The sequence below is a fragment of the Erigeron canadensis genome, chromosome 9 (genome assembly GCF_010389155.1).
Source record: "Erigeron canadensis isolate Cc75 chromosome 9, C_canadensis_v1, whole genome shotgun sequence".
NCBI lineage: Eukaryota > Viridiplantae > Streptophyta > Magnoliopsida > Asterales > Asteraceae > Erigeron > Erigeron canadensis.
The window spans coordinates 11,771,676-11,892,200 of record NC_057769.1 but is presented as its reverse complement, the minus strand read 5'-3'; the positions used below and the strand labels follow the sequence as shown (position 1 = coordinate 11,892,200).

General features: G+C 34.2%; 10 protein-coding genes and 1 non-coding gene across 15 annotated transcripts in view; 5 read left to right on the top strand and 6 right to left on the bottom strand.

Moving 5' to 3' along the window:
• Positions 1–7,256: 7,256 nt before the first annotated feature.
• LOC122582234 (polyubiquitin 11) lies at positions 7,257–9,186 on the bottom strand. The gene is made up of 2 exons (XM_043754601.1): positions 9,078–9,186; positions 7,257–8,122 (listed from the first exon to the last, which is right to left on the bottom strand). Exon 2 carries the CDS (start codon positions 8,116–8,118, stop codon positions 7,423–7,425), a length of 696 nt encoding a protein of 231 aa, XP_043610536.1. The 5' UTR covers positions 8,119–8,122; positions 9,078–9,186; the 3' UTR covers positions 7,257–7,422.
• A 9,023-nt stretch (positions 9,187–18,209) lies between these two features.
• LOC122581777 (cardiolipin synthase (CMP-forming), mitochondrial) lies at positions 18,210–22,429 on the top strand. Of its 2 annotated transcripts, none has more exons than XM_043754055.1 (8): positions 18,210–18,763; positions 19,170–19,236; positions 19,324–19,398; positions 19,477–19,528; positions 21,124–21,209; positions 21,307–21,381; positions 22,015–22,109; positions 22,210–22,429. In XM_043754055.1, exons 1-8 carry the CDS (start codon positions 18,348–18,350, stop codon positions 22,229–22,231), a joined length of 888 nt encoding a protein of 295 aa, XP_043609990.1. In that variant the 5' UTR covers positions 18,210–18,347; the 3' UTR covers positions 22,232–22,429. The 2 variants fall into 2 exon arrangements, with proteins under 2 accessions (XP_043609990.1, XP_043609989.1); XM_043754054.1 differs by having other exon boundaries at positions 18,230–18,763; positions 22,184–22,429.
• A 283-nt stretch (positions 22,430–22,712) lies between these two features.
• On the bottom strand, positions 22,713–22,784 carry TRNAW-CCA. The gene has a single exon. It is a non-coding gene; the product is annotated as a tRNA-Trp (tRNA).
• Positions 22,785–25,475: 2,691 nt separating this feature from the next.
• LOC122581414 (polyadenylate-binding protein RBP45) lies at positions 25,476–30,978 on the top strand. Its single transcript, XM_043753643.1, has 7 exons — positions 25,476–25,884; positions 26,456–26,930; positions 28,858–28,913; positions 28,993–29,123; positions 29,387–29,483; positions 30,262–30,441; positions 30,702–30,978. Exons 1-7 carry the CDS (start codon positions 25,585–25,587, stop codon positions 30,702–30,704), a joined length of 1,242 nt encoding a protein of 413 aa, XP_043609578.1. The 5' UTR covers positions 25,476–25,584; the 3' UTR covers positions 30,705–30,978.
• Positions 30,979–35,981: 5,003 nt separating this feature from the next.
• LOC122581024 (protein MAINTENANCE OF PSII UNDER HIGH LIGHT 1) lies at positions 35,982–41,051 on the bottom strand. Its single transcript, XM_043753164.1, has 3 exons — positions 40,779–41,051; positions 38,353–38,487; positions 35,982–36,513 (listed from the first exon to the last, which is right to left on the bottom strand). The coding sequence occupies exons 1-3, from the start codon at positions 40,962–40,964 to the stop codon at positions 36,124–36,126; spliced, it is 711 nt and encodes a 236-aa protein (XP_043609099.1). The 5' UTR covers positions 40,965–41,051; the 3' UTR covers positions 35,982–36,123.
• Positions 41,052–41,678: 627 nt separating this feature from the next.
• LOC122581025 (mediator of RNA polymerase II transcription subunit 21) lies at positions 41,679–45,534 on the bottom strand. 3 transcript variants are annotated; one of them, XM_043753166.1, is made up of 5 exons: positions 45,187–45,534; positions 43,206–43,283; positions 42,878–42,929; positions 41,919–42,021; positions 41,679–41,802 (listed from the first exon to the last, which is right to left on the bottom strand). In XM_043753166.1, the coding sequence occupies exons 1-4, from the start codon at positions 45,418–45,420 to the stop codon at positions 41,945–41,947; spliced, it is 441 nt and encodes a 146-aa protein (XP_043609101.1). In that variant the 5' UTR covers positions 45,421–45,534; the 3' UTR covers positions 41,679–41,802; positions 41,919–41,944. The 3 variants fall into 3 exon arrangements, with proteins under 3 accessions (XP_043609101.1, XP_043609100.1, XP_043609102.1); XM_043753165.1 differs by having other exon boundaries at positions 41,679–42,021; XM_043753167.1 differs by lacking the exons at positions 41,679–41,802; positions 41,919–42,021 and adding an exon at positions 42,028–42,113.
• A 606-nt stretch (positions 45,535–46,140) lies between these two features.
• On the bottom strand, positions 46,141–48,704 carry LOC122583214. Its single transcript, XM_043755639.1, has 5 exons — positions 48,519–48,704; positions 48,018–48,350; positions 46,846–47,913; positions 46,270–46,745; positions 46,141–46,186 (listed from the first exon to the last, which is right to left on the bottom strand). Exons 1-5 carry the CDS (start codon positions 48,702–48,704, stop codon positions 46,141–46,143), a joined length of 2,109 nt encoding a protein of 702 aa, XP_043611574.1.
• Positions 48,705–50,489: 1,785 nt separating this feature from the next.
• On the bottom strand, positions 50,490–51,056 carry LOC122583213. The gene is made up of 2 exons (XM_043755638.1): positions 50,980–51,056; positions 50,490–50,878 (listed from the first exon to the last, which is right to left on the bottom strand). Exon 2 carries the CDS (start codon positions 50,841–50,843, stop codon positions 50,490–50,492), a length of 354 nt encoding a protein of 117 aa, XP_043611573.1. The 5' UTR covers positions 50,844–50,878; positions 50,980–51,056.
• Positions 51,057–63,900: 12,844 nt separating this feature from the next.
• On the top strand, positions 63,901–73,264 carry LOC122580899 (RNA pseudouridine synthase 6, chloroplastic-like). 2 transcript variants are annotated; one of them, XM_043753045.1, is made up of 11 exons: positions 63,901–64,120; positions 65,315–65,449; positions 65,791–66,045; positions 69,075–69,156; positions 69,365–69,480; positions 69,567–69,621; positions 69,718–69,829; positions 70,754–70,923; positions 71,704–72,070; positions 72,489–72,642; positions 72,826–73,264. In XM_043753045.1, the coding sequence occupies exons 1-9, from the start codon at positions 63,993–63,995 to the stop codon at positions 71,977–71,979; spliced, it is 1,329 nt and encodes a 442-aa protein (XP_043608980.1). In that variant the 5' UTR covers positions 63,901–63,992; the 3' UTR covers positions 71,980–72,070; positions 72,489–72,642; positions 72,826–73,264. The 2 variants fall into 2 exon arrangements, with proteins under 2 accessions (XP_043608980.1, XP_043608978.1); XM_043753043.1 differs by lacking the exon at positions 72,826–73,264 and having other exon boundaries at positions 72,489–72,768.
• Positions 73,265–79,083: 5,819 nt separating this feature from the next.
• On the top strand, positions 79,084–85,966 carry LOC122581195 (UPF0051 protein ABCI8, chloroplastic). Its single transcript, XM_043753365.1, has 2 exons — positions 79,084–80,618; positions 85,511–85,966. The coding sequence occupies exons 1-2, from the start codon at positions 79,179–79,181 to the stop codon at positions 85,727–85,729; spliced, it is 1,659 nt and encodes a 552-aa protein (XP_043609300.1). The 5' UTR covers positions 79,084–79,178; the 3' UTR covers positions 85,730–85,966.
• Positions 85,967–115,783: 29,817 nt separating this feature from the next.
• Positions 115,784–120,525, top strand: part of LOC122581306 (DNA topoisomerase 1 alpha-like) — an 11,268-nt gene continuing 6,526 nt past the window's right edge. The window contains exons 1-7 of the mRNA XM_043753509.1: positions 115,784–115,916; positions 117,188–118,270; positions 118,533–118,727; positions 118,901–118,981; positions 119,606–119,665; positions 120,023–120,117; positions 120,212–120,368. Coding sequence (XP_043609444.1) covers positions 117,269–118,270; positions 118,533–118,727; positions 118,901–118,981; positions 119,606–119,665; positions 120,023–120,117; positions 120,212–120,368 — 1,590 coding nt within the window. The 5' untranslated portion in view covers positions 115,784–115,916; positions 117,188–117,268. The remainder of the gene's footprint in view (positions 115,917–117,187; positions 118,271–118,532; positions 118,728–118,900; positions 118,982–119,605; positions 119,666–120,022; positions 120,118–120,211; positions 120,369–120,525) is intronic.

Below are 120,525 nucleotides of genomic sequence, written 5' to 3'. Positions count from 1 at the left end.
AAAAGATAGGCTATGAATGATGCTTGATGCACTAATGTTTTGGTAACTTGATTATGATCATATGTATATGCATTCACTAAGCATTGCTTACGTTTTAGTTGTTTAATCCTTTTATAGGAATTAGTAATAGCAAGGGAAAGGATTTGGCCAAGTGATGGATTTGAAGTGAAAGTTGTTATTGAAGGTATTTTGCCATCTTGTAAGGTTGGCAACTTGGATAGAGGCATAGTAGAGAATTCTTTGGTATATTATGGCTCTTGATACAAACCTTCTCTTGGATTGAACAAGTCTAATTTTGGTATAAAAAACTGTGGTTATGTCAAGATATTGGTCATTTGGTTTGTATGTGTCACAGCATTGTTAATTAGGTCGTTCATTAAGTTAAATGACCCGTAAAGTTGTAGAACTTTCTCTTGAATATTTGAAACCTTTTGTAATTTTAAGTAATGTGTTTATGATTTATTTGTATCAGGGAATGATAAGGAAAAGTTTGATTGTGAGTCGAAATGTTGAAAAACGTCAAAAATAGGGTTTTTGGTGTACAGCAGAGAGCACGGCCTCTGTGTCACAGAGCACGGCTCTTGCCCTGTGCAAAGGCCGTGCTCCACTGTCCTCGAACCTTTTTTTTTCCCGAGCCTTCGTTTGACCTTTTTGGGTCCTAAAACTTATATAGTAGTCTATTTACATCATTTTAAGAACACTACAAGTGTCTTTTCTTGAATTGCAACATTTTGATTTTTCGCGAAAAATGACCGTATTTTTCTAAGTATAAAGTCTAAAGTTTTGGTTTTCAATAATTTCGCTTTCATTTGGGTTGAGACGTTATATATATATATATATATATATAATTACGGCTATACTTGATTCTTACGTAAATTTATTAAAGAAAAAAAGAACTAAAAAATGATGCTTAGGTCTCTATATATTGGTAACACTTGGATTCCTACACGGCTACACTTGATTTATATATATGAGGGGTTTTTCACCTAACTTAGGTGCCTAACAGCCTCATATTCTCTTTCCCTTTTTTATATATAGAATAGAATATAAAATAAAATTCATAATATAAGACAAAAACTATAATGCTATGTAATGTTAAAAGTGTCTTATTAACTTCGTTGCGATTAGGACACCCTTAGTCATAGGATGGCTATTTATGTAATTTCCTTAGTTAAAAGCTTCAAGCTGGTTTTCAACGCTTGTTATATTAGCGTTTGAGATGGAAGCTTTTTATCCAATTTAGAATCTTAAAGCTTCTACAAACAAACTAAGTTTTCTTTTAAGTGGGAGTTTTTTCTTAAAAGCTTGAAACTCCTAGAAGCTCCTAAAAGCTGATCAACTTAATTAAGTTATATTAATTTGCCAAATCAAATCATACTTACATAACTATTATACATTATTAGCACGGCGACCACACAATACAACAAAAATGATGGCGATGTATGCATGGTGGATTGGTGGTGGTGACGTCATCAAATGGTGTTGATAATTGACATAAAGATGTTTATAATATAATAGACTAAATGGCTGGTGGTGATTTTATTCATTAAAGTTGGTTTGGTCAATTCTCGTGTCTTATTTTTTTAACTTTCAACGTTAAGCTATAGATTTTATATATTATTTGTTATTTATGTATATAAAAACATATATTACTAGTTATGTAATTTTTTTAATAGAAAATGATGTTGTTCCGGTTGATCGTCATTACAAAAGGATGATGCTGCTTGAAGAATTACTTTCAAAAATCAACGACAATTAACATATTGAATTGCTAGAAGAGCGTTTCGAGAAAAAATAAATTAACGGTAATCATCAACCATGAATACCTTAATTAAAATACAGTGTTGATTGTCTTTATTACAAATAATGTTTTGTAATTTATACCATTTTATGGTTTTGTCCATATTTTCTATATCATTAATTTATACCATACGTTTACAACTAGGGGCGGATCTACAGTGTAACTAGGTAGGTCCTACTTAAGTTTTGAAAAAAATCTAGAGAGTATGTGATAATTTTTTTGAGGAGTTACGTATAAATTTGGTTAGAACCTACCTTATAAGTTCGATGACAATGGACTAAGTTTTATGATGAGCCAATTAGTTTTCAATGTAACCATTCAAAGAGTTTTTGCAGTTAAAATGAAAATTTTATGTTTTAATGGAGGTTTTTCATGATATCTCCACGAAGAAGATAAAAGTAACTGCTCAGTGTCGTTTTCTGTGGGTTTTGAGCCCCAATACCTCAACGGTATATGGGGGAGGTTAAGATGTAGGCAGACCTTACCTCTACCTAAGTAGAGAGGCTGCTTTCAGTTTCTACCTAAATGGTAGAAAAGGCCCTCCAACCTTTGCATGGGATGAGGATCGAACCCATGACCTCTGTCTCCAGAGGCAAGGGTGTTTTACCACTGATCCAACCATGCTGCTTTTATCTCCACGAAGAAGATGAACTGACTTTTCTTTTAGTATATTTTCCTTTATGCCCCTTTATGTTGATTCAAAATTTCATATTAACCCTTCAACTTAACAGTAATTCTATTTGAACCCATTTTCAAGTATATATCTTTTTAATGGAAAATAATAACTTGACTAATGTTACATGGCTCTTGACTTTTTAAATTCATATATAATATGAGAAAAACAAATATACTGCTAGAAGCATATATCCTTCTCCATTCCTTCTCACAATCTTCCCCCCTATGAATCACATGTCTAAATACAAAATCATTCCCCCTCTCAAAATCATGCTAGAAGCAATATACTTGTTATCCCCATATAATATTTGAGTAATGTTTGTGGAGTAAGAGACAATCTCTTCATTATATACATATACAACGATTAAGCTTTTGCTATTAACAGAATATGTTTCATATTCCACATAACATACCATTATATTTTTCGTTCAACTACATCAAATAAAAATAGTAAGTAAGTGTTTAGTGCCGCCTTCTGCGGGTTTTGAGCCCTAATATCTTGACGGTGTATGGGGGAGGTTAAGATGTAGGCAGACCTTAACTCTATCTAAGTAGAGAGGCTGCTTCCAGTTTTTACCTAAATGGTAGAAAAGACCCTCCAATCTTTGCCTTTTGGATCCATATAGGGACACGATACGTGGTCATACAAGTTGCTTGCTTATAGGTGCAATTTGCTTATATTTAAGTTGATGTTATGATATCGACTATTCATTAAGACATACAAGTTAATTTACTCATTGTTAGTTGTTCAATGTTTTCACATGTCTAAAAATGATATACGTTTCTACAGATTTGCGCACGTAGAATCTCGGCAAATCTGTTTTCTGATATTAATGTGTTATTACCCATGTTAAGTTAAGTACATTTTTGTGTATACAAATGATCAAATGAAAGTTTATAGCTTAAAGACACTTTTAAATGAAATCTGGTATATTGGCCCTTTTGAATGCATAATATGTAAAAATGACTCAGTTGTGGCTAATAGTGTTAAGTTTTATATATAACAAGTAATTTGATATAAAAAAGAAATACGGCATTTTATGGAAATTTTATTAATAAAAAAAATAGGTGTTACACTAATGAGAAAAATTGATAAATATAACTCTAGACTAAACATATCAATGATTGAAAGTGTGTTTGTATTTTTAACCATTAAATAACCGAATTGATAAATTGTTTATGTATGGATTAAGTCAATAGAGTTGTTTTTTGTTTATTAAATATAAAATACACATTTTTTTTAATTCAATGGATTAAGTTCTTTATTAAGTTTATTAAGTCCTAAATAAACAGGGTTTTAGTTTTAGAGAAAAAAAAATATTATCTTCTTAATAACCTTCTTATAATATCTTTCATAGAGATCTCAAAGCAAGAAAGATTATGATTTTAATATCGACCGTTTTTAATTAACAAGTTTTATCTCTCTTAATTTTGTGTCACATGTTATATGTTTAAATTTCCCCAACATAATTTTCGCTGTACGTTTTTCAAATATTTGCCATAGGCGGCACATTTTAAGTTTTTAATTTTGTCATTTGCTGTGTACTTAGTTTTCTACAGGTGCTAATTGAAGTATACGTCGTCTCTTTTATTTTTAATCGATTTCGATACAGATATATGTGTGTGATATATTATTACAGAAGCTACAATCAACCAAACTAAACTATCATCAAGAAATAATATCGATCATACCCATGAAGCCAAATCATATAGGCTAAATATACTTCATAAGGGCTTTGAGGCAGCCTTTTATATATATATATATATATATATACAAGGATTTTTACTCCGCATGATGCGCGGCTCTTGAATTATATTTTTAAAACTTTTAGTATTGAATCAATAAAATCTCTAATAAGCAACATTTAGATAAAAAAAAATTATATAAAATAATTAAAAATATTTAAAAATCAAATATTCAAAATTTTCTTAATAGTCAAATCCACTGCATAAATGAGTAGACAAACAAAATATTTTTTTATTTTTGAAAGGCAATAACGGATAAATGGCTAAAATCCCCCACGCGCATGCGCCCACGCCGGTTCATCTCCTGGCAATGCCCTAAAGGGTTTGCTCCTCATGTGTTAGGCCCCTCACCACATTTGCTAAGGCCCCTCACCACATTTGCATGTGGCAGGATTCGAACCTGAGACCCCCCAGGAGGAAACCACTTTGTAGAAAACCCCCTGACCACTATTAGAATACATTTAAACAATTAGCAATAACAATTTTGTGAAATAAACTTGTTATATTAATTTAGTATAAAACATATATTGATATAAACGCTTTTATATGTTATTAATTAACAAACTTATATATTGGAAAAAAAGTGCTAGCAATTATTTATTTGGAAACAAATTAAAAATTGATTATTTTATTCATAATATGTTGTGATTTTATTTTATTGATATTGTAACAAAAAAGGAATGTAGTATATATTAAATGGGAAAAATTTATAAAGATGACACATAGGAAACACATAGGAAATATCTTATGTGGCAAAATCTAAAAATAGCTTTAAGTTAAGTTGGATGACTTTAAAAAGCTAGGATAACTATTGTTTTATTAGATATATATATATATATATATATAGCTAGTCCAATACCCGTGTGATACGACGATGTATTGGCGACAATGGTAGTTGCGGTGACGGCTGGTGGCGGCAAGGGTAGTGGCGGTGGTGTAGATATTATAGGTACTTCAATATTGTCATTTAAGAATTAAAGGTAAATGTTGTAAATCCAGTTCATTAACGGTATTATAGACATTACAAGTATAAATTATAAGTATTTCAATCGAAGACATCTAAAATTATACATAAAAGAAGAGGCATTTAGAGTTATCAATTAATGGTTGAAAAACTAGAAGGAACAAATAGATAATAAAGAGATTAATACTTTCAAACTAGATCATTTTAGAAGTTAGAAAATTGTTATGGTTTTAGTTTTTTATTTTTATTATTTTTTTAAACTTATAATCCATATTTAAACTTATATTAACTATATAATTTTTATTTTTAAGGAAAAAGAAAATCTTTATATGTTGCATCATGTTAATAACTTAATTAAGGGTACGTTTGGTTCGCGGAATGTTTTTGAAGGAATTGGAATTCATTGAAAGAATTGGAATTTGAGGGAATTGGAATTTATTATCTTTACAATAGTGTTTGGTTAAAAAATGTATCAACGGAATTAGATTAGATATTTTATTAAAATGACTTTATTGCCATTGCTAATTATTACTATCTCATTTCTACGCATATACAAATGATAAGTCATGATAGGTACTGACAAAAGCATCACCATCACCGATCCCACTTCTCTCGTTTCATCTTCAACATAATTTTAACTTTCTTATAAAACTAGAATTCAATCAAAAACAAAAATACTTCCATTTTATCATTTCAATCAATCATCCCTTTCAAATCATGGATATGGTAACCATTGCAATTCGAGATGCAGGAACAATCTTCTAAACTGAGCCACCATCCATCTTTCTTTTTCTCCCCCCTTTCTCTCTCTCTCTCTCTCTTTATATATATATATATATATATATCTTCTAGATCTATCTGTTTCTTGATATTCACTGTTGTTCTACGAAGAACTGTTGGGGGTGGTGCCTCTGGCCTCCGTGAAAATAATGTGATGGTGACGATGGTGGTCGCCGGAGGGTGCAAGTGGTGGTGGAAGTGCGGTAAAAATGTTGACCGAGGTCCAAGTGGTGATGGATGTCCATGTGTTGATCGGTAGTGATGAAAGGAAAGGATGGGTGTTTTGGTCAATATATTGAATTCCAAAGGAATTCTCAACTTTCCATCATGTATATGAAGGAATCTTGAATTCTGTATATAAGGGAATTTGGAGGAATGTTTTACATTCAAATTCCTTTCATGGTCCAACCAAACAAAGCCATGAATGGAATTTGAATTCCAATTCCACTAAATTTCTATGAATTCAAGTCAACCAAACATCCCCTAAGTAGTTGAGAACATTCAATCACACATTGGTTACTGTTGGAATAGAGAACTAGTACTTGTTTGGTAGATACAACCTAACTTTTAAGATAATGTCTCAAATTTTAGTAGCTTTTATTGTCGACTCACATGTATCTATTTAGAAAAGAGAAGATGATCATGTAAATGAGCCGAATCGTTTGACCATGTCCTAAAAAAGTTCCTTGTCTACAGAAGTTGGTATGGGCATATTCATATCGTATCATTTTGCTGCTTGGATCCTGTCACTATGTATATGTGTAGACTTGCATGATGAAAAGAATGAATTCTTAGGTCATGTAATTCTCAAATATTACAACTACAAACTAATGAAGATATGGTAAGTATAATTAAGTATAATTGTTAAGCCAGTAGGCCACTGATGATTATTTAGACCCATCATCCGTCGAACTAACTTCGATCAAGCTATTAATGAAGCAACTATAAGTAGATTACCCATAGCTTGATGACCCAGAAGGCCAGAACCCATTCCAATTTGCCACCCAAGTTGTCCACATCGTTACAATCAAACATTTATAATCACACCTCAGGCTTTGGACAGGAGTTCCCAGTTCTCATCCCACCTCTGATTACATATGCGGATATGCCATAACTACATCCTGCGTTCAACCTCACAAAAGCTATTATCGAGTGGCTACTGTTCACTTTGAGACAACTGCTTGCATTGTATGATTCCACAATGACATGTATTACATGCCAAGACATTTAGATATATCATCGATGAAACCAAATATAAATAAAAATAAATCTGAAGCAGCTATCGAATAATATCCATCAAACACCAAGTAATAACATAATCATAAAAATAAAAGTTACTTCAGATACATATTGAAAGAAATCGTTTATTATTATAAGAAAAAAGAAAGAGCATAAAACGAAATCATCGTCTTAGATAACCAGCAACATTCACAGTGATCATTATCACCAGTGAGGATTAGAAACTCAAGCCACCACGAAGACGGAGCACAAGGTGAAGGGTAGACTCCTTCTGAATGTTGTAATCAGCAAGTGTCCGTCCATCTTCCAATTGTTTACCGGCAAAGATGAGCCTCTGCTGGTCTGGTGGGATCCCCTCCTTATCCTGAATCTTGGCCTTGACATTATCAATAGTATCAGAAGACTCCACCTCCAAAGTGATGGTTTTTCCTGTCAAAGTTTTAACAAAAATCTGCATTCCACCACGAAGACGAAGAACCAGATGGAGGGTAGACTCCTTCTGAATGTTATAATCGGCCAAAGTACGTCCATCCTCAAGCTGTTTGCCAGCAAAAATCAACCTCTGCTGGTCTGGTGGAATTCCTTCCTTATCTTGGATCTTAGCCTTGACGTTGTCAATGGTATCAGAGCTCTCAACCTCCAAAGTGATGGTTTTTCCCGTCAATGTCTTCACAAAGATCTGCATACCACCACGAAGACGGAGGACCAGATGGAGGGTCGACTCCTTTTGGATGTTGTAGTCTGCCAACGTTCTGCCATCTTCAAGCTGCTTACCAGCAAAGATCAATCTCTGCTGGTCTGGGGGGATACCTTCCTTATCTTGAATCTTTGCTTTGACATTGTCAATAGTGTCAGAGCTTTCGACCTCCAAAGTGATGGTTTTCCCTGTCAATGTCTTGACGAAGATCTGCATGTTTCTGTATTGACAAAATCACTAATTACTATAAGAAATACACTCAATAAAACCTTCTAACAAAATTACAATAATATGCTTCTGCTAGAATCAGGCCAAGTTCAAAGTTCTAACAATTCTACTCACTAATTAGAATTAGATCATTAACAAAATAGATTAAGAAGAAAAAACACAGATTAATTTTTCTTGTGTACTCAAATGACATAATTTTTCTCATCTTTTCAATTCTCCTCTTATAAAAAAAAAACTTGGAGAATGTAGTCTAAATAACAATCAACAATCAAGATAAACATACGATATTTTCACCAAAAAAACATATATATAAATCACTACTAGATTTTAGACCGTGTCAAATACACGGGTTTTACAATATTATTACTATAAGAATTAGCATATGGATCGTTAGCCATGGTTGTTAAGATTAATAAAAGTAACGGCTTACCTTTGTGTAGAGGTAAGACTGTCTACAGCTTACCTCCCCCATACCCCGCGCGGGATTGGGTCCTGTTGTTGTTGTTGTTGTTAAGAATTAGCATATATGGATCTTTTATTAATTGGTGTCGTTAGCCAGGATATCATTTACAATAAGATAACCCTAATTCGATCAATTATGATATAGAGATAATAATAATAAGTCATTAATTTATCGAAATCATATACAATTACATAACCCCAATTCGATCAATTAGATATAATAATTAATTATTTATCAATTGATCAAAATCATATACAATTACATAACCCTAATTCATAATCAAAAACATAGACAATAAGATAACCCTAATTTGATCAATTAAAATTTCGATATGTTAATAAAAGGATATTATTAATTAATCAAAATCATATGATCTACACTAGGATAACCATACTTAGATGAATTAAAATTTAGATATAACAAAATAATAATAAATTTGAATAAATATAGAAGAAGATCGATCAAGCGAATAACAAAAGCGTACCTTGATTGAGTAAAATGAAATTAGGGGGTTTTATTTCGTTTGTTTAAGAGAAGATTGATTTTCGAACGTATGAATCGTATCGTATAGGATATGAAATTGTGAGTAGATTTGGGGATTTACTTATAGGGAAAAGAGTCGGTTTAATTATCCAATGACCATGTGCCACGTCTATCGACACCAACACGCCAAAGTTTAGAATACTTATTCTCAAAGTCAATGTCAAAGTAGATTTCTTTTTTAACCTTTCCTTCGTTTTCGGGTCAAGAACATTCTAGAGCGACTATTTTATGATCGAAAACGATAAATTTTTGTATTATATCCTTCAAATAATTTTATAATAACTAGAGTTACGCTCACCGATGAAACAATATAATAGCGGCGGAAACAAGTTGTGGTGGTGTGCGGAGGTAGCGCTGGCGCCGGTGGCGGTGACAGCAGTGGCGTGGTGAGGACGGATGGTGGTGATGGCAACAATAGCGGTGGTGACGAATAGTTTAAGTTATTGATGTAACGTAATTTAATAAATTATTGAAACTTAAAATCAATATTGAAACATACGTTAAATGTTGAAACTTAAAAAAAAATATTATTTTATACTCGTAGTATAATATAGATAAAGATATAGATAATGTCATCAACAAGTGAAACATTATTTTATTTTTTTTCTTAAATCAAATTGGTTGATTTTATCAAAGTGTTTTTTTTTTTTTTTTTTATTGAGATGTAGATAATCTAATAATGTATCCTTATCAAATATAAAGTGACTGCTTCCAGGTTTTGTCAATGATAAAAAAAAACCCTTCAGTAACATGAGGATTGATGACCTCTGTCCCCATAAATAAAAGCTAAAAACCACTAATCCAATTCAATTGATGATAATGTTATAAAATTGTTATTATGCTTATATTGTTTGGAGAATTAATAAAATTTAGTAAGATCTATCATTTTCCATTTCATGATACCCACACCTTCCAAATCATTCAACCAACTTTTTCTTTAGATAAATTTTTCAATAAGTTTTTCTATCTCAACTGCTTATTCGTTATTCAAATATGTATAACCGCATATTATTTATGTGTTCACACGGAAAACCCAGTATAAACATATGATATTATCAACCCTTCAATTAATTAATATATTTACCTACTTATTATATTAAGAGAAAAGTGAAGATAAGGCCGTTATGTATCTAACTTGGGTAAAAAACCCCTCATATACTTTTTATGAGGGGTTTTTCACCCAACTTAGGTGTCTAACAGCATCATATTCTCTTCCTCCTTCTATTAATAATCTATTTAGGGCATATCAGGATCATTGATTTTGAATTTCAACATTTCTCATGTTAGAGTGCTTTAAACATATGATTCGGAAATGACCCAAAGTGTTAATGACGTTAGGTCTATTAAAGTGTTAATGACGTTAGGTCTATTGACAAAGGATTCTTACATGGAGATTATGTTAATAGGTGTTGTTGTTAATGTCAATATATCTATTGTTTTAACATGTATTGATGGAACTTTACATGGAGATTATGTTAATAGGTGTTTGTTGTTGATGTCAATATATCTATTGTTTTAACATGTATTGATGGAACTTACATAGTATAATGCATCTTCATAAGATTGACGGTGGGTGAGGGACTTCTAAGTGGGTGATTATGTTGCCTTTGGGCCTTGGCCAGGTCGAATCAATCATGTACTTGATAATGAAACAATCATGTTCGACGATGGTTCTGTTTGCATATTTAGATGGGTATCGGGGCTGTGGAAAGCTTTTAGATGGGAAGGAATTGTAATAAAGTGAGTTGAGCATTCGTTTATTGGATTGCTTTATACGAACCCGTATATTCCTATCCAGTCGACCTAAATGTACTAAGATATACTTGGGCACAATTCTTTGTGCTCAATATGTTTCTTTGTGTTATGTGTACAATGATTTCATTAAATAAGGCACAAAGACATAAATTTAAAATCAGATAGCTACATTTTATGGGAAAATGATTGGCATTCTTAACTATACCAAAGCCATGATACTTTAAAGACTAAAACATTTTTAAAAAATGTTACATATTGAGCAAGACTTCACCATTATACGGTGAGATTTTCTTGATGTCACATACCGATTGAATGTTCGAAAAAGAAAACATTTTGACCTCTAAACTTATTTAACTATCATAACTGTCTCCTATTTTTTATATTGTTGTACCTAAAATGCGTATGGCCTGATGTATATATGACATGCCCATATTTTATTAATTTTTATTGATGAACAGCTTAGGTGCCTTAGTTTTCTTGATATTCGTTTTCATCTTTGTTTGTCATTCATGATGATGGTATAGATTAACACGGTTAATTAGCTCATAGAATATGCTAATGTGGTTGTCTTTAGTTTTGAAGATGTATGTAGAATTTATTTATTCACTCATGACATGGTTTATAGAAGTGTGACCTACACGACAAAGTAAACTAGATCAGGTTAAGAACAATAAATATACATTTAAAAAATACACATGTTCAACTTTATATAATAAAGATACAATGAATTAACAAAAGTGCAAAATTCTAAGTTTTATTAATAAGGCATAACATAAAACATTACAAACTCAAACATAAGATACTTGAAACCCATGATCAGTAGCATTATCATTGAAAACAACACAATCCATAAACTTTTTGTTGTTATATGTTTGTACCACTAACGTGTACATGTAAAAACGAAAGATCAATGACATGATTATAAAACCTCCTTTTTGTCTAATACTTAAAAGTAAATACACACAAACCATATTATTAAACATAGCCTGGCGTATCCACTCAGTTTGCAGCATATGTGAAGTTAAGCATATAATTGTATAAAAAGAGTAAGGCTGTAAAACCAATAATTTAGTGTTTTAGTGTCATAAGTATATATCAAATATGAATTGTGCATACCAAAAGAAGATGCCCGTATGCTCAATCAACTGCAAGTCATGAATAAGATGCGCAATCCTTTAACTCAGATGCCTTATAGCCGGAATAAGGTTGCACTTCTAATAACTCCTTCAAATCACAAATTTTCACAATCTTTGAAATTCATAATATCACATGTATAAACTATGTCTATTAATATCACATCTTATCATTCATAATAATTTTCTGCAAAGAGCATTCATTTAAGTACCTCAATTGTCTTCCCATGGGGTTGTCACTATGTCAACAGGCCTCATTCCTGTTCCACTCATAGGCTGCTTGATAACTTCATGGTAATGAGGGAGCCGCATAAAAAATATCTCCATATCAGTAAGAAAAAAAACCAAAATAATGGAAAAGAACAATCGTAGCGTTCCAAAACAAAGCGCCTAGTCAGGATCAACGGGGTAAAAAGAACCTCGGGTGTTCTTCCTGCAGATACATTTACATACACGATAAGGTCTACTAAATCAATACATTGGGTTTATTTGAACCCGAAAGAAGCAAAAAGAAGAAAATGAACTTTTGAAGCATGTCAAGACTGAACAGTAAATTTTTCCAACCACCGTGAATGGATATACCGTTTGATGGATTGAAATAACTACGACATGCACACTTTCTTGTTCAATGAAGTTTCGCTGGTGTTGCCATTAGAAAATATCTCTCATAGGCCATGCCACACTCTCCTACGAAGTCTCATAAGCCAGTCCAATCCCTCTCTTAGGCACACAAGGGACATCTCTTCTCTTCTTCATTACTCATGTTTCTTGTAGATAATTAAAACACACATCAACTGCCACACTTCTCTATATAAAATAAAATTCAAGTATTTGAATATAAACCCTCATAATAAAAGAAGTAACTACTAACAAAAGTGATAAAGTTGATTGTAGAGAATTTGTAGCTGATGGTCTCACAAAAACACATTCCTCGACCATAATTCTGCTTACCCACATAGCATGTGCTTGCAATATCACATATGAGATTGCTCAAGTCCACATACATGATTAGAACTTAAAAGTATAATATGTATACATATTGACTAAACAACTCGTTGGCAAAATGGAAGTTAGCTTTCAAATTGAATTACATTAATTCAGCCCATGGAAATCATTTTCAAGGCATCAAAGTGAAAGTTTAATAATAAGTTCAAAACAATGTAATAATAATATATATGTCAAAAACTAATGTGTCATAGTACTAATAATATATATGTCCTTTCATTGCTCCTGCTCTCTTAGTGAAGTCAACATTAAATACCAACAACCAGGTTAGAAGACTCGAGCCCTGCACGAGCAAGAGCTTCGATCACCTGCAAACGCTAAATATAAATACATCAAAGGTTGTCGCATACCTTGTGAGGGTAACAAATCTTGTAACATGTATAAGTAGAACAATATATGGTTACGTGTCTGGCATTGGCTAAATTTATGGCTACTAAGTTGTAAAATGCTACTCCACTTCTTGCAAGAGAGGGGTTCCTTCATCGCCCATCTTTGAGCTCACACCCAAGATAATTGTGCTGACTTATTCTTATGGTGCTATAACTCTGCACCACCATTATCAAATACACATCAAATGCAGGCTAATAACTAAAAAATGACCAAGATCACATTAACTGATGTGACCAATCATAAATTACAACACGACATGAGCAATGAATCAAAATCAAAACAAAGAATTGATGTATATTTAACACAAACCTTTAAGCTTACTAAATAACAGCCCATACCTTCGATAAAGGTTTAAAGCCTGGAAAAAAAAGGAATGTAAACAAACTATAATCTATAATTACAAAAGAAAACTGGTTGTTCGCTTGACGTAAAAGATATAAATAAAGTATGACCAATGTTTTCAAAAGCATAGATCCATAAAAACTATCTCACTCTAAGTTACCTTTTTTTTTTTGCATACCATTTCTTTGATGAATCACCAATCCTGCATTCCTGCACAGGTACGAAGAAAATGAAATTGCGTTATTCTATTAAAAAATGAAATGTTTCAAGCCCAAAGCACTAAAACATTGTAAACCACCTCCCTGAAAAACGTTAAACCAAAATCATCACTGAAATACACAATCGCACTTCGTTCTTTTACATTGAAAATTTTTATCAAGAAAAAAAAAACTAAACTAAAATGAGAAGAAACCTTGGACGGATTTATAAATGTGTAGTTATAAAGCCACCAATCATTCAATTCCAATATCCTTTGACAATAAATTGAAGATCCCTAAAATAAGAACACCCAATTCATTAAAACCAATTAAACCACATACTATGACACTATTAAATCAATAAATTTCAACAAAATTAGAATGAAAATTAGAACTTTTGTATCATAATATATTAACGGGAGAAAAGATGAAAGAGGAGGCGTACAAACTATGTTGTGATTGCGTACCTAAAAACAAATCATATAAATGTATAGATATATACATACACCACCTAGCAAAATTATAATTACCATACAAATTTATGTATACCCAAAATCAATTAAAGCTAGGAATTTAAAGACGATTACAACAAAATCATCAATTAAAGTATCCAATAAAATGCACAAAATCTAAAACATTACCAAAACTTCGAAACCATTCTTCTTCGATGACGATGAGTGGTGGATAAAAATCAACCTGACTGTTTTTTGATTTAATTAACCGACCACTGGTGTTATTGACCTGTTTCCACCTTCTTCTTCCATTTAATTTATGGTGGCAGCGGCGGCTATAGTTTAGATGGAGATATATGTTTGGGGTGATTGATGGAGAAAGATGATTATAGTGTATATGTTTCGGGGAGGCTGGAACTTACAATTGTTTTCCATTTAAAGGGCTAAGATTTATTTTGGCTATTACTTTCAACGATTCAGATTAAAAGTTCAGGTTAATTATTTCTCTCAGCTCTAGGAGCCATAAATATATATAATTTTTTATAATGGTAGCACTTTTTGGAAGAAATACAAACATTTTTTTTCGAAGATTTTGTTTTATCACATTTTCATGAACTTTATACCATTTTGCCATGAAGTTGTATACTCATTTTATTTTAATTACAACTGTAGTTATCAATGTCGTGCTTGAATGAAAGTGTTACATATTTACTCCTATATAAAGATAAAGATTATGTACCCTCTCAAAATAGAAATAGTTACTCATATGTCACATACGAAATTACTAAATTGTCCCTTAATAAAAACCCACTATGGAAAGAGTTTTATAAATTACCAACTTTGCCCTTAATAAATTAATTTACACCATAAACTCTTATTTTTAATACTTAACACTTTAAGCCCTTATCTTCTAAAACTTTTCACTATCACAATTACATCAACCTACACCACTTGACACAGTACGTACCATCACCGCCGCCACTAGACCGTCTTCTACACCACCGCCGCCGCATTGCGCGGGTATCATGCTCGTTTTTTTTATATTAAATCAGTAAACAGATAAAATTTATAGATTTTCCCTTTTCAAATTATCACTGACTAATGATTTTTTTAGACCCAAATGTATCTGATAAGTTCCAAAGTATTTGTTAGTATCTTAACATTGTCTATGTGTCATTTGATTGCTTAGCGATGAGTTAACCGGCCCAAAAGTTGTTAATGTAGAGTTATGACCTTTTTTTTAAGTCATTAAATGTTGAGTAAATTAAGTGACTGAATGTATAAATAATATTTGTGCATATATTAGGTAAAATAAAATTAATTGACAGTTATTTTTATTTATTAAGTTAAAAAAAACATGAAATTTAACTGAATAATTAAGTTTATTAAATAAAAAAATAAAGTTTTAGTCTTCTTGATCTTTTGTGATAAAAGATAGAGTGAATTTCATATTTACCCTTATTAAACTACATAAATATCAAATGTACCCAATTAAAATTAAAAATATCAAATATACCCAATTCGAATATAAAGATATCAAATATACCCATTTTAAATGAAAAATATCAAATATACCCATTTTAAAATTAAAAATTTCAAATTTGTCCATTTTAAACTTAAAAATATCAAGTATGCACAATCACCATCCATGCTCTCACCATCCCCCGCTGCCACCACCACCATCTATCGCTCCCATCACTACCACCACCATCTGTCATTGCCACAACCACCAATAACGTTGTCGTCATCTTTTCTGGTGATGATACAATACTAGATACGCCCTCAAGTTATTCATAAAGGGGAGTTAGAATCGATGATCGGTGGTGCGGGTGAATAGTGATAGCCATGTGGTACCGCCCTCGAAGATGGTGGTGATTGAAGATGAGGTGGTATTGTGGGGCGGTAACAGCGATGGTGTTGGTGGTAGCAGCGAATAGTGGGAATTAAGGGAACAAAAAGAAGAAAAAATGTGTGACTGAATTTTGTCATTTCGTGTTCAACTTAATTATAGATTTCAACTGAATATTTACTTTTTCATAATTAAAAAAGGCATAATTGGTATTATTATATTTAAAATGGATATATTTGATATTATTACATTCAAAATATGTATATATGATATTGTTATTTTGAGTTAGGTATATTTGATATTTAGTTGGTTTAATAGGGACAAATATGATATTTACTAAATGAAGGTTTATTACTGGTAACCGTGTTGTATAAAATTATTTGATTTGATGTACTCTAAATATAGGTTCGGGACTCATATTCTTTTCTGGCTCGATTTTTGGATAGGAGAAAGGTGTCTTAAAGATGCTTTCCCTCTTATTTTCAAAACGGAAAAAATAAAAAGTGTGCTATTTGTGATCGGTTATGTAGTGTTTCAAAGAGATTCATTGGAAGTCAGGAGTGGTATTCGATTCCCATGTCTAGACAAATGGTTGAGGAATGGATGAGATTTTTGCAACCTTGTGGACGAGGTACATGTTGATGATACATGTGACAGGTGGGTTTGGCTAGGGGATAAACAAAACGTGTTTTCAGTCAAAATCGTTAAAGAAATTTTTAAGGAGTAACGACAATTGTAGTTGGTCGTTTTGTTTTCAAATGGGTGCCTGGAGTGGCTAAGAAGTGCAATATTTTCCTTTGGCGAGCTTCTATAGATCGTTTCCCTACCTATATGGCCCTGCAAGTCCATAGTTGTTTTTTTGGATTTACCCTTCGCGGTTTATGTGGAGATTGGGATGAAATGCTCGAGCATTTTTTTTTTTTGTCATTATGTTTTTATTCAAGTTTGGGATCATTTAAGAGTGTGGTGCAACACTAGTACGCTTACTTTCAATTTGTTTCGTGATATTATTGAGCTTCACAACAATGTTGGATTGGGTAACAAGTCAAAAAAAGATCTTCAAAGAATTTGCTTTGTTATTTGTTTCTGTCTTTGGAAAAAAAATAAATGATAAGATCTTTCAAGACAACAAGGTTTGTAGCAACAAAGTGCTTTTAGATATTAAAGGTATTGGATTCCTATGGTTTAGAAGTAGATTGAAAAAAGATATATTTTTTGAAAGGATTGGAATTGATTTAATGTAATCTAATCCTCATTATGTAATTTTAGCTACTTCGTAAGTTTGAAGTAATCTTGTTGTTGAATGAATGACACATACCTTTCGAAGAAAATGTATCTATACTACTTAATAAAGCAAATCCCCCCTATTAATTATTTCTTTTTTTGAAATACCTTATTTGCCTTTGGATATTTTTTATTCTCATAATACCCTCTCCACCCTAAAATCAGGCACGCTCTAACCACTGTCCTTTTTTTGTAACCCGCAATTTTGTTAACGCTAATATGAAAATTACTACCATCAATCGCTCTCATTTCCGCCCACCGCCGCTGCATCGCGCGAGTATCCATCTATCTATACTACTATATTAAGATTATACACTCATTGTTGAAAAGAAGAGTTGCGAAATGACCATTTTACTCATAATAATTTGATTTACATTATGGTACATTTATCTTCTAAATATTTCCACTACCACATTTACATTTACATCAACCGGCACCATTCAACATTGTCACCACCACCAATAGTCGCCACCATCACCACCCGTCGCTAATATCACCAATCATCATCGCGGCCACCGCCACATTGCGCGGATATCGTGTTAGTTTATATGTTAAAAAAAAACACCTGCCCACAAGTTTGAATCTGTTAAAAACTTAAAATCATCCATAGAAAAAAAAAAGAAAACAAAAACAGAATACTTCGGCGGGGACTACTACGTGTACAACACCACATCCCAACGTGTCAAACTGTCAACTTTTCTTACTTTCTTTCTTGTTCATCAAACTTTGGAAAAAAAAAACAAAAAAGATATCCCCTGCAAAACCCTAATTACAATGCGCCACCATTAATCAACCAATCAATCAATGGCCATTCTCAGATCACTTAGAAAACTCGCTCAAAAAACCATCATCTCCAATCCGACGTCGTTTCGATCCCTCACCTCTTCAAAGCCGCCACCTTTATTCCCAAAAAATCCAAATCACACACTCCATGGCCCACTTTTTCTATCTTATCCTCCCTGGAAGCTTTTACAATCAGCTACACCTTTACACTTCCAATCCGACGTCGTTTCGATTCCTAATCCGCACCGTTTTGTTAAAGAAACTAAACTCCCCACCGTGAATTTAGGGCTAGGGTTAAGTAAGGCTAGTTCTGTTAATAATAATAATAAAGAGGTGGAATTTGAGAGTGTTGGGACACGTGGATTGGTGGATAGTTTTGTTAATTGGCCTAATTTTATTTCCATGACTAGATTAGTTTCTGGCCCTGTTCTTGGATGGTACTTTTCTTATTAATTTTATCGTTTTTTTTTACGCACCATATAATAATTCACACATTTTGTTCGGACTTGAACCGGAATTGGGCCGACTCGAATTTTGCTAAACACATAGCTAGAATTGTTATTAGGGACATTTGGGGGTGCCAATGTGGGAATTATTGGAGTAAATATAGGAGCAGAGTAGATTTGCCGTTAGAATATACAGGGTACATTTGGGGGTGTTTGGGATTTGCTTATTTTATAAAGTGCTAACTAGGAAATTATACAAGAAAGTATGTATTTCTGTCTTACGCCAACACTCGGAAAGGGCTTATTGTGTTTCTTAATTAAAAACCACGATAAGCTATAAGGACTTGTATAAAAGATTTCTGCGTCGTACGTAAAGTGTATCGCTTCTTTGATGCAGGATGATTATGCATGATATGTATCTTCCTGCATTTGTTGGACTCGCTGTGTCTGGGGCAACGGACTGGGTATGTGTATTTTGAGACATTTGTATGTCTGCTGACAACTGTATTTAGCTTATGTTATTTTACGATGAATGTTTTTTCTTGTTGCAGTTAGATGGATATGTGGCGAGAAAAATGGGAATCAATTCTGTGGTTGGTTCATACCTTGATCCTCTTGCCGACAAAGTAAGTGCACTTGGTTACTAGTGCTTTAGATTGATGGTAAAAATCGATTGTAATATGTATGTAAACCTGTTTAAGCAGGTTTTAATTGGATGTGTTGCCATGGCTATGGTAGAAAGGGGTCTTTTGCACTGTAAGTATGGGTTCAGCTTCCCCAGTTTTTTGTTGCAAATTAAAATTCTAATATAGTTTTTACCCCTCTCTCACCATATGGGGAAAAGCTGTGTCTTCGGTTTGAGAAGAATCCTCATTATAGGCTCAACATAAAAGTACATTAGCAAACTAAGATATAATTAAAAATACATATTCTTATCCTGGATAACAGTTTATGTCCCCTGCTTTAGGTAAACAAAGTATTTAGACCTAATGAGGATATAGCATATATATTTTTTTAGTTTCAACGTCATGGAGATAGATTCATGACGTCCTAAATGTTTTTGGATATTAAATAAGTCTTTAGTGTGGGCTCAATGTGGTGGATCCACTCCTCTTTATGAAATGACACTAGTTACTACGACAGTGATTAAGTTCTATCATTTGTTAGAGTCACAAAGTCAAGTAGTATACTGTTTCTTGTGTGGTTGCATTCTGAATAGTTGTGTTTTGTCTGTGTCTTCTACCGGGTACACGATAATGTAAAGGTAACATGGTTGTTCCCATTTTATCATAATTGAGTACATAATTTTACACTATGCTTAGGAAGTTTCTTGTTGAATCTTTTCTTGTTCGCTGTTCTATTATTAAGCCATGTAACAACGTTGCAAGTATGAACCCAGTTAGGGCAGTCTCTTGTTTCATGCAATAGCCTTTTAGTGAAAATGTGAAATACTGTTTTTCGTTGGTGTGATGCATGTGATAACAACAGATCAAGATGTACATATGTCTAAAACTTTAACCGGACAGGGCTATAATAATAGAACAATTAGGGAGTTTCATTTGTGTGAAGTTTATGTGTAAATGATCAAGGCTGATCCCTGATTTTAATAATAGAAACAAGTAGGGGAGAAGGTAGGTTTCCCTTTTTTGCGTAAGGGTTTATTTGGGGTAAATAGTCTTGTCTAGTAGGTTAAAGTGTCAAACCCATTCAACTTAGCTATAAAAGAAATGGGTCAAAGTGATCTGTGGCATAGCATGTTTACAATATGGTAAAATGACTTTACTCAAACCAAAGGGACTTTCACCTAGCAGTATATAAGGTGATCCTAAAACCAGTTGGCTGTAGGTTTTTGCGTGGTACTGAGCTGTAGATACCTGTCTACAAATTGCTTTACTCCAAAAAGTTGCATGATATAATTATAATTAAATCTTTTGTGACCATGTTATAAGTTATCGGTTATGCTTAAGAATCGGCTGGTGGCTCAAACCCAACTTGATTTGTTTTGACATCCATTGGCGCCTGCTATCGACAAGACGACAACAATATAGGTTTACCTTGTTGTGGACCAATTGTTCCAATTTGTATGAATTCATGTTCTTTGCTCTGGTTTTAACTTTTAAAAGATAAGTTAAGATGCTAAATTTATTTTAAGGGGATGTTACTATCCTTCACTGTAGCCTAACTACATGATTCTGAAAGAAGCCATTCTATGTCCAAAAGCGACAAATAGAAACACGGTTTTGTTTCTGCCAAATACACATGGAGAAAAAATATAATAAGTATGGTACCATCCGTTGGTGACATTTTATTTATGAACACTTCAATTTATTTCGTAATCCATAATTATACAGCAGGACTAGTTGCTCTTGTTGTGCTGCGGGATCTTGCTCTAGTTGGTGGTGCTGTGTATGTAAGGGCTAGCCATTTAGGTTCAGAGGTGGGTTGTTTTTACCGAATTAGCATTTTACAACTTATTGGTTTGGATTTTTTGCATTTATTGTACTTTTTCTTTTTTTTTTTCTGTTTTGCAATAGTCAAGGAGTTGGTTAAAGTTTTTCGATCTTGATGGGATCCGCCCACAGAAAGTTGAGCCTTTAATGATTAGTAAGGTAACATTGTTTTCATGCTCTCCTTATTCCTTTCCTCTTATGTATGATTGGAACATCGTAAACGAAGTTTTAGGATATTATGTTTGTCGATTATGGAACCATTGCTTTTTGAGGCCCATTAATAGTTTGTTGATAACTTGATATCATATAGTAGTATCTACACAGTATTATTTAGATAAACTCATAAAAGGGCTATTCTCAGCTCATTGAGAAAATTAGTCTGTCTATTCCCAAAAAAGGCAATGATGGGCTTGGAACTTAAAATTTAGTTAAAGTCAGTGATTAATAATTGAAAATGATACACTTCCTTTACTAGACAAAATCGAAAAACTTGTGGACCGGATGCATAATTAGTGTGTCAATACGAGTACAAAAGGTATGTATTATTTGATTTATTTCAGTAAGAATCTAACCTTTTAAATAAAGTGAGTGAGGGCATATTTTTTTTACTTACATATTTGATAAGGTCAACCTTTGACTTGTATCACTTTTTGCTGATTTAATTGAGTTTACCTGGTTGGAGATGAAAAAAAAGATACCCGTTCGACCCATTAACGAATGGGTCAAAATTGCTATACTTTCTAGGAGGGAAACCCTTCCTAAAATGGAATTGCTAATTGTGATTCATCATAGGTTAACACATGTTTGCAACTAGCCTTGGTTACATTTGCTCTTCTGCAACCCGATTTTGGTACCGAGGAAACCCAATCATACATCACGTATCTAAGGTACTTGTAGTTAAATTCCCTTTTTGTTTTCTTGGTCTTACTTTTTTAAATCTCGTTTCGTTTCTTCAATGCAGTTGGTTAGTGGCTTTAACTACTGCAGGCTCCACTGCGGTTTATGGTAAACAGCATCTGAAGAACAGATCCATTTTCATTCAAAAGAAAGTCTAATCTGAACTCCTGTAAATAGTAGTAGAGTTTTTTTTGTCATCAAACGTTAACGATACCGACAAATGTCAATCGATATAGGTAACAGCGTAGTTGTCAAATTGATGTTGTACGCGTACTAGATTAGATTATGAATGGAAAGAATTAGATTAAAACTTGTGATCTTGATCGACTATGAAGTGCTCAATTTCTTTCTAGCAAGCGCACTACCATGTTTAACTCCATATCGTGAAGGGAAGCAGAATCTCGTATCTAGAGTGTTTTTTGCTCTGAATCATGAGACAGTTGTTCTCCTATTGCAGATGATGCAAAGATAAAAGTAACAACGAGCTTTATGTTGCAAGAACTTGTATACAAATATCACTGCAAAGAACTATCTGATGAAAAAAGAAAAAAAGTGAAGAAAAAACTATTAAAAATAAAGGGGTTGTAGGGATTTGAACCCGACGTGAATCGAACACGCAACCTTCTGATCTGGAGTCAGACGCGCTACCATTGCGCCACGGATCCCCTTGTGATATTCCACTTCTCCCACAAAGTTATATTGGTTTATTACACGCAAACTGAAATGTTTAATTTCATGCTGTATTAAATTAAATTAAATCAAGTTAAACTTACTGTATAAGGTTTGCCAATTCTTTTGACATGAGAGTTACAATGAAAGCGTGGTCCCCCATGTTCAAGTCCAAGATTGCACCGAGTTTTACCATAATTCCGTTGTTGTATCCGCACGCGGACGGGTTAGTAGGTTCCCCAAAACCTAGAGTTAAGTGGCCGGGAAGCTCCATCCGTCTGCGTTAGGCTAGTTGGTATGTACCTTTAGCCAGTGGAGCGACATATATGGAATACCCAACATCATCTTAGTTGATCGTTCAATAAAAATATATATATAAAAGGATTTAATTAGTTTTATTAAACAAAGATGATATATTTATAAACATTGTAGATAATGTAGCCTAGTCGTCTGTTATTCCAAATTGAATATGAGGGTCGAAGACACCTACGTGATGGGGCGGTAGGTGTCGTTATAATTTGGGAAGAAGTTTTTCAAAGATCTTGCATTGGGAAGTCCGAAGTTGTTACATCATTGCGGTTATATTTAGCACTGAAAAAGGAACAAAAGAAGATTTTAGATGAGAATATCAAATTATCAAAAGCCTTGACGAGTAAACTTGAATTTGAGAATGTTTTCGGTTGACAAATGAACTTAGAATCATCCTAACATTTTGCTTAAATCTATTTGATGTTCTAATTGGATTCATTTGAAATTTGAACTTGAATGTAATTTACACTTAACTTTGAAGAACTTGAATGTTACAAAATAAAAAGTGTAATTATTTTAAAGGTTAAATGTTATATATTGTAAATAGTTCCATTAAGATTATCATAAAGTATTTTAGTTAGAGATATTTAAATTAGTGAATAAATAAAAGTGATTGTTTGAATAGATAAAATTAAAAAATATCCTAAGGATATTTTGGGTAGATGTAATGTGTGAGTTAAAAATGTACTGAAAGTTAATGATATTTTGAATTTTTTAAGGATAGAAAGTTGATAAAAAAGGGAAAATATAGTTTATTTTATTTATAAAAGAAGATGAGAGTGCATGGAATGCCCCAGGGAGGGATAAGGTCCCGGATAAGTACCTATTTGAACATCATTCCACGCAACAGGTACCTGTAGGGTAGGGAGGGATTTAGGGACTATGGTGCTGGTTTTCTTGCCTATTTTTTTGACCGTTGAATGCTTAAAAAAAAAGTGGGGCCTAGATCCAAAGACTAATCCACTTTTATCTTTTCTTCCTTATCTTTCTTTTTTTTCTTCCTTTCTTATTTATCCGAAAGTTGATGTCCGCGCGTTGCAGCAGTTAAACGGCGAGGATAATACAAAACAGTGAGGTTTGATCATGGTAAGGTATTTGTCTGATTGTGTTTAAAGATATAGAATTAGAAATAATATGTGAATTAAGGGCAATATGGGGATATTGAAAAAAGTGTTTAAATTACCTTAAATAGAATTTCAATATGTTTTATAATGGTTTATATATTTATAGATAGATATGCATCTGCATCTGTTCTACACCAAAAACAACACAAAAACCTCCATATTCATACATTATACATTTATATATATCTATATACACCTTTCTATTACATTTACATATATACAGGTACATATATATATATATATAAATCATGAACCCATTCTTTAATAACCCTTTATTTTGCGGATCCGGTTCGACAACCCCAAATTTATCATCGGGATCGAGTTTGTTTATGTATTGTGTTGTCGTTTCATTTTAGATTATAATTTCGTGTTTTATTTTGTTGTGTTAGTTTAATATTGTATTAGTTTTAATTTATTAAATAAAAGTTTAAGTAATTATTTGAATAAAAATAAATAGAAATTAAATAAAATAGAAAAGGGCTGGAGGGGCAGGAAGGGGTGGGAAGGTATTCCCTGCAATTAGGGAGCGAACAAGTACCTATTAAAAAATCAGGGAGGGCAGGGAGGGGTGACGAGGTATTCCGCCACCTTAATAGTTAAAATATTTCGTATTTTTGCTCATTGCTACATTAGACTACCATTATTAGTGATCTGTTTGTTGGATTTAGCAATATAATATTCAAAAAAAATGAAGTATGCAAGCGAGCTGTGACAAATTAGCCCCCTAACAATCCAAGATTGTCAAAGAAAACATGACACTTGTCACAATTTAAGTGGTAGTTGGATATATGCTTTTCAATATACATATTTAGTTTTACACCTTGTTAGTTTTTTATTAATATCTTATAATTTATAACTTTATATATAACTATAAAAACATGGTATTTTTTTTAGTTTTTTTTTACGGATGTTTTGACATAAATTTTATTAAAAATGAAACTATTTTAGAAAATATATATTTTTTAGTATTTTAAATTTGTATTTTCTTATAACTATTCTTTTATGTATAAGATTATTATAAAGGTATTTATATTTATATTTTAAGTAAAAATAATTATATTTAATATGGTAAAAGTAATTATAAATTATATTTTTATAATAAAAAATGGTTTAGATTGGGTTGTATAGATGGAAGAAAGAGAAATTAATTTTTATTAAAGATTTGTTATAACATGAAAAACCAAAGGATAGAAGAAAAGCAAAAGGTCAAAACATAAAAACGCCACAAACTTAAAGGGTTAAACACATTCAAACACAAGTTGACCCTCAAATCCAAATTTATTTTACATCCTCAAATCCAAATCCCAATCTCTCTTTCTCTATATCTATATTCTGTATCTATCTATTTATTTAGGGTTTCATTATGCAACCATCGACAGCCGCGGCTATGGATCCACGCTACCAACAACAACAACAATGGATGATGAATCAACAACCACCACAACAATTCCCACAACAACCGCCGCAACAAATGTATACATATAACCAACCACCACCGGCTGCCGCCGCTATTCCGCCACAGTACACCGTACCTCCACCGTCTGCTGTCGGTCCGAATCATCAACCGGCTACAGCAGATGAGATCCGTACGTTGTGGATCGGTGATTTGCAGTATTGGATGGATGAACAGTATCTTGTTAGCTGCTTTTCACAATCTGGCGAGGTATATATTCATTTATTTTAACTGTTTAAATTATTTTTTTTGTTTGTTTAATTTATTTAGATTTAAAAGTTATATTCGTATATTATATATAGATATATATGTGTGTGTGTAGCTATATATATACATGTGTGTATGTATATGTATGTTTTTTGATTTTTGTAGTTTTGTGTAGCTATGTATATGTGTACATATAGAAAGGTATACGTGTATATTGGGACAGTGGAAGCAATAGATCGCGGTCATGTGTTAGATGTTTTTGTGATTAATTGTGATCTAGTTATGTCATTGTTTATAATAACACACAATTCACATTAAACTTTTTTGATGAATTTACCAGAGTTTAAATAGTTTTTGAAAAACTTATTAAGTTGAAGTTACGGTGAAACGATCGGTGCAGCTGTAGCAAACATTGCTGCAGTCTCACAATCATCTCCCCTACCTAAGTAAATGAAAATAAAAATAAAATAATTTGTGCAGTGCTTGCAGCACGTATCCTTGCCGCCAATGCATAATGTGAGGGAGTGTTGTTTCCAACTTGTATAGCGATTTGAAAATTTGCTACTGTATGCAGGTGATTTCAGCAAAAGTTATCCGTAACAAGCAAACTGGACAATCCGAAAGTTATGGTTTCATTGAGTTCAATAGTAGGGCTGCTGCAGAAAGGCATCTACAGACATATAATGGGACTCTTATGCCTAACGTTGAGCAGAACTTCAGACTGAACTGGGCTTCTTTTGGTGTTGGGGAAAAACGTGCAGATGGTGCTCCGGATTTTACCATCTTCGTTGGGGATTTGGCAGCTGACGTTACAGATTATACATTGCAGGAGACATTTAGAGCTCATTATCCATCTGTAAAGAGCGCAAAAGTTGTAACTGATCGAATGACTGGACGCACTAAAGGTTATGGATTTGTCAAGTTTGGTGACGAGACTGAACAACTTCGTGCTATGACCGAGATGAATGGAAGACTATGCTCAACCAGACCAATGCGTATTGGGCCCGCGGCTAACAAAAATACTACTGCTGGACAACAGTATACAAAAGGTATGTGTTGCAACTTTTTATATAGAACCTTTATAACCTGTCTATGATTTAAACTTATTGGATATGAAATTCGTTTATTATTTATATATCGTGCTTGATATGATCGTTGAATGCTTCTATATGTGGATGTTTTTTGACCTTTAGTAGTTAGAGTGGTTTTGCTAATCAAGCTTCTTAACTTCAATTCATTGGTTTTGCGTTTAAATTCTGAAGATATACGCACGCTTGCAGAGTCGTTTCCTTCCAGTGCTTTGAGCAATTTTGGGCATTAAATTTTCTTAATGTATTGAACTTGCAAAAACTTATTAGAACTCCTGTTGTCTCAAAGCAGGGCATCAAGGGGCTCTATCATGTAATGGCCTGGCATTGATTTCAGCAGATATAGTTACCCCTATATTGGGTGGCCTTGCTTAGGTCAGTATTAAATTTGAAGCCATTAAATTACCCGCTCCGTATATTTCAATTGCTGAGGACAACATTATTAAATTTATTTCATTCAAGTCCTTTAATATTGTCTTTTTTTCATTCTAGTCAAATTTTACTTTCCGTACCTTGTCAAGTGCTCTTTTGTCTCTTTTTTTGTCAACTATCAATTATCGCTTTAGTTTCTAGTTCCGTCTGTCTGTATCCTTGTTTTTAATTGGAATTGTTTCCTGTCCATAAGCTTTTATGTTCACTGTTTTTGTTTCTCTCTAAAGTTTACCTTGCCGTTTCATTTGAAGATGTGTCCTTCACTTACAATTTAAGTTTATGTTAGTTCTTAGTCCTTACTGTTACCGTGATGTAGACTAGAGTATTAGTTTGGAATCTGTATCTATGCCCAATGGAGCTTGGAGTAGTTCTTGGCATTAGATGATACTTTCTATCTTGGTTCATGCCTATTAGATTTGATTTTTGGCTCTCTGCACATTTTTTTTGGATCCTATCTTTGTAATTATGATGATGATAGGTCTGGCTGGCCTTAAATAGAAGGCTGCAATGATAGTTGGACTTGGCCTTTTGTCTCATTGCTTTAGATAACAGCTCTTTTGTTGCTGTGGAAACTTGTTTTGGTTTTCAGACTCTAGGAATGTGGAATAATCGATGCAAAATTATATATATTCTTGGGTTAAAAACCGTAAGTACATGCTTGTTTGTTAGAAATAGAAGCTCACTAGGATTGTCGTTAGGGGAATTGTGATTCATTTCTAGATCTGTGTGAAAGAATCGACTCTGATCAGCTGACTTCTTGTGGGTCCTTGCATGAATTTATTGATATTATTCTTTTAGTCACTACTGTGACCTTTTATCTGTGATCCTGATGGAAAGAATAGTTGGCATGTAGTTTTCTTAGGTATTTATTTTCATTTAACCATGTAAAAATTGAATAGCTCCAAATGAAGTGATTATGTTATTTGTTTGATCCCTGAGTTCATGCAGTAAATGGATGTTCTTGCTGTGCGTTATTAGTTCTACAGGCTTTGGTAGGGCATTTTTAGTTGGGGCAACATACTTAATGCTTATGATAGTTCCACAGTGACTATCTTGTTTACTCATCATGAGATAAATGATTGCAAATACAAGTAGAGAAGAGATGATCAGTTTTATGTATATGTTTAAAGGTCCATGACCAAATAAGTGATACTCTATCTTCTTAATGTGAAGGTCTATGACCAAACAAGTGAAACAAATTAATTATGCTTCTATGGAAGTTTATATTTTATAACATAAATTTCACTTTTGTGCTCGTATATTTTGGTGAATGATTTAGTATACATATCTTGAACAATTGTGATTGTAGTTTCTTTGCCATGTTTGGTATACTTTTATGTATTTGAAACCTGTGCTGGCGTCTTGGCTACAAGCCACTAACATCAGGCATTGATAGGGAACTGAAATTACTTGCTTCTTTGTATAATTTTATTTAAGCTTTTTTTTTTAATTGCAGCTTCATACCAGAATACTCAGGGAACACAAAATGAGGAGGACCCAACTAATACTACCGTCAGTAATTTGTTCCATTATGAGAGCACACGTTGCTTATTAGAACTAGAGTTTAACGTTAAGAAACTTTTGCTTGCAGGTATTTGTCGGCGGCTTGGACCCTAATGTTTCAGATGACCATCTTAAGCAAATATTTAGCCAGTATGGGCAATTAGTCCATGTGAAGATTCCCGTGGGCAAGCGGTGTGGATTTGTTCAGTTTGTTGATAGGTATGTCTTTTTTTCCCCCAGAGATGTGAAGTTTGACTCATCATGAATGAGTTCATTGACCTCATCCTAGTTTTGTTACATCTCTTATTTGTTAACCTGGTAACAGCAAGAAAGGTGAACAGAGGTCAAGTGGGGTTAAAAGTCCCCCAAATTGTTTTTATTCCTAATTGCATAGAACCTAATATTAAAAAAATTAGTTAGTGTTGAAATAGTAATATTTTGATGTATAGCTGACAATATATTTGGGTATAATGCATCTGCAGAAGCTGTGCTGAAGAAGCATTGAGAATGCTACAAGGAACTCAGATAGGTGGACAGACTGTACGTCTTTCATGGGGTCGTAGTCCTTCAAATAAACAGGTTTGTTCAACTGTTTTGCATTATTGACAGTTAAAAACTCATTTTAGCATGTCCAAACCCGTATGTACTGGGATTTCTTGATTCGAAGTCATGATAGAAACCATCTCTTCTTTGAATGATAAAAACCCGTGTCTTTATAATAGATGTGGCCAATTTTTTGGGCTGAATAGGTTGGCAATGGGGTCAAAACAGGTTCTTCGATAGTATGTGTCGCCTGGGCCAAGTGATCCTCAAACAAAAATATTTTTTTTTTTGTTTCTATTTTATTTTTTTCATAATTATTTTGCCACATATTACCCGTGGCTAGATAAGTGGGTTGTGTACATGGTTGGGGAATTCGTGCTCAGACTCCCCTAACGAAATATAGTCCGAGTAATTGGCCGAGTTGGCTGATTTTTACACTGGTTCTATGACAAATTGAAATGTCGGGTCAGGGTTGACCATGCAGCACTTTTTGTCCTTGTGAATTTTGATAGAAAGCACTATGTATATTTGATTATAAGTATAATAATTCAATGTGATATAGTATTTTTTTTTTCTTTCAATAAAGCAATTAAGCACTTGAATATGCTTCATGTGACCTGTTTTCAATAAAGCAATTAAGCACTTGAACCATATGACCTGTTTTCTCTGTTTACTAAGAGTTTCGTCACTTTACTTTCTATTAAAAATTAACACAATTTGATTGCATAAATAGGTTGAAATTGTCTGTTATATTTAATTAGTTGCCTTTGAATTAAATAAGTAACATGGACTGATTCAATGGGATCTTTTTCAGCCTCAGGTAGAGCAGAGCCAGTACAATGGTGGTGGATACTATGGATATGGACAGGGATATGAGACTTACGGGTATGCTCCAGTTGCACAAGATCCTGCTATGTATTATGGAGGCTATCCTGGATACGGTGGTTACCCACAAGTCCAACCGCAACCACAGCCACAGCCGCAGCAGCATCAGGTAATACTAATTACCAATCATATATGCCTTTTTTCAGGAAATAGCTGACAAACTATTTACTTATGTGCAACTAGAGGTGCCATTGGCCGGGTTGGGTAATAAATCAGATTGGGTAGTTTCCAATTGGTGGAGTTATATTTGTAACAATCCAATCATATGCTGATGGCTCGCTAGTAAAGTTGTGCAGTTCAAAAGCTATACTCAATATCGACTGATTCAGAATTTAAAGGTGTATTTAATGTGATATTCTGGTGGTGCAGTGACATGCATATGCATGGTTCGTGATTGGTTGGGCATGCCGTAAACTAGAAGACGGATGCATATTGTTGTAGGCAAATGAAAAAGGATCGATCAAGTAATGGAGTTGCTATTACTTTATAGTAATTATCAACTTTGCTAGGCAGTTATTTTTCATTTAACTTTGCTTTGAGATGTTTATGTAATCATTTAGGGGTCTTTTTGCGATGCTATTTTTCGTTAACGATTGTTTGGTCAACTATTGACTATTGCTTTGTTTTAGTGTTTTATTTGCTCTGAGATGGTGGTCTTTTCGACTCAAAGTTTTTTGTTTTTGGCTCACGGTAATAATGCAGACGTGTTAGAAATAATGTTGCTACAAGAATCATGATAATCTTATACCAATAATTAAATTATGCAATTTTTATATTTTTGTATACTTATTAGTACCCCGGAATGTAAATAACTTTACACGAATTGTCATAGTGTATATCGAATTTCAATATCGTGCATTGTATGTAATGAACTTTCAAATCTTATGCATTGTATGTATTCGACTAATCAAAACTTTACGACTTTACGAGTGATAGCTTATATGGTTACATATACTCGGATATACACAATGCACAAGATTTGAAGGTTTTATACATGATAATTCGTATAAAGTTATTTACATCATAAAATACTAATCCCTACTTTAAACAACATAGGTAATGAAGGTTATTGTTTTTATTTGTGGTCTTGTGGATAACTGGATATAGAAAAAAGCTAGAATGTTAGTCGTTTATTGTTCTATTAAGTGCAGCCTGGAGGTGTACAAAACTGGATATTGACCCAAACCGGCGGTTTGGAAGTAAACTGGTTTTTCGTCAACATGGTCAAAATTGGTCGGGGTGAAAACTAGTTCTTATTCAACCCTGTTCATTAGTGTGGAAGATCCAAATCTATCTCAACCAGTTTGACTGGGTTATAATCAGTTCGAGAACATAACCTAGTTATAGCCGGTTTTTACTGGTTTGTTCCAAATTGTTGGAGACTTCCAGCATGTGGTTCTGGTAAAGTTTTTGGCAGTGTTGGTGAAGTTAACAAGAGTACAAGACGGTGGGATGGTTCTGGGTCCATGTCATTTGTAATGAAGGACCTGAGGTAATGATTATGAATGAATTGTTGTTTTTGAATCGATGAGGTTTGCATTGGAATGAAGAGATAGAAAAGAACACCGACAATTATTATCAAATTCCAATAATCAACAATAGAGATAGCATAATTATTTTAAATATTTGTTGTTAACAATAGATTTTATTAATAAGCCTGAGTTAAACTCGGACTGATTAGCTTGTTAATTAAGAAAAAAGACTTAAGTATTTTGTGAATTTGTCATCACCAATTTTACATTACAAACAAATAATATATTAGTATAGATTGAAACTCATTGTAATTTTCTAGATTTTGAGTTTGTACTGTCCCTGAAATAAAATAAAATAAAATACGAGTAACAAAATACATTCATACTTTTTATCATGACCTTTTAGTAGTTTGAAACATATCCCAGTTAATAACTAACGTTTACAGAGAACATAACGCATAGTAAGAAATAAATGCAATGTAACATACTTATTAATACATATAAGAGTAAATTACATTTTTCGTCCCTGAAGTTAGCACGTTTTGCACTTTTTGTCCCTTAAGTGAAAAAATTACAATTTTGACCTTAAAGTTGACAGATTTTTTCAATCATCGTCCCTCACCAAACAGTATTAAGTTTCAGCCGTTAAGTCCCACACGTGCAAAACACGTGAGGGACTGAAAGTGCAAAAATCTACAAGTTCAGGGACGAAAACTAAAATTTACTTTATCTTATCCGGTTGAGTGGCCGGAAAATTCACCGGAAAACTTAAAATGTCGATATTTTACTAGTTTTTTTGAATTAGACCACGAAACCACCACCAAACTTCTCAAAATTAATTTCCGCATGAATGCTAACCAAAAGATTTCAGATTCAACACTTTCCGGAAAACTCAAAATCTCGCCAGAAAACCAAGAAAATAGCTACAGTGATCCATCCAATTGAAAGTAGCTACTCATCTAACACATGCATATATATTTAGAGTTTATAGAATACAATACAATACATAAACATATATATAATTAATAAACTCTGTGAAAAGTAAAGGACTTTCTTTAATTATGGTATTCATCTAAATTATTTATTTATTATTATTACTTTTTTTGAAGGACTAGTTATTTATGGTTTTAACTCAAGACTTGAAATATGGTTTTAGACAAAATGACCAATTGAAAGCTACTGTGCAAAATATAAACTAAATAAATCGAATACATTGTTGGTTTTAAGTCTACTTTGTATTGAAATATAGTTGATCTTCTTCGAGTCCAACTAATTTGTGTACGTAATTAATCAAATAATTAATAGATACAACCCCGTGTAAGTTTTAGATAAAAATGAAGACCCTAAATTCCTAATCTAAGAATCCTAATCACCTATATATAACCCAATATGATCTTCAGATTGTCAAAATGTGGTTTTATTTATCATTACAAACAGAACTACTTTTTTGTGTTTCTCGCGTACGGTTCACAAAATGTTAGATCATGTTTACAGTTTTTTGTGTTTCTCGCGTACGGTTCACAAAATGTCAGATCATGTTTACAGTTTGATTTATAATGCATGTAAAAAATGGAGCAAAACTAAAACACTAAAATATTAATAATAGGAAAACACATACCACGAGTTTTCCATTGCATTGGGCGCATCGAAAACATGTTTTATGATAAGGGATTCCATCGGCAGATGTCATTACAACACTTTCTGGCGAGATTTTGAGTTTTCCGGCAAGTATTGAATCTGAAATTGTTTGGTTAGAATTCGTGCGGAAGTTAATTTTGAGAAGTTTGGTGGTGGTTTCGTGGTCTAATTCGAAGAAATGAGTGAGACATCGGCATTTTAAGTTTTCCAGCGAACTTTCCGGCCACTCAGCCGGAGAAGATAAAGTAAATTTCAGTTTTCGTCTCTGAACTTGTAGATTTTTGCACTTTCAGTCCCCTCACGTGTTTTGCACGTGTGGGACTTAACGGCTAAAACTTAACACCGTTTGGCGAGGGACGATGATTGAAAAAAACTGCCAACTTTAAGGTCAAAATTATAATTTTTTCACTTAAGGGATGAAAAGTGCAAAACGTGTCAACTTCGGGGACGAAAAGTGTAAATTACTCTACATATAAATGTAAATAAAACTATTTTAAAGATTCAAGGGTGTATTTGTCGTGTCACATTACATAAACATCATTGATATGCGCAAACACTCAAAATGAAAAAGGCTTTGGTTGCATTTGTCGTTTTTCTCATGCTCACAGGTAACTTTATCATCTTATTTCTAACTTTTTGCAAGTATATTCCAACTTCATGCACCACATTTAATATATAACAAATTGCATTTTTGGTCCCTGTGTTATCACACCTTTTGCAAGTTTGATACAAATATGTGTAAAGTCGCGAAACGCATCCTTGTCATATCACATCTGTTGCAATTTTGGTCCAACAGTAACCTTCCGTCTATTTTTACCGTTAAAAACATCATGTGCTTCTCACGTAAGGGAATAAAAGACTCTTTTACCCCTATATTATCTCTCCATCAATACGAAACACATACATACCTTTTTTTTTCTCTCCGGTCAACACCAACCACCGCCACTTCTTTCCATTGATCGGATTATGTATAAGGATTTATGTGAAGAAAAAAAAAAGAATAAAAGAATATGGAGGTGGTATGTGATTCATGACAATAGATATTAAAATTCATTATCTATCATCATTACATCAACCAATCAGATTAACCAAATGGACTTTGAAAATAGTTTAATACCTTTTTTTTATTGATTATGTTTTAGATCTACATAAGCAATTGGTCCGTAAAAGTTTTAAAGATTGTTATTTATTATTTTGGTATTGTTTTTTAATTTCATTTAGATCTGTTTTCTTTTATTTATTTTTTGTTTCCTTTTATTACGATCTCCTTTCTTTTATATATTTTCTACTATTGTTATAATTATTTTATTTTATTTTATTTTGGGGTGAACTCTTTATTTTATTTTAATATATATCTAGGTTTGTGCTGAAAGTTATATATATATATATATATATATGAATTCATGGTTTTGATTTGTGTTTTAGGTTAGGCAATGAATTTGAATCAGGTGTTTGGGTTTGCGTGTCTATAGAAGAAGATGAAGAAGTTACGGTTTTAAACATCACAAAGGCTTGAAAATTTAAAATCTTAGCTTTGAAACTCGAAGAACAGTAACACCTCTAAAGCTAAAATCACAGCCTACCACCAGAGCACCACCGTCGCAACACCGCTACCACCACAATACCACGGCCACACAACCATTGTTGTGATTTAGAATCTAATTACCATCGTAGCTTTTAACTACTCCTTACATGATTTTTGGTATTTTATGCGAGTTTTTCATTTAAGCCTTTGACAATACACTTATCCAACAAAACTTCATGTCGTCAATCCCAGGCAACCCAAATATCACATCCAACAAAACCATCACAAAGAATAGTACTAACATTGCATTTTATATATATATATAAAAAAAAAAACGTTTGACGGGAGGCGAGCTCGGAACAGATAATCAACAAAAATTAGTTAGATATAAGATAAGAACAGAGAATAGATCTAAATTTGTATTTTATATAAAAAAAAAATTACTATAAGCTAAGAAAAACAAATCATAATCCTAATTTGAAACTTTCAATGCTTTCTTCCCGGGGAAAATTCCGTGCAAATTCCGTCCGGCCAAGAGCAAAAAACATCTTCAAATTGAAACCCTAAATATGAGAAAGGCGAAGAAATAGTAAAGTCATGGAGAAGAAACATCCCTGAAAAAAAACATTGAATTATTTTCCAATATCTTTTTGTTTAAAGCCTTCGTGTAAATTTTGTTAAGTTAAGGGGGTGTTTTTTTTTAAAGAAAGGGGGAGGTTGCCACTTGGCAACTTTTTAAAACATTTTAAATGCAAGAAACCTTGCTTTGTTAGGGATAGAGAAGAGATAGAGAAGAGATAGAGATATGTCAATATGTATGCAAGGATGGAACTTTTAAAGAGATAAATGGGTTCGGCCCATTCAAAAGTTTTCATTTTTAATACTAATTTTTTAAAAATATTCTTCAAAAATAATTTTGGGTTATACATATTGTGAAAGAGAAAAAGGTATGATGTAACATATCGTCTGACAAACGGTTAGACCAAGACCTAACAAGAGTCGAGATTAGTTAGATTGACTAAGAACATATTCTATTTCAAAAATATGAGATAATGGTATGATGAATTTATCTGTAGTAACAAGGTATATAACTCGGTGAAAACCATAGACACAATGACACATGACATAAAGTGACATTTAGTAGCAACATTATAGCTTAGCCAGATCCAACCTCAACCTCTGGCTCTTGTTGTGTAACACCCTCTGGCTGTTCAGCTAAAGCTGTCTCGGTTTCTGAAGATTCTGAATCTACTACTTGTGGGGTAGAACTCTCTGGCTGTGCAGTTGGCTCAGGTTCTGTTGGCACTGAAACTTGAACAATTTCCGAAGGTTTGAATTTGGTAATGTAGTAACTAAGGGATGGGCCTGAGTAATCTAATGTTTGTATCGGGGGCGGGTTCTTCCCTACTTGAAGGAGGACTACTGATGCAGCAGCAACGGCAAGAAGGCCGCCAAAACCAACTAATGCTGCTGTATTCTCTGATCCATCAGCAGACATACCTGAAGTCCCTGAGCTAATTGCACTCTCTGCCACATATACTGCAGGCTGCAAGAGTTTATCAACATTATACTATGATTATAGTTGCACTGGCATGTAAACACTATCTCCTTTACATCATTACATGAACATCACAAATAGTTGATGCTTTATATAAACTATTGTTTTCCAAGGATACTCTATTTCTGCTATAAATTGATTTAAGACGTTTTGTGAATTGAGACTTATTTGACCCATGCGACCATTCAACCTCTTTTCATTTTATCTAATACCTTCCACAAGTCGTAAAGTCGATGGGTTGGGTAAGGCTGGAGGGAGTACCCATCGTGTAAGCGCTCGGGTATCCCGACCACGATCGGGCACACCACCCCCGCCGATCGGGTTTAAGTCGGGTAGCGAAAATCGGGTAGTGAATTGGGCTTGGAAACCGATTGTTGGGTAGATGCATAGAGCTGTTGCAAGTGGTCCCCCAACGACGGTAAGCTGTTTCTGTTTTGTTTTTTTGTTTTTATTTTTTTTTCCGGCGACCTGGTTCTGTTTTCTTTGCTTTTATCCATCGATGATCCGGGGGAGAAGACAACATATGTATATTATTATTAATATATAATACAGTATTAAATATTATTCTTAATTTTCATTTTAAACCTTAGAGTTTCATATATATTTTAGAAGCTATAGTCTACTTTTTTTTTTTATTTTTAAATTTCAAGTATTATGTATTCTTCTTTTTATGGTTATGTTTTATTTATTAAATGTTTTAGTATTTATATTTATATAGCTTAATTATATGTAATAAAAAATGGAAAAAAAAGAAAAGAAATTGGGTAGGATTGGGTAAAAATTAGGTAGTTGTGAGTTAGAATGTTTTGATTGGAGGATAAATTGAGTAGGATTAGGTATTTGGGTAGTACTCCCTCCACCCTAATGGGTCAAAATAAATTTTGGTCAAATGGGGTACTATTCTAGAATGGATAACTAAAACACTTTTTGTCATCTCCTTACTCGCATTTTACAAATGATGAAATTTTCAAATATTATTACAAAACTACATCATCACAATGATATCTGTGTTTTGAAATAAAACAGACGCATTATGCATTTTAAATTTTTATTACATCGTGTGTGGCTCTTGACCCATTTGAATCAATCAGAATTTACCCACTTGTCCTGCTAGTCTGCTACAGGTAAATTATTACCCAGATCAAAGGGCTTAGCCATCAAGGGATCGAAGTTACTTACAATTATCCCATTGTATCAACTTAAAATTGTAAAGTGCAATGGTTTGTGTTTATGCAATAATTCAACCTAGAACTGCATGCTTTGTGCTGCTAATACAAACTGTTGATTATTACTCCTTGTCAATAAGATTCTTGTATTTTATTTATATTGAAAGTTACAAGTTAGATTCCTACTAGGTGTTGCCAGTTCCTTTATAGGTCACGTCTAGTCTCTAGAGGTTGCAAAATGGATTGGTTGGGTAAAGGGTCGGAATGAGTACTTTTCTTAGTCACTTTCTACCCGTTCGACCCATTTCCTTTTTTCATGTATTCTTGTGACGAGCTTCGTGGCTTTATACCTATTCAACCCATTTCTTTTCTGTCCATTTTAATGTAACTTCACATGTTTGACGTGTTAGATATTTAAGTCATATATCATTACCCGAAAAAACCAATTTATGAGTATGTGGAATTCTCAGCCTCTAGCCATGATCCAGTAAGGCTAAAATATGCCAGGTTTATATAACGGGTACTTTGCACCAATGTTGTGGACTAGTTGGGTAGGTCTTAGCAAAAGTGCATCCACAATGCATTTTATAATTTCGTCTTACAAAAATGTATTATGTAAAGTCGTAAACACTTTCAGATGAAAAGTATTGGAACCACTAACCTCAACGGAATATATATTTGTCTGCCCAGCTGTGTCCTTTTCCACATAGCCGCTCCAATCACGCCTACGAGGTGGGAATGTTCCCGCAACTTTGGTTTTCTCCCCGGCTAGCCATTCCATGCTTACTTTCCCTACCTGTTTTTTTATCACAGCAAGTATTCATCAGATTTTACTGTCATGACCATCTTCATCCTGCTCATTGACCACAAAGTCCACAATTAATCGGCTTAAACAAAGTTCATTTAAGTATATCCTCATTAAGAAAAAATGTGTCACCCAAGCGACACTAACAGATAAATTGAAGCCTTAGTTTTCGTTATAATACGAATCAACATGGTTCTTACTTTTTAGCAAGTGTAGGAGTATCCTTCACGGAAGCAAGAATAAACAGAGTACAATAGAAGCCAATGAACCTTAAATAGTAAGTAATAGACAATTGTAGATGATTCACCAATAAGTTAACTTTAAGTGTATATGTCAGACATGTGGAACTGGCTCGCTTATATATAAACTCAACTAATAACCTGGTACAGTTTCTTAGTGATCAGACAATAAACACATCTCATAAATGGCCTTTATATCAAGGATACTAAAGGTTATCGACACTCGACCCAAAGAAAAAAATTGCAACTGGGAAAAAGAACCAACGTGGAAAAGCACTATGAACCAAAATATTTTCACAGGTGATTTTCTTTTAGAAAACGTAATGACATGTGACTTTATGTTTGTGATGTTATAATTGCATCCTTGAAGACCAGAAAGACTATAAGAACCTACGAATAACATGGTCCATGATGATTCAGGTCATAGAACCATTCAAAAGCCAAGTAAAAAAAATACTTGTTGACTATTTCATTGGAACATGATGCAGAGTTGTAGACACAATAGATAACTGAAAAAACATTTATGGGCATACACAGTGCAACTCAATAATGTGAAACTGCATACTGAGAGTTTTGATATATTTAATATAAGAACTTTGATTAGGTGTACAGAATACAAAGCAGATGCCATTCAAAATAAAAGGAATGCAAAGCATAGTTTTACAATTGTTTGGAGAAAAACTCAACCTACTATAAAACACGGGTCAACAACTAATCACTTCAAATGTTCCTTTCTTTAGCATATATTACCATGATAAAATCAAAAATAACTAAACAAATAAAACAACTTCATAGGAACATAATCTGTATCCTATTTTTTGAAATTTTGCTTTCCTATACTGCAGGTTATTGGGCAATAACATGACACCGTTGATTCCGCTAGAGATATTTACAGGTTAAGGAAGGTAAATGTGAAACTCCTACCCAATGCAAACTAACAAGGGAAAATTTAGTTCCCAACAAATGTGCAGCAAACTCAAGAACACAATTTTCATTCATAAGAAGGCCTCTTTGGTGATGGCGGTTTAAGAGAGGGGAAGGGAGAGTAATGCTTATAAAACATTTAACCTCCTTCCCCTTAAGGGGCTCCAATAGAAGTATTAACTAATCTATGGATATTATATTTGAATATTATAAAACTGATGTATTTAAAGAAATAACAATCTTAGCATGGATGCACATTTGGCCCCAAATGGCATGTCACTTTAACAACTTTTTTTCCTATGAGGCTATGACTACTAAGATGTTTCAATTAGTCAGGTCGTCTCTTGCATGCCCATGGATTCAGTGGTCCGGCTACCTAAATTAAAAATAATTTTTTTACTACAGCGGGGGCAGATGTTTGAAATAGCAAGTCACTCTAAGTATAATGACAGATTAAGATACTAAAGTGGATTAAAACTTAACATTGATAACTATAATAGTTATTTTTCAGACTCCCGACCCATTTTAAAAATTACAAACCCCAATCGGAGCCCTTTCACCCATTAGTCCATTACTCATCCAAGCAAACATACATGCTCACATTTGACATCAGAACGGATTAAAATCGCTCAACTTAAAATCCAGAAACTTGCTAGTATTTATCCATATGAGTTGCCACATAAGCAAAGTTGCCACATTTATGTGTTTAATATTCAAACTTGCTAGTATTTATCCAGAAACGTATGTGTTTAATATTCAAATATTGCTACTGTATAACATGTCACCCAGAAAAGTTGCCACATTTATCCATATGAGTTGACACATAAGCAAAAGTATCACCGGATACAAAAGCAATGTTTGGAAGTTAGATACATAAATGCAGAGATATCTGCATTCTAAGTTAGCAACTAAGGTACTCCCATTACCGTCTACAAACAGTATATGAGGAGGATGAGATGTTTGGAAAACGACCTCTGAACTCTGTCTCCAGAGGCAAGGACTTGAACCACTTTCGGTTGGTTCATATGTAATTTATTAAGGGAGTTGGATACATAAAAAAGATTCAAGGGCTGAAGACAAAACAACCCATTATTATTATTACTGATTAAAGTAAGCTACCTCTTTATCAGGGGCACATTCTTCAACGTTGCAATCCTCCTGTGAATCATCAGAAGCTCTTATTATTTTAAGATGATTTTGTCTCTTCTTGCAAACAAAATTCTTGTTTTTGTCAAATAAGAAATGTGTTCTCATGTTTGTGCTACAGCTGCTGCTTGCTGACAATGCTGCTGATGATGAACCCATTTCTTCTTTTATTGATGTATTACAATACAATTATTATTAACTCAAGATTTCAGTTATGGGTTTTTTATCTGTTATTCAGAACAAGTTTGTAAATATGTGTTTGTGGTTTGGTTTTAGTGGCTTTTGTTTTTGTGGCTGAGTTTGAGTTTCGTGTTTTTTTGTTTTTTGATTTTTGTGGCTGTGAAGACTTAAAAGTCAATCTCAAAATCTACAGTCAAAGTTTTCTGACATCATCCTCCCACGGACCATCGCTCAGTGTAATAGATATGGTACTTGAAGTTGAAGCTATCTTTCAAGATTCGCATCAAAGCTCTAGTTTATCAGTTCACTAAAAATCGACAGTTTTACTTTGGATTCTAATAGCCACAGTCACGTTTTTCATGTCTTTTAAGTTTTACCTCAAAGATTGTCACTTTAGATCTCACAAGTACAATTGATTTAACTACAATTTTTGCCAATAATAACCATAATACTTTGATAGGCTGTGAGAAGTAGAATGTCGTCTTCGGTTGATTACAATGGTGGTAAGCCAAAGCGTTATCCTGTCACGAGTATGCAACCTCTCCTTCACTGCAGCTCTTTGAGCTTATGCTGCTGCTGAGTGACCCATCTGTTATGGGAGCTGCTGATCCATACACTAGTATAGAATGTAAATCTATGGAATACAAATATTACCGTTGATCTTACTGATTTGTTATTTCAGCCAATAATAAATGAAAACAAACGTAGGCAATGATATAGGTATTAATTGAAAGCTTCATACAGGCCCAACAAATTGGGAAGTCCACACTCCACACTGTGCTATAATGGAAAGACCAAATCTTGAACGCCTAACAAACTGAACACATAAAAAAAGGGTCAAAAGGCTGGATTCCCACCAATTTCATGGTTAATTAACTGTAACTTGATTTGTGGATATAACTACAGACATTACAAACAAATACAACTCTTCACCTAAGAACTAAAGATTTCTCGCATCTTTAGTCTGGTTTCTTCAAGTTGAGACAGTTATCTGCAGCTTCATTGAACAATTCCTGCACTTGTTTCAATTCCTTCTCTGATATCAATAATAATATGTTCACCCATTAGACCGTAAAACCAGCAGGTAATCAACATTCTTTATCAACTCTTATGTAAGTCCAATACTCCCTGTTTTACATAGAAGTTACATTTTGACAGCTTTTTTTTGTTTGTAAAACACTGACGCCTACGAGAAACTAATTACAGAAATTAGGTGGGGCATCATCACTAGATCACTTTCTGATTTTTATAACAGAAATCTTGTTGAGCATATTTGTAGCAATGACAACTATTTTAATTTAACTTAAAAAAAAGCTGAAATTTCCATAAGCTTTGAGAACAAGTAGAAAAAATATCAAAAGAAACTAACAGATGATACTTAGCCATTGAGCTTTTCCAAGTGTTATACTGGCTCCACTATACCCCTTTTTGTAGTTTTCATCTTTTAAAACCATACCAACAGCCCAACATTATTGAAATTTTTGTTGGTGACTTTCTTTATGTCGAATGAGATTAATTTAACAAACAGGATTGTTGCATAACCAAGTTCATGGTAAGAAGGATACCAATTACTTTACCTAAGTTTGTCTTTTGTTAAATGTGTTAGATAGAAGAGAGATATAAGATAAGTCCCTGTGAATTGATTTTGCTTACAGATGCCAACATAAAACCTAATCATGGTGACCAAAGATTTAATGTATTTGGCAAATTTCTCAGAATTTACTACAATTTGCTCAATGATAAGCCAACTGGTCTATAAAGCAAAGTGTAACCTTATTTTGTACTAAAGAATTACCCTAAATTGTTGGAGTTGACATGGGACATATGAGCAAAGAAAGAAATATAGACAGAATCAGAGTAAACCATACACATAATAAAATACAAAGAATTACCTGCAGCATCAAGTTGCTTTTGAAGTTCTTGACCAACAAGATCGTTTTCAGCCTACACATGAAGTCCAGTATAGGTTAGATGATAATCGATACAGATTCTTTTTAATTGATTTTGGATTATTATACTACTTTTTGGGCGGCAGAAGAAGAGTTTCAACTACACTATGCACTACCATAACAAGTTTCTAGGAGACGCGCTCCAAAAACAGTTTTTGACTTTTATTTCATCCACAACTTTTGTGCCCGGGCCCCAGGGTCTGTCTTGTTTGTGTTTGTTGAGGGTGTTGGTGAGTAAGCGCGTGTGAGTTAGAATGGTCTGGGGTTATACCTGAAGTTCTGCAATTTTTTTCAGCTGAGCTTCCTCGCCTCCTTCTGACAAGGGAAGGGCAGCTACCAACGCATCGAACTAAACATGTGACAGAGCAATAAGCATATAGCTCAACAAAATAATGAGAGAAAGTTTATCGGGAAAAAAAGGTTATACATACAAAAGACTCTTTAGGGAAAGGTCTTAGCCTAGTATATCAACAGTATGTGCCTCCCTTTTTTCACTACCTTATCTCATGCCTTTCTTTGTTCATGGTCAGATATGTTTCCAAATTCTGACTTCAAAGTCACCAAAAAGACTTATGGGGATTACATACAGCAGGTCCCATTGTCCTCCTTATTCTATTTCATTATGCGAATCCCGTTTATATGTGTAAGAAGAGAAATGACGTGACTACAGGGTTCCTTTACTTGATACGAGACAATGCCACAAATTGGAGAAACAATGTTATAACGTTGTACGATTTGGCAAGCCAAACCAATGTCCCGACTCCGAGATTGTAATGTGAGGTTTACTAAGCAAGGCCACACACGAGAAAGCCTGAAAGCCGACTCATGGTTTTGTGGCATCACGTTTCAGGCCTCACATTACAATCTTAAAGCTTATAGAACCTAAAAGAGGTACACATATATACATGTCTATATCTAAATATTCCTTCCCAGAGATTAGACAAGTATTGGTGTAACAATAAACAGTCCAATAGGTCCTAAAGGATTGTTTGAACTTAAGTTAAGTTAGTTATAGCATATTTAAGCTCTAATCAATTTAAGGGGCCAGGTAACATTCTTTCTAGTAATCATTTTTATTTATAAAGGGTCAAAAGACTTAAATACTTAAGTGTGTTAGTCAAGTGTTCAAGACACTTTAAAACTGTGTTCTTGAGTTGGTTTTTGGAGACAGTGAAAGAAGAGGAGTGAATGTTTAAGAAATTCATGTGCTCCATTTATTTTTCGGAAGGAAGAGGGAAGAAAGCGAGGGTGGACAGAAGGCCTTCTCTTCACAAAAGCAACATCACAAAAGCGGGATAATTATAAAGTTAGAGAACTTCTGTAACTTCCCCTTCCATCACTAAACTAAAGCTCAAGAACATAGCCTAAGGATTCCACAAGAGGGTTTTTAGATGTGCAATTTGAGATTATATTTAGACGTCCTTCTGGTGCTTCAAGTTGTATCAATAAGATGCTTCAGTGTTTGTCAATTATGATTATTTTAGAAACTGATAGATAAAAAGATCAAAAGTGAGACTTTAATGTAAAAAAGTGAAGAGTTCTGAAATGAAAGTAAAAAATCAAAGATTGGGTTAAAGAGTAGATAAGAAACATTTTTTTACTTAACAGTTTTATTGAACCGGTATGAAATTCATTATCCATAGGTGATTATTGACTAACGACAAATAAGCCTATAATGGAGTCCTATATACATACGAAATCTAATCAATAAATTACACATTGATACATTCTCTCTCAACCAATCTCCTTACATTTTTTCGCACAACTATCATCTTCCATGATTAATGTTCAAAAAAAAAATCATCTTCCATGATTAAGTGATTAACTGAACTCTAGACAATCAGATTATCAAATCAGAATCTTTGACAAGAAAACAAGAAGCAGATAATAACCCTATGAATTCTTTTCATTCAGTAAGGAAAGACCTCTGCCGATAAAGAAGTATCCAAGCATAAAAAATAGTCACATTTTTTAACTTAACAAATTGACCCAATAACCTTTATTCCTTCAAGTTCAAACACAATGGCAGTAACATAAATAACTAGTCCTTGAAGAACTTTGAAAATTTTAGCAAATAATGAGCTAAAAATTAGGCCAATTTCACTAAATAAAAGATAACCTAATTCACATAATAATCAATACCCACTAACCTAATTCACATAAAAATCAATACCCACTAACCTAATTCACATAAAGATCAAAACTTGACAAATAAAACATAAAAAGAAAAAAGAAAGAAAGAGGCAGGGCACCTGTTTAGCAGCTTTAACAAGTTCAGCACTAAGAATCTTGGGTGTTTCTGAAATAACATTATTAGTATTAACTGGGGATTCTTCAGTGATGGTGGTGGTGGTGGCAGCCGGTGGTTCAGGGTAATTGGGAGAGAGACGAACAGGTGGGGCGTCTCTTTGTAAAGTACCAAAAGTGTTGAAAGAAATTGCTGCAATTGTGTTTACTTGTTCTTGTAGTTGTGATATTATGTCCATTTTCCTCCTCCTCCCCCTTTTCTTTTGATCGATGAATTGGTGAGATTTGGAACACAGACAACAAATGGGGGGTTTATGAAATTGTGGGGAATGTTCGATTGATCGGATGGGAATGAATAGGATTGAGAGTCTTTAAAAAAAAAGGGATAATTTCATATTTACCCAAAAAACACATCTTAATTTCATATTTACCCAATTCCAATTAAATATTTCATATTTACCTAATTGTAAATCATATTCTATCATATTTACCCAAATCATTTATAAAATCATTTATAACCAAATTTATATCACCAAATTCCCTATTTGCCCTTGAAAATAAATAACTGAAATATCTTAACTAACAATCGAACCAAGTACATGTTAGCAGAACTATAAAACAGAGATCGTCATGGCCAACAAATACCACCATCCAAAAAAGCAAATATGTTCTATTATTTTTTCTATTGGAATAAAACATTACTATGAAAAAAGTAGTGCATCTTACAAAGATAGTGACCCAAGTAGCTAAAAAACAACTCTTGTCATAGTGTTATAAAGCTAAAAACAAACAGACCATGACATTTGACCATTGCAGTAATCGTTGTCGGTTAAAAGTACTTCTAATTAAGAAGATATATATATATATATATATATATCACAAGCAACCCATTCTAACCGAGAAAAATAACCACAATTCCTTTTATTAGAACTTGATGAGTTATTTGCAAACTAACAACCTCATATTGCACAGCTTTCACGAGCTTTTGTGTATTTTCCTCGCCTCCTAAAATAACAAATACTTGTTAGCATTGAATATAAATCGGGGGGGTTGGGGGGGGGGGGTAGTGAAACAAGTAATTAGCGAACCTTTTGCTCGTAGATGTTTGATTTGAATCAGGAGCTTGAGATGATGGATTTTTGCATTTCTTTTCATGGTGCCCATACCCACCGCATCGTGGACATTTGTGTTTTCTTTTGGCCTCACCAGGTGGTTTCATTCTTTCTTTTTTGGGTCTTCCAGGGGGACGTTTTAATATAGGTGGATATATCCTTTCATCTGATTCCCTTTCTACCCATTGATCCTTTCCGGGTAATGGAGCAATTTCAAGGGCATAAGCTTCTTTGTAGTTTGTGATTGTGAAACAGGAATCTACATATTTTACCCAATCAGTGTCCCTTGTAAAAGCAATAAAAGCCACTGCATGTATACATGGAAGACCGGTAACTTGCCAAACCCGACAAGTACATTTTCTCTCATTTAGTATAACCTCGTAACGCTTCCCCTTGTATTCCACTTCAGCTCGATTGTCGCTACTTCTGAAAACTTCATATGCACCTAAGTTCTACATATGAAACACAAATGAATGAGCATTGGTAAATATACATATTTATATCATTTGGAGTACAAAAAGAATATATAACAAACAAATCAGATATGCTTGCCTTAGAGATACTTTTGAGATAGATATTAGCTTTAGGAACTAATGATCCTTTCCATTTTTTCACAGTCTTCCTCTTCTTATCAAATCTTCGCATAAGCTTATCTCTAATCCCGTCGAGGACCTCAAGTACCGGTTTATAACGTAATGCGCCTACCCAAGAATTAAATGATTCCGAGATGTTGTTAGTGATGTAATCACACTTGGAAGTTGTGCCAAACTTGCTTCGACTCCATATCTTATTATGATTCCCGTTAAGATATGTAACCGCCTCTGGACGTACCTCGGCAATTTCCTTCAATAACCTATTATGCTCATTAATACAATAAGTTCTAGCAGCACTCCACAATTTGTAGTTATAGAAGTCACCACGAAAATGTTTCTTGAAGTTGCTATACAAGTGTTTTATGCATTCTCTATGCTCAACACTAGGATAAACTTGCATTATAGCTACTTCTAGCCCTTTTTGCATATCTGATGATATAACAAGGCCATTTGGCGTCCCAATTGCTTTTTTTAATGATTCAAGAAACCACGTCCATGATTTTGTATTTTCTGATTCAAGAACGGCGTAGGCTAATGGAAAAATCGAGTTGTTTCCGTCAATACTAGTGGCAGCAGCTAGTACGCCGTTGTACTTCCCTTTTAAATGACAAGCATCCAGACCAATGTAAGGGCGACAACCAGCAAGAAAACCACTAGAACAAGCTGTTAATGAGATAAAAAAACGTTGGAAGCGTTTCTTGTTACCATCCTTCTCAAATAAAATTTCAACAACACTTCCCGGATTCCTATTTAGAAGCTCCTCTCTAAAAGCATCCATCTTTATGAAAGCATCATCCCACTTGCCATATAAATCAGTGTAAGCTTGTTCCTTCCCTCTAAAGACCCTTAAGTATGGTATTTCAACATTGTAAGTTTTAAGAAGCCATTTCTTTAGCTCTGTAGGCGAGACATCTCTGTCGGACTTTAGCTTGTCAGTAACTACATCAGCAATCCATGCTTGAGTGGCACACCTATTACCACCCTTACTAGATCGAGTACAAGAATGTTCTTCTTCATGTTTTCTTACCTACAAAAAGTTTAATAACAGGAAATAAAAAAAAAAACTTAATAAGAAAAATATATACATATATTGTGATAACTATTAACTTGTATACTTACTTAAAAGGTAACTTTATCATGCATGACATCGGCATGAATTTTCCACTCACACTCTATAATAGCACACCTTGCTGTAAATTGTGTTGGTTCACTTTTCTCAATAAAGTACTCAAATTCATTTGCGAGTGCGTAATGGTTCAATGCTCTTCTAAAAGCAATCACATTTGGATACTTCGAGCTCACTTTCATGCTTGGACATTTCGTGCTATATGATGAAGTTTCTCCTTCATAATTTATAATATCACCTTCATAATCTTCGCTAAAACGACTATGATAACTTTCTTCACTAGGACAAGAATCTGAGTTATCCTCATCATGAAGTTCATGAGTAGTTTCATGTTGTTCCTTGCATACAAAAAATTACTTACAACAACATTATATATGTATAAATATATATATATATATATATATAGGTGCTAGTTATATATAACACTTCGAATTATTATATATATACCTTTCTTGATTGTTACTAGTTCCAGAAGTACTCTTGCCTGTTGTCACATAAATGAATACTTCTTTTTCATCCTCGTACATGGTAAGCATTTCCATGAAGTTATCATCCGAATCAAGCTCAATAAAGGTTTGCACTTTGGCATGCTTGTCAAGAAAAACAATTGAAAAACCTAGATCGCTCATTGATGGATAATGCCTTACAACCTCTTCAATTAGTTGATTCAAGTCGTATGTGTATTTGTCCATGTAAATACATTTTTGAAAGCCAAAACAAAATTTTTTCCTACAAGAGTTCTTGGGAACCCGAAAATAGCCCCCATATCTCAACTTCAACCTATATTTCGATGATTCTTGCCTAAAAGTAAATTTTAATCGACAATTAATGTTACACATCATCAAGAGATAAACGAATTTTGTATCAATAAAAGTCCACATAAACTTACTCGATTATAGGTGATTCAACCATGTTTTCCCACCTTGGCCTTGAGAAGTCATGACTAGTAGATTGGTGCATCTAAATCAGGCGCGACATTAACCCATAAGGAAGGTTGATAATTTGTAAATTATGATATAAACATTGTACTCGTATTACTAAAGGGTTTATGGTACGTGAAAATTGAACAATATTATCAACTGTGATAATCAAAATGATTCATCGGCCAAAAACATAATCACCAATCATTACTACTTATACCAATTAAAAACTACATAACTAACAGTAACAAAAAAGGCCCGATATCATGGTTTCTATTAACAGGAAGGATATCAAATTTATCAAAACGTATCCGGGTATATTAACAAAATTTAACTTCTTATACAATAAGTAGAATGTGTGAATTATAAGAATAACAAAAAAAACTATTAATAAGCACTATAGAAGACCTTTGAAAACAAAAGCTACTGATCGAGATACAAACCTTTGAAAACAAAAATTTAATTTCATTCACTAAAGAAGACCTTTGAAAACGTAACTTAAAATTGATGATATAAATCTCATCACAAATCCACTATACTGATGTTGTTTCACCACAACTATGTTAATCTATATGGCAAAACTCATACAAAATTGTTGAGGTATCATTACGTTAGATACTATCATAGAGGTAACAAACTATTATTAATGGTCAAAATCATTATGATAATTGTAAAGAAGAAAGCACAAATACAAAAGCTACCGATCGAGATACAAACCTTGCTGAGCGAATATCTATTGAGGGATCATTGGCATGAACAATGTTGATGATCTTAACTGTCATGGAGGTATAAACAGGATATGCTAATTGGCGGGAGTACTCTGTTTCTTTTTGCCGCTCGTGAAAGGGTATATTGGTGAATAAGTTATTATTGGATAAGTATATATTAATGAGAGTTTTAATTACAATATAACTTGAGATCTGGGTAAATATGAAATATTTAATTGGGATTGGGTAAATATGAAATTACCCCTTAAAAAAATAAAACGTAAAATTGAATATTAAATCTATTTAAAACTTTAGACTTTAAAGATGAGTTTGGACCATACTCACCCGAGTAACAGTTCGACTTGATGTACCCAAAGTTATAAACTTATAATACAATGATTAATGATAGATGCGAATATTATTTACTCAAAATTTTAAAGGTACTCAACGTTTAAAAAACAAAATAGGTTATTAGGCTAAAAGGAGTGAGGCACATTTAGGGGTGGGGGATATCCGCCACGTAAGCAAGAGAATTTTGGTAGGAAAAGGGGGAGTAAGGCATATTTAGGTTGGGGGGATAAATGCCATGTGGCATACATGTTTCACCTAGCATTTTTTATTTTTTTTTTTTACTTTTTACATATTATTTTTAACTTTTTTAATTCAAAACATATAATAAATCCATATTAAACAAACATTCCACATAATTTAAAAATAAAGTTCATTACATACCAATTTTTAAACAACTTAACCAAACTAAAATTAAACATAATAAACTTCAATACTTAAACAACTTAAACAAACTAAAATTATATATAACAAAGTCCAATACTTAAACAAATTAAACAAACTAACGATACTTCTCCCTATATTCTTCTTTCGCCTTCTCCATGATTGATCTATCTTCTTCATTAAGATAACCATAGTCGGTGCTCAACACTTTCAACTGTGCTAGCTTGAGTTGAGTATTCTTTGATTCAAGTCTTTTTCGTCCAATCTCCACCTTTTGCTTGCCCAAATTGATCCGCTCCCTACTCGCCTCAAACAAACCATCCAACTTCTTTGAGAGATTATCAAACGTCTCCGAGTACCTAGCCACCGCTTTTCCCTTGCCGGAAGAACTCGACGACCCTCCATGAGCGGCTTTCTTAGCCACGTCTCTCCCGCACGAGCGCTCCGGGAACGCCGACTCATCCTTGGTCATGTCATTTAAATCAAACTCGAAACGTACATCCGAACCTTTTTATACATAAAAGATTAAACATGTTTGCAATTGATAAAACATAAAACATAAAGAAAAGGAATTCTATTTTAAATAGATAAAGAAATGAAATTTATACCTTGACTTTGTGGTTCGTTGGAGGATGACGTTTTTGACCTTTTTGTGGTCGGTTTTCCACGGGTTGTCTTCACATTAGTGTTGGTCACATAATGAAACTTCGACGACCATCTAATATTTCCCTAGATATCCAAATACTTGAAATGCGTCTTGTAAGTCCCATGAAACTCGGCGAGAGCTCTCTTAATCACATCCGCATCATTTGCACCACTTTGATGATTGTTCGAGTTAGTGAGACGAGTGTAGATTGCATTGAAGCTTTGGATAAATGGATGCATACCCCTCCATTTTGCACCAACACCTTCCGGCTCACGATAATCTTTGTCCTTCTTCAAAAATGTTCTCAAACCATCCATTATCCTTATCCAATACGTCTTCTCCTTTTGATAATTAGCTAATAAAAACAAAAAAACAAAGTTGTCACGATAATATGTATGTACAAATATATATAATCGAAAAAAATATATATAAATTTGTATATATATACCCAAAAAAATAATATAAATATATAAATATAACCGAAAAAAATATATATAAATTTGTATATATATACCAAAAAAAAAATATAAATATATAAATATAACCGAAAAAAATAATACCTTCCTCCGGGTCTTCGGTAACCGATAACCAAGTCGTGCATAGCGCCATTTCTTCCTCCCGTGACCATGGAATCGTGGGAGCTCTCATCCTCACTTCGCCGGGGGCCTTCTTCTTGTGTGAACGCTTCTTGGGTTTTGAACTGCCGGCTTGGTTTTCGGGTTGACTTTCGGGTTGAGATTCGGGTTGCGTTTCTTGAACAATTTCAACGTAAGGGGAAACGGGCCTTGGTGATGGTGGTCTTGATGATGATAGCCTTGGAGATGGAGTGTCGATAACTTGTTGTCGATCTATAAAAAAAGACATATGTACAATATAAACATATATATATATACCGAAAAAATTATATAGATATATATATATATCGAAAAAATAATATAATAATGTATATGTATATCGCAAAAAGTTATATTAATATATATATACCGAAATATATATAAATGTATAAATATATACCAAAAATTATATATATGTATAAATATATATACCGTAAATTATATATATGTATATATACCGAAATATGTATACGTATAAATATATATACCGAAAAAAATATATATATGTATACAAATATATATATAACCGAAAAATATAAAAAGTTACCAAAAAATGAACCCGGTGTGTTTTGTGGTGGCGTAATCCCACCAAAACCGTAAAAACCCTCTTGTCGTGGCGCATAGAATTGTGTAAACCCCGGCATTTGTGGTGGCGTAGAACCCATTTGTTGGATCAATTGGAACAACATCGCGTTTGATAGCATATTACGATCGTTGACGTCTTGTTGATTTTGATTAGGACCGACATAACGATTATTATAATTGTTAAAAGGGTTATTATTATTATTAAAAGGGTTATTATTATTAAAGTTATTATTATTATTATTAGGAAACATTGTTAAAAAAGAAAAGTAAAGAAGAAAAGAAAGAAAGAGACAAGAAAAAATCAAATGGTGTAGTGGGTATATATATAGATGGTAAATAAATTTGGAAGGTAAAATAAGTTTTTTTTTTAAACAAACTAGCCGTTCCAACGGCACAAATTCTTGGAAGAAACAAAGTGGGAGGCGAGATATATTTTCCGCCCAAAGGGGCAAAGGGGCTTAAATGTTTGGAGGGGGTGGTGTTCATGGCAAGAAAAGGGGCAAGATTCCCCCATTTCCGTCCCACTCCGATTAGTCTTAGTTTTTAAACCCAACATTCAAAACCGATTACATAAACAAAAACTGATTAATATAAAATCACTCAACCCATTCTCTCCCTTTATCACTATGGTAGTATTTTTTTAATTTGTATTGCTCTTACTATTAACACATTTTTATTAATTTAATGTATATCAAAAAAGGATAATGGGGGAACCCTAGCCCTGGTACCACAATTGGATACCCATTGACCCACCTCGTATGAGTCATTTGATGCCAGTAAAATACTTCCATCCTAATCCCCACATGATCTGGGCAACCCGAATGATCGAACCCATGTATTTAAACTTCACATATGAGTCTAGGCTTCATTGGTAACGATTACCTTAAAGGAATTATTTTTTTTGTCTCCAGCGGGGATCGAACCTGGAACCTTAAGGTCACCAAGTGATTGCCTTACCACTAGGCTAATTCATTGTTGGTAATTTAATGTATATCAAGTTATAATAACAAACACGTTTTCCCAACTCTTTTGATATAAGCTATTTTTCTAATGTATGTCACTAAGCGAAACATCCAATACGCCCAAACAACCCCTTACGAAACGCGATTCAGATAGATTAAGTTCGTTGAGCCATCACCATTTGGTTCGCCGAATTCGCTCCATTCGATTCGCCTTTTTTTTTGGCTTCAGTTCTAACAGCCTACCGATTTGCATTCGTATCCATTTTCGGATCGCTCGTACCAATTCAAAATTCATTGGATCTTGGTTACTATGGTTTGAACATTGACTTATGATTTTAACTAAAAGTTCATAATTAAATTTGTTCTTTAATTTTTTTAGCAACAACTTTTGTTAATTTCATTGATATAACATTTATTCTCGTTTTTAAATATTAGTTTATATAATACAACTTATTGTGTTTAGCTTATGAGTCCTTATTTTACGTTCGGCCTAGATCTATAAATCTTCATAGACGGCCCTGTTTATTGACTTCCACTTCAATAATCATCTTAGTGTATAATTATTCGTTTTCAATAAAAATAAATCAATCAAATATAAAATTAACTAATAATTGTTAAAATATGTATAATTAAATTAATTAAAGTATTCACTTTGGAATAATAGGTGAGGGTAAAATGATTATAAATATAATTAGTGCAATGCAGTTTATGATGGTGTGAGTAATTTATAATAATAATTGCAATATTTAAATTAAAATTTGAAAATATAACATAATTTGTCACATATTAAAAGAAGATTTCATAAAATTCTTAAATTATAAATAACTAATAATATGTGTTATGTATGAAAAAGGTTTATTTATTTTTCAAAAGTTATCTTTTAACGTGTTTTAATATTTTAAAACTAAAAACTTAAGTATCTGACCCGTTTTACAAGTGGACTGATCATAGGACCACCAAGTTTACAAGTAAACCAGAGTCATCACTAATAATAATTTTATATAGGGTCAACTTTTAAGTATTTTTAAATTTAAAGATTAAACTTTTCATGCGAAACCATTATCATGAAATTTGTTTTTTTCGGAGATGAGTTTATCTAAAAATTAAAGTCCTAATTTAAGTCTTAAAAAGAGACTTTTTTCTCTTAAAGGGGTTTAATTACGAGAATGTGCTCGTTGAGGATTCTTTATCACAAATGCGGTTAAAGCAATGTATGTTAAAAATTATATATATGCACCCCATGAGATCAAGGGTGCGATAACACGGTACCCGCGCGTCTGAAGAGATAAAATGACCGAAACCATGATGAATTGAGATTTGATCCCTCGACAAGATGCCATATGGATTTTATTAATTCTTTTTTCTAATCCTCCTAAAATCATAACATGATGTAATGTGAATTTCATTAATTCTTTTTCTAATCTTATCCTTTCATCATTTCACATGTCATCATCTCAATGTTTTAAAAGTCGGTATATTAGTCATACCGGTGCGGAAATTTTTTTCGGTATTATCGGTATTATCGGTATTACTGAAAATCCTGGCCGGTACGACTATTCTAATTTATTTTTATTTTTTTAGTAAAAATCCTACAAAACTAGTTTCAATTTAACGAAATAGTCAAAATACAATTATAATTCACTCGAGGATAATACCAAATAGGTATTTCATAACAAAATATAAGTTTTAATGTTCGCAAATAACAAAAAATAACTTTAAAGTATCATTAAAAAGTTTTAAAAAATTTTCAAAAATAAATAAATGAAAATACCGGAATGGTAATACCAAAAAATACCAGGTATACCGGCTATAACACCCTACTTTATAAAAATATGAATTTCAAAAAAAATTCAACTCTAATTATAACACTGTTAATAAAATGCAGAAACGACTTTTAAAAATTCCAGTTGATTCCTAACGGAATCAATAAAACATAATGAATGTCTTAAAAGGTGTTACCAACCGGTCTCATCACAATAATGTAAATGAAATGCACAATCAACCTCAATAAAGACAGTCAACATAGTAAAGCCAAAACGGCTAAATAAACAAGTCTACTTAAATAATGCAACTATGGGTAACTAAAGTCAACATCCAAAAATTCCAATAATAGCTACCCATCTCACAAGCAAGCTGCCGAGCCACTGATCAATACCTAACCTGGGGGCACAACACATTTCCACAAAACAAGTGCCAACTATTAAAGTTGGGTAAGATAACATGTTACTATGTTAGTATAAATAAAAGGATTGCCAATTAAAAAACTTTAATAAATCCACTCATGCATACATAAAGGCACAAACACCAAAGCAACATAAACTGCATAATAAGGATTATCAAATCCTACAATGTGCCTAGCAATCCTCCATAATCACCAATATCCACATAACTGCATAAGCTGCATAAATCACCAAAGGTTATGCCATGATAAACTACATAAAAAGGTTGTGTGAGGCAGCTAAATAGCCAAATATGGAACCTCACACCCGACTTGATGGGTAGACCTTACAGTGGTCCATCTTTTTCGTTATGGATAGGCATAACCAAATCCATGAGTATTCCGTTAACACCAGGTGGTCAACCACAACACCCGAAATACTCTAAACACCAGGTTGTATTCACAAGAGAACATGATCAGTGTCCCAAGTGACACCATAGCACACTCCGCCTAAATAGACGTCATGTGGGTTAAGCTTAACTCTTACACCAGTGCTCGAGACTTTCACCAAAAGATATATTAAAAGTATATCGCACCAATATCTACCTAATATTTTAGGGCCCTTAAACGTGCACGTGACATAAAAACCTAAATCATGTCTAGTGTACTATGTTTACAAGTCCACACAAATCATTTACCACACAATCAACAAGCTACATATATCAACAACACAACATTGAACTCATTTCCCAAGCATGCTTTTACAACACCTAATAAACCTCCCACATATATCCCATACCCAAAATATGCATGAGATAATTATAAGAACATAAAAGAAGAGTTTAATTATTAAAACTAAGTTTTGTTGTGTCCCTCATGTGTCAAAAGTAAGTTATGTTACCTGTTAGAGCTTCACAAATCACGAAAAGAATAATTTACCAAGATGTCTCCATATTCTTTTCTCCCCCCCCCCCCGGCATGAAACCAAAGAAATAGTGTTATGTCTTTCGACTGCTCGACCAAGAAACCTCCACCAAATCAATAAATTGTATTTTTCTTATTATTGTAACAATAAGATCAATAAATCAAAAAGGGTTTTCTGTCATTGTCCTTTGGGTTGCTCGACGAGAAATACACCAGAAAAGGTTATGTTTTGCCTTTCCATTTGTTGGTTACTAGCAATGGTGAAGCACAACATATTATAATTAATTACTTCATGATATGGCACAAAACAAGTTGATCATCTTGATTTATCTTTTTTTTTGTGATTGAATTCGGTCCGCGGCTGCAAAACAAAAAGAAGATAACATGGCTTTTCCTTTTTCCTTCTTCCAAATTGCGGCTAGACACTCATGACTCATGTACAACATATCAATTTGTTAAACTATTATATTTGGATTCCTATTTGTTGACATCGGCTAGGATTAGAACCGATTACAGAGAATATGGTATTCTCTTATTGTTCTTTTTGCTCGATGGCTACGTACAAAAGAATAGAGGATATGATATATTTGAGGGTTTGTTAATTGTGTTTAGAGATTAATATAAGTTTACCTTAATCAGTAAGTACAACGGATAGAAGTTTTTTTTTTTTTTAATCCAACACTTAATGTAACATCCCAAACTTTTTATTTAACGGTTGACTTGAGTCGTTAAGTCAACGTAACGTGTCCGTTACGTCCATGTTAGATTTAATGCTTATATGTAGTTAATGTGTTATGTGTGTGAGACTTGAATGTCTTATTGATTGACGTAGTAATGTGTTTAAGATGTAGTTATATGCCTTTAGAGGTGTTCAAAGTGTTTATTGAGTTGTATATAGTTCATATAGGTGTTTAGGGCTAATAATGTGACGTTTGGAAGCTTAGGGATGAGTTTTGACATAGGATGAAAGTCAAAAACGGGATTAGCGTCAAAGAGCAGGTCTTTAGCTTCTAATCATTCATAATATCCTTTTCTCTTTGAGCCCTAACCATTCCCCATTGCCATAATCAATTCCTTGTTCAATTTGATCTTCGTTTGGTTGATTCGAGAGTGTTTTGATCAAGTTTTTGAATTCTCTTTGTAATCTCCAGGTATCTGTAACATCCGCGAATTTTGACCCTTTGACTTTTTATGTAAAATGCTTATTAAATTCAATTAATGATGGATTTAGCTCCTTTGAGATTAAATGATAGGAAAAACGCTTAATGGGTCACTTGACCACTCGTTGTATGATATGATTTTAGACGACAAAAGGGCAACGATTTATTTGAGATAGTAATGTGTGAAGCGGGTCAACCCATGATCCAACCCCACCCCCTTATCCTCACCTCCAACCTCCACTACCCTTTCATTTCCCCCTATCTCCTTCTCTCTCTAATTCTCTTCCAAGAACACACACACAATCTCACTCTCTCTAAATTTTCTTCATCAATTAGTGTATCTCAAGCTAGATTAATGCAAGATTAAGCTTCATCATCATCTCATCTTCATCATATCAAACATTCGGGTTTCAAAGAGAAAGAAAACACCCATTCGGGTCAAATTCGGGTTTGGACACGAGGTGAAGGTTTTGGTAAGTTAAATTCATCCCATAATTATCATTTCATGTTTATTTACATGTTTCTAGTTGATTGCAAACGAATTCGGGTCACAATTTGAGTTAAAAATTGTTTTTGAGCTTTCTAGGGTTTTAAGGAATTAAATCCGAAAATCAAGCTTGGATCGAGTGTTTGGATTGGATTTTTGAAGTGGGTTATGTTGGTTTATGTTTATATATGTGTGTATTTATGCTTAAAAACGAGTTGGAAAGGTCATTGGGTCGATCACTAAGTCAAAAATGGAGCTTTGGGATGTTATAGCTCGAAACCTGATGTTGTTTGGCTGCAGATAAGGCTCATTGCACCGCAGTGGGGTCTGGCACCTCCCACTGCACCGCAGTGAAAAACTGCTGAACCGAAAACCTTTGTCAACTTCAAACGCTTATAACTTTTGATCCGTTAGTCCAATCGAGTCATATGACCTATCGTTGGAATCGTATAAGAGTCTACTTTCTTGTAGTAACATTTATTTTTGATGAATCTTTCACCATTTCTAAAAATGTCGAGTTGAACGTGTCTTGTTCTTACGCGGGAAAGCGGTTAGACGTCTAAGAGTTGTGACTCGACCTTAATCTTGCTAAACCAAATTGTTTAGGACTATAGAGTTGACTTTGATGATAATATGATATTTATTGCTAGGTTGCGGACTCGTAGCGGTTGTTGAGCGTTTGTAACTTTTCATTAACTCGTTATCGTAGCTTGGAAGCCAAGGTGAGTTTCGTAGTTCCCTACTCGATTGAGATTTGGGCTGGAAAGTGCACCTATACGTGTTTGATTGTTTGATTGACTTATTGATGTGTTGTTGGTTTATTTGATTTATGATGCATACGTTTATGATTGTATATTGTGTGATTGGATGATGCTTCGAGTTGTGGTTTGATTGATGGTTAGCTTGTAACTGTTGATGGATTGCGCTTTTGATTGTGATATGATGAATATTTAGGATAGATGTACCTACATGGAAGTCGGGTATACCTTCAAGGAGTTTAAGATGTGGAGGGTTAGCCGTTGGTACACCCTGTATACAAACATCGAGAACTCGTTGAAAGTAGAATCCTCTTAAGTGTATGTACGTATAGTTTTGGTTTGTTTGATGATTGACGGATTGTTTGATGGATTGTTTGTGGGATTATGCATATGTTTGGTTAATGTGGTTATTTAGGATAGATATACATACATGAAAGTCGACTTTGCTTTCAAAAGGTTTGAGATGTGGTGGGAAGGCTGCGGGTGACCCTATATATAAGCATCGAGAACTCGTTGAAAGTAGAATCCTCCTAAGTGTATGTACGCATGGCATTTGGTTAGTTGGATTGATGGTTGACTATTGACGGAGTTGTGATAGAGGCAACACGCTTAGGCAATGATATGGATATTGTTGGTTTAATGGTTGTTGGATTGATGGATTCCTGGGCTCGCATTATGATGGTTGCATTGAGATGATTTGGTTGTCTGTCGAGACAAATGTGTTTATCCAGGTATAGACGTATACACTGGTGTTGGTCATCCGGGTTTATAGACGTATATTCGCCGACGTTTTTGAGATGCCATATTGGTCTTGGTGATGACATGTGAGTATCGTTGCATAGATGGCATGATGGCCATACATATCATACGCATCACGACATTGGCATGCATATCATACACATTATGACATTGACATGCATATGATTCCTATTTGGCATTGGCATTGTTTGTGTTTACCATTACACGCTTGTTTATATCGTGAAATCATGATGGGTTGATAGTGTGGTACGTGAGGGCTACTTGTATGCTTGATCTTCCTTATATGTGTTGTGATTATTGTCGATGGCTCCTTGTGATCCATCACTACGAACTCACCAACCTAGTGTTGACTTTGTTTAGTGCACTTTTCAGGTATTCTTGTGAAGTTGGAGTATTGATTAGCTACTTGTCATTTCAGCTAGAGCTTGACTTGGGACTCCCATGGATCCGTGATCCGTTGTCCATTTAGGGTTCATGCTTAGTACTTACGATTTAGTTGTAATGACCTGTTTTATTTCTCATTCATGACTTCTGGCTTACTCTGTATCTTGCACCTTAAATGATTGGTTTGGATTCACCGAATCCTTTATCTTCATGTAGTTTATGTTCTACGATAATTCCACCGTGTGCTATATAATTTCCGTAATATTTCGAGCCCTAGCAGTGTTACAGTATCTCAGGTATAATAACATTGATTTTATGTTATTTCAATCATATAATTAGATCCATAACTGATTTAGGTCATTAGATGATCAATTGATGTCTTAAACGTTGATTCGTTGACCTAAAACATTTAATTATGTGATGCAAATCAAGTAACGATTAATCAATGATTTCATTGTACCATTATGGTCTTAAAATGGTGAATTTTGAGGTACAAAAGTCGTTCATAAGGTTATGGGTCGTTTGGGGTGTGTTTGGTTAAGTTTTGGAGGTTAAACAATAAGGTTTGTGCAGATTCGGGGCTAGCTGTGCCGCAGCTACTAAGCTGCTGCGCAACTAGAAAACAGTGACCTTTAGTTGCGACGCAACAGCGACAGAATTTTCAAATGGCCATAACTTTTGAACCGTAACTCCGTTTTTAACAAATAAGTTATCCACGGAATCGTGAGAGAGTCTACTTTCTAATGGTAATACTTTTAAAAGATGATGATGATGTCAAGTTTCCAGAAAGGTTAATTTAGTAAGTGAATGTCGAGTTCCGTCAAGTTATGTAAGCCCTTATGTATTAAACGAACCTCCAATGCATCAAGCATTGTCATGAGTCATGTTTATAGGTATTTAGACTTGAGTAATGACCATAAGTAAGTGGGTACTTGTTAGCTCATTATGTTGTCTAATGATTATAGGTAGCTGGGAATACTTGCAAAGCTCGGTAACTTGTGTTATCATTTGTTGTGATCTTCAACGAGGTAAGATACACTACTTTGACACGCTGAGGGTTCAACAAAAACATAGTTTTCATATAATAACTTCCCCAAATGGTATCTTGTTTGCTTACGTGTATTTGGGATTATATGGGAGGTGATATGGGCTATGTAGATGCATATTGAAGCCTGAAATGCTACCCCAATGATATGTACTGATATGAGATGCTATGTATGTTTAATAGATGAAATGAAATATGATATGAGATAATAGGTGTTTTGCAACGATATATGACATGAGATGATAGATGATATGAAATGATGTACGATCTATGATGATAAATGATATGCAATGTTGTAATGATATACGATATGCAATGATATATGATGATGTACGTTATGTAACAATGCATGTGATGTAATGATATGCTATGAAATGCTATGTAATGTCTTGAGATGAAGTGAAATGTGTTATATGTTGATGATATGTAAAGTGTGCATGACTACAATGCTTGTTCATCTAGTTCACTAGACTTGTTAAGTTGCCATGACACGTGCAAGTTTAAGGGCCCAAACGTAAAAAGATGATATGTGATGATGTTTAGGTAACGTGGACACCTAAACTATATGTGATGTAAACCGAGCTCATATATGATATGAAAGTGTTAAGCTTAACTCGTCCTTGCCCTTGCCCGGCGGGTGCGTATATGGTTTGAGTATCTCCGAGTGGCGTGATTAACCACCAATGTCTTTGAACATACAGACTACTCCTGGATTGGCTTGTCATTCCTTAACGACATTGATGGACCGCCGTAAGGCTAATCCATCTAGTCGGGTGTGAGGTTCCCTGTTAGGTCTTATGACCGCCTACACACAAACTTACACCTTATATGTGATGAGTGACTTATGTCACGCCTAATGTAAGTGACTTATGTCACACTATGCGATGATGCTTATATGTTATATGTAAAGTAAAAGATGATTAGGCACATTTAGGTGATTCAACCTATGATGATGATGTTTGATGCGATGATATGTTATGGATGATGTGATGCATCGATGTGATATGTGCCTTGACGATGTAATTATGACTTTTATATAATGTTTTAAATGGACAAACATTTTATAAACTATGTGTTATCTTACTTAGCTAATTCGTTAGCTAACACTTGCTTTTTTAAAATGTGTTGTGCCCTCAGGTCCAACAATAGTGAGCATGTAGATGTGAAAAGATGTGAGGCATGGGTAGATGATCTTGAAGTTGGCTGTAGTTTACCCATAGTGGCTGCTCGCATTAGACATTCATTTATGTTTAGATATTTATGATTTGTATTTACTATAATGTCGGTTGTTTAATGTTGGGCAACCGCTGGGTTTCCATTTGAACTTATTTTGATGATATGGCTAGTAACACCATTAAATGAATAAACTTAACAGATTTTACTGGTTTGGACTTTTAAAGTTTACTTCCGCTTTCTTTTAACGCCGTTAGGCGAAAGGTTTTTGAAATCCATATTTTTAAACAACGGGTGTTACACTTAATCCCCCCGGGTTACGTCGTCACTGACATGACAAATTTATCTAACTTCATTTATCGACCTCTCACATTTAAACAACCAATATTGGGAATACATACGACTCTACAAACATTATTAGTCGATAATAATTATCATACTTGATATCGTCGGCATATTAATCTACACATTAATTAGCCACACATAAACGCACGTAAATTGTCAATGTTCACACACCCATAACGACTTAGTGGTAACCTAAACAGTCTAACCAAAGGGAAGGTCAACCTATCTAAAAATTTAGGATGTTACACTGGTCGTTATTGAATAGTGAAAATATCAGAAAACTACCAGACTTAAAATACCGGAGTACTCTCTAATAACGGTAATACCGGCCGGTATTTACCGGTATTTAAAACACTGCATCATCTTATGGTTATAAAGAATTCTAGGTTATTATCTTGAGAGGATTTATCATTTCACATACAACTATACTTTTTTCACAATTATTTTTTAAAAATATTTTGTTATATCTTAAAGAGAAAACAAATTTTCTTTTTTATTATTAAAATAAATTGCACATAAAGGTAATTAATTTTGATGTTTTTTAAATTTAAGATAATTTAAAATAATAATTGTAATATTTAAGTTAGATTTTGGAAATATAATACAATTTATCACATATTTAAATAACTAATAATATGTAGTTGTGAAAAAGGTTTATTTATTTCTCACAAATTATCTTTTACCGTGATTTAAATATTTCAAAACTAAAAGACATAAACTTAAGTATTTGACCCGTTTTACAATTGGAATGATAAAAGGATTGTTAAGTTTACGAGTAAATCGGAGTCATCGCTAATATTTTTTTTTTATCTACGGTTGGAATTTGGAACTTTGAGGTATTTTTACATTTAACGATTAAACTTTTAATGTGAAACCATTATCCTTACAATGAAACTAGGTTTTATGGCAGTCGGAGATGAGTTTATCTGAAAATTAAGGTCTTAGTTTATTTGGATATACTTATAATGTTTCTCGTAAAAAAATAACATAAAATAAATAGAGAAATCCTAGCATGGTATCCTTGCGTTGCGGCGGATATAATTGACACAATGCCATGATGGTTACCGTCAACAAAACTATGTGTTGTGTTTTTTTGGAGAAAACAATACGTATGGACTTTGTGTGTTTTAGTTTATAAGTGGTGGGTTGTGTGTATTGAAGAGGTGGGGAATAAGGAGGGTATAAGTGTAATTTCGTCATGCATTTAGGGAGTGTTTGGTATGATAGAATGAAAAGGGGAGAAAAAGAATGAGAAAAACTTCATTTGTTTGTTTGTAATGAAGAAAGAGAATGAGAATGGAGAAAGTAGAATCAATTCCATTCTTTTAATTCTTTACAAATTGTAGATAATAAGTGAGAATGAAAAACTTTTTTTATTTTTTTTTGTTTTTAAGATGTTATATTTACTAAATTTATTATTATTTAAAATTTTATTTTTTTTATATATTATTCTCTTTAAAACTCATTCTCACTATTTTGATTTTGTATTACATTTCCATATTACCACCTACCCATCCCTGAATGTTCAACTAAGTACAGAATAAGTTTTAAGAGGTTGTTTGTGAACTCCCAACAACACACACATAGTACACACAAACATTACATTTAAGAAGATAAGGCGATGTTTGGTGGTTCATCATGCCTCCGGTTAATGAGAACCGTCATCATCATTCCCAACTACCGGAGACTCACACTACTACCAACCACCTTATCATGCGCCAATAACCACCACACCACCACTTCTAATCGGTATTTCATATCTCTCTCTCTATATATATATGATTGCTACTTGTTGTACACTACTTTATGCTTACCTTTTTTACTACTTGTAAAAAAAATCTAGCAAGGTCGGATTGAGCCCTTGCCTCTGGAGACAGGTCAAGGGTTCTATTCTCATGCCTCGAGGTCCTTTTCTATTTTAGATAGAACCCCTCTCTACCTTAGGTAGGGTTAAGGCTATCTATATCTCCCGTAGTGGTATTGACACCCAAAACCCGTGGAAGACGCCATTGGGTGGTACTTACATTTTTTTTGCTACTTGTTGTACACTACAAACTCATCATATACATTTTTATTAGACACACATCAGCAGTGGAGATGTAGGGGACTGAAAGTCACGGGACACTAAGAATAATGGGGGGCTGACAGTAGAGGTGGCAAATCTTGTCAGACACGACACAACACAACACGATAAGCCACAAACACGTTAGGGTGTAACACGAAAACGACACGATAGCTAATCGTGTTAGTTTTTTAAAACACGAACACATATATGAAAATTAACAGGTTACACGATAAGACCTGTTAATGTCAGGTCGGGGCTTTCTGCCTTGACACGATAAGATTTTATCATTTTTTTAATTTTTGAAATGAAAAAGGAAGAAGAATGGATGTCGAGAGTCAGTTTTGTATATTAAAAAATGGAAGAAGCATTACCGAGAATGGATGTTGAGAATGGATGGATGTCTAGTTTTATATATATGAAAATCGAGGTTGATAGAGTAAGGAGAATGGAAGTCAAGATCCAAGAATAATATTACTGAGATGGAGTCATGAAGATTGGAGAATGGAGTATAGGAATTAGTTTAAGAGTATGATAGTTTGTCGTTAAATAAAAAAGAAAAAAAAAAACTTATCGTGTTTTAACGGGTCTTAACAGGTTTAACCATCGTGTCATTTTTTTACGACACGAACATGAACTGGTAAAACACGAAACCTGTTAACTTCCTATCTCTTCGTGTCGTGTTATTTTGTCCGTGTCAAAATTGCTGGCTCTAGCTGACAGTCACAGGACCCATAAATAACACTAAGAAAGAGGGGGGTAGGTTAAAAGCTTTGTCCCTGCACACTAGTGACCAACCCCTCTAGTTTAATTATGATATATACTAATAATAAGCTGTACATTTTCTACAATACTACTGACTCATTGCAATTTATGTTAAGACACGAGGAGGAATACAGCCGGTTGCTTCCATGCCCTGCTCACAATACTCTGCCAAGAAACATCCAACATTTAGTTGTTAAACAAGGAGGACCCGTTCTCGACTTCATTACCAACGCTTTGGATCTGCCCCCTTTGTAAGTTCTTCTTACCATTCTATCATTATTAAGTCGACCGTTATAAAGACAAGAAAGAAAGAAACTGCCCAGTTCCGCCTTCTGCGGGTTTTGAACCCCAATACCTCGACGGTGTATGTGGGAGGTTAAGTTGTAGGTAAACCTTACCTCTACCTAAGTAGAGAGGTTGCTTACAAGTTCTACCTAAATGGTAGAAAAGGCCCTCCAACCTTTGCATGGGATGAGGATTGAACCCATGACCTCTGTCTCCAGAGGCCAGAGTGTTACCAATGATCCAACCATGCTGCTTTTAATAGTATTATTTTGTGGTTTATGTTGATTAATATGCTTATACTCCGAAGGTACGTTGCAGATCTTATTCATTTTGGAGCGGTACATTACGCCCTTGTCTGCCCAAAGCCTCCTTCAACTGCCACACATGAAGAAATCAAGTTGTACAAAGAATTTACTAAACCCTCGATCCTAAGAAAGAGACCTTCACTTAAAGGAAAAACTGTGAGAGAGGCACAAAACACTTCCAGGATTTCTCATATTGATCAATTTGTTGAAGAGGGGACATATGTCAGGGTGCATCTACGTCCAAAACGATTTCCAAGGTATCCTCAAAAGAAAACTACATGCTATATATTTCAATCAGTTTTTATTTCGGAAAATACGTTTTGAATTTTTAATTCTAAAACAAAGTTTAGAGTAAAAATGTTCCTATGAAGCTATTCTCTTGCTAAGCATTTATTACCTGAAAGAAGTTAGCTATATTATGCACGTTATCATTTTAAAAATGAATATACCATCCTTTTTAGGGCGTTGAACTAATATTCAAAGTCCGGTCAGTTTTTAATGGGAATTCCTTGTGGCAGTATGGCTGTATGTAGTTAAAAAGTTGTGGCTGTAAAACCAGGATTCTGATACGAATCTTAATATTTTGAGGATAATATTTATTATTTTGGTAACTCATTTATTAGGTAAAATATATACTATGATATTTAGTATTATTTTGTTTAATAGCTTGTTGTCCTAAGATATAGGAGCATAGAGCGGTAATTTGATCATGTTGAATATTAAAGTGGTTTTGGTTGCAATTGGGAGAGTTAGTTTACCTTTCAAAAGTAAGTTGTAGAAGAGTTGATCAATCTCTCGAATATTGATGATCTTTTTATTAGTTTTATATTGATTTAAGCATTTGGTTTGTATCAATTGGTATTAAAACCATGTTTTGATCCAAGTTTTGATCTTGGGACCTGTGGCTTATAGGCCCGCTATGCTTCTACTATGACACAAATGCTAGGCTGGATTGCATTCATTAGACTTGTTTAACATCGGGGAGGACTTACATTAGCATAATGAGCTAAGGAACTAGTGGAAAAGCGCCTTGGTATTGTTGCTGATTTGGTTTCAATTGAAGCAATTTTTGAAACCACACCTTGAGGGCAAGATGTGTTTTGGGGAGGAGAGTATTGATAGAAATCAAGAACATAAGATTGTCCCTCGGAAAGAGGCGGAAAATTTAAGATTAAGAAGTGGAAGGAGGCTAAGTGTCGTCTTTAAATAATAAACGTAAGGACAAGAAAAGGAGGTCACAAATAGAAATTTTTCAGTCTAAAAACAAGAAGTTTGATAAAAGAAATGAGAGAAAAAGAGTCATGATGATGATGATGATGATGTTCTTCATCTTCCTTAACCGATGACAGGATTTGGGGTTCCTTGCGAACTTCATGTGATTCGTTGAACACCTCCAAATGAAGCCATTGGCACATCGTACTTTTTCAACGAGAATGTTGCCCTTACACCAAAGGGTGTATCGCACAATCAAAAGCTTTCTTAATGAGATTGAACGGGAATTTGCGGAGTTCAAGTTCTTTTGTGTTGTGGCAAGAAAAAGTGGGTAAGTTCATTATCTTCTTTTAAGGGATAGATATCCTCTCGAGTCATCACCTCCATGCACAATCTTTGAGGCACTCCCATTGTGTAGTGGTGATGGTTCAATAGGTAATCTATCCTCTAAAGGTAAATTATGAACATACCCACGTTTTCTGGCTGCAACACAAAAGAACTTAGAATCCTCGAATTCAAGTTCAATCTCATTGAAAAAGCTTTTAATTGTGCGCCATACACTGTTTGGTTTAAGGCAACATTCTCGTAGAAGAAGCACGGTGAGCCAATGATCTTAATTGGAAGTGCTCTACGAATCACATGAAGTTCGCAAGGAACCCCAAATCCTATCATTGGTCTAGGCAGATGAAGAACATCATCATCATCGTGCTTCTTTCTCTCCTTTCTTCTATCAAACTTCTTGTTTTTACGTTAACAATTTTCTCTTTGTGACTTCTTTTTCTTTTCCTTCGTTGGTTATTTAAAAACGACACTTAGCCTCCTTCCACTTTTTCAATATATTTTTTAAGCCCCATTCTGGTGTACACCTGTCCCCAGCAGTCTGTCTTCTGTTCTTGATTAATATCAGATCTACCACTAAATCAGTGAGTTTATGTACAAGTTACTCTATAGAATGTGCAAACAAATAGTACATCTCAATTTCAGCAATAAATTCATCGTATATCTTACAACTAAGAATTCCACATTTTATCCGATCCAATCTTTCCACCTCTGCGAACCCCATTCAGGCATGTGAGCTCAACTGTTCAATAAGCAAGAGTAAACAGGCAAGAGCAGATCATGGGATTAAATTGTGTTACCTCTCGAGGTTTTAGGTCTAGACTATTAGTGAAATTATGCAAGTATCTCCTTAGCATGACTTCTACACTTTCCCAATCCAGTTATCCTCTCTTATATATAAATATTATATATATATATATATTGAAGCCCGAGTGATTCGTTTTACATGTTGTAATTAGTCGGCATGACACATATGCATAATGGTATTCAATGTAGGAGCTCTAAAAGACTTGATAACTGATCCATCAACGGCCCCCACAGCCAAAGGGACGTTAAATCACGTAACAGTATGATTCAAGGGACATGGGGTATGACTTGTCCAGTTTATGCACAGATTAGTTCTCACCCCTGCCATGTTATAAGCCACTCACCATTTGACTCATCACAATGTACTAATGTGCATATGTTGTTACTTGTTAGGAATTGTGATTCTTTCATACCACTTAGTTGTATACTACGTTAATAGGGATAGAGATGTACTTATATTGCAGTTGACAGTATTACACATACACTTTCCATATTTCTCTCTCTAATCCTTGTTACTTTATCTTTCTACAACGCACTAAATTTCTCACCCTATATGGTAGTTATAACACAATAAGATGTTCCCGCGATGGTAGTTTGGTGATGGGGGACATGTAGCATAAAAGAGGAGGTCAGGAGGTTAAAACCTTGGCCACGTATCCCTTTAACCATAGTGTTACCCGACTTGCCTTCCCCCATGTTGGCTTTGAGGCTGGTCGGCGAGGGGCCGATAATGGGTCGGGTATCCGTAATAGGATAAGAATAATAAGATAGGAAGGTATTCGCTCTTTTCTTTATTCTCTCTTTTTTAGGAGGTGGGGTCAAACTCCTAAGCAAGTGATACTCTATCTAGAGCTAAGATTATACGTGAAACAAGAAGATGTTACTTACTGGCTATTTTGATCAAATTCATGAATTAATTTTTTGCCAGATGCTATGAAGTTGATTGGAAATCGAGAATAATTGCTGTGACAGAGTCCTATGTGGTTCTCAACAAGCCTGCTGGCACATCAGTATGTCAATCATTTGTCCCCTGGATTTTATCTTATGATATGTATGACTGGTTGTTTTCCCTGTTTGCTGAGAAAACATATCCAAAAATTTTCAGCAACCTTATATTAGTTTTCCAGCTAAACAAAATACATTCTTGTATGGTGATGTATAATTTTGATTCCATTTGTTAATGCCATTTATCACTTCCATTTTGTGGGTCTTATTTAGGTAGGTGGAACTACAGACAATATTGAAGAAACTTGTGTAACTTTTGCTACTCGTGCCTTGGAGTTAACGTCACCATTAAGGACTACTCATCAGATTGATAACTGCACAGAAGGCTGGTATTATTCGAGTTTCAAGTCAAATCATATTCTATCATAGTTTCTTTTTGTTAACATGCAGATTCTAATCTTTACGTGGTTTGCAGTGTTGTTCTAGCTAGAACTAAGGAATACTGTTCAGTTTTTCATAAAAAGATTAGGGTAATAGTTTCTTTATCACAATCTGTCGGTTTTGTTTTTTCAACATGCTTTTTACACCTGTAAGTGACCACTTTATATATATATTTTGCCCACCAGGAGAAACAAGTGAAGAAGCTTTATCTTGCACTTGCTGCTGCTCATGTGCCATGTGGAGTTATAACCCATTACATGCGACCATTTCGAAAGGCTCCTAAACTTATTTCTGAAGGTATATTTGCTAATTTATTCTGTTATCTTTGCTCACTATTTCATAGTATTTGGGTAATATCTCGTTTGGTAACCATTAGCGTTGATCATATTTTTTCACCCAAACACTGACTTAGTTTCCATGTTTGCTTATATTTAAACATATTTAGGGAGCTGCACTTTTTTCATTGAAACAGATAGGGTAAATATGTGTTCTAATTGGCTTGAAAGCTAAAGCTTGTTGAATTTAAATATCTTAAAAATGATGATTACAGAACCGAGTCCTAGGCTTGCAATGTCCAAAGTATCTCATGTTTTAGGGAACATGAATCAATCTGATACTTAACAAGCTGATTATAACAGAAAAGAATGATAACACGGTGATAACACGGTGATAACACGAAGAAACAGAAGTTGTATGATAATAGATAGTGCTGTATATAGCTCCAGTAACTCCCTATTCTGGATTAAAGCCCCAGTAGCCCTAGTTCCTTAGAACAATTAATTAAAAGACTCCACGACCTAAACAATTGGCTGTCAGCCTTTTTAAAGAACCACCAGACAAAGCCCTAACTTGTCCACCACCAAGACATTACTATAGTTAATTAACTAATTATTAAATCGACACTTAATCCCCTGACTTTCTTTCTATTGTAACTTCTGATCTATATCGCAGAAACCCGTTTTTTACTGTAGAAGGGACGGGTTTTGTATATTTTTGTTAGTCACTACTCACTTGGATACTCTACGAATCGAACGATCGCAAGTAAAGTTTTACAAGTTGGTGTGATTGTCCATAGTTGGAGTGCTAGAACCTGAAAACGGCTATCATATTAGAATAGGTTGACTTATTGAATGTGTTTGATTTTATAGATTATTCACCTTTTTAACTTTTGTAAAACACAATGATTAATTAACGATGTGCACCTGTCCTTCCAATATGCAGACTTTGTTGAGGAATGGAACCTGTGCCAACTCGAGGTCCTAGAATGCAAGAAAGTTCCATGGCCAAATGCTTTAGTTGAAGAGAAATATGGAATCGAGAACTTTGACTGGCCAAATAAAGAGTTCGCATACGAGTGCAAAATCAACCTGTTGACCGGCCGTACCCATCAGGTACTTTTGCTGTAAATGATACGAAGGAAATGGGGATAGGAAGTTTTCTGTTTGATATATGCTTCATTGTTATGTGATACTTCTTTCTCGAAATGCCAGTGCTACATATTATTAGTCTTCATGAGGGTTACTTGACTATATCTACAGTTTCATGTTAATTGAATACTGTTATTACTTTGGTGAAGCCCTATAACTTGATAGAAACTCCCATTTCTCTATCATGTTTGCAAACTTTAAACCGAAAGTTACATAGCTTTCCTAATTGGTAATCTTCCATTGGTATTTAAGACATGTGATTATGACCGAACACACTTCAATTGAACTATTACCTGTTTAAATGATGCAATTTTAAAGGGATGGAGAAGCCGGCCTGCAAAATAACATGCATCAGTTCTTTTGTTGTTCTGGAAAGTTTAATCTAAAATGACTTCTTTGCCTTTTAGTAATTGTCAAATAATGCTAGCACTCCTTTTGGTATTTGAGATTCTTCTAGTTTGTCAAGAATTAGGGACATTCTAGATATTAGATATTAGTCAAGTAATTATGTTTAATAAAGTGGTTGCATTTACATTGGGAGAGCGGGTTTGTTTTATTATTTTTTTCTAGTATGTTTGCATACCATACTGAATAGCATTAAGTTGGTAGCCTAATTTATTCAGGAGTTCATTGGATCTTTGTTTTCAATCTTGTAAATTCCTACCACTATAATGTTAGGTGTGTAGTGTGTTTAATCATGCCAGAATCGAACACATTTGGTTTTACAATATCTGCGTTTTACAGATTCGAGCTCAACTGGCAGCGTGTGGTGCCCCAATAGTAGGGGACTCGATGTATATGCCTGCTGTAATTTCCGAGTTAGCCAGTCCTGGGATAAACCCTTTTGGAAAATACAAAAAGCAATTTGAAAGTGAGGCCGATCAGAAACACACCACTGAAGAATGGGCTGCAAAACATGGGAAGGAACCTGGTGTGGCTATTGGCCTGCAAGCTTGTCAAATTTCATGGGATGAAGGCAAACATTTTTATGAGGCTGGACCTCCTTGGTGGACTCAATAGAAACATATAGGAGTTGGGTCCTGTGCATATTTATCATGGGGTGACCCCCCGTGCTTCTTATGGGTGATATGTTTTTTGACAGAAGCATAAGGTTTGTATTCTTTAAATTCTAATTTTTAAAAATGTTAATATAAATTGCATGTGACTTGTCACTTGAGTATGTTAAAGAAGTTTTGGTTAACAAATAACTGGGGACTCAAACCCCTCTATGTTGGTACCTTCATTTGATCTTTCTCATTTCCAAAACTTAAATCTTCCAAATAATCGTACTCTTCGCGTGCAACTTAATGCCCAAAACTGACAATTTAGGTCTATTTGTTATTGGTTTCAAATTTTATAGGTAGTTTTGCACTTTGATCGTTCATAGGCCCATTTGTGTTCTTTATGCTCAAGTTCAGTGCCTTGAATAATTATACTCCCTATTCAAGTATGCACAATACAAGTGGATAATTGCTTTTAAGGAAAATTTGAATTGGCTATGTGTGTCATAATTTTTGTCCTTCCTGCAGGTGAGTAGGTGACTATATTTTTGGGATTAAAGAATGAACTGTCACTATCTACTTAATCAAATTCTGTGAACTAATTGGCGCAAACAGTGAAGGCCAAATCTGTATGTACACATGATCATTGACTAATACAACAATGCATTCGTTGTTTCAGTTGGTAAGTTGGACATATGCAACACCTTCTGTGTGAATAACATGACTTGAAACCGGTTGATCAATGACATGTGAGCGATTTTGTCTAGTTGGAAACAAATTTTGATATATAAATTCATTTTTCCTTGCTTGTTAGTTTGTTATGTTCCCCCAAACACCTGAATCCTCAAATTCTCCCCTTCTGTAGCAAATAATTGTTATAGTCTCTTAGCATTCACCTCAACCATGGTTGATTCCGGAATGAGGCAAGATTTTCCATTGCATGATTGAGACTGTGCTTAGTGCGAGAGTGCTGCACCAGAAAGAGAGATTGACAGACAAACAGTGGTGATAGAGAATGTAGACCGTTGCTGTGATTTGCAGTGCATTTTGGTTTAATTGATTGTTTATCTATTAAATTGACAATTAGTCCTAAGACATTAGAATTATTTTTATGGGTTGATGTTGATGATATTTTGAGAAGAGGAATAGGAATATTTGGTTTTTAGATACCTAAACTTTTATAAAACCTCAATCATTTATATATTATACAATAAATATTAAAAAAATTAGTATGTGAGAGTATCCATTCGTAAGTCTAGGTATCTAACAACTATATATTCACTTTCTACTTTTGAGAAATAGGAGTACCTTGTAAAGTTTTATTTTAGTTTTGGGAAGGAGATTTGGGAAATTTATATATTTACCACTGTTGTACATTGTATACTTACGTGTATAGTGTTGTAAGCATATATCAAATATTGTATGATTATCACTTTCCATTTATAAAGGTCATAAGGCTTTTGCAACAGCCAGTCAGCCACGTTGCTTCAACAGAAAAAGGACTTGCTGAGTACAAATTCAGATACAATGTCGACAAAATCCTTAAAAAAACAATGTCACATAAAACCCCTCCTTAATATGTGGTTTCTTCCACATAAAGATCCTTAAAACCGCAACAAAAAAATTATCCGAGGCTAACAAGATTCACATGCAAAAACTTAACTGTAGCAGCGTCAAAACTCAAATCTACGTAACAAAATTTCACCGGACAACACTAACAAAGATGTTTCTTGATATCGCCCATTCAATGTATCAGTTAACTTAGTTTTCAGCGAAATTGTTCAGCGAAAGATCCACAGCTACTTGATTTGGATCTTGATTAGCAACATTGTTACTCTCTGCACCTGCAAATATAAAGTTTTACACAATCCATCGCCAAAGAATAATTCTATGTGTAACGAAGAACTATAAAGAATCAAAATCATATAATCAGATGATAATTCAGATTAACAACAATTAGATAATCATACATTATCTCAAGAATCAATTTTCTTTCTACAAATCCTTACTAGCCTATTTAAATTTGTTCACTTAATTCAAAATCATAATTATAATGAATTTCTATCGACCAAATGATACTTGGAACTAACAACCCCGAATAATAAGCTAGTTGACGCATATTGGAACAACACTTCAAAAACAGTATCAAGTTTTTAGTCTGTCAAGTTATTTCAAATTGATGAAAAGTAGCAAGAACTACAGGATACTAAGTATTACCAGAAAAATATGTGAAATATGTCAATAGCAATAAACTTCTGTACCTGTTTGGTCTTGAATTTCTTGCTGCAGCCCATCATTCGCCATAGATGGCTGAACATCCACGATGGTCTCTGTTGGAGTTATAAGCTCAGGATTTCCCTCAACGGGCTCCTTTGCATGCTGCTGATCATTTGGGCCCGTATTGAGAATTGGCTCGTTCTCCTTAGCCTTATCAAAAGGTTGCACTCCCTGAATTATAGTATCAGTTTCTGGGAAACTCTCAGCTGTTGGATCATCAGATACCATTTTCTCGTTTTTAGCACTTTGATCACAACTTTGTGGTTCTTCAACGGTTTTAGAAACCTCAAAAACCTGCATAACATCATCTTGCTCAACAAGTCTCAAACTTTCTTGTGGTGCAGAGGAAATACTTGCTCCTGCCACTATACCAGGGGTATTTTGTGTAGCCACGGGCTGTATTGGAAGCTGCTTAGCAGACACCGGTTCAGGAATACAAACTTGCATAGAGCTTTTTGTTGGATTTGGAGGCGGAATTGGAAACTCACCCCTTGTGCACATCTCAATATGTGGTGCCACATCATTTGCAGGTGTAACAGGAACAACACGTCCTTGTTGAAACACAATGCCGCGTAGAATTGTATTATTGGAACCCAAACGCGTTGACAAGAGGTACCCATTGTCAAAAATACCATCAATAACACAAGTAACCGCTTGTCCCACCATATTTGGATCAATCTTATTAACATTGCTGCTTGAGGTAATGACAGTTGATGCTGTTGCTGGTTTACTCACATTACTGCTAAAATTAATGACATTTGCTGGTGGTTGTGGTTGCGGTTGAATGGTGGTTGTGATCAGGGGACCTGGTGTTGTTGGTGGTGGTGGATGAATAGTAGTTAGGAAGCCGGGTGGTGATGATGTTGGTGCCACCATAACGAGAGGCGATTGGGTATGTTGTCTTATGTTTCTTGGCATACTTTCATCCTTGCGTGGACGACCACGCTTACGCTTCACTGGAAGCTCCGGTGTCTTTGATATGTTGTGTTGATTCATTCTGTTAAAACTTGTTCACCTTAAAAGAAAAGTGTCATTTAAGTTTTGAATATCAAAGAAGAATGATCTATGTTTTAAGACACTAAATGAAACATGCACTATTATAATAAAAATTGTTAGATTCTTCAAGTATATAAAATTTTCTTGTCTCACATAGATAACTTAAGATGATAGGAAGATATTGCTAATGCATTAGTGAGGCCTTACAAAAATTTTGTAACAAAATAAAAAACCTACATAAATTATTGGTTTTGTTCTTTTCTTTTTACCGAATTAATAAGTTGCATATAAGTTGTACATTACAATTACTTTTATTATTTCATTATTTAGCTACAACAAATAAAGATTAATTGGAACCCTACAATTGCCACAAACAAAAACATGTAAATGTGTGAATCATAACCATGACATAATCCATCCATTGAAATATGAACAAATACATGTATATGTGATCCATCTTTTCATATAAATCTATCTAACAATAATAATAAATAAATAAAAACAAATATGACATCAATAGACAGAAAAACGTAAATTAAAATAACTTACTTGAGAAAAATTGAGATTAGATGTTATTGAATTGTTTGATATACGAATTTTTGTGTTTATTTTATAGGAAAATATAAATAAGAGGATTATGGTTGGTAAATAATATATGAATCAATTTTTATTAATCTTTTGCTTTTAAAATAAATTTAAACCTGATGCATGAAAGGTAACTGATATTTAGGAAAGAAAAACAGAATAAATAATAATTAAAACAAAATTAAAGATAATTAACTATTTTAGATATTTTTATCCCACTCCTCTTAATGCTTTTATGTCAATCTCAACTCGACTACGGGATTGGGACGTTTATGTGTTTATTTTGTTTTTTAAACTACATGATAAACAATATCAAATCTATTATGAAAATATATTATATGTTGATTTTCGCCTTGATCTCAAATTTTTGGACTTATACAAGGGTTATTGTAATCTTATTATATTGATCCCTTATCAATAAAATTATTTCTCATTTTCTCTCAAACTTTTTTCCACTTTATATGCTTTATTTCTTTATTGTTTATTTTATAATACCTAACACGAAGCTTTGATATAATATATAGCAATTAAAAGCCTTATTAGTTTGCTATATGATTTTTAAAACAAGTTTACTTTTGAGGTAATTATTATCCATCTTGGATAACTTTATTGTTAAATGGATGAGATTTATGTTCACAAGTTACAACAAGGCATTCCTAGGAATCGTCCAGCTCGCATTAAAGTGAACATCATGGAGTGACGTTTCCAGCTCCCAGAGGCTCCCAACAAAAGCTCGATTTACTACAACAATATACTCAAGTTGCATCTCCAACATGTTCTCTTCGCAACAAAAACCTCAATCCATTTATTCCTACAATGTTCTGCTGCGGATTCTTTATGGAGTTTTATCATAACCTAGTGCAAGCTCCCCATAGATAAACCATCCAACCTTAGAGAACTTTTCAACTTGTACAAAAACCCACACAATCAACAGTAAAACCAACAAGCTTCCCAACCTAATCATCCTTGCACACTGTTGGATTATCTTCTCCTACAAGACCCCGTCTTTCAGATTTGCTACCGGAGAACTCATAGTACTTACCTTTCGGTAGATCTCAAATAGATCCCAAAAACTTGACATAGATTGGCCACAATAATCTTTAAGTTTGTTTTTATCCCATTTTTGTTGTGTTTTGTAATATGTTGTTTCAAACTCTTTTGTTTTCACTAACTTCCACTAGTTTCGTTATAAAAAGCCTCAAAGTTAAAAAAAAAAATACACAATATAATAGCTAATATCAGGTTGATGAACAAGTAAAAGATAAATTCATATATGTATCATACATTTATAAGAAATATACATTAACTTATTATAAGAGATTTATTATGAAACACTAAAAAGATCTTTAGTTTAGTTTTTAAAATAAGTTCAAAGTATAATAAATTGAAATTTAGTATGATAGATTAAATACTTAAGATAAAATTTTAACATATGTATAGTTTGAAAAAAATACTTATATGTTTACTCTTATATATATCTATACCTCTTTATAAAAATTATTGTACTCCCTAATTTTGAAAAGGGTTATACAATAATTACATACGAAAATATTAAATTGCCCTTAATAAACACCCACTATAGAAAGACTTAATGTAAATCACCAAATTTGTTTTTGATGAGTTAATTTACACTCTAAACCCTTATTTTAATAATTAACACTCTGAGCCTTTATCTTCTAAAATATTTAGAAATATCACATTTACATCAACCTATTTGACACCGTTACCACCACTAATAATACCGTCACCGATACCACGACACTGTCTCCACATTGCACGGCTATCATGTTAGTTATAGGATGAAGATTATGAGTTAAAAGGGATTTATCATTACTTTTCAAGAAGTAATTATAGTTAGAGTTAGTTGTAAACTGGTTCATGTAGTTTGTATGTTTTTGCAATAAGGATCCCTTTTCGAGTATCGTTGCAAAGGGGTCCCTGTTTTGAAAATTTTTACCACATGCCCTTCACATGCAGGGGCATTAATGTCCATTCATTCCCCACCCACCACTTTATTCCCTTTTTAATGACCACATTACTGTTCCTCTCCCCTTCCCTCTCTTTCATCATCCATTATCATCAATCTATAGATTTGCTCTTTCTCTATCTCATCTTTAAAATTAATCCATAAAACACTCAACAACATCATCAATCTAACCATCTATATCTCTATATCATATCTATATCTCTGTATTATATAAAAAATAGAGATTAAAGTTTGGGGTGGTGGAACGGTCATGGTGGAAGGTGGTGGCAGCGCTAATGGTGGACGGTAGGGTCAACGACCTAAGAGGGAAGAAAGTTTGTCCAATCCATCCATCGCGCGTGCACGCGCACACACACACAAATATAAGAGTATTATATATATACTTGAAAAACAAAAGAGATAAAACCTACAAAAACCAACCACCAAAATCAAAACTTTATCAGATGAAAATGTATGAAATCATCTTAGTGTTTGGTGTAGAATAGGATCGATGAAAGTGTTATACATCAATTTGTTTAAGGGGTTAATGGATTTGTACTGAAAAGATAAAACCTATTACTAATGATGATGGGTTTAAAGTTGAAAAAAAATTTTAGATTGTTGGTATGATTTTAGAATGGTGAAATTTACTTTATTATAAGTTTGAAGAAAAAATAATGTTGATGGTGATTATATATATTTGTGGGTGTTGTTGATGATTATATACATACATATTTGTTTGATGTTTATAATTGATTAATTGATGAAATTAGAGGTGAAAAAAATGAAAGGTATAGAGAATAAAATTAGATTAGGTGGGATAACTGAACAAAAATAAATATAAGTGAAAGAGATAACATGATTAATTTTTGAATGTTTTTTTGAATTAGGGTTTCAGCGGGAGAGAAAGACTTTTATTTGGGGAAGAAGATGAAATTATGGTTTAATTTCGGGTATAAAAGGGGAAAAGAACGTCTAGGGTCTGGTGGTATGAGAAATGACTGTAATGCCCTTGCATATGATGAACACGTGCATACATAACGAGCCATTCTAACGAATTCGTCATCAATGGACCAAGTTTATTAAAAATTCTCAAAACAGTGACCCCGTTGCAATAATACTTGAAAAAAAACCCAACTGCAAAAGCATTAAAACCTCATGTACGAGTCTTACAATTAACTCTAATAATTAAAAATTAAAAAGAGAAAAATAATAAAGCAGCCCAAAATGGACCGAAATTGTAATAGCCTTATAAACAGGCTCGTGGCTGACATACGAATACAAAAACCACAACTTTTACACCCACCACATAAAATACAATACACTCATAATTATCTTCATCGTCTTAGTTTTCAACACTTTTTTCTCGCAGGTTTTCTTTGAATTTAAAATCCATGGCTTCCCTCATCACAAATGGTGTCTTTTCAAGCTTTTCATCACAACCCATCTCAGAAACACCCAAAATCTCAAAAGGGTCTTCATCAAAATTTGATTTTTCATTCATATCAAACCCCAATAATCCAAGATTCTTGAAACTCAAAGCTCAATCCAAAACAACACTTGAAGGTAATTCAAATTCATCATCATCAGCTGTTATTGATACTAATAATAATAATAATGATGACCCACTTCAGAAATTCCTTAAAAGAGATTATAAATGGGGATTTAATCAAGAAATTGATTCTTTTACAATCCCTAAAGGCTTATCTGAAGAAACTGTTAGGTTGATTTCTTCAAGAAAAAATGAACCTGATTGGATGCTTGAATTTAGGCTTAATGCTTATCATAAGTTTTGTCAAATGACTGAACCTAATTGGTCTGATAATGATTACCCCAAGATTGATTTTCAGAATATTTGTTATTATTCCGAACCGAAAAAGAAACCGACTTTAAATAGTCTTGATGAAGCTGATCCTGAGCTTATTAAGTATTTCGATAAGTTGGGGATTCCTTTAAATGAAAAGAAAAGATTGGCTAATGTTGCTGTAGATGCTGTTCTTGATAGTGTTTCAATTGCAACTACTCATAGGAAAACTTTAGAGAAATCCGGGGTTATTTTTTGTTCTATTTCCGAAGCTGTTAGGGAGTATCCGGATTTAGTTAAGAAGTATTTAGGAAAAGTTGTTTCGAGTGATGATAATTTTTATGCTGCTTTGAATTCGGCTGTGTTTAGTGATGGATCTTTTGTGTATATACCTAAGGACACGAAATGCCCTATGCAAATTTCAACGTATTTTAGGATAAATGCCATGGAAACGGGTCAGTTTGAGCGTACGCTTATTGTAGCAGAAGATAGAAGTTTTGTCGAGTATTTGGAAGGGTGTACTGCGCCTTCTTATGACACGAATCAGCTTCATGCTGCTGTTGTGGAACTTTATTGTAATGAGGAGGCCGAGATTAAGTACTCGACTGTGCAGAATTGGTATGCTGGTGATGAGAATGGACTTGGGGGGATTTTTAATTTTGTGACGAAACGGGGTCTTTGTGCTGGGAGAAAATCCAAGATTTCTTGGACCCAGGTGGAGACAGGGTCTGCGATCACTTGGAAGTACCCGAGTGTTGTTTTGGAGGGTGATGATTCGGTTGGTGAGTTTTATTCTGTTGCTTTGACTAATAATTATCAACAGGCAGATACGGGTACAAAGATGATTCATAAGGGGAAGAATACAAAAAGTAGGATTATTTCAAAGGGGATTTCAGCTGGACATTCAAGAAATTGTTATAGGGGTCTTGTTCAGGTTCAGTCACGAGCCGAAAATGCTAGAAATTCGTCTCAGTGTGATTCGATGCTTATTGGTGACAAAGCGGCTGCTAACACTTACCCTTATATTCAGGTATGTATCTTTAATATCATTGTATATCATATCTGTTATCTGTTCATGTGAAATCTGTTTGAAAAGTTAGTTTTACCCTTCCTACAATATATATGAATAATATGATTATTTGATTATCAAAAGGTCTAATCTACTTCTATACCCTTAATTAATTAGAAACTGCTAAACAATCAACACCATCAGAAGTGATGTATGCAGAAGTATATCTGGAGATCTGGATATCTTTTCTTTTACCATATTTTAGTACATTAATTATCTAATTCTAATTATTAGATAACTTTATTGTAAAAAGCGTATCAAAACATCCGTATGTCCTTTCATGACCTCTCACTATATGTGTACTTATCTTATGCTGAAAACTAGCCACTGTTCCTGGTGGATATAGAAAAGGAACATTATGATTAACTGATCTCGAGGCTTCTTGGTGTGTAAATGTATTAAATAAGTCACTGGACTTGATGCTTTGTCCAAACCTACTCCTTATAAGGATTTTGATAAATTAGTTAACATACTCATGCAACCAAAATTTAAAGTTGACAATACCGAAAATAATACCTTGTAGATAATTGAATATTAATATCTGAGGTCTGACGACATAAGCATAACTCCATAAGCAACTATGTGACAATACCAAAAGCAGTTCACAATTCAACAACACTTTCTATCACAAACCAACTTCCAAAAAGTGAATAGAAAAGAAACTTTCCAGCAAATTTACCTAAATTACCCATTTCTAACTAAATGCATTTGACGCATGAACCAAGCCCGCCCATCGTGTTCCCTCTAAGAATAAGCATGGACCATTGCTGCTATGTAATCAAGGTTGGGAACTTGTGACATGGGATCAGATCGGGGAGAAGAGGGCTGGGGAGATATCAGTAGTTTTAGAAAATCGGACTCGATCGGGGAAAACCCAGGATTGGGTTTTTTAATATATAATAAATTTTGTAATTATATGTAATATAAAATTAGATATATATTAGAAATTTTAAACTTAAATATAAAAAGATACATTTTTTTGAAAAGTAAACTTCATTCACACATCGCCGACTCTCAATACGAGAGTGACCACTATAGTACAAGTTATTATATATAAACATCGAAGGAATTCCATTCTAACCAATTAATGCTACAATTTCTCGATCTATTTTTGAGCCATAAGAAACTAGTGGTCTTGATCTCGTGGAAAACCTTTTGAACATTCGTCGTTTCACCCTTGAATCTTTTCCTGTTCCTTGCCTTCCATATGCACTTACATGTCACGAAGACCACCCCTTTGAATATTTTTTTGTTACTGTCCAATGCCACATGTTTATGCACTTTGAAAATGTCTTTGATTGAGAAGAAGAATAGTGGTCTTACTCTACACCATCGACCGACCCTGTGCCAAATCTCTATAGCCAGTTCACAGTAACACAAGATGTGTTCAATCGTTTCATCAGCTCTTTCACAGAAGCAGCATTCCATGCTTCCGAACGAGACACTTTTTTTGCCTTGAGCGCCACCAATGTTGGGAGTCTATCCATGGAAACCCTCCACATAATCATATTACACTTTCTTGCAACCCACTTTGACCATTTGAACACATATCTACCACTGTAATCCTTCCAACTTCTTAAGAATTCCTTCACTTTTAACTGAAAAGTCGAGAGATTTGTTGCCAATCCATGTCCACCTGTCTGCTTGCTGTTTCAGGACGACCGTTTCTATCATACCTATTAAATCACACCATTCCTGAATTTCTTCACTCGTAGATGGACATCAAGTCCATTTGCAATCCGACCCAAAATCTTTATAATCACAGGAGAACCTCTCTTTAACCATACATTTCTTTTCCTTTTCTAATCTAAATAGTGACGGGAAACATTCTTTCAGGGGCAGGTCGTGTGCCCATTTGTTGAGCCAGAATCTAATGGTTTCACCCCGTCCCGAGCACTCCTTTGAAAAGGCTGTTCATAGTTACCCCTTGTACATTCACTTTATAAACACAAGTAACAATAGATTTCCACAACCCGGTTAAGGATCGATTGATAGGCAACGGCTCCCAACATCTTTTTGTATTGTGTAGAGAGTCGATAACATCTTTCCATAATGAACTATGCTCATTACGGTATCTCCAAACCCATTTAGACAGGAGTGCAATATTGGAATTTATCAATTTAAAAAGATACATAATACTTAAGAGTTCAAACTTAATTGTTTAGAAACATAAACCAATTTAGGAAATTTTCTATTTTTTAAAAAAAATAACCATCTTTGACCTGAGTTTTTACCCGAGTCAGCCGATTTTTGACCCAAATTGGCTGAGTTTGTTCTGTCTTGACCCGAGTCTGATCCCGTTGGCTGATTTTTAGCTCAAGTCAGCCTGACTCGACTCGTTTGACCTGTAAACAAAAATTTATAAAAAGCTCTCTTTCATATCAAATTTAATATATGTAGATTTTCAGCTCTCTTTCATATCAAAATTTATAATCCCGTTGGCTGATTATAAAAATCTATATCAAATAAGCATGTGGGCCTGTAAACAAAAATCTAATATATGTAGATTTTCAGCTCTCTTTCATAGAGGTGTTTTAGCCCATGACGTTTATGTGTACGTTTTATTGATTCCATATGCTACATAACAATAACAATTAAGAAAGTATTGATTTTAATGAACACCATATGAGAAATTAAGAAATTGGGTAAATGAATTATATATTTATAAAAAGAATTCAACAATTAGCTCAAAAGTATAGAATTTCTGGGAGTTTGCAAAAAGTTCAGTAGAAAAATTTGCAGTAAAAGTATTATAGGTTTTAACACGCCCAAATTCAAGGTCTTAGTGAAGAAACTCAAATCGTTCATCATATAACCATCAGAAAGTGCATTTGAAATAACACAGCAACCTTTTTGACCCACACTTCTATTGATCATTTTTGACCAGCATCTATATTATCCCATTTTGACCCATGCTATATTAGCTAAAGAATCAATTCGGACATAAAGATGATGAAAGATGATAAACAATGGTTCTGTTTGCTACAAAAATCTAACAGCCCATGTAAACCTGGTATTTATTGATATGTCTAAAGATTTCAAGATTTGATGAATTAAATTTGTTGTTAACTTGTACTTAATTAAGAGCATGGTAGTCAAAGGCTTTCAAGTGGGTGCCGAGACAATGCGTTTTAGGCAATTTGCCTTGATACACATATACTTCAGGTGAGGCTATTTCATTGAGAAGATCAACATTGTCAGTTAGTTGTGAGGCGATAAAAGTGATAGTTTTCGTTGAATATTATTGACGAATGGTTATTTAGGATTATCTATATGTATTTATGGGGGTATTGACAAAAAAAATTCTTGTGAAATTAGAGTCTTGACTGAATATAAAATAGGGCTTTGGGTATGTTTGAATATGCAACGCGTAGACCTCTCTTCTCTCTTTGACTTCCCAAGTGTGTTATTTCTGGCGTAGGTTACGATCATAGGTTGCGATAAACAAGTAATGAATTATTTGCTCAGTGATCAATCAGTATGTAAGCTATATCTCTTTCAGCTATTCTGCAGCAGGTTGTGTCCGTTTTCATCTGTTCTGCATATAGTTTTCGATTTCTGGGTTATATATATATATATAATATATATATAGTTGGGTATATGCATCAAGTTTTTGTTAAGGTCTTGTTGTTGGAGCCGCAGTGTTTGGCTTTTAGAGTAGTAAAGCTTTTATCTTCATTATCTTGCAGTAGAATACAGGATGAGTTTTGGTTGGCTATTGGTTTCGTGTTTGTTGTTGATATAGTACAGGTTACAAGTTTGTGTTAGGTAGAACCCCAGTAATTTTATAGAACCTAGCATACCATAGATGTGACATTGCAATCTTTCTTCGCTTCTATTTACTATCTATGTTCGCTCGTTCCCGTCCTTCGCATCAGGGCCTGTCCCTCATTGTGGTCAGTGCTTTGCTGCAGCGATTTTGTAGATTATCAGCTTACCGCTGCTGCAATGTGCCATCTTTTCTTTATTTTCTGTATAGTGTTTATGTTTGGTAAGGGAACAACTAATACCCTTTTAATTATTGTTTCTATGTTAAGTTGTGTCATGCTCTCGTACACACTATCTGCACCTTTTTACTTTTGTATGCCTTACGCGTTAGTCCCTAAGCAGGACAAGCAGCCTCAAGTCTGCCTTTTCCTTCAACTACCTTGATCAAGGGTGGAACTGCTTGTAAAATTCTTGTATAGACTTACCTTAAGGTCACTTATTATTTTTTGTCGTATTATATTGAATCACCATTTGTTGACATTTAGTTGCTTGAATCACCATTTGTTGACATTTAGTTGCTTCTGATATTTTTTAGTTACATGTAAATATCAAAGTATCATCTATAAAAGGAAACATTACAATTTTCATAGGACATCCCACATTCCCACGTTGGCATTCTTTGCAATTTTCATGGGATGTGAAAGTCACATTCCAAGTGAGAACCCTATCTATGTCAACACCCTTCACTAGTGGAAATAAAGTTGTTTAAGTGGCAAATTCAGGATTCGCATGGATGTTACCAAATAGATATATCTTTTAGAATCCAAGAGGCATTCCCGTCATGTTAGAATATATATTCTCTCTCACACATAGACTCACAGATACACAAAATAAGAATTGGTCGAAAGTATAAAGTTAACGCACAACATTAATGTGCTTCAACAATATTTTTAGTTTGCACTCATTGCAGGGATTCTTGTTAACTTCTATAATTTTCATTAGTTGGATAAGATATGATTTTGGTTTTTATGAGGAAGTTGACATAGAATAGATAATCCTAAAACAAAGTTTACTATCTATGAAAATCCTTTTTTAGATTTTTTTTTGTTGAGGTAATGATTGTTTATCCTTCTCTTTTAAAACAGGCCAAAAACCCATCTGCCCGTATAGAACATGAAGCAAGCACTTCAAAAATTGGGGAAGACCAACTTTTTTACTTTCAGCAAAGAGGGATTGACTATGAGAGAGCCATGGCTGCCATGATTTCTGGGTTTTGTAGGGATGTCTTCAACGAGCTTCCTGATGAATTTGGTGCTGAAGTGAACCAGTTAATGAGCTTAAAGCTTGAAAACTCGGTCGGGTAAAGAACATGCAAATTCCTCAAAAGGTTTCTACTCTAATTCCTTTTTAGTGTTATGAGTGTTCGAGGAGGGCCTTGTAACTCTAATACGTGTATAAATGAATCAGGTTCTATACATGTAATGTAATATAATGTAATCCATATAAGAACAGTGTAGAATGGTTTATATATATTTGGAGTGGAAGCCTTTTCAGGCTTGTTTTATGACTACTGAAATAAAATCTGATGTATTTTCTTGTAAGATTCTGCTGTATATACGATTTTGATATGCGAGTCTTGTAGAAAATCACTAGGAATGTCAGTGTTCACATTGTGTAATGAAGGAAAGCGAAGATGAGAGGTCTACGTTTCACTGTGGTTATGGTCTTTTGAATATTCCACGTGTTTGACAGTGTTGCGCTCATTTGGTTGTAATTTTTGCTTATCAACCACTAAACGCGGCAAAAGGATGAGGCATACACATACTGGTATTAATTTTCTTATTTGTAGCCTATGTCCAAGCATCGAACCTCACTTGCATTTCAGTCAATAATAGGAATCTTGACTTCTAGGCGTATCAGCTAGTAGTCTCGGTTGTTTTGTTCTGGCATTTTCCACTTGCCACTCCTTTCAACTATATGATTGACTAAACATTTGTTGACAGACACATACACAGACGACCAGACCACTACTTGCCACAGCTGTTTTTCATCACATAAAAAAGAGCTTAAGCCATCATAATACTCCGTATTACTCCTTTCTCACATATATAATGATAAGGAAAATGATTAATAATCTAAAAAATTCATGAAAAATCATCAAAACGTGACATGGGGATTCCACTAACTTTCTTTTTTAATCTCTATCTCTTTTGCCACTTATCATGATCTCGTAGTTAGGAGGAATTTTAGATAGATTAGGTATATATCATTTGCCAAATGAAATTAGATAGTGAATGAACACTGTGTACATACATATAGAAATGGTTTCCCAAAGTTAAATCATCCAAATTTAAGCCATGGTTTTGGTATAGGAAAGCGTTCGTATAACTCAAATATATACTTGTAATATGACTATATGCAAATATGTATAGTTTTCTTGTAAAAATGTTACAATAGGAATGAATATATAGAGTTAAGTTTTACGCATTGGTAGCCTCTAGTAGACTAATACAATTAATTACAATCAAGTATATCTAGTCTAATACAACGCACCCCCACAACGCACCCCCACAAGCTAAGGATGTGTAACCACTTATAGCTTGGATAATATAAAGAGAAGAGCCATTAGGGTTATAGCCTAATGGTTGGGAAATTTTTCACTTTGTGGTTTCTTCCTAGGGGATCATGGGTTCAAATCTTACAACATGCAAATGTGGTGAGGGGGTCTTAGCAATGTTATATCCATCTACACATGGGAGATCAAACATTTTAGGGCATTGCCAAGATTCGAACCTGACGTGGGCGCATCAAAGTTGAGGATGTTAGCTATTTATCCGCTGTCTTTTAAAAAAAAAATAAAAAGAGAAGATAGGACATAGGAGTTTGTAGCTTGGATTGTAAAAAGGGAAAATACGACTTGGTAGGACTTTATAAAAATATTAACAATTGGTCATATAAATTGCACATCGAGTCTGAGTTTGATATGGTCTTGTCATTTCTCATTTTCTTTTTAAAAAATAAACAAGAGAAATTTATAAGCATCCAATCTTTTCCTTTAAAAAATGACTATATGGTGATGGTGGACCTCATGTCAATTTTTCTTTTTTTATTTATTTATACTATCTAATAATGCAAAAGTTTACTTTTTTTTTACTTAAACTTTCAGCCTTTAAAAAATAAAAAATACAACTTTCTTTTATTTATTAATTTAAACATTCTTACCTAATATATCTATAATACCCTTAATGAAATAATTTCCAATATAAATCTCTCAATCCTTAAAATAACTACACTACAACTTTTAACATCAATTCTTTTTACATTCACCACCATCGTTGCCTCAACCGCCACCTCCATTGTGGCCCCACCATCGTTGCCAACACTATCGCCGCCACCACCTCCGCCACCCGTCGCCGCAACCACTACCATCAACGTCTTCGCATTGCGTGGGTATAAATCTAGTATTTAATATATGTGTTTGTGTATATATGGATATATGTGTGTATAAGTTATAGCAAGTAGTTCTTATGAATTTTAGAAGGAAAAAATGATGAAGTAAAACTTAAGCGACAAAACTAAAGAGGGAAGATGTGGTAAACCATATGAGGCCCTCTTAGCAAATTTTTCTTGAACAAAATGAAAATCATCTTCCACATATTTTGTTCGGGCATTAAAAATGAGATTAATCGAAAGATATTTTTCATTAGTTATCACACCACACACGATAGAAGTTGACATTGTAAGAACAACAAGTTCATTAAGAAGATCTTCAAGGCATTTAAGTTCATCTATTGTGTTAATTTCTGATGTGTAAAATCTAGTTATAAAATTTATAAACACGAATCACTGGAAAACTGGTTACAACATACTTACGGGCAGTGTACCCGTTCGTATGCAATATAGTAAACCGGTAAATCCGAGGTCGAACACAAGGACTTTGTAAAACAATTATCAAAATAAAGTGATTCAAGAAATGGGGGGTTTTGTGGCCGAGTTGTCACGTTGCAAAATTAAACTAAGGAAATGATTTAAATCCGGTGTAACCGGGGCAAGGATCGTCCTCAAACGATATTGAAAATGTTTTTATGACAAAAGAGATTTAAAGGTCATCTGTCTTGACTTCGCTCAACAACATGTTTGGATTGCACATTAATAAAGTACAAATTCAAATTTAAGTTGATAAAGATAGTCGTGACAAAATAAAGACACAAACTGGTACCACCAACGTTTGTAAAATCATTTAAATCACCTAATTAATCAGTTCCATTGTAAAAGCTAGTACCACCAATGCTTAAAACAATTTCCCTAACTAACTAGTTTGTTTGACTATCGAATTAACAATTGTGCCTATGTGAAGATAACGTGGTACCACCAACCGTTAAACAACACGTTGACAAAATAACTCCTTTTATTAAAAGACATTCACTATCATACCATGAACTAGTAATAATTGTTTATAGACAAACAATTAATAGAAAATCACACATGTATTCAACTAGTACCACTAACGAAGAACACATATGCCACCAACATCAAATAAAAATTAAATAGGAATTAAATCGTCAAGATCTCAACACAACGATAATTAAAATCAACTTTGAATTATAAAATTGTGCAATCCTACATATTGAATCACTACATCAAGACGGGTGATAGAGAATTTAGCTACTCATATTAAAATAAATAAAACAAACAAAAATGGAAGAAATCATATTATACCAATTAATTGAAGAAAATTCGGTAGCAACAATGATTCTGATCCAAGACTGAAAAGATAAAAACCCTAACAGTTTTGTTAGCTTTATAAATTAGTTAGTGCGTGTTTTGATTTTGTGTAATAAGTCTAGTCCTTTTAGTTAATTTTGTTTTGGATGGAGGCTTTGTTAGAAATTAATCAAGGGCTTGTAATGTAATTAGTAAGGGGGTTTAGTGTAAATGTTTAACCTATATAAACCCTCCTCCATCATACATTTTGTAACCTTTTGCAAATTAATATTATTCTCAAATACCTACATTCCTTCTAAATACCTACTTTCCTTTTTACACTCAAAAGGTTCACTTCACATTTAGCACAATTTACACTTGGTATTAGAGCAAAACCACAACTTGTGTTAGATCCATGGCTTGATTTTGTTCACTTTTGTGCTAACTTGTGTTTTTATCATTTTACAGAAAGCTTCAATCTTTACCCTCTAAACATGTTAAAGTAATCTCATTTCTTGTGTTAATCCACTCCTTACCTTCCTATAATTACACCCATAAAGTTTCAAATCATAACTAAAATCACAATATCTTGAAATCGAAAAATAAACCTTCTGTTCTGAATACCGGGATTCATACCGGTTTTCAGATCTTCTTGAATAGTAGTTATGTCACACCCCACCTTAGGCGGAATCGTAGGATATGACTAAAAGATATAGCAATGGCACATGGACTTTATAATAGAGTCATACTAAATGAAATTCAAATAAATGTAAATTCCATAAACGGAAAGTCTAGGCAGCACGCCTCAAATAGCAAAGAAGTAATAATTGCAAATAGCGTTCAACGTTTCACATGCAATCTAGGAGTCCATGAAGGATCTCTTTATTGGTCTTCCTAAAGTCCATAAGCTCAATCTTCTTAAGCATTGTTATTACCTGAAAATGAATGCTCGAAAATGTCAACATAATGTTGGTGAGTTCGTAGGTTTAAAGGAATACAAATGAGTTTGCTGTGCATGATATATCAAGTTTTGGACAATAGCGTAAATATAAACATGTAGTAGCATACTAAATAATGATCAATGCCATCATAGTTATCCAACAACAAAATCCTCATCACTCCTGCCAACAACTCAATCATGCTTAAATACCAACAACTACCAGCTGGAGTATAAAGTTGGTCGATAGTTTTCCAATAGTCTTCAATAGATATCAAAAGACATCTATTGCATCAAAGAAATCAATACAAGCAAGCTAGCATACACAATTTCATAATTACACGTATTTGTCCATGAAAACAAACAAGTTTTGGCACAGCTAGTAAAGAAATGAAAAGTGTTTTGAGCATCATTTTCCCCCAAAGAAATAAATAAAAAGGGGCCACGAAACTCACCTCAACAAGCAAGTAGTTATGCAAATCCAACAAGGTCGCTAGAATCTACACAACATATAAATATGAACAAGTTACAATTATGGACATGGTCAAGAACCGTCCATTGTAACCCGTATTTGATGAAATACACATATGGCTACATTCAAAATATTCACAACTGATTTTTTTCATATATTATTAAGTTACAAGTCACATAACTTAATATATAATATTTGTTTTACTGATTTAAGATTAAATTCTACAAGTTCATATTAACTGAAATTTTTGGTAACTTTATCTATTTTTTATTAGGATGAAACGAATGATTCAAGATTCCAAATCTTAACTACTGTTACCTTAAAGTGTTATATACTTACATGAATTTTTTACATAATTTATTTGGCACGTTAACTATTTTTAAAAATTCAATGATTACAGACTAGTCAGAAAAATCACTGTTCGCACACAGAAAAGTTTTATAAAAGTTAAGGGCTTTCGAAGATTCAAAAAAATCCAATTTTTTTACTGTACAATCTTAACATCTCAAAAAGTTTCTGGAGAAAAATAATTGTCCAGTTATAAAATCGACCAAGATATGACTATTTGAAGTCGACCAAAATCTGTTCGGAAAACTCAGCTTTGCGCAGTTTTGTTATAAAATTCGTTTGACAACCTTAAACTTCATATTTTGACACGAAACCGCTTCCACCAGAAAGTAGACTTCCTGAACTTAATTTTAGACACCAAAAACGTGACTTAACCATCTCCCATGACCAAGATACGACCTTTCAAAGTTAACAAAATGAATCTGTCCAGATTCTGAAATAACCCAAACTTATTGTTTTAAAGACTACTACAACTAATATTTATATATAAACTTTCAAATCTTTCCAACACCTAATTAAATCTGTTATTATGATTTTCATGCCTTCATAATTGGATTTCTTTTATTACATTAATTATTATGCTTCATTAAATACTTAAACTTTTAACATTAATATGATTTATACTTCAAGCTTTTGATTTAACCCTAAAAAAAACCCTTTCATTCATTATTATAAATTTGCCATAATATATATTCATCAAATAGGTTACTTATAAATAAAAATTAATAAATAAAAAAAGATATGCTTATATATATATATATATTAATAATTAAAAAGACTAATATATATGAAAAGAGAAGACAAGTGATTTTACCCCAAGATTGATGATCTTCTTCTTAGATACCTTAAAAAGAAGAATAGAATATAATCTTTAAGAATTTTATTATTAATTGTAATTTAAATCAAGATTCAATAGAATTATAATTAAACTTACCAAAGTTTGCTTTGACAATGAGATGATTAATAATAATAAAAAATATATATTCTATGTTGTGATGTTTATTTGTTGATCGGCAAAAGAAAATCAAGAAGGGTTTTGGTTTGTTTTTTTTTTATTATTATTTAGGGTATAGTTATTATATATATATATATATATATGGAGATAAGTGTTTTAGTTAGTTTATGATTAGACTTAATGTATCATAAGAATTCTAATGGAATTAAAATTCCTTGCTCACCATTAAATTGTTGTAATATATATATGACTAAAATTTTTTACTAAACATATGATATTTTACTATTACTATTACCATCTTACTACTTATACTAATTATATATTACTTTTATAATTATTGATTTCGTTCACCACTAAATAGCGTATACTAATTTATCAATGTCTAGAAATAAATATGACTAACAATTACAAGTCTAGAAATTACGGGGATAGTTATAGTCATCTACGTTTAGGAAGATCAAATATCTCAATCCTAAACTATTGAAATTCAAGTAATAGAAATCCCATATTGGAAATGATCACCACATTTCTATGCTTGTTATACTATATAGGCATATTGACTAGTCAAGAAATTTGGAATGTAAGTTAGAGACTATAATAAATTACCAGTTTTGGTGACAGATGTCACAGTCTCCCCTACTTGAGAGAATTTCGTCTCGAAATTCTGTTGGAGTTACGGTTGAAAGACGTAGCATCAAATAGATGTGGATATTTGATTTTCATTTGATCCTCTCGCTCCCAAGTAAACTCTGGCCCTCGCTTTGAATTCCACCGGACCTTGACAATTGGGATTTTACTACGTTTTAATGTCTTAAGTTCTCGATCCATGATCTCAACTGGTTCTTCCACAAAATGTAACTTGTCATCAATCTTAATGTCGTCTAGCGGTACATGCAAACTTGTATCCGCGAGACACTTCTTGAGATTTGACACGTGGAATGTATCATGTATCCTACTTAGTTCTTGAGGTAGTCTTAAACGATAAGCTACCGGACCAATCCGTTCAACAATTTCAAACGGTCCAACGTACCTTGGTGCCAACTTTCCTTTCTTTCCAAATCGAACCATGCCCTTCCAAGGCGACACTTTAAGTAACACTTTATCACCAACACTGAATTCCAAAGGCCTTCGTCGTTTGTCGGCATAGCTCTTTTGGCGATCTCTAGCTGCTTTCAGTCTTTCTTTAATTTGAAAAATCCTATCTGTTGTCTCTTGTACAATCTCCGGACCCATCAACTGACTTTCTCCAACCTCAGCCCAAACAACAGGTGAGCGACATTTCCGTCCATATAAAGCTTCAAATGGAGCACACTTAATACTTGAATGATAACTATTATTGTACGAGAACTCAACTAGAGGAAGGTGAATATCCCAGCTTCCCCCAAAGTCCATCACACACGCCCTAAGCATATCTTCCAAAGTCTGAATAGTACGCTCACTTTGGCCATCGGTTTGAGGATGGTAAGCCGTACTCAGGTCTAAACGTGTTCCCAATGCCTTTTGCAATGACTGCCAAAATCGTGATGTGAAATGACTATCACGATCAGATATAATAGACACCGGAATTCCATGCTTTGCCACTATCTCCTTTATATAAATCCTTGCTAACTGCTCCATTGTGTAGCTCTCACGGATAGCTATAAAGTGCGCAGACTTTGTCAATCTATCTACTATCACCCAAATCTTGTCATGCCCACTACTAGTTCTTGGCAGCTTTGTAATAAAATCCATGGTTATTCTTTCCCATTTCCATTCGGGAAGTTGTGGTTGCACTAATAAACCCGGTGGTTTATTATGTTCAGCTTTGACTTTTAGACATGTTAAGCATCCACTGACATAACTGGCTATATCTCTTTTCATTCCCGGCCACCAATACAAATCCTTAAGGTCGTGATACATTTTATCAGCTCCCGGGTGTACGGAGTATCTCGTACTATGTGCCTCGTCCAAAATCACTGTTCTTAATCCACCTGCAAGTGGAATCCATATTCGTCCTACAAAGTACAGTACTCCATCCTCTTTACGCTCCATTTGCTGATCAAGGTCACGTAACCCTTCTTTTTCTACATTGATATTCTGCAATGCTTCATCTTGAGCCCGACTTATCATTGATTTTATATCCGAATGAATTGTCATGATCAATGCTCGTACTCGCTTTGGCTTAATTCTTTCTTTCCTACTTAACGCGTCAGCCACAACATTCGCCTTACCCGGATGGTAACGAATCTCACAATCATAGTCACTAAATAATTCAATCCACCGCCTCTGTCGCATATTCAACTCCTTTTGATCGAAAATATGTTGAAGACTCTTGTGATCGGTGTAGATCACACTTTTCGTCCCATAGAGATAGTGCCTCCAACATTTGAGTGCAAAAACTACTGCACCAAGCTCCAAGTCATGGGTGGTGTAGTTTTTCTCATGGATTTTGAGTTGCCGAGAGGCATAAGCAATCACTTTACCCCTTTGCATTAGTACACATCCCAAGCCTTAATTTGAAGCATCACAATAAACTACAAAATCGTCCGGACCATCAGGGAGGGTAAGAATAGGAGCGTTACATAGATTTTCTTTCAGTGTTTGGAATGCCTTTTCTTGCTTATCTCCCCAATCAAACTTCTTATCCTTTTGGGTTAACTGAGTAAGTGGTTGAGCGATTTTCGAGAAGTTAGCGATGAATCGTCGATAATACCGGCCAAGCCTAGAAATGAACGAACCTCTGATGGCGTCGTAGGAGTCTTCCAATCTTTTACTGCTTCGATCTTACTGGGGTCAACATGGATTCCTTCACTATTCACTACATGCCCAAGGAAATGAACTTCTTGTAACCAAAAGTCGCACTTCGAAAACTTAGCAAACAATCTCTCTTTCCAAAGTAGTTCAAGAATCATTTTCAAGTGAGATTCATGTTCTTCCTTAGACTTCGAATAGATTAAAATGTCATCAATGAATACAATAACAAACTTATCGAGATAGGGTTTGCATACGCGGTTCATCAAATCCATGAAAACTGCGGGTGCATTAGTCAAACCGAAAGGCATGACTAAGAACTCAAAATGTCCATATCGAGTCCTGAATGCTGTTTTTGGAATATCTGCTTCATTAACTCTGAGTTGATGATATCCGGACCGAAGGTCTATTTTCGAGAAGAACTTCGCACCTTGAAGTTGATCGAATAAGTCGTCGATTCTAGGAAGAGGGTAACGATTCTTAACTGTCAGTTTGTTCAACTCCCGGTAATCGATGCACATACGAAACGAACCATCTTTCTTCTTGACAAACAATACTGGTGCTCCCCAAGGCGAATGACTAGGTCTGATGAAGCCTTTTTCTTGGAGCTCTTGGAGTTGATTAGACAGCTCTTGCATTTCGGTAGGTGCTAAACGGTATGGAGCTTTGGCGACTGGCGTCGCTCCCGGAATAAGATCTATACGGAATTCAACTTGTCTTACAGGAGGTAATCCTGTTAGATCTTCGGAAAAACTTGTGGGAAATCCCGTACGATAGGAATATCTTCGAGTTTCTTCTCGTTAGCCTGAATGCCCATGAGGTGCTTCTGATTTTCCTCCGCCCGCTCCCCGTATATGAGTAGCATTTCACTATTTCCTAGCGGTATACGGACCACCTTCTCATAGCAAATTATCTCGGCTCTATGCTTCGATAGCCAATCCATACCAATAACTACGTCAAAACTCCTTAACGAGAAAGGCAGAAGGTTAACACTGAACAGATGACCTTCTATTTCTAAGGTACAATCATTAACGATTCTATCAACTCTATCAAATTTTCCATTAGCTACCTCAACCAAGAAATAAGTATTCAATATTATGGGTTCTCTATCTAGGAGTGGCATAAACTTAATAGAAACAAAACTGTACTCAGCACCAGAGTCGAATAATACTGTAGCAAGGTGATTGTTTAAGGAAAACGTACCCGTCACAATATTTGGATCTTGACGAGCTCTACCACGACAAAAGCTCTACCACGGGCTTGGTTGGCATTATTCCCTTGATTCCGATTCCCTCCATTAGCTACCACTTGATTCTGATTGTTAGCTCTTTGTCCCTGATTATTTCCTTGATTCTGAGTTCCACCAATAGCTAGTACTTGATTTGGATTATTACCCCTCTGACCCCATGCTCGGTTCAAATTTGGACACGTGTTGCGGTAATGGTTATGACTACCGCACTCATAGCACGTTCCACGGTTATTTATCGGGTTAACAGCATTCACCGGAGCCACCTGCTTGACTCCCACTCGACAGTCCCTAGCAAGGTGTCCAAATCGGTTGCAGTTTGTACACAAACGGCAAGGTGAATTTTGGAAATGATGGAATTGACATTTTGTACACTTTGGAGCAGAACCCGTATATCCGATCTTAGTCGCATCCGTTGCCATCAACCCCGTTGCCATTTTTGCCTTCTTGTTATTTCCATCAGTATTCTTTGACCCACTTGTCTCAGTACCATCCTTCCTTTTCTCATTAACCTTAGACAATGACCCATTTCTCACCATTTCATCCGTTAAAGATCCTGCTTTCTGAATAGCACTTTGAATCGTGGTTGGCTCAGTTGCTGACACAAGCCCACGAATTTGGGGAACAAGACCATAGATGTACCTCTGGATCCTATTTGATTCAGGTCTAACTAGATGAGGTACTAGTTTGGCAAGCTCATAAAACCGATCAGTGTAAGCGGCATGTTTGGCTCCTACCATTGAATGATTCCAAAATTCATTTTCCAACTTCTGCATTTCATTTTTCGGACAGAATTCTTCCAGTAGTAATTCCTTAAACTCGTCCCATGTCATCCCCACAGCTGCTACTCTACCCCTAGCTTGTATCTCAGTGTTCCACCATGTCAATGCTTTATTAGTCAGTGAAGCTGCGGCATACTTCACCTTTTGATTCTCTGCACAGTTGCTAATATCCATGACCGCTTCCATTTTCTCTATCCATCTAGTGGCTGCCAATGCTCCTCCCTTGCCATCAAAATCTGGTGGTTTACAATATTGAAACTCCCTATAGGTGCATCCATTATTATTGCCTCCAATGATGTTGTTATTCTGATTACCATCATTGTTATTTTCATTATTGTTATTATTGTTCTCATTATTGTTATTGTTGTTCTCATTGTTGTTATTGTTATTCTCATTATTGTTATTATTATTAGGGTTATTGTTGTTTGCATTAAGAACAGCAGCGGTCACTTGAGTAACAATAGTAGGAATAGCGGCAGCTATTTGCTGAGTGATCATGTTTGCAATATCCGGATTGCCACCATCTTCTCCATCATTAACCCCATTATTTCCACCACGACCACCACCTCTACCTCCACGTCCTCCATTTCTTCCTCCTCTATTCATTTTCTACACAAAGAGAAAGGATTTATAAGTACTTGATGAAGACTTTCAATGAATAACTACTACTCATGGCAAAATTCTTACACCTTGTCCAATTTGTTAATTGTGTTGAGTTTGATCAGCAAACTTGGTCATATAAGCGCATGTGTGTTGTGATGTATTTGTAATTACGTTGCGCACCGTAATTACAACTACATCCCACCACACATGTTTTTATCGTCCAAATTCACATGTCACAAATTCAGCACATCCTTCATAAATAATTGCCACAAAACACATAGATCCATATACCAAGCACGGCATTTCGATTAATCAATCAATCTAAAAGAAAAATTTATAAATCCAAGAAATTTCCAAATTTGAAAGAAGGAATCCAAGACATAAGAATAAAATCCAAAACTAAGAAAGTAAGAAAAAAAGAAGCTAATGCAAGTTCGATAGGATTCCTAGATAGTCCTTAAAGGCTAGCCCTCCCACGTGCAAGTGGCGTCATAAGGGGAGTTGGAGGAAATGGTGGGAGGATAAGGAGCTTGTTGTCGTGCTGGTCCGATCCGGCTCTCTTGAGAGCTTACTGAGCTAGTAGGACTATAGCTTCTGTTGTCCTTTATCGTAGCCTCCATTGTCTTTCCCTTATGAACGCTTTCGGGGTCTGCCTTAGGATCATAGTCCGGTTCTTCCTCCGGCTCGCTGTCAGAATCGATGATTATAACTGTCTTGGAGTAGTAGTTAGGATCTTCTGACGGTTCGCTTTCAGAGGAAACTCTAGGCTTCTGAGATGGTTCTTGAGCGGGGGTTTCCTTGTTAGCTGCGGCGTCCCTTTTAAGTTGTCGACGGATGATTATGTCCCTCCATGCGGAACTCTTACGGGCTGTTTTCTTTGTACGTGCCATGACTAAGTAAAACTAGCTACGTTAAAATTACAGGCTGAAACTTTGCACTAATCTAAGCACGTAAGGCTTCATCATAATTAACAATTAAATGCAAATATAAAGCTCACATAACTAGTGCTATCTAATGAAAGTACTCACACATATACGATGCACAAATAGTTCCTATAATGTACACTATATGAGGGTACTTAGGTTATAGTCTAGGCCAAACCACCTAATTCTCTATAACCACGGCTCTGATACCAATCTGTCACACCCCACCTTAGGCGGAATCGTAGGATATGACTAAAAGATATAGCAATGGCACATGGACTTTATAATAGAGTCATACTAAATGAAATTCAAATAAATGTAAATTCCATAAACGGAAAGTCTAGGCAGCACGCCTCAAATAGCAAAGAAGTAATAATTGCAAATAGCGTTCAACGTTTCACATGCAATCTAGGAGTCCATGAAGGATCTCTTTATTGGTCTTCCTAAAGTCCATAAGCTCAATCTTCTTAAGCATTGTTATTACCTGAAAATGAATGCTCGAAAATGTCAACATAATGTTGGTGAGTTCGTAGGTTTAAAGGAATACAAATGAGTTTGCTGTGCATGATATATCAAGTTTTGGACAATAGCGTAAATATAAACATGTAGTAGCATACTAAATAATGATCAATGCCATCATAGTTATCCAACAACAAAATCCTCATCACTCCTGCCAACAACTCAATCATGCTTTAAATACCAACAACTACCAGCTGGAGTATAAAGTTGGTCGATAGTTTTCCAATAGTCTTCAATAGATATCAAAAGACATCTATTGCATCAAAGAAATCAATACAAGCAAGCTAGCATACACAATTTCATAATTACACGTATTTGTCCATGAAAACAAACAAGTTTTGGCACAGCTAGTAAAGAAATGAAAAGTGTTTTTTAGCATCATTTTCCCCCAAAGAAATAAAATAAAAAGGGGCCACGAAACTCACCTCAACAAGCAAGTAGTTATGCAAATCCAACAAGGTCGCTAGAATCTACACAACATATAAATATGAACAAGTTACAATTATGGACATGGTCAAGAACCGTCCATTGTAACCCGTATTTGATGAAATACACATATGGCTACATTCAAAATATTCACAACTGATTTTTTTCATATATTATTAAGTTACAAGTCACATAACTTATATATATTTGTTTTACTGATTTAAGATTAAATTCTACAAGTTCATATTAACTGAAATTTTTGGTAACTTTATCTATTTTTTATTAGGATGAAACGAATGATTCAAGATTCCAAATCTTAACTACTGTTACCTTAGAGTGTTATATACTTACATGAATTTTTTACATAATTTATTTGGCACGTTAACTATTTTTAAAAATTCAATGATTACAGACTAGTCAGAAAAATCACTGTTCGCACACAGAAAAGTTTTATAAAAGTTAAGGGCTTTCGAAGATTCAAAAAAATCCAATTTTTTTACTGTACAATCTTAACATCTCAAAAAAGTTTCTGGAGAAAAATAATTGTCCAGTTCATAAAATCGACCAAGATGTGACTATTTGAAGTCGACCAAAATCTGTTCGGAAAACTCAGCTTTGCGCAGTTTTGTTATAAAATTCGTTTGACAACCTTAAACTTCATATTTTGACACGAAACCGCTTCCACCAGAAAGTAGACTTCCTGAACTTAATTTTAGACACCAAAAACGTGACTTAACCATCTCCCATGACCAAGATACGACCTTTCAAAGTTAACAAAATGAATCTGTCCAGATTCTGAAATAACCCAAACTTATTGTTTTAAAGACTACTACAACTAATATTTATATATAAACTTTCAAATCTTTCCAACACCTAATTAAATCTGTTATTATGATTTTCATGCCTTCATAATTGGATTTCTTTTATTACATTAATTATTATGCTTCATTAAATACTTAAACTTTTAACATTAATATGATTTATACTTCAAGCTTTTGATTTAACCCTAAAAAAAACCCTTTCATTCATTATTATAAATTTGCCATAATATATATTCATCAAATAGGTTACTTATAAATAAAAATTAATAAATAAAAAAAAATATGCTTATATATATATATATTAATAATTAAAAAGACTAATATATATGAAAAGAGAAGACAAGTGATTTTACCCCAAGATTGATGATCTTCTTCTTAGATACCTTAAAAAGAAGAATAGAATATAATCTTTAAGAATTTTATTATTAATTGTAATTTAAATCAAGATTCAATAGAATTATAATTAAACTTACCAAAGTTTGCTTTGACAATGAGATGATTAATAATAATAAAAAATATATATATTCTATGTTGTGATGTTTGTTTGTTGATCGGCAAAAGAAAATCAAGAAGGGTTTTGGTTTGTTTTTTTTTTATTATTATTTAGGGTATAGTTATTATATATATATATATATATATATGGAGATAAGTGTTTTAGTTAGTTTATGATTAGACTTAATGTATCATAAGAATTCTAATGGAATTAAAATTCCTTGCACACCATTAAATTGTTGTAATATATATATGACTAAAATTTTTTTACTAAACATATGATATTTTACTATTACTATTACCATCTTACTACTTATACTAATTATATATTACTTTTATAATTATTGATTTCGTTCACCACTAAATAGCGTATACTAATTTATCAATGTCTAGAAATAAATATGACTAACAATTACAAGTCTAGAAATTACGGGGATAGTTATAGTCATCTACGTTTAGGAAGATCAAATATCTCAATCCTAAACTATTGAAATTCAAGTAATAGAAATCCCATATTGGAAATGATCACCACATTTCTATGCTTGTTATACTATATAGGCATATTGACTAGTCAAGAAATTTGGAATGTAAGTTAGAGACTATAATAAATTACCAGTTTTGGTGACAGATGTCACAAGTTATAATACCGGGTTTCCCTGTTTGTTTCACTGTACTAAAACCGGGTTTCTTACCGATGTTCATTCTCTCTTAATACCTAGTTTACACCAAAACCGGTATTAGTTAACCTATTCATCAAATTTAAATACTCGTCAAAATTTTCACTTTTCATTTCGAAAACCGGTTTTTCCGAATCCTTTAGAAAATCGGTATTAGTTCTTAGTTATGTAAAGTTTAAAACTTTGGCTGCTATAATACCTGGTTTACTTCAAAACCGGTATTTGTTCCTCAATTCACCATTTTCTAACTCGTTATAATCTTCAAGGTTTTCCAAGAAAACCGGTATTAGTGAAGTTTTCACCAAATACCGGTATTACTTAAGAATTGTTGTGTGTGGTTGTGTTTGAATATATTAATACCTGGTTTCCTCCAAAACCGGTATTTGTTCAACTATTGATTAATTTCTTAGCCAAAATTCTAACCATATTTTCTGTCGAAAACCGGTATTTGTTCACTTATTAACGAATACTGGTATTACTTGTTCTATTGCCAAAAAAACCGATTTCTGTTGAGATTTGTTGTGTGATGGTTTGTTGAAATACCTGGTTTACACCAAAACCGGTATTAGTTTTTTATATCATCAATTTTGTGGAAACGGTACTTTGTTCATTTTTCGGGTTAAAAACCGGTTTTTGCACTAAAGTTATGGCTACTTTAGACTCTTTGATTATTGGTTCCGAGTCCCGTCCACCTGTCTTGTATCGTGATTTCTATCCCCAATGGAGAAACCGTTTCATGAATTGGGTTGCGAAACAACCTCTTGGTACTGCTGTGAAAGAATCTTACAAGAATGGCCCTGTTGTTCACACTAATCCTGTAACCAAGGAACCCCTTCCACCTGAAAGTTGGAGTGCCTCACAGAAAAACCGCTCTCAAGCAGATGAACTTGCTGTGTCTTATCTCTACTTTGCTCTTCCAAATGAAATCTACAGAAATGTCGATTCTTATGTAACTGGCAAAGAAATTTAGGATGAACTCGAAAATCAATTTCAAGGAACAGAGGTCTCAACTGCTATCCGGCTGTCATTTGTTCTAGATATATATGAAACATTCAAGCAAGAGAAGGGTGAATCACTGGAAAGTGCATATGATCGATTCTGTAACTTAATCAATGATCTGCGAAAAGAAAAGGTGAAGAAAACGCCAATGGAGCTCAACATCAAGTTTATCAGAAGCCTAGAAAAAGTTTGGCAATCTTATGGAACTCAGATCAATACCCAACCAGATTTCCACAAACTGGACATTCATAACCTGTATGAGAAATTGAGATTGAATTCCCGAGAAGTTCTGAAGAAACAACCATCCAAACTCCCTGAAAGTTCCAACACTGATCCACTTGCTCTACTTGCTGCCAGAAAGCCTTCTCGGTCTTCCAAATTAACTGTTGAAGAAATGATTTCTGATGATGAACCAGATGTTGAAAGTGATCCTGACATGGACGACAAGGAAAAACAAATGGCCCGAGATCTTGCTTGCTTTACCCAGTCCTTCAAACGCAAGTACTTTAAGAAAAAGCCGACAAACAACCAACTCCGAACATCATCTGTCTCTTCTTATGTTAGAAATTCCAATCCCCCGAAGTTTGATTTTTTATGATAACAATCCTAGTGCTGAAAGGAAGGTTGAAACTCCAAGAAAGTTTGAGAAAAAGATTGCTGAAACAAAGACTGAGCCAAAGAAATGCTATAACTGTGGCACCCCGGGACACTTTGCCATCCATTGCCCAAAGCCTACTAAAAAAAACAAGGAATATTATCAGAACAAACTGATGCTGTTCAAACAAAAGGAATGTGGCATGGCTCTCTTGGCTAAGAATGAACAGTGGCTTCATCTGACAGACGAAGAAACTAATGAATTGAAGGCTAATGTTTTCTTTATGACGAAAATCAAGAAATCAAAGGCACTTGATGAAGGATCTGCTAGCTCTGAGACGGAGGATGACGAGGTAAATTCTACTCTCCAATCTGATCTTACCCATCTTCTGACCCAATGTGATCAAACTATAGCTCTTAAAAACTCATTAACACTTGACATTTCGATCTTAAAAGAAGTTTTAAACGAAAAGGATAACTTTTTAAAAGATTTCCAACTTAAACATGACAAACTTCAAAAGGATTTTGATGATCTAATGAATAATAGAGCTTCAGTTTCTTTCACTCCTTCCTCTGAATTACTTCTTGAGAAGCAACAACTTGAATCAAAAGTCTATGAGCTAACTCAAACCGTTAAAGAAGAACAGATAGCCAAATCCAATGAGATTTTCCGTACTAATGCCTTGCCTGAAGATCTTGAAATTTTGAAACACAAACTCCTCGAAACCAAACCTACACTCAAAGAATTGGAAGATAAAATCTCTGATTTAAATTATGCTTGTTGCATTAAAGATTCATTAAACCAAAAGCTTGATAATAAAATTGATGAACTAAAAGAAGAAATCAAATTTACCAAATCAAGGTTTACAAAATTGATCGATCAAATAAGCAAATTTTTCTAAAAAAACCTAGAGATTTTGATTCTAATTTTACTCCAGGGTTGGGTTTCGAGGATCCTAAAAACTTGCTCACTGGCCAAACTGAAGTCCCTCCACTGTATGATGCTGACCTTATGAGATATGGCCTGACCATTCAATATGTTTGACCAAGTTATGGTGACATTGAGACGGACGAGCATCTTTCAAAATGTTGTGCAATTAAACTCAAGTATGATAATATCAATGATTCTGTCGATTGTTTCAATCTTCCACTTTACCCTAAAAGCAAAACACATTCTGTAACTATAGTCGAACTTGATGACAACGCTGAGGATAATCAGCTTGTTGTTGTCTCAAATGCACCTACACAAGTGGATGATATTCCTGTTCCCAAACCAGCTCCAGCTCGACCTACATCCCTCAAAGCATTTTGGAAAAACAAGTTGCAGACTTGAAATAAACCATCATTGAAAAACAAAATGTGATAGATACTCTGCTGTCTCAAGGTCATTGTAACAAGAAAGTGAATGATGTTTCTGACTCTTCCCCTGGTGTTACTTATGATTTATGTGATCCCCAGTGTCCTGTTTGTGATGTGATGAAAAATTCTTCTCCATCCTCTTCTTCTATTAAAACTGTTTGTGAACTTGTTGATGTTGCTTTGCAAACTGATTGTGAATCTGTTAAGACCCGCAACATATCCACTCAAACTGACCTCGAATGTGACCTTGAAGCAACCAAAACTGAGACCCATGACCCATTGGATGAGTTTGAATCTGAAAAGAGTGTCAAACAAAATGAAACAATTGACTATGTCTTTCCAAACATTGATGAGTCTGAACCAATCAAGTTTTCTGAGGAAACTCAAGCTTATCTAAGTGAGCTTGATACTTTAACCAAAAAGATTGAAAAGGAAAGAGATCAACGTTTGAATTTGCTTTTAGATTTCAACAAACTCAAAATGGAAATGGAGTATAAAAACATTGTACTTCAAGCGTTTGTCGATAATAACAATGAAAAGGCTTCAAATTTGCTAAAAGCATGTCGTTTTCCAGTCAAACAAGATATTGAGAACAATCCAAAGCCTACAAAGGAAACAAACGCTTCAAACTCATCCAAAACAAAAGCTTCTCCGACTGACCCTAAAGTCCCCAACAATACCAGTTCGTGTCCATCTACACCTACTGTCCCTATTGTCAACTTGGAATCTAAACAAAAGCCTAAATATGTCAAAATGGATTTTTCAAACCTCCCAAATCTGGATAATTTTCTTGAAGAAGACATTACTTTCGATCCGGATTTTGAAAAACATTTTGCACAAAAGAAAGATAATTTTCCTCCTGGGCTTCATAAAATTAAAAAATCACCTCTATCAAAACCAGTTTCACCATTTGCCAAATTTTCAAAACCAAAGAAAACCAAAACTCCAACTGTTAATCAAGATTCCAAGCCCTCTCACCCATCTAAAATGTCTGCCCCAAAGTTTCAGTCCCCTAAAACACCTTTTAAAGGTCGTGATTTCAAGCACCCAAAGATTAAGGATCAACTTGATAACTCTATTCCAACCCGATCTAAGTATCAACAGGTTTTCTAGTTTTCCCAAGGAATCGTTTGTCACACAACAGTGCACTTTAAGAGCCTTTAGAGATGAAGCCTTAGGATCTGTTAGATACCAAGATCAATACGGTTGGTTTTACCCTACATACAAGAAGTTTGTTAGGAAGACTCCTTCAGTCAACCCTCACAAGAAACCGACTTCTAATGTCGAACATGTTCATGTTTTAGGTAACTTACGCCTAGATCCTAGCAGTAGGTGGCTCTCTAAAGATAGATTTTTGCATGCTACTAGAAAAGTCAAGATTGATGGGAAATCTACTTCTGTGAAACAAGAATGGGTAGTTCGTAGGCCTCATGTTTCTAGTTCCAGATCTGATAGGACTAGTTTTCCTATACATTAAGTAATTCGGATGATTGTAATTTGTCATTTACTTTTGAACTCGTTGGTGTGCTGTGTTCTTTATCTTCAATAAATGTACTTGTTTGTTTGAGTGTTTTAATTTTAATTTTATTTGGTTGTGTGATTGCTACTTATTTTTATTTTTATTTTTAATATGTGTTTACTTCCTCTATCTCTTGTTTCTTTCTATCATCAATAAATGCTTTGCATGTGCTTTTCTAACCCTTATGGACCCAATGTCATGTGGGTACCTAAAACCATATTTCCAACCTATACAGGAATACTTTATATTTGTCTGGTATGTCGATTCCGGATGTCCTAGACACATGATTGGAAATCGATCCATCTTAAAGAACTTTGTTGAGAAATTCTTGGTTATCGTGCGATTTAGCAATGATAACATTGCACCAATTCTTGGCTATGGAGATATTGTTCAAAATGGTATTACCATCAAGCATGTTTCCTATGTTGAAGGATTAGGTCATAATTTGTTTAGTGTGGGCCAATTTTGTGATAATGACCTTCAAGTACTATTTTTCCTTAAACATTTTTATTTACTATTTTTCCAAATTCATTTATAATGCCTTAATAGTTAATAAAAAAAAATTTTCTTATACAAATCTGTGTGTCCTCTAATCACTTGAGTTGTGAACAACTTTATGTTTATAAATCTCTATGGGCCCACAAACATTTGTTGCTCATCCTTTCTATGCTTATTCATGCTTTCGAGTTTACATCGGTTTTCCCTAAGAAGTAAGATATCGAACGCCTTGTTGTACTACCTTTACATCTTTCGTGAAAAACGGTGTATGATCGTCTATGCTTTTTCAAAATTTACTTTTCACAACTATCATACATCGGGTTTCCTTTAGAAGCAAGGCATTGAACGCCTTGATGTACTGCCTTCGCATCTTCCGCGAAACAAGTTGTATGATCAATTTTTGTTTCATTCTCCTTTAATACACCGGGCTTTAGTAATCCTACATTGTTTTTTCCTAAGAAGTAAGGTATCGAACGCCTTGTTGTACTGCCTTTACATCTTTTGTGAAAATCAGTGTAAGATTAAGCCTTTTTGAATAAATTAACCTTGGAAACAATGTTTCCTATTCGCATATCTGTCAATCACAGAATGGATTTCCTTGAAGATGGTGCCACTGAACACATGCAGAATAATTTACAACGAATGATACCATTCGCATGTCAACATGGTATCATTCCAGTGATGCTTACATAACAGCCAATGATTAACGTCTTTACCATCACTGCACAAGGCATAGAAGAACAACTTATATTTGATATGTGGCTAACCATCGAATACATTCCGCCAAGAGGAAGATCAATCCCATATTTCAAATCCTCTCTTTTTACCACCGATGGCTCTCAACAAGATTTTATCTTTAAATTAGAAGAGTTTCGAAACATACTACAATTTCCCTCTGCAAACTCACGACCGGGAGCCACAAGCTTTGTTCCTATTCCTCCCTTGATTGAAATGATTCATCGGGTACAACAATTGGGTTATGATGGTCCATTGACTACTTTAAAAGACGTAAAGAAGAAAAACTTTCACCCACTGTGGCACACATTATGTTCAATAATCAACAACTGCCTGTCTCCTTCAAGAAAAGGACAAGATGACTTCACCAAGGCCACTCTAACATATTTATTTAGCACTGCATATGATATCCATATTGATTTTGCTGCTATGGCATTCGATCATCTTCGCCTCCAAGTTAACGGGAAGTTTACACCAAACAAGAAGTATATTGCCTTTCTTCGCTTCTTAACTGTCATCATGCAACATTTTCTCAACAACAATAATAACATTCAAAGATTTCCCGCCTCTCGACGTATTATGATCTCTAGCTTTCGCTCTGTTTATGCCAATAACTGTCTTGCACATCTTCACTTCATGCCAAATATTGATTCTCTGCTTTACCAGGTGCCCCTAGATAATCCTGATCTTAGGATTTACCGAGAGTATGTAGCCGGGGGTATGGCAGCTCAACGCCGAGTTTTGCCTTCCCCACCCCCGCATAGATCACCGAGTGAGGGTCGTAAGTCTAGGAAAAGAAAAGAGGGGTTAGTTGATGAATCGACACCTGGCTCATCTATTCCATCTTTTTCAACTGAAATTCCTGAATCGTCTGCACCACCAACAAAGAAACACAAATCTCACCACCGATCAAAATCAAAATCAAAATCTAAGTCAAAATCCAAATCCAAATCAACAACTTTCACTGCTCCATCTCCTCTTACTCCTTCATCTTCTTCTTTTGAAACTATCATTTCACCGTCTTCCTCATCATCACCAATCATTGAAAAACAACCTTCGAGAAAGATCAAGAAAATATGCGTCAAGCCTCTAAAACCAATTCCAGAGGAGGCCTTTGATGATGTTGAAAATGGAAATAACGAAGAAAATCCTTTCTCTGATTCACGTTTTGATACTCTGGAGGAACAAGGTAGTCCTGAGAGAGGGGTTGAAAAACATATTGGAGAGGATGTGAGGTCCGGGTTAGGCTCAGGGCAAAAAGAAAATGATGGCCCTCCAATAGATGAAACCACTCGCCAGGATGACACCATTAGGGTAGAAGCCGAGGTTTCCCCAGACTCGCATGAATCACCTTCTCGCCACTCTGGATCCTCTCAACAGGATCCAGTTTCATCATTGTACAGGCAACAACCGCATACTCTGCCATTCCCTCATTTGATCACACTATCGAGTCTAGATCTCCTAGGTCACACGTTCCTGAGCACGCACATTCTTTGAATGATGCAACAACAGACCGAGAGTTGGTGAGTACACCTTCTCAAGGAGTATCTGGAAGTCCTATTTATGTGTTCATACCACAAGTAACCATGACAGGTGTTGCGGAATTATGCTTTGAAGAAGCAAGGTACGCCCTGCGCCCTGCATTTTCTTTGCAAAAGTCCCAGTTCAACGGGCAATCTTGGAGATCCCGGAAGTCCCACCAACCGGAACATTGTGCTTGGCATTCGTGCTGAGCCAATTAGTTCTGAAACAACCAATGTCGAGCGTTCGCTTCATAAATCATTGGGAAGCCCTGCTGGTTCAACACCTCCAGGCCACACTGTAAACCCTACGGAGCCTACAGTTGTGACAACGACATCTACATCGGTCGCCCCTGGCATTCCCCTCTCACCCGATACCCAAGCCGAAGTGCTCCGCATTGAAAAAGGTAAAGCCATTGCCACCCCTTCCGGCTCTATTTACAAACCTCCTGTAGTTTCCGAGCGTATTGCATTAAAGTATGATACAAGAGAAAGAGATGATATAAGGCGGTTAGATGAATCCGGGATGCTCAAAATCACACGACCAACTACTCTTTCCCCACCAATCATTCAATTTACACCACCAATCATTCAACTTCCCCCGCCAACTATTTCCGTTGATCCACCTTCACCTCCACATTCATCTCCTTCTTCATCCTCTTCCGATTCTCATCCCAAGAAACTTTTTGTACCTATGCCACCTGAAAGCCGAGCCAACCTTGATACACTGTATGATTCCCTACTTGCTACTCTCTTATCACTATATGGCCAAACCGATTCCTATGATCTCGCCATTCAAGCTCGCTTTGATCATATTCATCAAATCAAACTTGTTCAAGATCAAGCAGCTCAAGATTTGTTTCTAAAGGATGCAGAGCTCGAAGCAGCACACAAGAGAATTGCTGAACTAGAAGCCACTTGTAAGCAAGCTGCTGCTGTCCAACAGAGGCGTGATGATCAGGACCAACACGAGGGGGAGAACAGGGATGTTATTATGGCTGAAGAAAGAACTAGTGTTGCTGCAAATGTTGTTGAAGAGACTGGGATAGGTTATGATGCTCAAACACGAGATCCACCTCAAGTTGTTGATGATGCTGGTAATGAACCTACTGAAGAACTTATTGTTGTAACTTCTGAGACTCGAGCAAGTGATGCCACTGAAATAATTGAAGATGTTGATTTAAGAGATGATGCTCAATCTCAAGGCTTTAATCTTGATCATTCAGTAATTGTTGAAGATATGAATGATAATGATGAATTTCCAAACAATGATGATTTTGACGTAAGTGGCAACGATGTTGATCCTAATAATGAAAACGATTCTTCTGATAATGATGATCTTCCTCCCCCTGGCTTTGATAACTACCCAACTGTTCTTCAACCCGATCCAACACTCAACCAATTGAACTTTTGTCAACTTATTCACCATCTCAATTACCCTCGGACCCAAGACAACACTGGAGATCCCCAAGTACAAATCAATGAAGGCGGTTTTAGATCAAATCAAAGAAGCAGAATCAATTATCTTGCCATCCCTCCCCAGTTATTCAAATTAACAAAATTCCTTGAGGAAAAAGCATCACAAATCTTCTCAGAAAAGGATGAGCTGAAAAAGATTGATATCGACGAATTGAGGGCTAGAAGGGCATATGAGCTTGAGCATCAAAGAGCAAAGTACTTGAAAGATCTTATCAATGCCAAAAGCCACAAAGCCAACAAAGAATGGAAGAGACAGTTCAAATTGAAGATAATTGAAGTTAACATCATTCATTTTAAAGAATGGCGTGATCCGGGGTATGCAAGACCCCCTGGCTTAATCTGGTTGGTTGTTAAACATGAGGATGACCGCCAATACATGTTTGGAGAAGCCAGATTCAATCTTTTATCTGCTGATGATCTCATCTTCCTTCTACATCACTTTGCCCGAAAGCTCATTCAGCCTGATCTAGAAAACCAAGATGCCTATTATGCAGTCAAAAGATACATAGACAGTCTCATTCTTAGCCAAACTCAAAAAGACTTCCAACTGGCCATTGAAAAGAGAAGAAAGAAAGTTAACCTCTCCAGGCCAAATCAAAGGATCAGAGGCATCAATCTAGAGAATTTCAACAATGGTGCTGTGTTTGATAACCCTAGAGGTTTTGTACATGAAAGTGATGAAGGGCATAAGATATTCGTACGACTCGACGAACTATCCAAGTATTCTGATGGCACCCTCATGCAATGCTAAATGTCTTTGAAAGTCTCCATGAGTTTGAAGAGACAGAAAAGGAAAAGAAAAGATTATTGAAGGTGATTAGAAAAATCAAAACAAGGCTGGAACACAGAGAAAGATCAAGACGAATTATTGCAGCTAGACTACCAAAAGAATAGAAAGGTGTCATTCATGTTCCAGAAGGTTCTTGGGTCAAATACTCACCAAATAACGAGCATGGAATGCACAACATGCCCCCAGTCAACTTTGTTGACAACATCATTGAACCACCTGACCGACCTGAGGATCCAAAATACCATTTTATTCCCAAGAAGTACTGGAAAGAAACAAAAGGGAAATACGAGAAAAGAGCCTTCAAGCCTCAGACTTTCTTCCAAGACAAACCCGAATCATCCACCAAGAAAAGGAACTAGAGACAAAGAAAGAAGAAAAAGGCTAGACATGATCTTTTGCAAAACAGCACTAAAGGGGGAGTTTGTTAGCTTTATAAATTAGTTAGTGCGTATTTTGATTTTGTGTAATAAGTCTAGTCCTTTTAGTTAATTTTGTTTTGGATGGAGGGTTTGTTAGAAATTAATCAAGGCTTGTAATGTAATTAGTAAGGGGGTTTAGTGTAAATGTTTAACTTATATAAACCCTCCTCCATCATACATTTTGTAACCTTTTGCAAATTAATATTATTCTCAAATACCTACATTCCCTCTAAATACCTACTTTCCTTTTTACACTCAAAAGGTTCACTTCACATTTAGCACAATTTACAAGTTTGTTTGCCTTAAGAAAGCTGAAAACAAGAGTATTGCTATGAAAAACCCTATTAAAATTCGTCCCTTCCCAAATCTCTATCAAAAATTTCGTCTCTTTATGCAGAATCGAAGCTAACTATTTATATAAAATTCGCGTGTAACGGCAGTTAATTGAGTAACGGCCGTTAGGTTTGAATTTCCTGTGTAACAGCCGTTAATGGGATAACGGGCGTTACACGCCTTCACACTTCTCACGGCCGTTAGTGGACTAACTGCCCGTTACAGGGAATTCAGGATTTTTCTTTGTAACGGCCATGATACCAATAACGGGAGTTACGTGCTCCATGATCCGTTTTCTTCGTCTTTCACTTGATTTCGACCGAATCTTTCTCCCGTTTCATCCATATCTCATCAAAATCAACCAATTCACTCGTCTAATCATTTTCCAACCTGAAAACACTTAACACACTCTCACAGCATCAAAAGTTGGATATAAAACTATAAATATAGTCCTAAAGTCACGTGGGAAATGGTATAAAATATGACACATCAATTTCTTTTTTCTTTTTTCAAGTTGGTCGTGGGACCTATCATTTATCGCTGCAAAAATCTCGCCAAAAAGTTTAGGATGCAAATATTTGGCAACGTTGTTATAGTCGCTAAATGTCATTGTCGTATCTTATCAAGACGACAATATTGGTTCTTGACGCCGATAAAAGCAGAATTTGTTGTAGTGATCTATTATATGTGTATGTATATGTATACGTTTTTTAAAGCATGTATGTGTATTGGGGAGAAGATGAGTATATCTATATAGATAATATTTATTTAAAATGACATATATGCCTTTATTTGCAAAACACGCGAGAACTTTTAACGGCTTCATTAACCATGTGTTAAAATAAAGGATCACCCATTAAACTTATTATACCATATAAAGGATCGTCTATGATAATTCATAAACAAAAGGTCCAAACTTAGATTTATTAATAAAACCTCAAGGTCCAAACTTACCCTATTGATAAAACTCTTTTAATACCCCTATATAAAGAAAATAGATTAAGACATTAAGTAAAAAAATTTTCTCCAAAATACCCTCACCTTATCCCTACAGTTCCAAACTTACCCTTATATATCTATATCTATACCCTATACCCCTTATAATACAAACTACAAATCTATTTATAGAATTTAAGCAATATTTTCAATATCCCAAAAATACCCTCAAATACCAATCTATATCTATATCTATACTACATTATAAAGAAAAATCTACTTTTGATTTTCAACATTCAACTCAAATATTCAATATTAATTTTAAGTTATAACAATGTATACATTCTAATGCATGATGTACCATAGATCATAGTCACATTACATCAATAACTTTCACTACCCATCGGTGCCATCGCCATCACCACCCATGTCCTCCGCTATTGCTGCTCGACACCATCACCCGTCACCTCCACCACCGCCACCGCCATTATATCACCACCATCGCCACCACCTTCATCACTGCCGCAATGCGTGAGTACCTATCTCTCGTATACTAAAACTTGATATATATTTTTCATCGATTTAAAACTTCCTATACTAGTAAGTTCCAATAATTGCGATACAAGTCAGAATAAACATACTTGTCATCTTAAAAGATTCCAAACAAATTTCAAAAGTAACAAAATGGGATGTATTGTTTGATGCATGTATTGTTGTGTGTGTGGCAAAAATGTGTTGTGTAAGATCACCTTCCTAACAAAATAACTTCACACACACAAACACACAAAAGTTGTTTTATTTCACTAACAACACAAAATAATTAAAAGTAATACACATTGATGCAATCACTACATGTAATGCTTAAGAGCATAAGAATACAACCCTTTTAGCCCTTGCTATTTATCTATAAATCTTAAAAAAAAAATTGGGGGCATTTGTTATGGGACAGACACACACTTGCCCATTTAGCTTAAAAATACGATACTCACAAATGAATACGAGACAATTCATTCATTGATAATGAATCATTCATCCACTTAAAAATACACATTCCTTCTAGAATGGGAAACCAATAGCCTTCTCTATATTATCTTCTTATCACCTTAGGTTTGTCAAAAAGTTAGTAGGTTTGTACACCCATATTGAAGAGATTAAGAGGATAACATGGTAAACACCCTTGTGATTGAGCCTAAATATCTACGCTTAAACGTTGGCGCCATTCGTAGGATAAGGTTATGACACCCAAAGAATATTGTGGTATGGGAATTGGTTTTTTACAACACATGAACGGTAGCTTACTCGTCAAATGGTTATGGTGTTTCAACACCGAGCATGCAAAGTTATGGATATATGTCATTGCTACAAATTCATAATAGGAACGTAGACTCTAATATTTGCCAAGTAAGCATTTATTGACCTAATGTAATATAAATCTGGCTAAGCGCATATGTATCGTGAATCTGGTGCAGGTTAAGACGAGATTGAACAAATGGTTTGGGATGCGGATAGTGAGCAAAAATTTCATGTCAAGTATTGCAAAACTACTAGGGAAGCTTTTTATCAATGTTGGTCGATAATTAGATTCTTTTTGAAATTTAATTTCTTTCATTGGCGAACGGGTGTCAACCATCTCCCAACTAGAGATTTAGTGAAAGAGGAATATGGTTTTCCCTTGTATTTTGTGCCCGTTGTGTTAGGAAGTCCTGGGATCCCCTGAACATCTTCTTCTAAGATCGTGTTTATCGTCTAACGAGGTATGGTATAGTATTTAAGTGTGGTGTAAAATTCCTTACTTCTTTGCTTTCACTTTTAAGGATTTGTTGGATCTCCACAAATAAATCAATCTAAACTCAACTTCAAAACGTATCTTCCTATCTATCATTTGATTCCTTGTTGGAGAATATAGAAGACGGGGAATGTTCTTTAGTGGGGTTTTAGTATCGACACATCACTATTGAGATTGGAGTGGAACAATCGGAGAAATTTATACTTTAGGTAAATATTATTTTCTACTATAACTCTGTTATATATAATTGTTTACAAATATAATCGTAAGATAAAAAAACATATATGTAACTATAAAAATTAATGTTATTTTCTCTAGTGAAAATTTAAAAAGTAAAATCTTTTTATTAATAATTAAAACTAAAATACATTTTATTTTATCAAATGATCACCAACTTAGTTTGTTACAAGCACTCTCGGTTTGTACCTTGAAATTTTTCTTTCAAAAGATATTTGTAAGTTATAACTATTCATAATCAACATCTTGTTGTTAGGATACGTGTAAGAATCTTAATAATATATACTATAAGACAGTTGAATTAATAACTTATTAATCAATCAAATTGTCCAATTTCATTAAATTGATGTTCGCTTATGTCATCATTTAGATTAACTACAAATTAAAATTCCTAATAATCATTATCCAAATATATTATTATATTAGTATTTATATTAATTTATAGAAAAAGTCTCATTAATTTACACTTTTTTGTTTTTAATTAATAATTTATATTTTTTAGCCCTGAATACTTAATTTATATTTATTTTTAGTTATCACTTTGAGATAATTTTTTATAAATTTACAATCATTTAATTAATTAATAAAATTTCAACATTTGAAATATTGTCTACAAAAATTTATTTCAAAACCTAATGACTTATAACAAATATTAGATTAGATTTTTATAAATTATAAATATTAATATTTAGTTTAATATTTAATATAAATACAGTTTGAACTCTAAATACATATCCCAAACATAATAAAAGATGACGATATACAACATCATTATCGTAAACACAATAAGAATCACTAAACATGAGACGATCACTAAACAAAACACGATTTCCAACAGAGGGTTACTTGAATACTAAATCCAAATTAATATGAACTTCATTCAAGATTCATTATATCTCTCAATAAAAGAAGATACATAATTTTCTCTGTTTTTATATATTAGTATTGCGTATTAATGGTTAAAGAATACAAAAACAATCATAACTGTTATCCAATTATCATAGGACATGTGATTGAAAATAAACATATGCGTGTTTTGGGCTTGCATCATGATCAAATACATATACTTAAATATCAAGTATAAGATCACAAGTGTGTTTATATTTTAATTGTTAATTATCTTCATAATAATATTATATTATGAGTATAACTGATTTCAAAATATTATATAATAGATAAATTATTATAGCATGTGCCTTGTGGAATGACTACGACAAACAATTATATCAATATGTCTCGGCTAATAATGACAGTGACGAACCTATGACTATTGTACCACAACTTGCAAAATACAACACTTAGAACCTTATATCTTAAATATTATAAATTTTTTATGACTTAAATGTATAAAAATCTAATATTTGATAATATCGCAAACTCCGTGTTTAATGTTGGACACGAGTATAAAATCTAGTATACCATTATGTTTTATCGATCAAAATTCAAATGAATGTTTCAGAAAAAAAAAAAAAACATTTCTGTCTTTAAAAGTTTTGGATAAATATGTTAAGTTTATGGATTTAACCCTATTAATAAAGAATTCTTTAATTAAAACAACATGTTTATGACACATGTTTGTTTACCCGAATCATTTAAACCCAAAAAAACACCATCTTCTTCATCTTCTCCCCCCTAATTTTCTCCTATCTCCGCCCTGAATTCCCTTCTCTCCCGGGTCGGTTCGGTTCAGGATCCGCCACTTTCTCAAATCGGTACAACCCTTTTTTCTTTTTCATCCAATAAAAACTACAAACTAAATTTAAACTATTCATTAACATTATAATGTGTATACGTATATATATCTATCTATATATAGCTGTTTTTTTCTCATCCAAACACACACACACACACACAACACGCATATATATGTATATGTTTGTAGGTATGTATGTATAGCTTGATACATTCTTGGTAGTTGTTAATAATTTAACAAATGATGAAAATATTATTTGCCTTGTAAAGATTTATTTACAATTTCTTTCTGCTATGATAATGAGTACTAGTTCAGCATAATATGGAACCCTAACATTAGTGTTTGGGGATTTTTCGGAATGTCTGTTATTGTAGTTAGAGGTTTTCTATGTTCATATAAGCACATTATAACTTTATTTGACCGGCTAAAGCTTAATCTTTTCAACTCTAAACCGGTAATACGGGTGATGTGACTAAAGATAACTTTTGTCACATCGTTAGCTTGTCAAATAAAGTTATAGTTATTCAAAGGACATTCTGTCGAAGTTCATTGCTATTTTATGACATTATATTTCACCTCCTTTTTAATTTATTTATTTTAAATGTAGGAATTTTATTGTATGTATTGGGTATTAATGAGTTTTGGAGTTGCATGTTTTAATAGAAGTATTAGAATTTTACCAACATTCTAATCTGCTTCTAGGTATTTTGATTGTTTTATATTTAGTTACATTATAGTTTATAGAAAGTCTTTGGTACAGAAACCCTCTTTATGGCATTATAGTTTAATGCTCTATATAGCTTAGCGGTGCAGATATTTGAAAATTTTATGGCACATGAGGCTGTCATATGAGAACTCGTAATGAGTAGGGATGTAGATAAAAAGTTGATCTTAGAAGGGCATGGAGCTGCTTGATTGGCTGCCTGTGGCTAAAATTATGCATAGCGGGAATGCACCTTTCTTAATTGTAGTACAATTTTTAAGGTTGTTTTTGTAATGAAATGTGGAGGACAAAATAATATATGTAGAACATATACTGTATCAAAATTTGAACTTTCATATGTTTTCTTAATTGAAGGATAAGTATTAGTACATGATTTACACCCAAAAAAATGCCCCTTCATTTAGTAGTTAGATAACTAAAGTGTCTTCTAGTATTGGTTAAATTACAATGCATGTTACAAAGAGCAGATTGGGAAACCCATGAATATTTGTAATGATTTCTGTGGGGAAAATATGTTAATCTTTATAAGTTTTTGTTACAGTTTTGCTATATTAATTTCTATGCAGGTGTTCCACCTCAACTGAAAGCAATTAGTGGGGGAGACTAGACATTGAAGTGCTGTTTAACAGAAAAAAAACTGAGCAAAAATGAATTATTCATCTGATGAGGATGATCAACCTATGGTGTTTAGAAGGAACTTGAAAGTTGATAAAGTGAAGTGTTCTTCACAGCCTACCAAACCAAGCAAAGAATCAGATTGTGAAGACGATAAACCGCTGAGTACTAAGATATCAAAAGTATCAAAGGGGGACACAAATCACGTTCATAAAGGGCTTGTAACGGGTCCATCTTCACTTCCAAAACCACAAGTAAAAGATGAAGATTCTGATGATGAGAAACCATTGTCTTCAAAATTTCGAAACAAATTGAATGTAGGATCATCTATGACTAGAAATATTAATCAACAGAAACTGGGTACAAGTGCATCTCCATCTCCAAGGCTACGAGTAGATGGTGAAGATTCTGATGACAACAAACCATTGACTTCAATGTATACTAACAAATCCAGTGTGGGATCCCCACTTACAAAAAAAGTATATCAAAATGGTTCTGCATCAAGGGACAATCAATCTAGGGATCTTGTGTTGAATAAGAGACCAGCTGATGATAAGCGATCTTCTGTACAATCTTCTGCTAAAAAGTCAAAGCTTTCGGATTCTTCAACTTCAGCCAATCGCAAAACAGTACCTTTGAAAGCTGAAATCAAGTCTGATGATGATGAAGATGATGAAGAAGATGATGATAGTGATGACGACAGTGAAGATGATGATTATGAAGATGAGGATGAGGTTCCAATATCACAAAAAATAAAGAAGCCAGCCCCGTCTAGTAGTAAATCGTCATGTGTACAACAGAAAGCGGTGAAAAAGAATTCTTCATCTGTAAAACAAACCAACAGAAGTTCAAAGAAGGATGTGAAAACTTCAAAGTATTCCAAGCCATCCAAAGTCCTGCCTGGCTCCGGGGAAGGACAGAAATGGACAAGTTTGGTCCATTGCGGTGTAATTTTTCCACCTGCATACAAGCCTCATGGGGTTAAGATGCTCTACAAAGGGAAGCCCGTTGCTTTGACTCCAGAGCAGGAGGAGGTGAACCTTAGATATTTTTAACTTCCTTTTTTTCATTATGTTTATATAAATGTGTATGTATGTGGTGTGTGGGTGTATAGATATGTATATAATTATATATGTATATCTATATGTATGTATGCCATGTGAGAAGGCGGGCTATATTTTGGATTTCATGGATTAATGATATTTGGCATTATTGTTAGGTGCACATTTTTAGGAGCATATATCATTTCCCTTATGATTATCATATTCTTAATTTGCTTAATGATACATGTTACAGGTTGCAACAATGTTTGCGGTGATGATAGATACAGAGTATATGAACAAACCTAAGTTCAAAGAAAATTTCTGGGATGATTGGTCAAAAATTTTGGGAAGAAATCACACAATCCAGAACTTGGATGATTGTGATTTTAAACCAATTTATGAGTGGCACCAGGCTGAAAAAGAGAAGAAGAAGCAAATGAGTAACGAAGTAAGTTGGTGGTAATTGTGATAGTAGTATCGATACTGTTGGTTTTATTCCTTAAGACTAAGCCAGTTCTGTCTTTATAGATGAATATTTTAGACATTTGACTAATTGTGAAGCATTTGTAGATAATTTGCACAAAACACAAGAATTTTATTCAAGAGATTTTCTATGTGCAGGAGAAGAAAGCATTGAAAGAAGAGAAGATGAAGCTAGAGGAGAAGTATACTTGGGCAATTGTTGATGGTGTCAAAGAGAAGGTTAGCGGCATTCATATCTTACTTTATTTTTCTAATATGATGGCATTTTGTTATCATGTCTTGTGTTAATAAATGACTAGAGTATGTATAAGTGAGGTTTATTAATGAAGCTGGAACTCGTGGATTTTATATGATCAGAATGGTGAATTTTAGTATTTATGTTACCAACTTCGTTTTTTTGCATATCAAATAAATTGGGTTGTTTATTACATCTTCATTTCTTTTTACACTATATGAGTCGGATTTTAAATATATTGAAAAGAACGAGAGCATATATATTAATTTATAGGCATGTAAGTTTGAGCAATTAGAGTTTATTACTATGTAAATGACTTTTTGTCAACTTACCTGTTGACATTGTACCAGAAAGCAACATTAATTTTTTGTTGTTATTTTATAATTTTTTTTTTATCACAATATGTTTGAGTGGAAGGGGAACAATGCATGTTTTCACTGCATCTGTTTACTGAAATTGTTTAAGCAGTTCTCTTTAATAAGCTTCAGTGATTGCTCATGCATGTTTTCAAACATATCATTTGTTCATTATTCTTTTCTTTTCTTTCCTTTTGCATTTTTCCCGTTCATTTTATTGCATAATCTAATGATAGTTATATGATAATGTAGGTTGGAAATTTTCGAGTTGAGCCACCTGGATTATTCCGAGGTCGCGGGGAACATCCAAAGGTTGAATTAAAACTTTGTTCATCTAATGGAGGATTCTAGTTTAGTTCACTAGAAATTACTCTTTTTGGCACATAATATTGAAACACTTACCTTTGCATAATGTCCCATGAAGATTGCAAAGTTCTTCATTTCATATGGACTCTAAGTTAAAATCTCCTTTTTTTCATTATAATCATTACCAAGTTATTGATGGCACTGATATTGGATTTTTCTTTTCCTTTCTGGCCAAATCGATGCATTAATAATGTCATGGATATTTGACAGATGGTCAATTTTCGTGTAAAAGTTGGTTTTGTTGTAGTTACTGTTACAAATTTTGGTGCTTACCTCACATCATAATCATCATGGTTTTGATAGATGGGGAAGCTGAAAAAACGTATCCATCCAAGTGACATTACCATAAACATTGGAAAGGATGCTCCAATCCCAGAATGTCCAATTCCTGGTGAAAGGTCTCTCTCTCTCTCTCTCACACACACACACACACCTGTGTTTATATCCCATAAAATAATAGAATGTTCTTTTAACTAATTCAGTTTCTTTCAGATGGAAAGAAATTAGACACGATAATACTGTCACTTGGTTAGCATATTGGGTTGATCCAATTAATTCAAAGGAATTCAAGTATGTATTCCTAGCTGCTAGCAGTTCCTTGAAAGGTCAAAGTGATAAGGAAAAATATGAAAAGGCGAGGATGTTGAAGGTAGGTCAGATGAGTTATTTTTACAAAATCACAAGTAGGGGCGGCAATCTGGGCTGGTCTAAACGGATGATGATACAGACCAGGTTCTGTAAAACTTTTGGTCTATTATATATATGATGAATATTAGTATGAAACATATGACTGTGGAAGCTATATG

Bases quoted from the DNA above. Each gene is read 5' to 3' on its own strand.
- LOC122581195 (XM_043753365.1), top strand. From the start codon at position 79,179: ATGGCTTCCCTCATCACAAATGGTGTCTTTTCAAGCTTTTCATCACAA. The intron at 80,619-85,510 runs GTATGTATCTTT...CTTTTAAAACAG, and splicing joins ACACTTACCCTTATATTCAG to GCCAAAAACCCATCTGCCCG.
- LOC122582234 (XM_043754601.1), bottom strand. From the start codon at position 8,118: ATGCAGATCTTCGTCAAGACATTGACAGGGAAAACCATCACTTTGGAG.
- LOC122581024 (XM_043753164.1), bottom strand. From the start codon at position 40,964: ATGGGTTCATCATCAGCAGCATTGTCAGCAAGCAGCAGCTGTAGCACA. The intron at 38,488-40,778 runs GTAGCTTACTTT...ATAAAAAAACAG, and splicing joins AATGTGCCCCTGATAAAGAG to GTAGGGAAAGTAAGCATGGA. The intron at 36,514-38,352 runs GTTAGTGGTTCC...AAACTCTTGCAG, and splicing joins CAAATATATATTCCGTTGAG to CCTGCAGTATATGTGGCAGA.
- LOC122581414 (XM_043753643.1), top strand. From the start codon at position 25,585: ATGCAACCATCGACAGCCGCGGCTATGGATCCACGCTACCAACAACAA. The intron at 25,885-26,455 runs GTATATATTCAT...TACTGTATGCAG, and splicing joins GCTTTTCACAATCTGGCGAG to GTGATTTCAGCAAAAGTTAT. The intron at 29,124-29,386 runs GTATGTCTTTTT...ATGCATCTGCAG, and splicing joins TTTGTTCAGTTTGTTGATAG to AAGCTGTGCTGAAGAAGCAT.
- LOC122580899 (XM_043753045.1), top strand. From the start codon at position 63,993: ATGTTTGGTGGTTCATCATGCCTCCGGTTAATGAGAACCGTCATCATC. The intron at 69,481-69,566 runs GTATTATTCGAG...CGTGGTTTGCAG, and splicing joins GATAACTGCACAGAAGGCTG to TGTTGTTCTAGCTAGAACTA. The intron at 69,622-69,717 runs GTAATAGTTTCT...TTTGCCCACCAG, and splicing joins TTTTTCATAAAAAGATTAGG to GAGAAACAAGTGAAGAAGCT.
- LOC122583214 (XM_043755639.1), bottom strand. From the start codon at position 48,704: ATGGACAAATACACATACGACTTGAATCAACTAATTGAAGAGGTTGTA. The intron at 48,351-48,518 runs GTATTCATTTAT...TTTGTATGCAAG, and splicing joins TGTACGAGGATGAAAAAGAA to GAACAACATGAAACTACTCA. The intron at 47,914-48,017 runs GTTACCTTTTAA...AACTTTTTGTAG, and splicing joins CCGATGTCATGCATGATAAA to GTAAGAAAACATGAAGAAGA.
- LOC122581025 (XM_043753165.1), bottom strand. From the start codon at position 45,420: ATGGACATAATATCACAACTACAAGAACAAGTAAACACAATTGCAGCA. The intron at 42,930-43,205 runs GTATAACCCCAG...CTTCATGTGTAG, and splicing joins AAAAAATTGCAGAACTTCAG to GCTGAAAACGATCTTGTTGG. The intron at 42,022-42,877 runs GTAATTCTTTGT...TATTGATATCAG, and splicing joins AAAGCAACTTGATGCTGCAG to AGAAGGAATTGAAACAAGTG.
- LOC122581777 (XM_043754054.1), top strand. From the start codon at position 18,348: ATGGCCATTCTCAGATCACTTAGAAAACTCGCTCAAAAAACCATCATC. The intron at 19,237-19,323 runs GTATGTGTATTT...TTCTTGTTGCAG, and splicing joins TGTCTGGGGCAACGGACTGG to TTAGATGGATATGTGGCGAG. The intron at 19,529-21,123 runs GTAAGTATGGGT...ATAATTATACAG, and splicing joins AGAAAGGGGTCTTTTGCACT to CAGGACTAGTTGCTCTTGTT.
- LOC122583213 (XM_043755638.1), bottom strand. From the start codon at position 50,843: ATGACCAAGGATGAGTCGGCGTTCCCGGAGCGCTCGTGCGGGAGAGAC.